The sequence below is a fragment of the Sinohyriopsis cumingii genome, chromosome 4 (assembly GCF_028554795.1).
Source record: "Sinohyriopsis cumingii isolate HCF-2022 chromosome 4, ASM2855479v2, whole genome shotgun sequence".
NCBI lineage: Eukaryota > Metazoa > Mollusca > Bivalvia > Unionida > Unionidae > Sinohyriopsis > Sinohyriopsis cumingii.
Window position 1 is genome coordinate 143,655,961 of NC_142964.1, and position 124,955 is coordinate 143,780,915.

Here is a 124,955-nt window from a genome sequence, read left to right on the forward strand (position 1 = left end):
TGCCAAATTTGCTTGTATAAAGATCTGATTTCTTTACCGGCTATTGTTGAAGCCTGACATGATGCCGCGTGCCTTTGCTATCCCTCTCTTGATCTCCATGCCACGTTCATTATCACACATTAGAAAACTGCCAAGATGTTCGAAGTTTCCGACGTTGTATATATTCGTGCTTCAAACCTCCATCTCCTTGTCAATGTCTTCTCGTCCAAACATCATCATTTAAGTTGTTCTTTATTTTCTTCATCAAAGTTAATCTTCAGTCCTGATGTTTCCCCCGTGTTGTGTAGGTATTCACGTTCTCCTGTAACACACTTTTGTTTAAGATCGATGTCTTCATCAAACTTGATTGATAAAAACATCCATGTATTGAAGCACCTGTTCCATTGCATTTTAAGTCATCCACAGTTCTCTCCAAGTATGTACTAAATGTTATTGGTGATATCGAGTCAACTTGCCTTATTCCCACTGGTGAACTAAACTACTCTCCGAGTTCTTTTCCAACTCTTAGAGCGGACTTGGAGAGTGTTTGAAAAAATCAAAGGCTCTCGGGAATCGGCGAAACAATTGTGTATCTGCCTACCCTTTTGCTTGGCATTCTGTGCAACAGCCACAGAAACTGTATCTGGTGCATGGTGCTTTTTGCCTTCCCGAATCCTGCCAACCCCTCCCGTTAAATCTGGTTCGATTTATGTTTGAATCTCGTTCGATAAGGACCGGCAGCAGCACATAGCATACATGGCTCTGTAGCGTTACCGTCCTGTGCACATTTGGTTGGTTCGCCTTTCTTGGGTATTACCACACTTACGGAGCACGGCCGCTCTTCCGGCATTCTCCGCTTTTGCCATAACTCTTCCGGGATTCTCCGGTCTTGCCATATGTGGCTACTCAGGAAATTAATTTTTCTGGCAAGTACTTATTCTGACCACCCAAGCACTGAAATATCTGATCGATCCGCCAAGATGTATGTTAACATATCGTAACTTGGCTAGCGAAAATGAGAAGCAGTATTCTTTCCACTTTTGTGCCATTCTATTTGACACAAACATGCCAGATAGAACCAATATTGACATTACTTACCGGGTAATAATTTAAACAGGTTTAAATTTTTGTTTAATTGTGTTACTTGAAAAACTATTCCGTTATAAAATCGGTCGCTGTCTAAAATGTATTTTAAAGAACTTCTAAATGTGTTTCAACCTGCAGCTGCATCAGACGTAACTATAAACTAATTAATAGCGAGACATTTGGATATCCCCAACATAAATGTCCAAATATCCAGCGTGGAAGGTAAGAGGAAACTCGGTCTTGCTAGGAATCAAAGAATTGGTGTTTTGAATCTCTAAAACCAGCAAGAACATCCGAAATTACCAAAGACTTTTCCAATATTATCTTCAATAAACACATGAAATCCTTGCAAATATTATGATGCCAGGGATACGAATCGAACAGATGCATTCAACTATTGGAAAATATTGTCATGTTTTCATTTTCAACTTGTGTAATAAAGAGTTCAATAAACATTTCTTTTCTTCGCATCTATCAGCTATCGCGCGCTTCATTGCTGTTTTAATCGATTTTCTGATTTGTCCAGAGTGCTGTCATAAGAAAACTGTACAGGCCAAAATAACGATATTTCTCTCTAAAATTTAAATGGCACATTAAAAATCGTTGCTTGTACCTATCTGTCCCAAAAAATAAAAAAATAATAACAACAATAAAACTGTTATGGCAGTCTAAAATGTAAATTTAAAACAATTAAAAAAGTATTATACCCTTGTTAAACACATGTAGAATATACTTCTAAAGGCCGTCGCGGGTGGTATCATGACCGTACCAAATTTCGACCAAAATAAATATATATTATTATGACTCCATGGTCTTAAAACAAGTAATAGGAAAGGGTGAGAAGCAACAAACTTTTTTAAAATTCAACAAAATATTTAGTTCCCTCTAACACAAAGTGAAAATATAAAAAATGAACTTACGGTACTGTAAATTAAATCCCAAATAATCCTAGAATTACAGACACAAGTCCTAATGATTAATGTTCTGAATAGTCGTTATTGGAAATTCAAATTAAATCCAACGCTGGAAGTGTTGATGTGCCTGTGGTGGCTCGTGTAACGGAAATGTGCCAACAGTCTTTTGTTGGATCATAATAATATAATCCAAGAATATATCCGTATTTAAAACTGCACTATAAATTCAAGTCTCCATTTTGATGAGCACTTTGTATTTCCCATGAATAAATAACTTTAATAAATAAAATTCCAACCCAAATGAATTACTAAGCACAAAATTAATAAAAAATGTGTCTTCTAAGATCTTAAAGCACCAATAAATCAGTTTTCCATAAACAAGATAATATAGTCTCCTAATTGACCTAGGTCACAATTATCATTTTCTCAAACAATACACAATCTATTACCTAATGGAATATTTCCATCTGGAAGGTTCCAGATGTTTACAAAATAAAATGTTTGTTATAATTAGACGATCTATTACTAAACTTATAATATAGAATGTAGAATACATCAGGTAAGCCAGGTATATTTATAGTTGAATTCCAATACCCTAGACCAGAGGTGGGCAAACTTTCCAGTGCAAGTGCCGCATACACAAATTTACACCTTGTCGCGGGCCGCATAGTTCATTAAGTAAAATAATTAATATTTGAAATAGCAAAAACAAAAGGTTTTTCTAAATAAAATCTAATTAATTTTCAGTTGTTAATATGTTGTTCATATTTGAAAACTTAAACTTAAACTTCAAAAGAAGCACATTTATTTGATAAACAGCGTAACATAAGCAGAGTCAGTGCGAATGATGACTTGTTCCTAGGCCGTATGAAAACCCTCGGCGGGCCGCATGAAAGCCCTTGGCGAGCCGCATGCGGACCGCGGGCCGTAGTTTGCCCACCCCTGCTTTAGACCAGACCTAAATAAATATGTTTACTTCTATTAATAATAATCTTAATATTTAAACTCATACACACAGAAAGTATATTAGCTATGTATTAGTTTGTTTGCAGAATTTAAAGGGGGCTCCGAGTGGCCGAGTGGTCTAAAGCGCGTTCGTTACGGATCACTGCCATCTCACCTCTGTCTGTGTGGGTTCGAGTCTAAGATTCGGCCTATGTGGGTACGTAAGAATGCTTGCCAGTAGTTTCTCGTGGGTCGGTGGCTCTTCCCGGGTTCTTCCTCCACCATTAATACTGGCCACCATGCATAGCCTATCGTGTGCTAAAAAATGGCGTTAAACCCTACAACAACAACAACAACAGAATTTAAAACAAACGATTCGGATCAAGAAGAAAATGAACTTGACTTTGGACAAGGTCAAATCCAATATACAATGTTACATAATACATAGCATAATGAAATAATAATAATTAAAAAAAAACAATGGCAATTAAATATACATTACAGTACTGTCATTGGTTACAAAACCTGGAACTCATAAGTACTGCTGACAATAGTGTGATTATATATATCGCCTGTATATCTACTGATGATACATGGTGTGGATACATAATGAACATTTTACATGCGATTGTTGTAACGTCCATGAAGAAGAAAGAAAAAAAACGAGCTGATTTGCAAAGTGAGATTTAACAAAGGAGACTTGCGTTGTGAAATATCTCCGACAGATCCAAAACAGGAAAATATCTAGACTTTAAGACAAATGCAGAGGATGGTGGATGTAGTCACATTATAAACAAATTTTTAGAAAAATGTCCGCAAAGATCCATATGATAATTTTGTTTTTCATAATCATTTGCTTGACTTTAGAAGAAGAAGAAATAAAGACGTAGCTCTTGCTATTGGCTACTTCTGCATTCTGCTCATGAGTTTAGCGGGAATATTTGTCTTAAGACTACAAAGGCGGTGGGAGCAAAAATAGCGGGGCAGAGGGACATTCAATAAAGTATTTCGTCTTAACTTTCTGATACGAATTTAACAACCCCAAAACAACCAAACGTTTGGAATACATTCTGCATTGATTAGGATGCGAATGAATTAATTATCTGATACCACCCATCCTATTCCATTGCCAATATGGTCGCCTCTCAAAACTTGGACCAAGACCTACCCATCGGTACTATTCTTTGTTACCTAGTCCATAATGTTTTGAATGATTTCAAACCACGAGGTGTACAGGAAAGTGCAATATCATCGTATTTTATACACTTTTTGAGACAGGTACGTTGTCATATAGATCTTAGGATGCTTCTGACTAAGTTGTCAGACAAGTGTTCTTTTATTTTTTCTTCTATCTTTTCTTTCTGTCCTTAATTCAAGTCCAAAATATCATGCAATTCAAGCAGTCTAGATGCAGGACCCCCCCCCCCCCCCCCCACGGCCTTAAAACTGAATTATGGGTCCCTTCCAATTAACAGATAATTGTTTGATGGGATTATTTTCCCCCACCCATCTTGTAAAACACATTTTTTTTAAATAAAAAAATACAATAACGAGGAAAGACACAATCAACTTACCTTAAAACTGAAATATATCCGCAAAGTTTTGAATGACAAATTCACAAATTGATGTTTAACGTAATCCATTTTGCTTGTGAATGAACACGTTACTCTTAGGTTTTCCTCTGCTTTAAAAATGACTAAGTTATGAGTCATATGGCGGGTTTTTAGAATATTGATCCTAAAGAAAGAGATGATGTAATATGTGACTATCTATAGAATGCTGCAAGACTATCGAACGTTCTAGATTTAGCCACATCCGTGAATGGATTCCCCATCGCTGGTATAATTCGTTATTGTTCCGCCATAATACATTCGCACGTGCGATAATTAATTAATTAATTAATTAATTATTATTATTATTATTATTGAACATAGTTGATTCTGTAAAATGATAGGTTCTCGAAAGGCTAGGCCAATATGAAAAGTTTTTACATACTCTCAAAATATATGTTCGACATTATTTATGATGTACTTGTGTAATGCAGTTTCGTAGTAACTGTCAGATCGACATTTCGTATTCTCACATAAATTCGTATTCTCACATAAATGTATATTACAAATTTAATGCGTGCTAATATCTTTCTGCGTTTATTAAGTAATAGTTTTTTTAGTATTGGTATCCATCTGTGTGTGGTTTCTTACTTTTTTTTGTTATCTATCTTATCCGTATAATTTCAGTTAATGTGATGTGGCATTCTTACACATGCATTGGAGATTGGTTCGATATTCATAAAACCATTGACTGACTCTTCCATAGTTCACCGGCGGATCCACGTTTTTTGTTTGCCATCGAGGGTGTGTGTGTGGTGTTATGTGATTTTGAGGACGTAATGGGTGGGGTTATGCTTAAAATGGCAATCATACTATGTTTGTAGTTGGTTTTTATCCAGTTAAAAAATCTGCTATTGTTTGTGGAGGTGTTGGGGGCTGTGTGTGTGTGTGTGTGTGTGTGTGTGTGTGTGTTCGAACACTCTATATATCTGCTACTGACAGATCGCCTTTATTAATTCGACAGAATGTACTACGAAAATATCTACAAATTTTGAACCATTACAATAATAAATAGTAGTGTTTACTTTAACTTACTGGTACTTAGTGTCAAGCCATAATATAAAGATATGTACATTAGCATTATCAAAGTACAGCGATACACAGTTACATTAATATCGTAATTCTGAGCGCGGAAACATCTTCAAATACACGAGGATATGTAAATTACAGAGGACCCAGGTCTTGCCCGCAATATTTTAGAATAAAGATGCAAAATGATAATACCTAATGATTAAAGATGCTAAATGAAATACATGGAAATAAATTGACGTCTACGAAAGTGTGGAAAACCCAATATATTTTACTCAAGCATTTACAAATACAAACTGTAAAGGGTGCAAGGGTTTCTTTAGATATTTTCGCAGTATACTATGTCGATGTCAGCTTTATAATTAACCACAAAGATTGACGTATGGAATCATTTTATGTATGTGAAGCAACGTGAAGCTAAAGAACGTTATGAGTTTCCTTAATTTCTATTGCACACTGAATTAAAAAATATCCTAGTAATTATGTAAGCTATGGCATGATGATAACTGAATGATAGTGAGCATATATATAGAGAGAAAGAAACAGAGAGCGAGAGAGAAATTGGTGGGTGAGGGATGAGACATGTGTTGTCTTATTTATGTACTCACAGTTAATTCAGTGCCGCATGAGAAAAATCAAAGTATGCTGATATTTATTTTGGTACCAATCTGTGCATCAGTAGTTAGTGATAAGAATGTCGTGGTTCTGATCGCAGATGCATATCTTGAAGTAAACGAGTGTATGTATCCTAACATAGGACCATCACTTGTGCGCTACGATTCAAGAATAAAATATGAATCCGAAGGAGCATGAAAAATTAAACGATATAGATGAAGATATCTCTACATTTACAGACTATGTTAAACGATGATTCTAAAAGATCGGCAGCCACTGATTTCACCTGAGCAAGCATAATACACCCTGTAAGGTGCTACAGATAGTGGCAATATTTAATTCCTATCGCTGATGTACCTAAATGAGAGAGAGAGCGAGAGAGAGCGAGAGAGAGGTGTTTTCATATAAATGCTTTCGCTTTAGCCGTCAGGATAAAAATGTCATTTTCATTACAATCCTCCGTCACAAAAAATTGATGTTACACTTTACTTAGTGAGACAGGGGCAACTCATTTATTAGTTCTTTGTTTTGTTGCTGTTTTGTATAAATGTATTTTGAAGGGAAATTACTCTTGAATTGGTTCCCTGTGCGGATATTAGCAAGTGGACTTCCGGTTCTTGTTACGGATGTGCACTGAAAGACACTGTTGCCGCAATGGCGGACAAATTAAGTGATCGGGAGCTTGCAGAGGAACTTAAAAAGTATGGCGAAGATGTGAAAGTACCAATAGATTATAAAAAGCGGCCAATTTTGGTAAAAAAACTAAATCACTATCGAGCGAAAGAAAACCCACCTATTAAAAAGAATCGAGGAGGTGGGAAAAAGATGGGCAGAACTTCGGCGCCACACCGTGATCATGAGTTTAGTGATGAAAGTCAAGACGATGAAACCGAAACTAAGTCCGTTCATGGGCATGTACTGCGGGCAGTCACCCCGAACATTGATAAAACACCTTCTTCTTCAGCACGCACTCCCACGCGTGGTTCCAGGAGCAAAGGCATTAAAGCCGGACACATCGTACCAGTAGCAAACAGTAGCATTCAGAGGGGCAGAAGATCCTTACCCTCGCCTCAGCATGAGCTTTATGTTGACGAGTTCTCCGACTCGGATGCAGACACGGCTGATGAAAGCACATATGAGGTACAAGACAGATCCATTAATACTACACTTCCATTAGACCATGATGATGATAGACCTGCAGATGCTATAAATCAAAGAACATATTCAACCAGAAGACGTTCATGGCTGTTCTCTGGCAGACCAAACTCTCATCAGGAAAACCATAGCAATCACGCCAGTAATGTTGAAACTGAAGATCATCTGCAAAAAGAAGGTTTCAAAACAAAAGATGACTCTGTACAAATGTATAGACTTAGAGATCAACATATTTCAAAATGCATCCTGGTATTTGTTGTCTTGTTTTTTGTAACCCTTGCCATGGGTTATTTTTGGATAGCAAGGGATAGATTTATCTCCAATGGTAAGTTTAAGTAATTTTCTGTTGCAAAATGTTGCAAGTACTATGCTATCAACATTCATCTTCATGTTCAAATTTCCCACGTTGAGTAGTTTGTGATATGAAAAAAGCCCGCTTTTTATTCTCTTATTGTCCCAAGCCACAGGCGATAATTTGCTGTTTATCACCCATGGCTGTCTGTGTTGATATTTCCTTGTTTTTTATATGAGTAAGTATAAACAAAAATCATCAAGAACTTAATGCAACACTTTGCTAATATCAGTGAAAGTGACCATTGTACTGATTAGTAAGTGACTGAGCTTTTAAGAGCAACTGTGATTGGTTTATTCAAATGGCATGAAAGGTCAAACTGTGTCACGAATGCCTCTCCCCCCTCCCTGCAGTGATTGGTTAAGCACATTTACGCATATTCACGAGAAATGAGTAAATTTTTACATGGGCTGTCAGATGATAAGGAAGCATAGCGGATTATCACCGATTGTGCAGCAATAAGATTGTAATATTCGAATTCAGATATTCAAAGAATCATTTCTAAATTTATTTAAAGGCATGTTTGTTTGAGTACACAAAAAAGTACTGTCTTATGAAAACAATTAACTGAAAAATCAATCTTATAGATTTTTGTGCATTATATCATTCTGAAATGCTTATTGTTCAGATATCTATAATAATTTAAATAAATCTGTGATTTAAGGAATTATCAGTGATATGTGGGTTGGTGGTTCTTCCTCCACCATTAATACTGGCCGCCATGCATAGCCTATCATGTGCTGAAAAATGGCGTTAAACCCCACAATAACAACAACACTTGACACTAACTTAGTAACCCAAATCACGAACGTTTAAAAAAAGCTCCCATCTTCACTCCTTTGGTTACATGGAAGGAATCAGATATTGCATTTCCTCAGTGCACATAGTTCAGCTGTCTTCCATACCATATCAAAGTAGGGCCTAACCGAGTAGATAATTTTCACCGAGTACCAAATCCGAGTATTTGGATGTACTATTTGCCAGATCCAGGCACGAACCGAGTAGTAAACGAGGTTACCTTGCTTTGAGTGTTTCCTCGTTAAATCTTCTTCATCATCTCTCTTTCTTTTGTGGCTGTCTGTGGATCTGGTGTATTCATCATACTCAGAGTGATGGAAGGATCGAAGCTGATTTATTAGAGCCGAGGTGATTTCCGGTTAGGCCCTATATCAAAGCCATGAAGGGAGTATAATGTACTATTCATGGTCCTCTGGTTCTGGATCTTTATCATCAGCTTGAATTACTTGCAACAGATTATGTGTTAGACTGGTCACTGAATAATACATGCCAGTAATTAACATACTTTTTATGAACCATTTCCTAGTTTTCTTACATGTATATTTGCTTTATGGAGGAACTGTCCGTCTCACAATTGGAAAAGTGGTGTACTTGATATGCTTGTAATTAAGAAATGTTAATGTCATTTTCATTTTCTGCAGTGAGATTTTTATTAGGCCTGTAGAGCTCAACCAGTTGCTTTTTTCAATTGCAAATACCAATTTTTAATTGCAAATGTGACCACATGGAGTGCTGATGATGTGTATAAAAAAATTTGAGAAAGGTTTTCTGCTTGCTTACTTATCTATACTGGTCATATAACAGATGAGTTTATGTGATGGGATGGTCTGTTGTCCATTAGCACAATGTTGTTATTGTTACTACTCGTAAACTACTTGAAATAGTACACACACATTCATTCCATGGTCTAGTTCAGGAGTATCTAACTCAAAGTACCCAGAGGGCCATATGAGGGCATTTTCAATGGCCCAAGGGTTGCACCACCTTTGTTATCTCTCATGACACCTTGTGATGTCAGTCATAATGCTGATATAATGTACAATGTGGCCACCACAGTGGTCATCTTTAAAATCTTGTTATTGCTACTTATCCAAAGTGGAAAGTGATTACCATGGGGCTTTCACTGGAAGACCTTTTATGGTGTCTTTTTAGTAAAAACTGAAAATGGTGCTGATCTGATATCTAGTGTAGCTGCCACAGTGGACATCTTGGAAATATTATCATCACTCCTCCTGCTTGGATGGACACATCAACATGATGTTTTCATTAAAAGACTTCGAATGATGTCTAATTGGTTATAAGTAAATATGGTGTTGATCTAATGTCCAATATGGCTGTCACAACAGCCATGTTAATAGTTTTCTTGTCACTTCTCATGAACAAAAGGTAATATTGCCATGGGGTTTTCACCAGATGACTTATAATGTCTCCTTGGATCTAAATGAAAATTATGCTGATCTGATCTTGAAATGTTGTCATTGTTAATTCTTCTGAATGAAAGTAATATTGCTAAGAGATCTTACAATATATAATTGGTCCAAATTTGAAAATGATGCTGTCGTCCTGTATGGCCATCATAGTGACCAATTTGGAAATAATGCTCTCACAAAGCCAGAAGGAATGCATGGTCATTATATCAACATGTGGTTTTTACTAAACAACTTTTTGTGCTGATAAGTTGGTCCTTATGTGGTCATTCAGTTATTCATTTTGTTTCCCACAGTGACCATCTTGAAAATCTTGTCACTTATTTCTTCAGATTGGTCATATCTGCATGGTTTTCACTGAAAGACTTTTTATGATGTCTAGTTGGTTGTAAACGAAAATAGTTCCATCTGTAGGGATAAAAGGCCAAATTTAAAATTTCATGTCAGCTTAATAAATATGGTATTTTTTAGAAGGTCAACGCATCAGAAATAACAAATTAGCAAATATAATCTTTTTCATGGTTTTTGGTCATAGCAAGTGCAAACAACATATTTTATTACCTGCTTTAAAAAAAATCTCCAAAAAGTGTACAGTGTATATATTGAATACAAATCCAGTAATGGAATGCTTTTTGGGTTAATTAATGAAATAGTCACAAGAGAATATAACCAGACTGTTCTTGAAGTATAATTTACTAATGTACCTGGTATCTAAAATGAAATTTTGGGGAAATGTGCCTCGGCTAATACAGAATTTGCAGCTTTAATTACATAAAATTTACATTGATGAGTTATGTCCAATCTAAAAGCCAAATTATGTGAAAAGCTTGTCTTTATTCATGTGAAAGTGAAAAACGAAAGGGACTGATAACATCCACTTCCTTACTTTTAAAAAAAATCTATAATGACAATGTAACAAGACAATCCATGTATTTATTCCTTATAAATGCCTACCTGTACAAGATTTTTGTATAGACCAATTCATTTAAAAATATTGTTTTTATGAATGCAGGTTTACATAAAATATTTTTTTTTCTCTCAAATATTTCCTATGAAAAGTTAAATACAGTACTGTATATACTTTTTTTTAAATATTTATTTTGTTGTTGCATTATTGTACATTTGGATTGTGCAGGTATTTTTTGTCATAACTATATGAACTTATTTCTGAAACAGTGTAAAATGATAATAAAGTCACTGACAAATGAAGATGTTTATTCAAGGGGGTATGGATGCTACAAAAACCTTAGCTGTGAGTAGCCTTAAAAACTTTAAACATTTGTTTTTTTTTAATTACAGGGGAGGGGTCTTATTCTTCAAACAGAAAACAATCACATCTCATCTGTGAAGACACAAGCATAAATTTTTATTAATCTTTACTACAACATTATTTTCATATCCAAAGGTATCAATCAGGTTTGATACTATTTTGTAGCAGTAATAATAAAAACAAACTGCTTGGTTTTGGGTAGTGGCAGCAAAGATATTTATATTCAGTGAGTATATAGTTGTTACCAAAGGAGTCTGATGTTTTATCAGTTAAGTACCTTACAATAAATCGCCTTATATGTACTATAAATGTATGCATATTTATTGTATTGATAAAGTGATTTCGTCTTGTCACAGATTTCGTTGTACTTTATTGATAAAAAATCAGATTTCTATGGTTGCTACTTCTACCTGCTGTTCAAGGGAGAGAACCGACATGCATTTCCAGTTAAAGCTGAAACCGGGTGTGTGTGTGTGTATGTTATAATACAGCTGTATTCCCATGAAACAAAGATAAGTGCCATAAAGTTCTTGACTCATTCCACATTTAGATATGTAAATAAAACCTCTCCTGCATGAAACCCTCCCTTATCCACATTTTATGGGTTTTTCAGGAAAATTTTCTGTGAGCCGTATCAAATTCTTAATAATAACATATAGTTTCAAACAAAAGCCAAATGGTTTCCTTTGCATAGGTTATGAGATAATATTTTCCTGCTATTCATGAAATTATGCAATCAATGTTAAAAGATTGGAAGCCCTGTAATGAGGTTACCCTCTCTGTACAAAAATAGTAAGATGAGGGACTGTTGTTTTTAGAGCAGTATAATTTCCCAGAGAGAAATAACTTGCATTATATCTGAACAATCTTGCCCCTGTAAGTAGCAACACTGTATTCAGTATTATTTTGTTTTACTACATGCAATAAAAAAAATCAGGAAGAAATCAGTAAATTGCAAGTGAAATAATCCATACATGGAATATTTTATATATACCTATTTTGCCAGCAAAAATATATCACATGCCATGAGCTGCTTTCTGAAATGTTTGAAAACAAAGATGATTTTTCTATAACCTCAGTAATTAGATGAACTTGGTGGTTATGATTGACAGACAGGCAGGCTTTTGCACAAAGTAGGATAATTTTGAGATCAGGGGTAAAAAGTGGCCAGGACACAAAAATGATGGGTCCAATAAGCACCAAAAATAAAGAATTTCAGCTTTTCCTCTTCTGCACATGCACAGGTGAAATAGCCAGTAAAATGTTTCTAACACAACTAGACATGCTGTTAAACAAAAATCTGGAAGCAGATGTATTTGGGTGTATTAAGATTTAACCTTGAAAATGCATATTCCTACCCTGATTTCAGTTGAAAATGACAAAAATCTCTGGGCCTGAAAGAGTAAATTGAAACAATCTCCTTCCCCATTTATAGTTGAATTGTGTGGGAAACTGATATGTTTTCTCTTTTTTTTTAGGAATTCAGTTAGCAAGAGAGAGGTCCATTAATACTGAGGTATGTAAGATTCATTGGTGGAGAAATACACTTTATTTCACTCCAAGACAAGTTGAAAATTTTGCTGGACAAGTGAAATTGCTACTTGTCCAAAATTGTATTTTCATTAAGAATTACAGCTACTGGTCTTTGCTTAAAGGAGACCAGAAACCAATGGAAATATAGAATAATAATAAAAGTACTATAGCAGAAAACCTTATTCTGAAGTATCATCTGTGACCGTAATGCCAATATTTAAATATTGGCCTATCTTCTAGGAGCTGAATTTCCGTGACCTCGTATGCAAAATTTCCGTGCCTATTCGGTTACTTTCGGGATGTGACATCATAGTAGCGACTCCAGCAGCCCAAGTGGGAGTCACCAGAGTGAAAGACAATACCGTTTTGCGTTGCTTACGGGTGTAATAGAACATTAAGAAAAGCCTGTTGACATAACAAAAATTCTTTTCCCAAAGATAAAGGCATAATGAAAGAATGGGTACATTATTACAAACGAGTTGATTTCAAAGCAACACCATACAGCACTATGTGCTCGTTACATTTCGCAAAGGAATGTTACGAGTGGGATCATGAAAAATAGCAGCTCAAAGATACGCAAATGCTAGGCCTAGACTAAAAGTTGGTGCTGTTCCAGACATACCTTTGGACATTTTAAATCCTGGGAAAAGTGTTAAATGTGTGAGTTATGAAAACAGGCAGAAGGACGAGTAAGTGACCACAAAATGCAACAATCAATCCACATCTTTTATCTAAAAACAGCAGTGCTTAAAACAAATCTGATAGCCCGACACCCTGGGCCCCTTCTGGTTTTAGTTCCAGCCCATCCTGTATTCAAAGTGAGGTGCCCGTCAGGCTTGTCGAAACAAAAATTGTGTGCCTGAGGAAACTTTGATTGCGCTGGTGAAATGAGTAAATGTATTTTCAAGATGTTGACATACATGCCTTAACACGGCACAATCTAAATCAAATCACCACTGTCCTAGGTGAAATTTAGATTTGATTTTAATCAAATGGAAACTTTGCTAAAAATAAGGTTCTAAACCGGTCGTGTTTCGAGAAAACACAATGTTAGCAATCTTATAAAAATTAAAAAATTTTTTTTTACAAATGCATTGTATACATGTATGCATAAACTGCAATCTGTAATAATTGGAACTGATATAAAACTATTCCTTGGGCAGTTTAAAAAGCAGCGATTGAAAAAAAGAGGTCAAAGTTTCACATTAACTGTCTGACAATAGAACTGGGGGGGGACTATTGATCCCCCACCCCACCCCCTTGCCCCAATGTGCCACCGCCCATTTTGACGTGCCTTTTCTCCCTGTGATACGCCTTATTATTCCCCCATGACAAGCCCCTTTTGCATATTCTGGTCAGTTCTAGCTAAATTGCAAAATAGCTAAAGTTTTGATTTAAGTACGCAAACGATAAAGCCGATGTGACTAATGAACATAATCCTTATCCTTGCATTGATCTTGTGAAAAGGACTGCCCTTCGGACATACTTCAAAGAAACCATGTTCGACAGTGTGTGTATGCGTAAGCACCAGCAATTGATTACCAAATAAACGATGCCTATTTTGTTATTACTTACGATGCCATGGACTTAATTTTAAGAGTTCAAATCTGCAGTCACAAGTTACCGTACTTGTGGCAACTGTTTTTCTCACGTTTTATGTCCCACCTTATTTCCTTAGGTTTAAGTCTTAATGCATGTAACACTGTTTGCTGAATAAAATATTTATTCAGAATTAGTTCTTTAGGGCCACATATACTGCATGGTATATTTTGTTTTATTCCTTGTAATTTAATCATGATAATTAAACTTTTCATATACGGTAGAGGAATGTCAGGTGTTAACTGGCCGAGTTTCTTTGGCGGAAATGGAGATGCGATTTTGTTTGCAGAGAAAATTTCAAAGTGATCATTCATTTAAGCTAATTGGTGACAATTTTATTCTTTTAATTTTTTTTAATACTATAGTACTGTTGTAGTTGTTTAAAAAATATCTGAAATTTACTTGAATAATGTTTAATCTTCACGTTCTATTTACTGAAGCTAAAAAAAAAAACAACAAAAAAAACTGTTGTATGATATTAATTATTTCGTCCAGGGCCGGTTTAGACGTGTGTGCATGTGATTTGAATTTTTAACGTAGCTTTAACAATTTTTCAGTCATATCGCTACGATGTCTGCAGTGTGGTAGTTTAGACTGTGGTTTGGGGTTGGGTTTTTTTCTTCTGACAAATGAAAATTGACAGACATAATGTAATAATCGGGACTTCGCTGCGCAAAATTGAGAGATATTACGAGATCGGGAGGTAGATGAGGAAATACCCCCAAAATCGGGAGGTTTTTCTCCCGGCTTGAGAGTTGACTGGTATGAACTGTCCGGGCTTGTGGAATTTCATTCAGGACTTTAGTTTATTTAAGTCACCAGCCCGGAGCCTGTGCCTAACAAATTTCTTTTATCACTTACCAGTACAGCACATAAACTATTATATCAGATTGCAGATTCAACTTTTGAATGTGCAACCCAAATGTGGTCTCCTGTCTGCCTCGCTCGCCAATGTTTATGTTTGTATTCGAGGACTGGCTAGTATAGTGTCACAGTACCACGTGATCTGTCGTCTCATCAAAACTCGGAAAAACTCGGCAATTTACGGAATCGTGGTATCTTACACGCAATATAATCACTACCCGCTTACGATATTTAATTTATAAGCATTGCAGTCGAATTAAAATCTGAAGAGAATTACATACGTAAAAGGAAAATTTTGATTTCTAGTCTCCTTTAAGTTTATACAACTTCTAATTCCGGGCAAGTTTAGGATTTTCCCAGCAATATAGATTTCTGATATAGTTAGATATAAAAGGAAAGATTTTTCAATACGCTTTGAAAATTAAGGTCTGAGGGCAACATTTGAACTTAAAACAGAATGTCCATGGTATATAAAATGATAGATCAAAACAATAAGTTTTGAAAACAGTGATCAGGGTTTTCAACAGATGTGTACCTTTGGGTTTTGACATGACATGTGCAATGTAAAAATGACCCATTTTTGATTCGCGGAAATTTTGACTTGTGCTTCTTTTTGATGCACGTAGATTTGGGCTGGAACATCAATCTTAATTGGGGCCCCGAGTGGTCTAAAGCACTCTCCGTTATGGATCACTGCCATCTCTCCTCTGTCTGCGCCGGTTCAAGTCTCAGATTCAGCCAGTGTGGGTATGTGAGAAAGCTTGCCAGTAGCTTCTCATGGGTCAGTGGTTCTTTCCGGGGTTTTTCCATGGTTCTTCCTCCACCATTAGTACTGGCTGCCATGTATAGCCTATCGTGTGCTGAAAAATGGCGTTAATCCCCACAACAACAACAACAATCAATCTTACTTACCCTTGATTTGCTTCCAGCTTAGTTTCTTACCAAGAGTGCGCTGTCCAAAACAAATTTACTGTAGGAGGCACTGATTGACATCTGTTCGACAATAGTTTAGACCTTGAAGCCCAAAAATATCGTACCAAAGGAAGATATACATGAACTGGGCAGAGCTACCAGTTCACTAAAGTCAGGCTTGGATTTAACTGACTTAGGTTGGATTGTTTTGAGATTACGTTTGAAGTTTGTGATAGAGGAAGAGGAAACAATTATGAAATGAATGGATTACCTTTTGATCAAATATCAGCAATGGTATGTTTGGACATCAGATTATAATTAACTGGTCAGAACTGGAGTATATCATTATGGCGGCTTGCATAGCAAGTTGTCAACAGAAGTGGACTGTAATTGTTTTATTAGCAAGTTGCTTCATTTAGTGGATGTTTAAAAGTTCGGAATCATTTATGACTTCAGTGGATTCATTTCTGATAAAATATCAGCATTTTTTTTATTGTGCTTTAAATTATAATCATTTAGACAAAGTGGGAATATATGGCATTTTGCTAAAGCAGTTTTTGGTGTGGTATTGTATTTTATTGGCAATTAAATTGCTTAAATTGGCAAAATGTTCCATACCTAGAACATTTTAATTAATGGATCAATCGGAAAAAATTGAAAGGACATAACACTCAGTGCATACATCTGAACTTTAAAATCACAATGGCGCAAAGAAGTATATTTTCTTTTCTGTCTCTGCCTCAGAAATGACCTGGTGGTGATTAATTTTTTCACCCTTAGACTCCAAAGAATTTGCATCACTATAAAAACGTAAAAACCACAATTGCATTATTCTAATATACAAAGAAGGAATGTAACTTGTGAAAGGAATCATACTTTTCTGATTATTGAATTCGCTGATGAATTTACTAGTACCATAATTTATCTTAAATTTGTCAATCTCATATTTCTCATCTCATATTTAAGTTTAAATTTAAATATAAATTTATTTAAATTTGTCAATCTCATATTTCTCATCTCATATTTAAGAAAATTTCTCATCTCATATTTAAGAAAAGATATCATGAGCATGTATGTGTTTCTAACAGACAATGGAATTTAGTATTTTAATACTAAACATGTTAAAATAAACAGTAATTATTGCCATCTTCATATAATGTGCATTGTTATACTCTCCTTAAGAGGGCCTCAAGGGAGAATAGTCCTTGACTAATGAGTCACCCTCTATAAATAAAGCATTATTATTATTATTATTATTATTATTATTATTATCAGCTCTGAGGAGAATAAGAAGAGTAAATCTCTGAAATTTGAAAATTTAAGGACGATTGGAAAAGTGAACTGACAATTCTGTGATGTACGTGCTTGATATCTGAGTAATATATAACCTTCATAGTTGTATGGATATATATTTGCATATAAAATGATTTGAGCAGTTGATAATAGAACATGTTGAAAGTTGAAAATATAATAAAGTATAAAATAATCCTCTGTCTTTCATATACAAAATATACAGACAGTAACATAGAGAAACATTTTTACAAAAATGAGATTGTATATTTCTTACAAAATACTGCTTTGCTAGTTAGTAAGTTTGGTTAGATTTGATTTAGGAAGTCATGGAAACACTATGGATAGGTGGTAGTGAAATATTCTTTTTTGTATTTCAGGAACATGACAATGACACTGATAACATAGATTTCATTTTGGGAATAATAAGTCGTCTTCATGATGAACTGGCCTATTATAAAGGTAAGGAGGTGTAACACATTGTGAAGTTTTCTGCCATATCATTTTCTTTATGTAGACCAGACAAGCTTATGGGATAGCCTGTTGTCTGCTATTTGTCCATCCATCAACACAATTTTTTATGACTATTCCATGAAACTTCACACATTCATTTCCAGGTCTGGTTGGTCCTAAATGGTGCCACAGCGATGTCTTTTATGGTTGCAACAGGAACTAAATGTGAAACGATTCATCGATATTTTGATGCATCAATACTTTTGCTGTAATGATGCATATATAGATGTAAGTGGTGGAAAATTGATAAAAAATTATTTACTGTATGCAGTCATTTGTCTTGTTGCCTTATTTTTTAAATTGAGAATTCATCTGAGACAGGTATTGCAGGCACATTCACCCATTTATATTAGTTGTATATAAAAGGACATGATAACATTCACTTGCCATCTACAAATTAACACCAAGTGATGTGGTTCATAATACTACCCCCACTCCACCAATTCCATGGTAATTATTTTATTGCAACAGCTTGATCAGCATAAAGTATTCAGATTTTCCTCTGACCCTTACCGCCCCATTTTTTTATATTTGGATATTTTATGTCACAGGGTGGCTGCTTACTAGCCGGACTAGCAAACTTTAATGCCCTTTTCAGGCCATACCTGCATGAAATCAGTAGGAATATGATTTAGTTTTTCAGAAATTGTGAGAGAGTATAATATGTCTTTGATCTGTTGACAGATGAAATGAAACTACAATGTTGATGAAATTTGACATGGAACTTGCCATATGCACTGCTAGTCACATAACATAAATGGTTGTTAAACTAAATTTTATTGGTACGTTGTGCCAGGAACAAGTATTATGTCGTAATTTAAACTTGCATCAAGCAAGTTCTACAAATGCATGTTTACAATATGGGCTAATCAGAAAACCCAAAATGGCAGGTTCACAGTATGGTTCATCTTCAGATGAGGATTTTTGTTGGGCAAATATAGACTGACGATTGTTATGATGGCAATAATTTTTAAAGATATGAAGTATATCTGATTATTGGAGCTGGGAAAAGTGCTAATGGAGATACCAGTGAGTGATTTTGAGTCCAAAAATGGTTTCAAATATAAGTCTGATGTATATGCTGGATGGGTAGGAATAGATGGCATGCTGGATGGGTAGAAAAGACGGAATGCTTTATGGATAGAAATAGACGGCATGCTGGATGGGTAGAAATAGATGGCATGCTCGATGGGTAGAAATAGATGGCATGCTGGATGGGTAGAAATAGATGGCATGAAATAGATGGCATGCTGGATGGGTAGAGATAGAAGGCATGTTGGATGGGTAGAAATAAATGGCATGCTGGTCAATCACCCTTTCAGCAAATATAGTATAGAAAAGGCAGAATACCAAGCCAAATGAAAATAAATTCATTTGAAAACTAGAATGCAGTTTTCATTTTTTTCTTTCTTAAAATTTAGCCATGCAGAATCATGAGCTACAAAAGTATATTTCCCTATTGTGGTTAAGATAAACTGAATAGATAAGATTGAAAAAATGATATTAAGAAGTAAAGATGTTTTGATCAAATTATCTCTGTCTGGTGGCTAAAGTGAATCCTACATCTGATCAGATGGAGCAGCCTTATTATATGGTCCAAAATGTTGAATAAAAATCACTAACAGCTACCAGGTAGTTTCTATGAAAGTACTTTTGTCATAGATGAGATTGGCATATAAATTGGTGCTGGGTAAATGTCTTTAATCTGCATACTGAAAATACAACCAGTAAATCAATTTAAGGGCACCACCTACCACTGACAGACCTTCTAAAGATGTAAAAACCATCAAGTTAATATGTGTATTGATAATGTATTTTATCGTAGGTGGTGTGTCATGGATCATATAGATTTGTGTCACATTGGTATAATTTCACACCTAACAGGAACCATCTTGAACAGCTTATTGCTACTTTTTTTTAATAGATGTTGATAAGACCTCCAATATGGCCATCATGTTGATAAGACCTCCAATATGACCATCATGTTGATAGGACCTCCAATATGGCCACCATAGTTCTCATCTTGAAAATCTTGCCACTCTACCTAAATGGAGGGTCATATCAAATGGGTTTTTTGCCACTGACGGTCTCAGTGAGAAGGTAGATCTCCCTTCCAAGGAATCACAGTTAAAGCGGACAGCCTCATTGAAAGCCAGATTCCTCAGAGTAATTAACATTTACCATTCATTCAAATCGTATTAGTAAAAAAGAAAAAGCCAAGGGATGATGTTATCTGGAAGAAAAATTGAATGATATTCAGCCATATGGAAAGATCAGACTTAGCTTTAAAGATACAATACAGTGTTGTTGTTGTTGTAGGATTTAACACCATTTTTCAGCACACGATAGGCTATACATGACAGCCAGTATTAATGGTGGAGGAAGAACCCAGGAAAACCCCGGAAAGAACCACCGACCCACGAGAAGCTACTGGCAAGCTTTTTTAGATACCCACATTGGCTGAATCCTACAATACAATGAGGAGCCCCGAGTGGCCTAAAGCGCTCGCCGTTACAGATCACTGCCATCTCACCTCTGTCTGCGTGAGTTCGAGTCTCAGGTTCGGCTAATGTGGGTACATGAGAAACCCTGCCATTAGCTTCTCGTGGGTCGGTGGTTCTTCCTGGGTTTTCCAGGGTTCTTCCTCCACCAATTATACTGGCCGCCATGTATAGCCTCTCGTGCTGAAAAATGGCGTTAAACCCTACAACAACAACAAACAACAACAATACAGTGATTTGACAAAGTACACATGCAACTTTAAAATTATTAAAGTAGTAAGTTTTGTTGGCAGTGACATTATTGTATATATATTCATGTCTATATTTATTAAAAATTCTAACTTTATTTTAAATTTTATAGATGGACTCAACATAAAGACCAAAAAAAAGGTTTTAGAATTTGACTTCAAATGGGGGGAGTAAGTTCATTTTAAGCAAGCCCCTGAATTTGTTTTAGAAAGTTCTTCAAAACCACTGAAAAATTCCCAAAATGTATTCTGTCATAGTTTGTATGAACCAATGTATTCATACTGCTGTCTTATAAATATTTGGAACTTTCTGTGAAAATCCTAGGAAAATCACAGTGTGCATTGTTCCATTCCATGTCATTTGGGAGAGGAGCGTTTTAAGTTGTTTTTAGTCACTGACCATGTAATATTTCAGATCTGGAAGATCATTCAGGTAATTTTTATAAAAGCAAGTTTTTGCCATGCTTTAGATGCTGTGGTCACTAGTATATTCATTCATGTAATGTGTTCTTTAACTGTTGTGCAATTTCTGTCACACAGTCCTAGCTTAGTCATTACTTTCTCTACAGGAACAGACATTTTCATCAACTCTGTTCTGCCTAGATATGATAGTCCTTTCAGTGATATCTGAGTCTGATCAATAGCAGTCAAAACCAGTTCAGACACGGCATCACTTGAATCTTGATGCAAATAGAACCGGGTTACAGTATCTCCCTAACTGGGCCCTGCATCGTGGACATGGTACTGGAAGGAAATAATGACCCTGTTCCTTCACGACGAGATTTGCATATATACTCTACTATTGAGAGCATTGTTGGTTCATCTGTTATGTAAAACCTGCTTCCTTGCTAAAGCCAGCATGCTGAATCAGTCAGATACATGCCTTGTTGGTTAATCTGAACAATCTAGCATGATATTTTGATTTCACTTGTGATGATCCTTGCTTTCATGGTCAGCAATAATGTTTCCAGTTATGGGCAATTTGTCAATGGAATTTTTGTTTCAGTACCATTTACAGGACCTGGTGAAGGCCTTGAAGTGGTACCTGAATGACTGAATTGGTGCAAAGAGGGAGATCCATTTATCTATACCTTTGAAAAAGGAAAGGTTGATATCTCAGCTGAAGTTCTATCAGCCTGTATAAGATGGGTTATTCACTCTGCATACAGACAGCTCTAAGATCAAATGAACTTACTGTGCATTTCAGCTCATGAAGCTAGGGCAGTCACCATGAGCATAGCATTCAAGGGCACCTGTTACCTAACAGATATGTAAGATGAGGGGCAGAGATGACACTTTATTTTTCTGGGTTTCAAATTTTGTATTTTGGGTAAAAGTACATACTCTTGGTCATCTAATTTTGTGGATCTATCATTTACAAAATGAAATGGCCTCCAAAACAATGCATATGTCTCTGTAAACGATTTTATCAGCATTCATGCATTGAAAGCAAACAGATGTGATCTGTTCCGCGGTTATTAAGTTGTTCAACTAAATGGCTAACATGTGGCATAAATGTGGAGATCTTGAAGAAAATGTCTTCTTTTTTCACACATGTCCAAGTTAGCACATTAAATACCACCGTTTTAATTAGGTGCTCATGTTTTCTTAAAGAGCTCTATCAAAGCATAGAGTTCTCAACAATTAGAGATCAGGTGCTTGGGACAATGTAAAACTCTTTTGTCCAAAACAATTCTGCAAAATTGCCTGATAAGAACCCATTATTGTTGATGACCTTGAACTAGTCCAAAATTAGATCTAGAAAGTTCTGATGTATGCCCATGGTATATACAGGGATGGTCCTGGCTTTTAAAAAGCTGTTGCCAAAAAAATCGCCAACCTCAATATTTTTTCACCAATTTTCAAAAAGTGTCGCCAGAACAAGTAGTGTACAGTTTTTCAAGTGTTAATTTAGTCTATTAATGTAACAGGCAATGAAAATTACAAAAGATGGGTTAGTTAGTACTCTAATTACAACAAGCATTAACAAAATGTTACAAAGTGTTACATGAAGATCCGTTGCGATTTTAGGGCTGCCCACTTGTTGAATATAGTTTCAAAGTCTAATTTTTCACATCTGTACATGCTGATTCTCATTAAATTCTCGAGAGATGAGATGCAGAGTTTATTTCTGATGTCAGTTTTTATGAGGTTCATCTTACTGAATCCACGTTCACAGTCTACAGTGCTGACAGGTGACACCAGTAGTCTCTCAGCAGCCCCCCCCCCCACACACCTTATGGCTATCTTCACAAAGCTTGAAGTGAATTGCTTCCTAATTCCCAAGAATGATCACAGAATGCTGTATACATTTTCTTGACAAGCAAAATAGGATCTCCATTCCCACGAATGAAACTTACACGAGTCAACACCTGGCAATATTGGACCGTATATATAAGCATAAATTCACACCCAATTTAGGGATTCTTTCACTCCTGTATTTTGAGAAATAAATAATTATTATTAATTATGCAAAACTGTTGGTTTTTTTTTGCTATTTCTTGTTGCAGAGTTTAAGTCGCTGCAGCCGTAACGCAGATTGATGGCAAAAGGAAAAGATCAATGAGTAAAATGCTGCACTGGCGACAGATATAATTGTGATTGAGATTTTTTTCCATTTGCTTTGTATTTATACGCAGTAGTCGGTACTTCAATGGTTATCAGTTTTCTATAAAGGTTCATCAAAACTAATGTATTGGTATGTGTAAAAAAAAAAACAACAGAAGGATTAGCCATTCATTTAATTGTATCTGTTCTATTTGCGTCTTCAGAAGTCGGTCAGTTGTAGGTATAGTTTGGTAGCATGATTGACTGTATCACAGCATACAGTACTCAGCCCAGATGTCAGCATAAGCAGATTATGATGTAACAATGCACTGTAAATATGGGGTTGTCAATACGAACAAAGGATCGTTTGTGTAACAGATTGATTCCAATGCATTGCTTAGTCAAGTTTGTGGCTTCCTTTCATTCTCTCTTTTAATTTATCCAGTCCAAATCCATGATTGTATGTACAAATTAAATAACCAAAAAGTCTGTCACCAAAAAAATCGCCAAATGGGATATTTTTGTCGCCAATAAGGAAAAAAAATCGCACTTTGCGACATTGGTGAAGCCCAGGACGATGCCTGGTATATAGCACATATCTTTGCTAGTGCTGAAGGAATTGTTACAGAATATGCAACATTTAAACTGCAGAGATAAAAACAGTGGAGATACACACTATGATCAGGTCTTCGTTGACCTGAAAACATCTACACTTAAGCCAATTGATGCAAAGTGCCTTATCTACACACATGACAAAGTAGTACTTTGAAAGACCTGATTGAAATGGGCTTTGAGAAAGCGTGACTAATCTGCTAATTGTTTACTTAATAGTATATGCACAATTTATATATAAATGGATATTATATGTACTTTGGCAAATAAAGATGTACGTGGACAGCAAGTAAATCTGCATTTATTACTATACATCATGTGGAGTCATTACAACCCTTCATGCTGATTAAATTTTGTGCATTAAAATTCAAATTAAATTTAAATCAATTCCAGCTCTGATCATTATTCAGGTACTGATCTTTATGTATATTTCACATTCTCAGTACTATTATAGAGGCCAGTCAGCATGGTAGATATTTTGTTGTGACTTTAAATTTGTGGTCTAGCTCACCCCTAAAAACCATGAAAATTGGAACCCATTGAATTTAAAGTGTTTCACAGTACCTCAGAGATCCTTGTCTGAAGGGATCAGTTTGACCTGGTGAGATCTACTGCAGCGGTGCAACATACTACTGTACCTGCATAGGTCTTTGGGCAGCTTCTTTAGTGACACATCTCACATGATTTAAGCTGCAGGGGGATGGGTTATTCCTGAGCAGCTGCATCTAGGCACACGGGGTCACTTTCTTCAGCCTGTATATATGTCACAAGTTGCAGCAGGCTCACATACAGTGTACCATAGGGAACAAGAGATGGGCCTTCTCCATGGTAAATGATGCAAGTCCACCACGTCAACAATAAAAAAAAAACCCATTTTACTCCAAAATTAGGCATGTCAGAAAATGCACCATGTTGTCCATCAATGCATTTATTCATTTTTATTTCATTTTATTACACAGGAAAGTATGAAATGGGAGAACTATCCAGTGGTGAAACAGCTAGGTGGAGTGAGGAAAGGTACAAGAAATTTGTGGAGAATATGATCCCCAGTAAGGTAGATAAAGAGGTATATATATTTGTTGACTCCAATGCTACAGCTCTCCCCTGTTATAAAGCGATTCCAGATATAAGATGGTACCACTATGGACCCCATGACCAAAATAATACCAGTGTATAACAGCAAGGGTTGAAAGAAAACAGTGAATCTTTGTCTTGTATTTTTTATTTTCAAAAGGGCAACATTTAACAAAGTTCTGCTAGACCATGGTTCTGTATACTTAAATATGTCATGGTTTCTTAGATATCACAGTTCTCCGTATAAAACAGTTTGGTAAATAACATAGTCTGTGGTAATGGATGCCAGCTATTGCATTATGCATGGGAGAGCAGTAGCTGTTACTACAGTTGGGCATATATTTTTTTTTTTATTGATGTTTGTCACCCCCTTCCTCCTATACAAGGTCATCCATCTGTGATTAATATAAGTATGGTTTAAGAAGAGATGTGGCCGATTATGAGGTGCACAGTAAAACAGATCCACTTCTTTGATGAAGGAATATGTGGCCTCTTAAGAGATTGAGAGGAGGTGGGAGTGGATGGGACAGAGATGGGGAAATCTGCATTTTCAAATTAACAGAAGGTGCCCCAAGTGGCTGAGTGGTCTAAAGCACTCTTTGTCATGGATCAATGCCATCTTACCCCTGTCTGCATGGGTTCGTCTCGGGCTCGGACAATGTGGATATGTGAGAAAGCTTGCCAGTAGCTTCTCATGGGTCGGTGGTTCTTTCCGGCGTTTTCCTGGGTTCTTCCTACACCATTAATACTGGCCACCATGTATAGCCTATCTTGTGCTGAAAATGGCATTAAACCCTATAACAACAGCAACAACAACAAATTACCAGATAGACTTGAAAATATTTCATTATATTTCCCAAGTTACAAGTTCTTGGTTTGGAATTGCTTTATCTTATTTTTATCATCTAAAAGTTTTAACCTTGGTTTTTAAAGTTTTTAAGCATTAATTATGTGAAGGCTAGTTCTCTTTTCTTATCACAACCTGAAAATGATAAAAATATTGCTGATCTAACATCCAATATGGCTGTAGTACTGGCAGTCTTGAAAATTTTATTGCTACTCCTCCTGAATGGAAATCCATGTGGACATGGGAGTTTCCACTGTGGCAAATTTCGGTTTGAAAATCTTGGTATACCGTAGCAAAAGAATATCAGAGATAGTTTTCAGCACTCAGTATTTGAAAAGAAGAGACACATGTATCTTGGATTTATATATGTGCTTTCTTGTGTTTAGCCAGTGTCACAACTTTTCATATTGGTCTGAAAGTTTGCCGACATGACTTGGCTCAGGAAAACCACTTTCCTTATACTGACTGTATGAAGGAAAACTTTACTTCTTACTGATGTTTGGACCAAGTAGATGCTGATTCTCTCCTTGAATAATACTTCGTTCTCTACTCTTAAGAAGTGCTGAAGTTCAACATCACTAAACATCTAGCATGCATCTTTATCAATTTCTTTTGCCTGTTTTAAGTCATTGTCAGTCCAAACATGTAAGAAAAGCTTTTTCTTTTCTAGTTAAGTTCCCATATGCAATCTTGACACCCCACTGGTCCCAAATTCTGTGAAGATAGCAGTGTTGTACATAAGATCCGAAGGGCAGGGGATATCTGTCTCCCAACATACAGATTTTTGGGACACACATTTTAGAGGGACAAAGGGAAATAATTAAGAGTTTAATATTGTTTGTTTTTTGTTCTGAGATTATTGTGTATTAACCGTCAGCTGCCGAATCACAAAGCAAATAAAGCCTGAAGGATGTTGTGTAAGATCTGTGAGTCAGCAATTTTCAGCTTGGCCTGATCACATGGTTATGTTCTGACCAATGAAAATCTTTGCTACAATTACCAATGTAATTATAATTATTAGAACTACAAAAAATAGTTTTAATTTGGTTCTTCAGTTTTGCTACCTTAACTTTGTGGTTTCCACTGTACTATGATAATCTCCTTAGACACTTACATTATTGCATTAAAAGTTTTATAATGTGCTGAAGTAAGTTTTGAAAATATTAACCTGAAATGAGTTGCACTATGGAATTTTCCACTCCATATCTTGCTGTCATTTGATATTAGTGCAAGCTGATTATCTGCCAGCATTTTTTAGAATAAATACCTGTTTCCTAAATGACTTCTCTTTCCAGACTAACAAATCATCTATTAAATTACAAAATGTGTATTTACTTAGATTTTGTCTGTTTTGCCATTATTTCAACCTCAAAATAATTCAAATTGTCCTTACTGTAGAGGTGATATTAATCTTGAAAATAAGTTACACTATCAGCCGTTAAATGCTTACATTGCAACTCAGCTGACTACTACAAACCTTAAAGGAGACTAGAAATCAAAATTTTCCTTCTACGTATGTAATTCTCTACAGATTTTAATTCGACTGTCATGTTTATAAATTAAATATCGTAAGCGGGTAGTGATTTTATTGCATGGAAGATACCACGATTCCGTAAATTACCGAGTTTTTCCGAGTTTTAATGAGACGACAGATGACGTGGTACCATGACGCAATACTAGCCAGTCCTCGAATACAAACATAAACATTGGCGAGCGAGGCAGACGGAAGGAGACCACATTTGGGTTGCACATTCAAAACTTGAATCTGCAATCTGATATAATAGTTTATGTACTGTACTTGTCAGTGCTAAAAGAAATTTTTTAGGCACAGGCCCCGGGCTGGTGACTTAAATAAACTCAAGCCCTGACTGAAATTCCACAAGCCCGGACAGTTCATACCTGTCAACTCTCAAGCCGGGAGAAAAACCTCCCGATTTTGGGGGTATTTCCTCATCTACATCCCGATCTCGTAATATCTCTAAATTTTTCGCAGCAAAGTCCCGATTATTACATTATGTCTGTCAATTTTCATTTGTCAGAAGAAAAAACCCCCAACCCCAAACCATTTATAAATAGATATAACGTATGTAATCCACAGTCTAAACTGCCACACTGCAGACATCGTAGTGATATGCCTGAAAAATTGTTAAAGCTACGTTAAAAATTCAAATCACACGCACACACGTCTAAATCCGGTACTGGACAAAATAATTAATATCACACAACAGTTTTTTTCTTCTTTAGTAAATAGAACGTGAAAATTAAACATTATTCAAGTAAATTTCAGATGTTTTTAAACAACTACGACAGTACTATAGTATAAAAAAATTAAAAGAATAAAATTGTCACCAATTAGCTTAAATGAATGATCACTGTGAAATTTTCTCTGCAAACAAAATCGCATCTCCATTTCCGCCATAGAAACTCGGCCAGTTAACACCTGACATTCCTCTACCATATATGTAAAGTTTAATTACCATGATTAAATTACAAGGAATAAAACAAAATATACCATGCAGTATATTGTTCAGCAAACAGTGTTACATGCATTAAGACTTAAACCTGAAGTCCATGGCATCGTAAGTAACAACAAAATAGGCATCGTTTATTTTGGCAATCAATTGCTGGTGCTTAAACATACACACACTGTCGAACATGGTTTCTTTGAAGTATGTCCGAAGGGCAGTCCTTTTCACAAGATCAATGCAAGGATAAGGAGTTATGTTCATTAGTCACACCGGCTTTATTGTTTGCGTACTTAAATCAAAACTTTAGCTATTTTGCAATTTAGCCAGAGCTGACCAGAATATGCAAAATGGGCTTGTCCTGGGGGAATAATGAGGCGTATCACATGGAGAAAAGGTACGTCCCATGGGCGCTCGCACATTGGGTTGGGGGTTGGGTCAATAGTCCCCCCCCCCCCCAGTTTCTATTGTCAGCCATTTAATGTGAAACTTTGACCTCTTTTCTTTTAATCGCTGCTATTTAAACTGCCCAAGGAATAGTTTTATATCAGTTCCAATCATTTCAGATTACCGTTTATACATACTACATGTATACAATGACTTTTTTTTTAAATTTGTAATTTTTATAAGATTACTGAAAATTGTGTTTTCTCGAAACACGACAGCAGGTTTAGAATATTATTTTTGGCAAAGCCTCCATTTGATTAAAATCAAATCTAAATTTCACCTTGGACAGTAGTGATTTGATTTAGATTGTGCCGTGTTAAGGCATGTATGTCAACATCTTGAAAATACATTTACTAATTTCACCAGCGTGATCAAAGTTTCCTCAGGCAAACAATTTTTGTTTCGACAAGCCTGACGGGCACCTCACTTTGAATACAGGATGGGCCGAAACTAAAACTAGAGGGGCCCAGGGTGTCGGGCTATCAGATTTATTTTTAGCACTGCTGGTGTAGATAAAAGATCTGTGAATTGATTGTTGCATTTTGTGGTCACTTACTCGGCCTTCTGCCTATTTTCGTAACTCGCACGTTTAACACTTTTATTATTCAACGTTATGTCTGGAACAGCGCCAACTTTTAGTCTAGGCCTAGCATTTGCGTATCTTTGAGCTGCCATTTTTTCAGGATCCCTCTCATAACAGTCCTTTGAGAAATGTAACGAGCACATAGTGCTGTATGGTGTTGCTTTGAAATCGACTCGTTTGTAATAATGTATCCATTCTTTCATTATGCCTTTATCTTTCGGAAAAGAAAAAAAAATGTTGTCCACAGGCTTTTCTTAATGTTCTATTACACCCGTAAGCAACGCAAAACGGTATTGTCTTTTACTCTGGCAACTCCCACTTGGGCTGCTGGAGTCACTACTATGACGTCACATCCCGAAAGGAACCGAATAGGCACGGAAATTTTGCATACGAGGTCACGGAAATTCAGCTTCTAGAAGATAGGCCAGTATTTTAATATTGGCATTACGGTCGCAGATGATACTTCAGAATAAGGTTTTCTGCATTAGTACTTTTATTATTATTCTATATTTCCATTGGTTTCTGGTCTCCTTTAAATGTTTTCTTTGCCAGATCATTGTTTTAAATAAATATTGCCATCTTACTTTCATGACTTTGGCCATTGATAGAACTAGAGACATGGATGGACATTCATTACTGATAAGCACATTGAGTCCAATATCCATCTAATAGTGTACAACACTGTGACGGGTCCAATACCCATCTAATAGTGTACAACACTGTGATGGGTCCAATATCCATCTAATGTTGTACAACATTGTGACGGGTCGAATAACCATTTAATGTTGTACAACACTGTGACGGGTCCAGTACCCATCTAATAGTGTACAACACTGTGACAGGTCCAATACCCATCTAATAGTGTACAACACTGATGGGTCCAATACCCATCTAATAGTGTAAAACACTGTGACAGGTCCAATACCCATCTAATAGTGTACAACACTGTGACGGGTCCAATACCCATCTAATAGTGTACAACACTGTGACGGGTTCAATACCCATCTAATAGTGTACAACACTGTGACGGGTCCAATACCCATCGAATAATGTACAACACTGTGACGGGTCCAATACCCATCTAACAGTGTACAACACTGTGATGGGTCCAGTACCCATCTAATAGTGTACAACACTGTGACAGGTCCAATACCCATCTAATAGTGTACAACACTGTGATGGGTCCAATACCCATCTAATAGTGTACAACACTGTGACGGGTCCAATACCCATCGAATAGTGTACAACACTGTGATGTGTCCAATACCCATCTAATAGTGTACAACACTGTGATGGGTCTAATATCCATCTAATGTTGTACAACACTGTGATGGGTCTAATATCCATCTAATGTTGTACAACACTGTGACGGGTCCAATAACCATTTAATGTTGTACAACACTGTGACGGGTCCAATACCCATCTAATAGTGTACAACACTGTGACAGGTCCAGTACCCATCTAATAGTGTACAACACTTTGACGGGTCCAACACCCATCTAATAGTGTACAACACTGTGATGGGTCCAATACCCATTTAACAGTGTACAACACTGTGATGGGTCCAATACCCTTCTAATAGTGTACAACACTGTGATGGGTCCAACACCCATCTAATAGTGTACAACACTGTGATGGGTCCAATATCCATCTAATAGTGTACAACACTGTGACGGGTCCAATACCCATCTAATAGTGTACAACACCGTGATGGGTCCAACACCCATCTAATAGTGTACAACACTGTGATGGGTCCAATACCCATCTAATACCTGGCTGCTTTTATAATTATATAATAAGAGACATGATTTGTATACTAAATTGAGAAATTGTAGTTTCACCTCTGGCCTGTTTATTTCTTAATGGTATCATTTTTGTAATGGTATTTTTGCAGTAATCAAGGCTTCATTTTAATACAGAGAACTTTTCTTTCTCAGTAAGTTATCTTACAAACTATGAGTGAGACATTTGACAAGAGATAGAGAATGTGAACATTTTTGTGATTTATTTATTTCTGACCTGACGGGGTGATTTTTGCCACAGGTTACCAGTTTTTTCAAGGCTCCGCAGCTTTATTGATACATTGTCATGCCAATGTGAAGACACCAGCAGATTTTTTTTAAAACTCCTAATTACCTTTTACAAGAATAATGTTGCTAACTTGAGATGTATTTAATTAGGAGTGAAAAGATACACCTTTGCCATGTATCGATACAGTTCATGAAATGCACCTTAGGATACATTAATGATATACATATCAACCTGATGGTCTTTGCATCTTTTGAAGGTCTGTCAGTGGTGGGGTGGTGCAGTTTTATTTGTGTTGTCATCTTAGTTCTATTTCCAATATGCAGATTACAAACAGGCATAGACATATCTTCATATGCCATCCTTATCGATGTCAAGTTAAGAAGAACATTACTTCTAAACAGACTACCTGCTAGTTGTGAGTGATTTTAAATTAACCTTTCAGGCCATTTCAGGCTGCTCCATTTGATCAGATGCAGGTATCCTGATGACCACCACACCCTTCATTTTTCTTGGCATGAATGCATTAAAAATCTTATTTCAAGTTTTCATTTGAATTTTGAAGGCATGACAGTATTTTCTTTTATAAAAACAGAAATATAGTGCAATGTGTTGGTGCAATCATATCTTATCTAGAACAATTCTGGGTCTTGGAGCGGAAATAACTAGCAATCAGATCCATCAAATTTCACTTACTGGAGATGCAAAATGACTGCAGTGGCCACAGCCACATGTTTTTGTCATAAGAAAGAAAGAAGAAATTTTCGACAACATCCACACCCTTTCTATAAGTGGACATAGTGAGTATAACTCATGTGTGTAGAATCTAATTCCTCGCCAATTCTGAGCAATTTTTTATTAAAAAAATCTGTCAGTATGGTCAGTTGCCAATTAACATAGATAAAGTAAAAGAAGACATTCCAAACTTGTTCATATACAGCTTAAGTGCTTTATTGTTCATTTAATGGCCACTATTGAGTGAAGCTTTTGTTACTTTTGACCATATCTACCTATATATTGGGACACCATAAATGAATATTTAAAGGAATTTTTTTGTTCTGGGACACGTTTTTTTTCCTGTCGTAAGTTGTGAGATGCATTTAAAATCATTTGAAAATTACCTGTCAGAAAGTGCATTCAAACTGAAATTTTATTTTAAAAAAATATTAAAGTGTGCTTGAGATAAAACACTTTAATCCACTGCGGCATCTTCTCAACAACCCAACCCTTTTCCTGCACAATAATGAGCCATATTTTTGGTGCATGAATATGTTTTAGCTTCATGATGTTGTGCAAAAAAAATAATTGGAGACAACGCATCTCCTAAAGCGGAAACTGCAAGGACTAAAGTAACCCATGCTAGTGAAAAGATTGTCATTGCACTCACATGTGATCCATGCTTTCGATGCTTGAATATTCTTTAGCTTCCTCATGCCAGGAAAAATTCTCCTGAAGCAGACACTGCAAGGACTAAAGTTTTGCAGTAAGATTTGTTTTTATCTGCACCAGTTGTGCAAATTCTCACTTTTTACCCTCTACCAGCCTATCAGGAATGAGAGCAAAGTACACCAGAGTTTTATCCGTGTTAATGATCATATTGTTGGTGAAATCATGTTCTATTCTGGCCTTCTCTAAATTCATCGGCTGATTTTATTTTTATTTTCTCCTCCAAATCTTCTGGGAAACTTGGCCCGATTAAAAGAATCCATAATCATCTTCTGAGGTCAGCTTGCTTTGTAATGAAATAAGCTTTGTATTTGATATCCTGTTCAAACAGCAAGTTTTGCATCTGTGCCAGTTGTTTTTTTTTCACCACCTGGGCTTCTCTTAGCTTGTCATAATCATATTTGATACAGTCATTGATGTTTACAGGGTAAATAATATATACAGCAATAACTTGCTTTAATAATACTTTATGTATCCATGCTAGCGGAAAGATTGTCATTTGCACTCACAGTGAATGTATTTTAAAATGATTTTTATTTGCAAGGTACTGTCATATAGTTAAACTGGACATTTTGCTTTGACTGGACAATGTATAAATAAAGCGGCAAAGTACTAAAATAATGATTTGGTAAAATAACAGTTTGACTACATAAAAATAATTTTTAAAAATATTTTCTGGTTATTAACTTTCCACAAGTCTAACTCCTAAAGATGTATGATAGCTTGTTGCCTTCAAAATGTCTCCATATCTCCATATAAAAACTATGTAGATTACTGAAAACCATCAAAAAAAACTGTCTGATAGTTGTGAAACCTTTACAAACTTCTTCTCCTATTATATATTAGTGTTGTTCCGATTATCGGTTATAATTGATCATCAGTTGGTTGAGCAAACCAATAAGATAATCGATTGTGAAACTCCATAATCGATTATGTGTAAAGGGAGACTACTTTTTAGTTGTATGCAAAGCACAAAGGTTAGTAAAACTCCCAGCCACTAAAGTTGACCTGAAATTTATTAATACCCTTCACAACTACAACTATAAAACCGTATGATATTTATTAGGTGCATAATTTCATAATTAGGAACATATAGCCATTATTGCATGATCAAGTTGTTAAATAGTTGAGTTAATAAATTTAAACACACTTTGATGATTTGTTTCAGTTTTAAAAGCAACATTATTTGTAGTATTTGTAAACAATGACAAACAAGAAAACCATGTCCCTCTACACTTAAAATTATAGACACATCACATATGACTGAAAGAATTTTGGGGAATTGTAGCAGTATTTCAGTTACATATGACTTATCAGCGATAAAAAGTTGTGTTCATTTAACAAAGATGTAGAACAAAAATAACACACAACACAATAGACAAAAATGTTATATTATTATCAGGTTAAAGTATACATGTCATTAAAAGAGATTACTCCTGTACATTTACTAACATCTTGAACTATTGATCAAATATATAACTGAATAACAAACAAAAATTAAAATTTGCTCTTAGTAACTGATTATAATCGATTATCAGTTGGTTAAGTGGAACCGATTATCGATTATGAATTTCTGACCGATTCCCATCACTATTATGTATATATATATATATATATATATATATATATATATATATATATATATATAAGGTTTAAAACTTGTGTCTTCACTCCAAACATTTTTGGTATTAAGTTTGTATTGAGTGCCTGTGATAATTAGTAAGAGCATAATAATGTCATGGATGCTTAAAAAAAACTTTCCCTGAGCTCAGCATTGATAACACAAGGTTAGCATGCACATGGCCTTCTTTTGTCACACTCTAATGCATATTTTAAGCAGAGTTATGCCCCTTGCTTTGGTGAATTGTTATGAAACTTTGCAGATATTATTGGTGTGAAATCTACTTGAGAATTGTTTCTATAATCGTTCTCAGATTCAATTTTCCACAGTTGTTTTTTGACATTAAATGGGGGTAGGGATGGGGAGGCATCTGTGACTATTTCTAGTTGAGATATATTATACTTCCCTTCAACAGCCATCCAGCAGATGTCTGATAAAGAGATTTTATTACATGCTTATGTTTTAGTTTTCATTTTGACTCCCTTTTTTTAGCAGACTGTTGATAAAATGCTTGAGAAGATCTTCACTTTGATTCTGAAACACAAAGACTGGAATATCAGGTATGGTTAAAAATATAATTTTGCTACTTGACATATAACATTTAAGTTCAAACATATTTTATTTAAAAAATTGTACATGGTGTAAGAATGCTGTTTTTCTTTTTTTATATGCAGGGAATCAGTTTCATATTTTAAATACATGATCAAAGCATTTGATTACATTTATATAAAATCTGTCTGTTATTATAAAACACGTATTATATTAAGCACGCATTTATTTTGAGGTTTTGAGTTGAAATACCTGTGTCAGCAGTTACTTTTATTGGTCTAGATCAGGGTTGTCCAGCTTGTGACCCATGACCAAGAATCCAGCCCACCAAAAGTTCCTGTTTGGCCTGCCATCCATTCATAACTGGTTGTGGAAAACATAAGCCAAGTTAATGAAAGAGACAAAAGAATGCAATTTGGTCCCTAACATAAAAAGGTTGGATGCCCTGGACTGGATCATTCTATTAGAAGTTGCAGATCAGCACTAGACTAACAAGTGTCCCTGCTTTTTTATATTTATTGTTCCAATCCACTCGGGGGGAAAATAAATAACAGTTTTACAGATTTTGCACACATGTGCAAACCAGTCATGTCGTAAAGTGTTTATCTCATTGCAGTCTTAAGCTGTGGACAGTTGGCTCAGCATTACATTTTCATTACACTGTATCGTGATTGGGATAACAGAAGTATTGTTGGATGGTACAGTGGAATGTGTATTTGTAGAGCAACTGAGGTTGCTTAAATTGTCCGGTTTTCACTGCCACTTCCTTTTGAGTCCTCCACCCAACAACATCATTGGTATCACACAAGGGAGTATCATCCAGTTGATTTTTTTTTTATTGCCAATCATTTTCAACTGTTTACATGATCATACTCGTGTCTCTTTCAAATCACCAGCATCAGTCATTTTGTACATGTGCTGTGATTTTGAGAAAGACAATTATTTCATCTGCTGAAGGAAAATTTACAAAATTTCTAACAGTCCAAAATAAGTATACCTGGAAATATTAAACAACTTTTTTTTAAGGAATATGTTTATATTGTGTTAGAAAGAGGTTTGCTGAATTAATAAATGCAAACTGTTGCCAAGATGTGTCCAACAGAATGTATCTATGACAGCGCTAAGATATGTACATTTAATTTCTGGAACAATTGTTAAGAATTTTACCTTTTTCATTTAGGTTTGCATTTATTCATTTTTGTCTCATTGCAGTTTAAAGTTTTTTGAACATCTGGATGGCAAAATAAATGCAATCAGTTTTCATTGTCCCGCATTTCATTTTGTTTACTGTGTCAGTTTGAAAATCTGTTTATTCTCATTCTCTTTCATTATTATTATTAAAATTATTATTATTATTATTGTTATTATTATCTAGCTTGTTCTTTGTGAACTAGATTTTTCCTCATGAGATTCCTTTTTTTCACAGTGTTTTCTTTTCATTGTTTTTTATGTTAACTATGAGCAGTCAGATTACTTTACCTACTAAATGATTTGAATTAGAAAATTTTATCTCATTGAGATTTAGTTCTATTCGATTGTATACAGAAGAGGGCATATGATGTCATACATCAATATTCAAGTTCATAGTGTCGATCTATGGAATACCAGTTAATGGTACCACATGACATAACTATGGGTTATCAGAATTTAGGACACATGGCATAACCATGGGTTATCAGAATTTAGGACACATGGCATAACCATGGGTTATCAGAATTTATGACATGGATAAGTACGGATGTAAAAGCTGTCATCGTACAATAAACATGAATAAATGGGCAGATCCCACCACATGGCTCATGCCTTTTACCTTTACAGAAATCTTTGCCATACTTAAATAACCTTACTGACTTTATGAGTTTAGTGCAAAGAAGTTCTCTTTTTACTTCCAATGTCCCTTTTTCAGAGTATATGATGAAGATGGTGCAGAACAGCAATCTTGGAAAAATGGAACACAATATCAGATCGAAGCAGCCTTACCATATTTGACATTTTTCCAGCGCCTCAGTCGCTCCTTCTACAAAATCTTCATGGCTTTTCTTCTTCTTATAACATGTAAGTAATGTTTTCTCCATTTACAGGCCTCTTCTTGTTTTGATATTTTTCATTATAGTCTAACAAAATATGATGAAGGATGTACAATTTTCTTGCAAGATTGTAAAAACAATCTCCACACGGTAGTTAAACACAATTGTAAAAAAGGAATGGTTTGTGAGATCACTTTGCATTCACTGTGTACAGTATTTGACATGAAAGTAGCGCTGTTGTGTTCTTTCATGACTTGGCTGTATCTGTAATTTTTGGGACCCTGCCATAAATATAGGAGAGTATTAGTTTGCTTATCCATCTGTCATTTACATACATACTGAGATTCTTGATTGTGTGATCACTCCTGTATTGTAACTTTACGCATATTATTGTAGTGAACTTGTGAATGTGGTCTTTTTGTCATGCTCCTGTCTTTTCCATAGTTATGCCCCTTTTTGGTGATTTTTGTGTTCAGCTAGTTCAAGACCTTTTGAGTATCTGACCAAAACTTTATAGTAATGATTGAAATGGGGTGAATATCTGAATGTGATCATGTTGCCCAACACCCATGTTTTTTATGGAGTTATGCCACTTCTTTGCTTTTGTATATAGTGTACATAATTATTGTGTGTGTACAACTAGTCCTACACCTTTTGAGAATTGCCCTGAAAGTTGGAAGTCATTAACATGATGTGGAAGTGGTTTTGTTATCACATTTTGATACATTTTTTCAGTTTTGTATCCTTGTTCAGGTGTATTAAATGTGATGTTATATATGTCATAAATTAATTTGTGTGCAGCTAATCCCACAAGTTTGGATGAATTGCCCTAAAACTTGGTCCACATAATTGACATAAGGTGAACATCTGAATGACATTCCAATTTTTGTTAAAATTGTCCCGTTTTTTAAAATCCATTGTTAATGTTCTTACGTGTGTTCATACAGCACAAGCAAGTGATTTTTTTCTAGTTGAGTAGTTGCTCACAAAATGTAAATTTAGTTGACTAGTTGTCTATCTAAATTTCACCCTCCAACCACTCACCCCCAGATTTTTTGTCAGCTGAGCCCCAGATTTTTTGTCAGCTGAGCACATAGTCTCAGGAACAACTGTTTGATAGATTCTCACTCAGTATTGAGCAATCAGCAACAGCAAAACACCTGTCAGATTTTCGTTGTCAAAGAAAAATTGTCAAAGTGTGTTGGAAAACTTGTGGTAACACTATAAACTAGCCACCGTGGAAGGGGAAGTTTTCAAAGCTGCTCATAAAATGGAAGAGCATATTGGGCAGACCATCTGTCTGACTGCAAGCACAGATTTATTTTCACTGCTGACCTTAACTACTTGGAGTGTCACCATGAAACTTGGCACACAACTTCAACCCAAAGTCTAGCTTGTCATATAGTATTTGCTTCCTGTCCTGTTTGTACCCCCTACTGATTTTAAAAACGAAAATCATTAAGGATATAAAAATGCACAAGACTTATTCATCTCATTCATTATTATATAATTTATAACCAGATTGTTACCAGGGGGTCCATAACACTGTCAACTTATTGGCATTTCAAACCAAAATTTTCTATATCATGATTCATATTAACATGGTCGAGTCAGTGTTTTCAGGCAAAAGATGTGATGTATTTCAGTTTTCACTAAACTCTGAATAATTCCATAAATTTTGGATTTAGTTCTCTTTGAACATTTGTATACAAGAGCTACTACATTTTATTTGTTAATGTTATTTTTGAAACATGAAAACTTGAGAATTGTAAAAACAGGTAAATAGCAAATACTGTAATACTTTTTATGGAGTATACTATGTACGTATCATTCTGTTTGTCTGACATACATCTTGCATGCAAGTCTGGATTTATCAGAGTTGATGGAGCTAAAATCTTTGAAGGCAGTTTCTGATACCATCAGCTGGCTAAAATTCATTGGCAATAACAATGGATATGTCCTGGCGTGGAGATAACAAAACTCCGAGCTTGATTCTGTCAGTGTTCTCAGCATATTTATGTATTTGTAAGCAATAAATAATAGATGAATGGTTCCTGTTTGCGAAAAATTGCTAGTGCTCATGAATACCACTTATATAAATTGATAACAGTATGCACCAGTGTGTTTGCACTGTTGGTCATTTAAACTTTTGTTTTCTTTTTGTTGGGGTATTTTTGGGGTGGGTGGTGGTCTAGACTGATTTAAATGAAGCATAAAACCTTGAAGAAAAAAATCCTGCCTTCCAAGGATAAGAAATATTTGAATGGAGCTGCCATAATACCAATTTGTTCATCTTTGGTTTCAAAAGAAAAGTAACTACATATATACTTTAAGGAGTTGTTTTCCTTTGAATATAATTTTGATCTTTGTACAAAAAAAATTACTAAAAATTTAAATATTTAAATAACAAAAAAATATTACTTTGCCCCATAATTTGATATTTAATTCTCTTTGCCAGGGTTCATTCTAGGCTGTGGCCTTGCATGAATGACCATTATTTTTCATCTTTGATACATGAAAGTACCTCATTGGTGCCCATCAGGTTCATAAGAATACCTAAGAAACTACAGATAAAAGATCTTTCCAGTAGACTCTAGACTGAAACAAAGATCTTTCCAGTAGACTCTAGACTGAACCAAAGATCTTTCCAGTAGACTCTAGACTGAATCAGAGATGTTTCCAGTAGACTCTAGGCTGAATCAAAGATCTTTCCAGTAGATTCTAGACTGAACCAAAGATCTTTCCAGTAGACTCTAGACTGAACCAAAGATCTTTCCAGTAGACTCTAGACTGAACCAAAGATCTTTCCAGTAGACTCTAGACTGAATCAAAGATCTTTCCAGTAGACTCGAGACTGAATCAAGGTCTTTTTGGTAGACTAGACTGAATCAAGGATCTTTCCAGTAGACTCTAGACTGAACCAAAGATCTTTCCAGTAGACTCTAGACTGAATCAAAGATCTTTACAGTAGACTCTAGACTGAATCAAAGATCTTTTTGGTAGACTAGACTGAATCAAAGATATTTCTGGTAGACTAGACTGAATCAAAGATCTTTCCAGTAGACTCTTGACTGAATCGAGCACATCCCAAGCTTACTGAATAGAGTGCACTCATTTGCATAGAATCATACGACAATAGATTTCATTGGTTTGCCAATTCTGATTAGGTTTATCACCAGTCAAGAGTGTGTGGTGGTTCAATGATAGAATATGTAAAAAAGAGAAGATGAAATATTCAGTGAAAACAGTGTTGCATTTATTTTCAAATGTTGACTCATCTGTAAAAAAATAAATGGAAAGGAATGAATTCTTGAGCATGAAGAATTCAAATCCCACCATGATTGGGGATGATGATACTGAATGCAGGTTCCTGCGTTACAGATTTATTAATTTCTGCAATAAATATTCACTTTTCCAGTATCATATATTTTAAATGAATTGATGTTGAGTCTCACTAAAGAACACTTTGCTAGTTTCCTTGTCAACTAATATAACTACGTCGAGAACAGTGGACACCGTACTATTGACAAAGAAATTGTAAGAAACTAGTTTTGGCACACTGACTCATGCAAAGATAATGATAGCTATAATGTGTCGTCATATGCTTATATTATTTCTTAATTTAAAAACTGTCTACAGCAACTTCTTCAGACTGCAGTCTTTGACCTTTTAGTGCAGTAAAATTCAGAAGGACAGACACATTCCTACTGCATCTTAAAAAGTGACCCATACATATCATTTGAAAGCTTGTGCTTTATGTCCCAAACTTTTGGCAAGTGTACAAAGTCATCAGGGTGTTCCATGTTTCACTCTGTGTGACAAGCTTCTCATCAGGGGCCCCGAGTGGCTGAGTGGTCTAAAGCGCTCTCCGTTAACGGATCACTGCCATCTCACCTCTGTCTGCGTGGGTTCGAGTCTCGGATTCAGCCAATGTGGGTATGTGAGAAAACTTGCCAGTAGCTTCTCGTGGGTCGGTGGTTCTTTCCAGGGGGTTTCCCGGGTTCTTCCTCCACCAATAATATACTGGCCACCATGTATAGTCTATCGTGTGCTGAAAAATGGCGTTAAACCCTACAACAACAAGCTTCTTATCAAGATTACCTTTAGCTTTGATAGAGCTTGAAGTGAGTGAATTTGTTAAAATTATTTCACAGTAATTTCTAAGGGTCAGTGAAGGTTATGATGGCTGTTGGTCTGATACATATCCGAGAGTACAAAAAATATTTGAAATCTGTTGGAAATGAGGAGTTTAAATTATTGATAAAGGTACTGGGGCTATTGCTGCAGCATCTCATGTCATTTAAATGACCACGTGTAAAGAGTGTAAAAGAAAGTGGAATAATCACACATCTGATCGTCCCAAATAAAGGGATATACTAAAAATATGACAGAACTAAAAATGAGATTTCATTCTTGTACAGTCGTGTTTAACTTTAAAAGAGAACACTCCTGAAGAAGTTAAAACTTGATGGAGCTAACACTCCTGTTGGAGTATTTCTAGTCATCATTTATTTAAAATGGTGTGCTGAATATCCTTCCAAATTTGTATATTTCATTGATCATTTACATTTCAGGTCTAGCTATTGGATGCCTTGGATTTTACTGTATTCATCGTCAGAACAAGTTTAGAGAGGCTCATCAGGCTGAGGTCTATGAAATGGTGGAAAAAATCATTGGTGAGACAAATATATTTTTGGGAATGTATACGTAGAGGATCTCACCCTTCTTCAAATGAAATTTATGAAATGAGTTGAATAAAAGTGAACTGAAGTACAGTTTATTTGATGAATTTCATCAGTTTGATTTGAAATGCGTTGAATAAAAGTGAACTGAAGTACAATTTATTTGATGAATTTCATCAGTTTGATTTGAAATAAGTTGAATAAAAGTGAACTGAGGTACAGTTTATTTGATGAATTTCATCAGTTTTATTTGAAATGAGAGTAAGGGTGAGATTCAACATTTCTTCCTCGTTATACAGCAGTAGTTGGGGTCCATTGCTACTGTTTGTTTTCTGTAACCAACCATTGTATAGCAAGAAAGTTCAAAAACAGGATGAATGCATATAGGGTGAAGGGATAATGGTTTTTTTTTTATTTTTGTTCATTTTAATGGCACTTTTAACACATTATTGACCATGGCAAGCCAAAGGAAATCGGAATTGTGTTTTTCCTAAGGACACACTGAGCAGCTGAATATGTGACTCATTGGTCCTGAATGAAAATGGCACTTGTTTAAAAATTAATTTATAATGTTTGGTTGCACCACTCCGGTGGCCTAGTGGTTAGACTGTCTGCCTTGGATGTGGAATGTCAGGTTCGAATCCAAGCCAAGTCATACCAAAGATTTATAAAATGGTACTAACAGTTGCCTTGCTAGGCTCTCAGCATTAAGAGGATAATGTTAGGACTGGTCGGTGACTGGGTGGGGACATCATGCTTCATGTCTGGCATGATGCCCCAGTGCTAGACATCACTATAAACTGCCACACTGCAGACATCATAGCGATATGATTGAAAAATTGTTAAAGCTATATTAAAAGTCCAAATCTCACACACACTGTTTGGTCATGGGGTCCATTGTGTTACAGTGTTTAATCGAGAACTGGTTAACAGTCATGGGCACTATAATGAAGATCTTTATTTATCACATGATGAAGTAAGAAGAGAAGAAGAAAAAACATCATTATTAAAGTATATTTGGAGAACTTGGACATGACACTTTGGTTTTATACGACTCTGCTACATCATTGCTTCATCAGGTGTTATTTGAATAATATGGAAAAATTATACTGGTTTATGGATGCAAATAAAGCAGGAATAAAGTAATCCTGCCTTCCTCACCATTGTCATCTCCTCTACATGGCCCTTTGTTGATGGCATCAATGAGTACAAAGTACCTCTCATAGTTGACAATCTCTCTGGTATGACATGTCAGCATATTAATCCAAATATATCATATTAACTCACAAGTGGCCATAATTTTATGTAATGTGTGTTAAAAGCCTGTATTTAATTCATACAGTAAGTTAAGTAATCCAGTAATCTTTTCCTGTATCTGTTTCTAGATATCGGGTTTTGTTACTGAAATAATTGCTGGATAAAGTATATCATAATATGTACTACTTTGATTAATATGTTATTATCTACAAATGACAACATTTACAGGAAATGGGCCTAGCAATGTTGTGTTATAGTTTTGGGCTTCACACAGCTGTCAAGTTCTTTTTGATGTTTATAACTGGATGTAATTATTAAGATTCAAACTTGGTCAACATAGGCTACGTATTCATATCCATAGAGCATACATGCCAGCCATTATGCATTTTTCCACCAAATTACATCTGATGCTCACCAGTATAGGATTATGCTTTTCTGGTATGTTGAAACAAAATAACAAATTAAGCAATAAAATTTGGTACTTGTCAAGTTTATTATCGTTTCTTTAATCCCACACATCATATAAATTTTAGAATATTCCATCAAATTTTTCAGCAGGAATTCTTGGAATTTTCACCACTGTTGCAGAGTTGAACAATTTTGACTTTTTCTTGTGAAGTAAATTTTCTGTTAATGTAATGATGTATTAAACATCTGTAATGACTTATTCCTGTATTGTGAATTGTACTCAATTTAATCATGACACATATATAGAGCAGCTTGTTTATAAAGAAAGTGATAAATGTAAAGTTTCATCCTTTTCATATTTTATTCAAGGTTTGTCTCCCTTTCATAAAAGGCAGCCCCTTGAGAGGTATAAGCTTGATTATTACTAATATAAGTGGCAAAAGCATAATCTTAGCATGAAATATCTATATATAATTACTGGAAATTATGAAAAATGTACTTTTATTTTCACTACTAAACTGGATCTGCAGCTGGTTAAAAATTGTTATCACAGATGGGAAAAATTCTCGTTGATTAATACCAAGCATATCAACAAAATATTTACAAACAAATACACTTTAACTTGTCTACATATTCAACTTTAATGAATGATCGGAAAGTAAAATAAATTCTGCAATGAGCATGATGATGTGCTCAGTCTGAGTGCTGTCTTACATCACCGTTGCATTCTTGTTAAATTGGTAAAGCACTTTTGATTTGTCCTTTGTCTGATCTAACATGTCTTGATGTTTTAAAAGATCCTCTTCTCTAACATTTTTTAGTCATACAACATGGATCATTCACATCAATAAAACCTGCTTCATTTAACATCTTGTGCCTAAATGTATACAAAAATATAATAAATTGATGAACTGAAGAGACCAGTCTGTTTTCTTGGAAATGTGTCATATACAGATGCTATAAATAGAAAATAATGATCAAATTAAAGATCTGTTCTGTTTTAAAGGATAGGAATCTTTGTAGTATATTAACCCAATGGACCAGTCAATGAACTAGACTAATGAACATTTAAAAACTTTTTCCATCACCATAACAAAACATGAAATGAATAACATTAAAAAATCCAATGATTTAGTTCCTTAGAGTAGTCAGAGTGTTTCATGCTAGTCCAAGTGGCTCCAAGCATGACTTGGCAAACAAACCTGAGACTGTGTGTTGAATATAAGTCATTCAAAGCACAAAATGTGTGTATCAGTCATTACCAATATGTATTGTCAACTATCCAAAGATTTAGTTGGAAAAAGTTTCAAAATAAGGAATACATGTCCGATGCTATGAAATGGAGGAAGGATTCTGCTTGTCAGCTTTTTAACAATGCACATATGTTAAAGAAACCAAATTATTATAGGATCCATGCTGTGGGGGGTGATCTGGTAAAATAGTCACCTTTGTTCCCCATCACTTCACCTGAACTGGCCCAAAAATGCAAAGTTCACTTCACCTTGCAGGGATTTCATGACATTCCCTTCAGATCCTTGTTTAAATTCAATACATCAGTAATCAAAATAAAACATTAACTTTGTCAATTTTTCCTTCAGATAGGAAAGAAAAAGTTCTGTATGCTCTTGTCAGTTTGGATGCTGATACTACAAAAATACCACTGAAAATTCACTAAGATCCTTGAAAGCAAGTGACAAATTTAGTTTGTGTAGCACATTATGAAGCAAAATATGATTTGGTGGATGTATCCAGGTACATTTCTAAACAGACATATGAAAAGAGACATTCTGATATGGAGACTGTTTACAACTTTTTTTACAAAACTATTTACAAGGATTGCATTGTTTGCTATACAACAGCTATTGTGATAGAAAAAGTTTTACTATTTATATAATTATGGATAGTGTTTCATCAGCATCTTGTGGTTGTACAGCCATTGTTTGTTATACAATAATTTTGATGTGAGTAAAAGTTACATAACCATTGTTTGTTATACAACAACTATGATGTGATTAAATATTACATAACCATCATTTGTTATACAAAAACTATGATGTGAGTAAAAGCTATATAACCATTGTTTATTATACAACAGCTGTGATGTGAGGAAAAGTTGTATAACTATTGTTTGTTACACAACAACTATGATGTGAGTAAATGTTGTATAACCATCGTTTGTTATACAACAGCTGTGATGTGAGTAAATGTTATATAACCATTGTTTGTTATACAACAGCTGTGATGTGAGGAAAAGTTATATAACTATTGTGTGTTACACAACAACTATGATGTGAGGACAACTTTTACAATTTTTATAAACTTCTAGTAGTATTTCATCAGCATTTTAACATGGAAACATGCAACAAAAACCCATTACTTCATAGTTACTATTTTTAACTGTTTTTCTGACTTATAAATAAATGCATTGAAATGTGGTCCAAAATTTGTCATTATTGATGAGACTTTGTAGTTAGGAAAAAGGTAAAATGTTGATTCCAGTCTAGCAGCATCACATGTTAAGGATATAAATCAAATGAGGGAAAAGATCTGGAAAGCAAGATTTACTAATGTTTGATTGGGATATTTCAAAATTAAAATTCTGGGGCCACCAATTGAAATTGAGGCCATCATCCCTGCCGTGTTTCATTGGTTTCAAGGTTATGACTCAGGGGGTGGGATCTTAGTGTGGTAAGGAGAGACCCAATAATCCATGCTCACTGCACAGATGAACTCCTTATAATGTCAAGTATATTTAAGTACTTGAAGGGTGTAGCTATGAAAGAAAAAGTTTAAATTTTATAAATAATGTAGAAATCCAAAACCATTCAAGACAGCAGTATGCATCTTAGTACATATATTAAACTAGTGTTTTGCAGTCCTTATTGTTACGTTTTGTACATCACTTTAACTTCTAACTTCTTTAAAGCAATTTATACATGTAGCTACTTAATACTTATGATGCCAACAGGTACACAGGTACACGCCCATTAATATTAACCCAGGTAATAAAATGAACAACCGGGTACCCTTTTAATAAAAGTATTCCAAGTTCAGATCGAGACATGAAATAACAATTACAGTTTGAGGCTGGTGTCGTGTGCACATTTATTCATCATCACATGGGGATCGGATGGCTGCTTGCAATTTACTTGTCATACATGTACTACAAAATAATACAAGGGAGGGCACTTCTCTCCTTTCTTGCGTAACCTATTTAAGAATCACCACTGATATTTAAAGCTAGACCATCCTAACTCTGTCTGTCCATGGTTCGTATGCCATTTTTCTCAGTCTTAAATGTGCTTGTTTTGAAATCCTGATGACATTAACTAGGTCAATGCCTTTTGTCAACAGCTACAGTAAGTACTGATTAAGTATTATTAAATGAAATAAAATTTAAATACATACTACAGTTCAAATAAAAGGCACAATATAAATGTCCTAACTAATGCCATTTTTGCCTTATGTTTATGGACCTAGAGTGAGTATTAGCTGTTCAAGTCAGGGCCGCTGTTTGTTTGTTTACTGGACCATTTTTTATTAGCAGGAAACCAAAGACATATTTTTGTCACGGTAAAGACAACACAAAACTTGGTTACCGTAACATGCACTTCTTAAACCATGTTAGGAAACGATTAATGAAATGGGCAACTATACAGAATGAAATTTTTTACTGAAATATTTAAATATAAGGGAAATCTTTGTTATTTAATAATGCTGGAAAAGAAAATCTAATACAAATTTACCATGTCTGTAAATATGGTAATTTTTGCATTAATTTTACTTGAAACAGTTCCAAGAAAATAGATGGGATTCTTGAACATGAAACCATTTGTCACAGATTCATTCTGTTTTGATACTACATACCTAGTGGACCGAGGTCATCTCCCTTCTCTCTTTGTGGGTTCAAGTCTCGGATTCAGACAATGTGGGTATGTGAGAAAGCTTGCCAGTAGCTTCTTGTGGGTCGGTGTTTTTTTCCGGGGATTTTCCCGTGTTCTTCCTCCACCATTAATACTGGCCGCCATGTTTAGCCTATTATGTGCTGAAAAATGGTGTTAAACCCTAAAACAACAACAACAACCAAGTGGACCAGTCTAAATTGAAAATGTTGCCAGATACTATAAAAAAAATGGGCTGTATTGGTGTGACTGTTAGATGTTACATGACTACAAAATGTTAGAGGAGAGGCATTTTGTTAAACTTTAAAATGTGTTGCAACAGACTGTTGTTAAGGGATGAACCATGGCAGTTCAAGGATACTACAACAGTCATCATTTTTGGACTTTATGACTATTTAAGAAAGCTACTGTAAACATTTAGACTAGTTAAAGGGAGTGTTATGCAGAATAATTTATCCAATTCGTTTGTGTCTATACACTTGTAGTAACTACTAATCCACATGGATTTAGCCGATTTGTGACCAAAAATTTTTAAACTGCAGATCCAGGTAAGTAGCAAGAACAAATGTACATTAAATAACATAAATGTGTATGTTTTTCATACAGTTTACTGTAATTATTGCATGTAATATATAGATTGCTCTTTTTATGCTCAGATTACTCTTTTTGCCACTTATATTAGTAATGCATTACGCTTATACCTCTCTTGGGGTGGGTGTGTGTGAACCAACTACAAAGCAGTTCAGGTTCATATATAATACAATTTCATTTTGACCAGGTCCCCGGGTAACCGATCGTTAGGATTGACAGGTACCTGGTAGAAATTCCCGAAAATTTTACATCCTTAGACATTATTTCATTGTCCTAAAAACCTTGTTGAGGCAGTATAGTTCATAGGGCAGTGAAAAAAAATTACATTTGTTAGGAAACTACAGTTTATATCCACCTTTGTTCTCTCCAAGATTTTTGTTTTTAATAGCTTCTTTGCTGGCCATTTTTCTGACCAGTATTATTTTGAATCGCATCTATATTCATAATGGAATCTCAAATATAGTGAGAGACTGGTTTTAATTATTAATTGTAGATCTTTTAAAAGAGGCATCTGAGCAGAGTGAAAGAAAGCATGACCCAGTCAACTACCCACCATACCTGGCAGTACAACATATCAGAGATCAGCTTATTCCTATCGCAAAGAGGTAAGCACACAGCCACAGTTTCATTAAATATTGCAAGATTTCTATATCAGATTGACATTTTATAATATCTTTATTGTTTGTTTAGTAAAGTTTAATTTAGTACATAATCTGACAGTGTAACAGGATAGAGTTGTTGTTGTTCTATGGTTTAATGCCATTTTTCAGCACAAGATAGGCTATACATGGCGGCCAGTATAACTGGTGGAGGAAGAACCCTGGAAAACCCAGGGAAGAACCATCGACCCACGAGAAGCTGCTGGCAGGTTTTCCCATGTACCCACGCTAGCCAAGCCTTGGACTTGAACCCACGCAGACAGAGGTGAGATGGCAGTGATCTGGAACGATGAGCGCTTTAGACCACTCGGCCATTCGGGTCCCCAGGATAGAGTACAAATAAAGCTGTGGCTGCAAATACAGTAGGACTGCTTTATAATTATGTACATGTGCTGCACATGTTGAATATTATTAAAAAAATTACAGATTCATTTTGAAATTTATTGAAGGAAGTAGACTCACTTTCATTAAATGTATAATAATGGTACAATCAGAGGTCTGGAAGAGTTTTGTTGACACTTCCAATAAATGTATAATATCATAATCAAAGATCTGGGAAGGATTTTTTGATCTTTGTGTTTCAATAAAAGATTCATTAGTATTGTTGAATTGGTATCTTTCTTAAATTGCTTTCTTGTCAGATCCTTGTTTTATGTTCTTAGTGTGTTTTATATATTGTATTTAAGTCAGACTGTAAGCAGAATAGTTGACACATCATTTGTCATTGTCTTCATCTCGTACACTGTATCAATAGTCACACTCTAGCCTATCTTATTCGATCTCTTTCTAATGCATGACATTGTCTTCATCTCATATACTGTATCAATAGACACACTAACCTATCTTATTCGATCTCTTTCTAATGCATGACATTGTCTTCATCTCATACACTGTATCAACAGTCACACACTAGCCTATCTTATTCCATCTCTTTCTAATGCATGACATTGTCTTCATCTCATATACTGTATCAATAGACACACACTAGCCTATCTTATTCCATCTCTTTCTAATGCATGACATTGTCTTCATCTCATATACTGTATCAATAGACACACACTAGCCTATCTTATTCCATCTCTTTCTAATGCATGACATTGTCTTCATCTCATACACTGTATCAATAGATACACACTAGCCTATCTTATTCCATCTCTTTCTAATGCATGACATTGTCTTCATCTCATATACTGTATTAATAGACACACACTAACCTATCTTATTCGATCTCTTTCTAATGCATGACATTGATTTTGTTAGAAAATGATCACAGTTATTACATGCAGTTCTAATGTGTATGACTGCTGTTGTTAGAAATAGATCACTGTTATACATGCCATTCTAATGCTTATGACATAGTGCTGTTGTTAAAAAGTGGTCACTGTTATTACATGGCATTCTAATGCAATGACATAGTGCCTTTGTTAAAAAGTGGTCACTGTTATTACATGCCATTCTATTGTATATGACATAGTGCCTTTGTTAAAAAGTGGTCACTGTTATTACATGCCATTCTATTGTATATGACATAGTGCCTTTGTTAAAAAGTGGTCACTGTTATTACATGGCATTCTAATGTATATGACATAGTGCCTTTGTTAAAAAGTGGTCACTGTTATTACATGGCATTCTAATGCATGTGACATAGTGCCTTTGTTAAAAAGTGGTCACTGTTATTACATGCCATTCTATTGCATATGACATAGTGCCTTTGTTAAAAAGTGGTCACTGTTATTACATGCCATTCTATTGTATATGATGTAGTGCCTTTGTTAAAAAGTGGTCACTGTTATTACATGCCATTCAATTGTATATGATATAGTACCTTTGTTAAAAAGTGGTCACTGTTATTACATGGCATTCTAATGCATATGACATAGTGCCTTTGTTAAAAAGTGGTCACTGTTATTACATGCCATTCTATTGTATATGGCAGTGCCTTTGTTAAAAAGTGATCACTGTTATTACATGCCATTCTAATATATATGACACAGTGCAGTTGTTTGAAATTGATCACTGCTGCTGTGCCAAGAACAAAGATGAACAATTGCAAGTTTTATCTTTATTCATTAAAAGTTATTTATCACACATGCATTCTTTGGAAGATACTGCAAGGAGAATATCACATGTTTGTACATTGTTGTTGTTGTTGTTGTTGTTGGGTTTAACGCCATTTTTCAGCACACGATAGGCTATACATGGCGGCCAGTATTAATGGTGGAGGAAGAACCCCAGAATACCCCGGAAAGAACCACTGACCCACGAGAAGCTACTGGCAAGCTTTCTTGCATACCCACATTGGCTGAATCCGAGACTCGAACCCATGCGGACAGAGGTGAGATGGCAGTGATCCGTAATGGAGAGTGCTTTAGACCACTCGGGGCCCCGTTTGTGCATTGATTTAATATAAGTTTTCATCATATTAGGCTTCATTTAATGTTTTCAGACACCAGCTTCAGAACCTGTGGAATGATGCTGTGAAGTTTGTGGAGGCCAATGAGTCACGGATTCGGGTGGAAACACAGGTTATACAGGGAGAGCAGTTCACTGTGTGGCGATGGATGCAGGTATAACAAGATTTTTTTATTATTTTATAGTATAACCTTGTCATGAATTTGTTGTCTCCAGTTATGTCTTTGCTATTGTTGACACATGTCAGTACAATATATTGTTGGTCAAAGGATAACAGATACGTCATATGGTATAAATAAGAAGTCTTATACAAAAGGGTGTTACTTTGTTGTTGAAAATTTCATATCTGTTAGGACTGCTGTGTCCATTGTGTAGACTATATTTACTGCAGTTTCTCTGTCACATACTGTTACATATATTTATATTGTGTGTTTGATTTTTGTCTGTGATTGAAGGTTGTGAATAGAGTGTTTGAATACCTTACATTTGTCATGATTGTGATTGAGGCTTGTGGATACAGTTTTTACTTACCCGTCTTTTGTCATGATTATAAGCGGTAAACAAGGTGTTTACTAGAATTTGAGTTCAAGGGTTAGTGGAATTTTCCAAGGAAATTATTAGTTATTCATTGCTTATTTGAACAATTTGTATAATTTTTGTTAGTGCTTGTCTTCTGTCCTCCATTGTTGAGATGTTGCAGTTATAGGTTTAATGCTGTTTTTCAGCATACGATGTGTTTATACATGGCAGCCAGTGTCACTTGTGGACAAAGAACCCATGAATAACCCCAGGACCACTGACCCACAGGAAGCTACTGGCAAGCTTTCTCACACACCCTTATTGGTGAAGCCCAAGCATTAGTGAGATGTCGGTCAGGTATAAAACGTGCAGATGCTTTAAGGTTGTGGTGGACAACCATGACAAATGCTCTTACTCACACCCGTATAGTGTGTGTGTGCAATATGTGCAGAAAATGTTGAAACCAAGGTCTTGAAAATGCATTTGAAAGGCTGCATTAAAAGGGCATGCACTAAATCTTGTGAGCATGAAGTATTAAGCTATCATTCGAATTTGGAATCAACCAGTTTCCTGGGGAATGTTGAGATACTGCTCCCACTTCCAATGAAGATAACTTGACAGTGCCTATATTGATGATCACATCAAAACTAGTCGAAACCAAATCAATCTTGTAGAATATGGACAAGCAAGTAGACCCAGCCCTAGGGCAAGGAAACCGCATTGGGCCCCGTGCTTTCAGGAAATCAACTCCACAATGCATTTTTTTTGCTTGGGGTCCTGCTCATCACTTGCTGCCTTCGGTACTGCATGCTGCCTTGGAACCCGTACATCCTAGGGCCGTGACTGCAAGCAAGTTGGATGAAACTGGAACCTTTTTAACCAGCCTTGGCAGGCAACTTGGCACAAGTCATGCAGCTTGGAAATATTGAACTTAGCCAAGTGGGATTACTCTCCATCTTTTCTCTCTGGATCAGCCTGCAATTGTATATCATTCGTCATACACTGCCCTGACTTCTGACCTACCAGTCCAGCCACCCAGACAATTAATGTCCGGTTTTGACTGTTGTGTAACCTCGATTTTGGACTATTGAGTAGGATGTCACAAGATAGTTTCTACGAGGCATCCTACTGCAGTGAATCTGCTGGACCAACCATATCCGTCATACCAGTACATTGAAAATGGCATCACATTTGGAGCCATCTAGCTTGGCCCAACTGACATTCCCCAACTGGATTATACAACATGCAGAACATACTTGGCTCGAAATACTAGCGTATCTGACAAAACCTTATTCATGCATGGTGATAATTCAGCATCATCATTGCTGTACAGAATGCAAAAATACAGGAGGACAGTCCCTGTACTAATGAGGTAAGTGACACAGACTTGTCTGAATATTCTGATACAGTCATGAAAAGGATGGAATTTAGTTCCGAGGTAACAATCAAAGGATTATGTAGAATTTTTTCTCCACTGGAATGCCATCATCCACCAGCAGTGGATACTGTTTATAAAGTCGAGGCTTCTGTGGATGTGGATGATGATGATGAACATCCATCTTTCAGAATTTTGATTCAGTTGTCAGAGTTTACAGAATGATCTCTGATAAAATTCATAACCCCAGTAATTCGAGAGCCATTCTTGTCTTTGAGGCTGCTGCCTGTAACTTTCTCACTGAACTGGTACAAATCACATACTGATGTTTGTAATTCGGATGTACCTAGCCATGAGAAGTTTATTACTGCCTTTGAAATGTCTGTACAACTGTTATAAAGTGCACAAACTGTTGTTAACACCATGTCTCAGTCGATCAGGAATGTCATGTTGACTTTCTTACTATCAGACCTGGCATCTCTGGCAATCTTTTGATAAATGGGGAGGCTGGAAGTGACCATGCCTGGGAATTGGTTGGCTTTATTGCCAAGGAAGTCAGTAAGGCTTCTCACCACACAATGGCAAATGTCCAGATGGTCTCTTGTAACATTGACTGATCAGAAGATGTGCACTCCTACAGTCTTGTTTTCAATCCTACCATGTGGCCACCCTGCAGTCCATCCCATCTCTAAGGAGGTGAGAAAGCTCTATGTAAGCTCATATCTCAGCATGGTCCAATCAGTGAGCATACCAGGAAAGGAATGATCAGTGACAGAAAGATTGCAGGTGTAGTCAACAATAGCTACCTTTTTGTTGACAGTTGAGTTATAGATGGCCATATGTCCCAAACTAGCAGTCCCACACTAATTAATTTATCTTTAAGGTAGGATTTGGAAATAGCAGGAATAATTTTCTAGTGTTGTTATGATCAGGTAAGTATTTTTGGAGAAACTGTAGTTTTATATACTTTAGTACACATATTTTGTGATAAGGTACATTTGTTTTCTGATTGTTTTTTAAATCTCATGAGGTGGCTTCGGTTTTGATGGTGTTTTTTAAATCTCATGAGGTGGCTTCGGTTTTGATGTTGTTTTTTAAATCTCATGAGGTGGCTTCAGTTTTAATGGTGTTTTTTAAATCTCATGAGTTGGCTTCGCTTTTGATGGTGTTTTTTAAATCTCATGAGGTGGCTTTGGTTTTGATGGTGTTTTTTAAATCTCATGAGTTGGCTTCGGTTTTGATGGTGTTTTTTAAATCTCATGAGTTGGCTTCGGTTTTGATGGTGTTTTTAAATCTCATGAGGTGGCTTTTGTTTTGATGGTGTTTTTTTAAATCTCATGAGTTGCCTTCGGTTTTGATGGTGTTTTTTAAATCTCATGAGTTGGCTTCGGTTTTGATGGTGTTTTTTAAATCTCATGAGGTGGCTTCGGTTTTGATGGTGTTTTTTAAATCTCATGAGGTGGCTTTGGTTTTGATGGTGTTTTTTAAATCTCATGAGTTGGCTTCGGTTTTGATGGTGTTTTTTTAATCTCATGAGTTGGCTTCGGTTTTGCTGGTGTTTTTTAAATCTCATGAGGTGGCTTCAGTTTTGATGGTGTTTTTTAAATCTCATGAGGTGGCTTCGGTTTTGATGATGTTTTTTTTTAAATCTCATGATTTGCCTTCGGTTTTGATGGTGTTTTTTAAATCTCATGAGTTGCCTTCGGTTTTGATGGTGTTTTTTAAATCTCATGAGGTGGCTTCGGTTTTGCTGGTGTTTTTTAAACCTCATGAGGTGGCTTCGGTTTTGATGGTACTTTTAACACTTTGTATTATGCACAATTAATTCATTAAGAATCTCACAGTCCAGGAATCTATCACACTGTATTAAATTTGCGGACAAGTCTTTGTCATGTGTTGAAAATTTCAGTTCTCCCTTTGAAACTCACTGCAGAGATGGTCAGAATGGGGTGTATCTCGGAGTTTCTTGGCAATGTATGTCAAATCTCTTGTCCTCAAACACCGACTGAGAGTTACAGTTTTGAACATTATTAAGTGTACACTTTGACATTGTTAGCAGTGCTCTCTCAAGCCAAACATTTCGAAATGATGACTGTTTCTTACTGTTGTCACATCAGGTATATACATGCCTACCAATGAAAAAACCAAAACAAAAACCCGTTAGAATAACAAACATATTTACCAAGAAGTTAGTCTTTGAAATTTTTGATATTGTTCACTGACAGATAAAGTTATGAGTTTTGACCCCCATTTAGGAAGTTGAGTGGGCATAGTGTCCTTCAGGCAGTTGAACTGTAACAAGCCATTGACGAAGAAATAATTTATGAACTTGACTGTAACATTTGAATTTCATTTGTTAGGTGCAGTGTTTTATCTACCCATGCATCATGCATCAAATACGCAGACTTTTTCGATAGTCGCCGGTACTTAAATTGACTCACCCGAATGTTACATTTGACTTATTAACAAAAACCAAAGGTTCGGTCTAAAAATCATTGCCAGTAGATAAATTAACCAGTAGATAAATTAATGCACCCCAATATTATGTTTTGTTGATTAAAATAAAATTAAGCTTTGGTCTAACAACTTTAATGGCTAGATTACAACTCTCCCAGATGGAAAACATGTGGACATTAGTTTCTTACATTAATGTTGTCATAACACATAGGGTTAAAACTGAGTGTGGAGCCTGGAGCTGACCTTATGTGACCTGTAACTGTCACATCATTTGTAGCAACAGGATGTTAGAACCGTATAATCACCACACTCAAGAAAGAGGCGGAAAATAAACACGAGAAACTATTATTATATGTGCACTTTTGTCATGCAGTGAAGCAACAATTTGCATTCGCTCAAATTTTATGCCTTGCGTTGTTCCAATATACTGTCAGCATTCGACTTAAAAAGACATCCAAGGCAAGAAAAGTAAAATAGATCCAAAACAAACGAAATTATCTTTTGGACGTTTATGACCGTGATAATAGTAGAGGTCTCGCTAGGATTTTAAAGCTAGGTGTCCAGGACTCCTGTTTTGGAAAACACAGGAGTCCCACCAGCAAAGTTGCAGTCCCCTACCAGAAGCATATTGGGCATACCTGAAGTGTCTAAATTTCCAGATAAGTAGAACTAGTGGTTGCCACTGACTTTGATTTTCTAACTTCTTTACACACCGACATATAACTCTTGTTTGTCCATTAAAGTGAGAGTGCATTATGTAAGGCCAAGGAAACTTCTTACTCCATGCACTAAGCTAAGCATCACACATAGTGTTTCATGTGAAATATCAGTTCTAGCAACTTCTAGCACTCTGTTGAATCTCATTACAATCTTCGCCTAGTCACCCTAAAATACTTAACCAAATCTTCAAACAGCATTTTGTCTAACTATCAACATGTCTTGATTTTGAGGTCACATGCACTGCTGATTCAGCTACACTTGGAAATGAACACAATAATGAAATTGAAGTTGTTCATTTGACGTTCTCTTACACAAATGTACGTCACTGGGTCTTTCTGCCTCTGAATTCAGCCATTGTAAATATCATTACATTTTCCCACCACTCTGCAGCTAGTCAAGTCTTTGAACTTGCCACCAAGTTATTGGGTCATGTTCTTCAGATGTACGCGTACAGTGACAACATGTACATCTGGGGGTCTTTCAGACACTGAAGTTTCTCATTGTAAATATCAGCACAGCTAAAATGATCATTTGATCAACACATTTTCCCACTCAGCAGATGGATGAAGCAGAACTGGCAAGTCCTTGAATTTGCCATCTGGCAAATGCGTGCGTAAAGAGGATTCCTCTATAAGTGATTTTCTGCATCCCAGGTATAAAAAAAAATTGCATCCATATACACGTGTTTAAGCGTTTCCAAGACCTCTGACCGTATTGTTATTGAACCGGTGGAGCCTTCATCATCCAATGGTTACTCATAAGATAAAACATAGTTCGTGCAGCAATGGTTGAAAACACAGGTGGCAGCGTTTTCAAAAAGAAGTTAAGTCAAGTGAAGAATGTGACAGTTAAGACTCATTTATATTTTGCGATATATGTACAGAGGCTAAATAAACCACCATGACCAAATGTGCAAAGAATAATAACTTTCAGAACAGTACACTGACAAGGCATGCTGTGTTGCCAGAACACAAACTGCTGATTGAAGGTCCACTCCACAACACCAGGCAGATTTGAATGCAGGGTTACAAAAACATTCTTCCAAACAAGACATAGCAGTGAAAGTGAAACTTAAGTGTGTACATTGGCTGAGTGTAGACAACATCCCTTTTAAAAAAAATACAAGTCTTTTCTTAATCTAATACACAACTTAGCGGCTGAAGAAACTGATGCCATTGGCATTTTGAAGAATTCTGCCAATCATTATGACTTGGCTACTACCTGTTCAGAGGTACTGGAGTGCCTATCAAATGTTGTTGAGGATAGTCTTGTATGTGACCTGCAAAATTCGTCATTTGTAACAGCAGTGGCAGATGAAAGCACTGACATAGCCAACAATAAACGCCTTGTCATGTATGCTCAGATTATGTCTGATTTATTAAAACCTTCAGCAAGATTTTTAACAAATATAGAATGTTCACATGCTTCTAGCAAAGGAATTGCCTTATTGGCTTTAGTCACATTACATAACTAATACTTTCTTTGCGTATTTAAACAATGTAACTATATTTTAAAAACTACTGAAAACTGATCATCGGCTAGAATAAGACTCATAGATTTGGATTTTGACTCACTGTTTTTTGCCTTGGTGAGTCAAATGACTTACATGAAGCCATTTGTAGATAAAACACTAAGTGTTTATTTAACAGTTTCATGGATAAGCAAATTAAAGACAATTTGATACAATGTTTTATACGCTGGTCAGAACCATTGATCTGACTGACATGTCTGGCAAATGCATGGAATCAAGGAAGCCTGCTGTAAGATTAGGGGACTGAACTCACCTGTAAGGGGTGGTATCCCTAATGGCAGGAGTATTAGTCACTGTTGGTCAACATGGTTGAGGAGAAATAAAATAGTATATCATTAAGTGTTCTCATTTTAATTATAGCATTTTTCAATCTTTTCCTGATCAAATCACAGATTTCTGTCATGAACCTTCTAAAGGAGAATTTTCTGCACAAAAGTACAGTTCATAGACTCAGGACAGGAATTACAGATCTTTCATTGCAATTAATTAGATCCTCAGATGTAATAGGCACGTTTTTTCTTGGCATATGGTAGATAAACCTTGTGCCTTCTTTCATTTATTAGCAGTCAGCTGTATTCACTAGCAGTCAGCTGTATTCACTGTCTGTCAGTGTCATTGAGCAAGATTTTATATGTTTCATGCTGACGTGTAAATTGTTTGGCCATGATTCAAAGAAACATTCAACATGTTAAGTGACTATTTGGCACTAGTCATCCCCTAGGATTCTCCCAATTTATGGCTCCCTGTTTGACTTGGAACTTGGTCATGACAAATAAAATTAACGAGAGTTGGGGAACATTTGTGTAGTATGTACACATGTCTAGTCTTCAAGGTTTTTCGTCTTTGTTTTGTTGCCAGAGACAAACTGCAGTGATGGCAGATTTAGAGAGTTAAGGAATCTTCATTAAACAAAGTTAAATAACCAACTCTTTAAAATATTGAATATTTTAAACATGCAGTAATAAATTATTAATGCATTTGAAGCTGCAGTGGCTGAGTGGTAAATGTTCTGGACTCCCTGACTAGAAGACTGTGGACCTGACCACCTGTGTTGGCCATCATGGTATGTCCTTGAGCTAGACACTTTGCTACAATTTTATTATTCCAGTATAACCTTTTATGTGCTGATGTGCAAATAGAAGCCAATCAGTAACATAATGCATTTACAGTATATACATTTTAAAATGTCTTAAACAAATAGATGAAGAATTTTTTATTTTTTTCAGTCAGTACCCAATGGTAGAAAGCACTGGCAAGGCCAAGGTAAGTTTTTGATATTTATTTTGGTGTGTGTGTGTGTGTGTGTGTGTGTGTGAGAGAGAGAGAGAAAGAGAGAGAGGGGGGAGAGAGAACACTGATGTAATTATGTACCTTAAAGCGTTATAATATCTGGGCACATGTGATTAAAGTACTGAATTGGATCATAATGATATGGGCATATGTCTGCTTTCTGTATTGATTTTGGATCATAACATGGGTATGTGTCTACCTTCAATGCAGATTTGGTTCTGTGGAATTCTTTACTTTAGCAAAGTAACACATACCCCACACAGGTCTGGGATTTAGCAGTAATTCCTTTGTAAACAGAATGACTTGTAGCTTATCTAATTATCTAATTGTCCTACTAACTCTTCACTAATCCTTGAGTGAACCTGGAATTTTTTCGATGTGTCCATTTTCATGAATTCTGTACACCAGTTACATTACATAATGCTGGTCATGAATTAGCCATTCAGGTCTGCTGGATCCTTCAGTTGTGCTTTTCCCATTATAAGCATTATTTGTTGATATCATTCTCCTTCAGCTTTGCCTTATTCCAGTGGCGTAACACTTACAAAAATGCCACATTTTTCCTGTTTCTAACAGTCGTACAGCCAAGTTTTGAAAAGTGAATTTAAGCCTCTTTTTGAAATACCACAAGTTAAATCCCATTGTTAGTTCCTCTTGAGGATTTATGCAGAGAAAATTTGGACGTTATATTTTAATTAAAATTTTACAAAAATGACCAATGGTAGCACAGACTAATGCTGACTGGTCACAACTGAAACTTAACTAACTTTTGGATCGCAGTAATTAGGAGAACTGATATACAAGCAGGAAATTTACTAGTTTCATATTACTGCTAATTTCAGGCCCTGCAGCTGCAAAACAGTATCAACCTAGATCTGCGGACACATAATGGATCAGAAGATCAGGGTCCATGTTCATTGCTTATCTCATCATGGGCAAGCAGATCAGGGTCCATGTTCATTGCTTATCTCATCTTGGGCAAGCAGATCAGGGTCCATGTTCATTGCTTATCTCATCTTGGGCAAGCAGATCAGGGTCCATGTTCATTGCCTATCTCATCATGGGCAAGCAGATCAGGGTCCATATTCGTTGCTTATCTCATTATGGGCAAGCAGATCAGGGTCCATGTTCATTGTTTATCTTATCATGGGCAACAAGATCAGGGTCCATGTTCATTGCCTATCTCATCATGGGCAAGCAGATCAGGGTCAATGTTCATTGCTTATCTTATCATGGGCAAGCATATCAGGGTTCATGTTCATTGCTTATCCAATCATGGGCAAGCAGATCAGGGTCCATGTTCATTGTTTATCTCAGGCCAGGAAAAAAATTGTTTCCTATTGCCCTGGTTTTAAAATAAGGTTAGTCAGGTCTTTTTTTATATTTTATAAACATGTATATGCATATATTTAATGAGGGTTTTTTAACCACTGGGGACAAAGTGCTAGGGTCAGCAGTGTGTGTGCGTGTGTGTGTGTGTGTGTGATTTGGATTTTGGTGTTTTTTTTATATAGATGTATTGTGTCATGATTTGCATTTTTAACGTAGCTTTAACAATTTTTAAGTCATATCGCTATGATGTCTGCAGTGTGGCAATTTATAGTGATGTCTAGTACTGGGGCATCATGTCGCAGACATGTAGCGTGATGTCCCACCCAGACACATTGTCCTGACACCAGGCTAACCAGTCCTACCACTAACCTCGTAAAGCTTAGCGCCAAGTGAAGCAGCTGTTAGTACCATTTTTGTAAGTTTTTGGTATGACTCTGCTGGGGATCGAACCCATGACCTCCCACATCCAAGGCGGATGCTCTAACCACTAGGCTACCAGAGTGGGTCAGCAGTGAAAAACTGATGGTCGGCTGACCAAAACCACATTTTTGTTTGTTTGGCCTTATGATTGACAAGTAGATCAGGGTCACATTCATTGTTTATCTTATGATAGACAAACGGATCTGGGTCCATGCTTATTGTTTATATTGTGATGGGCAAGCTGATCAGGGTCCATGCTCATTGTTTGTCTTGTGATGGGCAAGCTGATCAGGGTCCATGCTCATCATTTAATTTTGTGATTTCAAGCAATTTGGATCTTGATCTGTTGGTGCATTATTCACATTCAGTGTGAGTTGTATGTAAAGATGGAGCCCTATTTACTCTCATAAGACCTCATAAATTGTGTACCTTTTTTTATATCAGACTCCATTATATGGTATACCTCACTTTACCAGACTTCATAGATGATATACCTTTCTGTACTATCCACCATTGATGGTGTACCTTTCTTTTTAGTAATAAAAAATGTCAACAACATTTAGATCATAATAAGACCAAGGATCACAGGTCCCTTTTAAAATGTGTCACAGTTTTACATGATCAACTTAAATTTGGGTCCTTTATATTAAAATTATTAACAGACTGTACACGTGGCCAGCTTTTTGGGAGGAAAAGAAAAAAATATATTAGTTTTAAACGAGATGGTTAAAGATTAAAGCTGCTGGAGATTTTATTAGATAATGAATGCTGGATAATACTGCACATTTTATCCCAAGTTCCATGCCAAGATTTCTATTGTACAGGTAAAAAAGATTTGATAATTAATTCTTCATTTGTTCAAGAATGCTTTGTTCATTTCAGCTTTTGGTGAGAACAGCCAGTACAACAGCTCACTTCGTTATGGCCCTACTCCATGCTTAAAAGTGCGCAACATGTTTGATTACAGTGTGTAAGTTGACTTAAATTCACTTTGCATTTATTTACAGGTTTGTATATTCATTTTTATATGTACAGTGATTTGTTAACCATAAAGGCCCTTGTTATACTGCTGACCTCTTTAAACATTGGAATAGCCTTGGATCCCTATACAGGCCTTGTTATAGCATTGAATCCATATAAAGGCCTTCAGTATACTGTTGCCCCTCTTTAAACATTTGTATAGCCTTGGATCTCTTTCAAGGCCTTGGTATATCCTTGAATCCCTATAAAGGCCTTCAATATAATACTGCCCTATTTTAAAAATTGATATAACCTTGGATCCCTTTATAAGCCTTCATTTTAATGTTGCCCTTCCTTAAACCAGTGTTGTAGTCTTGGATCCCTATAAAGGCCTTCAGTATGCTGTTGCTCCTATTTAGACATTAGTATAGTTTTGGATCCCTATAAAGCACTTTCATTATTCTTTTGCCTCTCTTTAGACATTAGTATAGACTTGATCTCTATAAAGGTCTTCAGTATGCTGTTGCTGCTCTTTAAACATTAGTATAGTCTTGGATCCCTATAAAGTGCTTTCATTTTAATGTTGCCCTTGCTTTAAACGTTAGTATAGTCTTGGATCCCTATAAAGGCCTTCAGTATGCAGTTGCTCCTCTTTAGACATTAGTATAGTTTTGGATCCCTATAAAGTGCTTTCATTATACTTTTGCCTCTCTTTAGACATTAGTATAGTTTTGGATCCCTATAAAGTGCTTTCTTTATACTTTTGCCACTCTTTAAACGTTAGTATAGTCTTGGATCCCTATAAAGCACTTTCATTTAATGTTGCCCTTGCTTTAAACATTAGTATAGTCTTGGATCCCTATAAAGGCCTTCAGTATGCAGTTGCTCCTCTTTTGACATTAGTATAGTTTTGGATCCCTATAAAGTGCTTTCTTTATACTTTTGCCACTCTTTAAACATTAGTATAGTCTTGGATCCCTATAAAGGCCTTCAGTATACTGTTGCCCCTCTTTAGACACCATTATAGTCAAACTTGATATAAAATGCACTGAAATGTATCTATTGTTGCATACACAATTTCTTTGTCCATATTGACAAACCATCGTAACAGTGCATTGTTATATCATAATCTGCTTATGATGATATTGAACATGAGTACTGTATGTTGTGAGATATCCGCTTTTTTTGTTGTTGACATTTCTGGTAGCGAAGATCAACCAGATGAGGCATTGTCTCGTCATCTATCTTTCGTCGGATTTTCGCCTGCTTGCTAGCAAGTAATATATTTACATTGACTGACATTTGTATGTAGATGGTAAGTAAAATTCCTCTTCTTTTCACTCAGAATTAAATCCTTCAGAACACTCACATTTTCTGTACTAATCTTTGTCATCAGACCAGAACACCTATATCTATCATTCGTTGACCCTTTGTTAAATTTTTGATGCATGTGTGGAAGGCAGCATCACTCCGCTACCACAAATTTGGGTGAGTACACGGTGTTGATACTCTATTCATGCTATACATTAGACATGTATATATCAACAGTATACAGTAGTCCCCCTCTTGAACGGCCCTCCTGACCAGCGGCCAGAATCCGTTGGCACCGACGAGTTTGTGTTCAAAAGTATCCCTCGCAAAAGGCCACCCGGCTAATATGTATCCAGAACCAGTATTTTATTCATAACGTGTTAAGTAATCCGATTTCTGTTTCCCGATCTCAAGTTTTCATTACTGAAAGAAGTGTTGAGTAAAGTACATGTACCACTAAGGTTAATATTATATCATTTATGCCTCACGAGAAGCCAAATTTATTCCATAAAAACCGAGAAAGACTCAAATTTTAATCCATACAAAAGGGTAAGTACATGTAATCCAATTAGCCTTACTGCTGTGTTATCATAAGATGTCTGGTTTAGTCACTCTGATAATTGTTAAGATTACAATTATTGAACAGTAGTAACAGCTGAGAAGTGGCAGTATCGATGTACAATACCCAAGTCAACAGGAAAATGGTTTGATAGCCTTTATGGCTTCCCTTAGTAAGCTGTTGAGCTTGTTCACTTTGATAATTAGTGGCTATTACTACTGACAATAATTGTCAAAATTGCGAATCCTAACAGCTGTGAGGTCAAATCTATGTGATGTTAATGGTACATATCGAAGCCATTATGGCTTCTCTCACTTAGTATAAAGAAATATATAAAAACAATAGGGTACCAGACTGTGACTAACGAATCATGTGACAAGATCACTTCCTTTAAAAACACATGGCAATTTGTTTACATGCATACAAAATTGTTTTATCAGTATTGTAGTTGGCAACATGAATAACTTGCTACAAAAAGATCAACATGTCATCGAGGAAAAGAAAAATTCTCAGTTTAGAAGAGAAAGTGAAAGTAATTCAACTGATGGGGGTGGGGGGTGTGTGTGTGTGTCAAGGATAATATTTAAATGCCAATTAAATAATTTTGATTAAGTGAAATTTGTGTTTTAATTCTATCTTTTAGTTCCACTTAAGCGTAATCATCATAAATGCAATGTGTATTTAAACGTAAAATGTGTCAATCTGCCATAACAGCTATATCCGCAAGCTTTTCTCTGAGAACCTAATCAAATGCCGACTGTATTTTAATAACTGACTTGCGGAAGTATTTGTTGTATTGTTGCACTGAATTAAAATCTAGCCTCCTTTGTATTGTCATGTTAATTATGACTTTTGAATCAAATAAAGGAGGTGGAATATAAAAAAAGTTAAAAGGCATGCAAATCTTACATACTTAAAATCTAGCGGTCCCATTCGTATGTTGGGTGAACTCCCTTCAGTTGATCAATCGAATACTGTTACAAATTTTATTGTGTATGTAACATAAACTACCTTAAATTAACCAACGCTTTCATAACTGTGATCAAAGAAAGCAAGGCAACCAAGTAAAGTGAATAATTCGTAAAATAAAGAACTTGGTTTCACAGATACGGACCGTTGTGGGAATGCGATTCTGAACTGGCACTTAGAGATATCCTCAAGGATGATAAGAAGTTTCACTCTTACTTTCCATGAAATCATGACATCTATATTGTACTAATTGAACAATACAAAATTGAGTTTCGACGTAACCAATTGTCTCATAAAACAACTGCTGCTAGTTTTTGAAAGAAAGGAATCTTGTTTGGTGGTATATCAACAGATAGTCTAGTTTCTCTTGACTTGCTAGTATACTATTTAATTCCACTCTGGGAACCAGACTAATCAACAAAACAAAAGGCATTGATATAGTACATGTTTTCGCGTACACAATGATGGTTGTTGAAACCAGTTGGAACAATCTTTCACATGTTGGAAATTTTGAAAATAAATGTTATTTATACAGAATAACAAACAGCTTCATTAAAAAAGTGCGTTATTAACAATTAGTATCGAAGTGATTATAAAAGGAGGATTCAGTTATTCAACTGCCCAGTTCCCTACCCCCCCCATAGTTTTCTTGATGTATAAGTGGATTTTTTCAACTTTTTGAGGTCTCTTGATAACTTGCTCCCTTGCTTATAGTGTGGTCTATGTTTGTGGACCCCATTGTGCACGAGTTATCAAGGGAGATTTGTACTTTCCTTACACAATCATTATATTCTGTTCATAGCAGCTGTATGGCTTAGTTAGAAGAAAACAGATTGGTTTTCTAATGTTTAATCTTTGCTGTAAGATTCTAATTTATATTTGGTACAGAACCAGTCTAGGTATTTGGTGCTAAAAGTCGTCAAATTTATTCTAGTCAGTAAGTATGTTAGTGCAAAAATGTTTTTCAAATAATTTCAAAGTTGGATTAGAAAAAGAAAAAACCCCAGATTCCTCCAAAGATGAATACATGAATGACAATGCAGCTTTCCATTGTAGGGCAGCTTTATGCCCTTTGCAGGCTGTGTGGAAGGATTTTAAAATTGGTAATGGTGGTAAATTTGATGTGGATAAACTCTAGAAAACAAAGAAACACCTTAACTAGCTCATCTTACTAACTCCAGTACTAAGGTAACTTCTTTTTAACAGCAGAACTCAATAGTGGACACGAATGTTGTAAATGCCGAAGTATTATTTACCGAATTCTTAATTGAACACGGACTACCCCTATTGGTAACAGACCACGTTGGTCATTTGTTCCAGCAGGTGTCTCCTGATTTCTTAATTGCAGAAAATATGCATGTGCAAGAACAAAAGCATCTAATATTGTTCAGTGTTTAACTGAAGATACTTTACTTAGTTTAGTATTGCTACAGATGGGAGTAGTGATTATGACAACAAAAAGTTGTACCCAGTCTGTGTAACAGACTTTGACAACAAAAAGTTGTACCCAGTCTGTGTAACAGACTTTGACAACAATAAGGGCAAAGTGATAGTGTTCTTATTTCACTACCAGAATTGACAGTATATTCCAGTGGAGAAAACATTTTTGATTTGCTTGACAATGCTGTGAAGAAACATGATATAAATTGGTAGAACTGTATGGGGTTTTCAGCTGATAATCAGTGATTGGAATTCATAAAGAAGTTGCATTCTATATTTTGAAAATGTCTACATCAGTGTACATAACAGGTTGTCCCTGTCATTTGATGCACCTTGCTGTGGGAAAGGCTGCTGATAAATTAGAGGGAGAATTCCTGAAGCATCAAGTTGGCATTCTACCTGACAATGTACCTCATGCAATGGTACTGTATTTAAAAGCTAAAGGACCCAATCACTGTAAGGTATAAATTTCCTCCTCTTTGTCAGGTTATGAAAAGGAGTATTGGTTCTTTACCATTCTAATGATCACTCAGAGATTGTTCAGTATTGTTAACAAAAACAAAAATGTATTGAGATCCAGGCCCAGTAACCCAGTACATGTACTTAGTGCTTTACTGGTGTGCAAAACATTCATGGTCTCAGCTGGTACAAATTGTTTTGAAATGCAACATGACAGTCTAACAGTTTGTTGCTATTTAAAGCTAAAAGTGCTACATATGAAACTTTGAAGCAGTAATTGATATTAAAAGACCAGATGGGTAAATAAATCATCTTGCATATATGCTCATTTAATTTTTATCATGTATACGGATTACTCTTTTTCTGCTCGGTTTACCTTTTTTGTCCACTTGGATTACACTTTTTCCTTGCCAGGAATTGGCATGTATGTATTCAGTCTGGAGAAGGCAGAAACTTTGCAATTGATCTGGTCATTACTTGACAAGTGAGCAGTGCAGAGAGTTTACAAGTACAGTAGCCTTTGACTCCAGGCTTTTTCTAGTGCCCAAAACCATTGAGAAACTCTGGCCAGTCTTCATCCAGCTCAGCTAGTACATATCCTCACAGAGATTAAAAATAGAAATGACAGTGTCAGTAAGGTATTCCATAAAGAGGAATGAATTTGATGAATTTATCTTGACCTAACCAACATGTTTCCACATCCCTATCCATGTAGCATCATGTAACTTCTTTTGGTTTGTCTCACAAGGAGCAGTATATACCAATTTCATGCATTCTCATTTGGTCTTAATATTAGTCCATGGACATTCACAATATCACCTGACTGATGCATTCTGGTTTAGGACTTGCTGTGCATGTGTTTCCATCAAAAGATAACACAGTCCAGATCAGACATGTTCATTATCTTAGCCAACACAGTCAAGATGTGGCCTGGCCCTTTCATCAGTTTGTTAGTTTCAATGGATTTGTATACAGACCTTTTTGTAATGAGGCGGAATCATAAACTGCTCACCTTCATCCTGCCCCGACCCTGACACTGAAGGCTGGGTCACGGTGGCGCTTTTAGTCAGTTGATCTGGGTTTTGGGGCTATGCTCACCACACCCATGCATTCTGGTGTTGTGGATAATACAGAAAATATTGAGTCAGAACTGCAAGTTTATTCTTAGGTGGACAGGTTGTGGGTGAACAATCTACTTCATGTTGTAATAGAATGTAGTTAAAATCATGCTAAAAACAGCCATGATTGCATGTGTTTCACTCCTGCTTGGATTGGCTTCTCTTTAATGCCTGGCTCTTGTCAAGTCTTCAGTCATGGAGAGGATCTTGCAACATAGAGGAACTTGCACTTTGACAGATTACAAAGGAAAGTGATGGGTTTTCATTGACTTGTGCAATGTCTGCAGCATAGTGCCTCCTTCCTGTTATTAGATATATTTTTATCTCTGGCTCTTTTTGTGAAAAAAGTTAGCCATAATTGCAGTCAGAGGTTACTGTTTCATGATCTCTGACACTTTCAGGCAACACATGTAGTGGAGATACTGGTTGATACAGACCTATCAGACCTACTAGCCTGTTTTGACTTGAATAGGCAAGACGTCTAACCCTGTTTCTTAAATGAAATTTTGTGTTGGTTTTGACATGGCTCAACTCAGATCAGTTCAAGCCTTCAATGAGAACCTTTTAAAAGGTTTCATCATATAAAACATGTTTTCTGCTAGTCTTGCCTTTGCATGCAGGGTGAACAAATTGCATGCCCTTCCAAATAGACTCAAAACTATTTCCAGTTCAGATCAGATGGTTCCAAACTCGTAATGACACAACTATTCATATTTAAGAACAGGTTATCATCAGCAGGCATTGAAAGAATAATCATCAGTTCCTGCTCACTGATTGATACATTGGGAGTGGTGGCAATGAAGGCCAACATCTTTTCCCTCTTGTGAAATTCCTAGCATTGTGGGTGGCTGAAGTGGGCAGTATGTATACTCTGAATTTCCAATATTTCAGACATTCCTCATGAAGATTTCAGCTCATGAAATTAGTGATCTCTGCAAGCATTGTGTTTGGACATAATGTATCAGTTTGAGACATAAAAGCCATTGGCTGATGTACACAGTTAACCTTCTCAAGCCAAACATTGAATCAGGTGGGTCCATTTGCAGTGACCCATATGACCACCAGGCCAATTTAATGTCAGCATGACATACTGGTGGGCATGGTTTAGCACTTTTGCTTCATTTACCTGGAATTTGTTGGGTCAATAAGGAAGACTAATTCTTTTCTTCCTATACAGTATTGTTGTCACATGTTTACATAACTTGATTATACCATCTTCAGGTAAGGAGAGTAGTTTATTCTTCATGTAAGTAATCCAGCCATTCTTCCCTTGAAGTGGGTCCATCTTAATGGTAGGAGAACAAGTTATCTTTCATACAAGTAATTCAGCTGTTTCTTCCTTGAAGGGGGATCATAATTGTAGGAGAGCAAGTTTTCCTTTATATAAGTATTCTGGTCATTCTTCCCTTGAAGGGGACTCATCATAATGGTAGGGTTCTCTTGCATTTTCCCTCACATTACCAATTATTCTAACATTAACAAGATTGGGATTGTGTTCATTGGAGAAAGTTAATTTTTCATAAATAATGTTTGTCAAGAACACTTGAATAATCACATTACTAATAAACCCTCCCTCTCCTACCAGCAAAAGTCAGCATCCTAAATGATATATCCGTCAGCTTAAATGGACAATAGCCATAAGAGGGGTGACCACCTAGCAGTGGTAATTAAAGGTAATTTTTAAGAGTTTCCTCCCTTTGCCTATGTTCTGTAGACATTAAAGTACATTTTTCTCTTACTGGGATTGCTCGATTGAAGAGGTAAGGTAATTAGTTTTTAATGTGAATGTGATGATACAGTTAATCTCTGAGAAACATAAGGTCCAGTTTCATATTACATTCAGACACAGCAGTGATAGTAACTATTTCCTGTAGAACTTTCAGTTGATGCATAAAATGAGGAATGAAGAGTTATCTTCCACTGCTGAATAAAAAATAATGCAATGAGAAGTTCTTAGTCAATGTAATTGGTTTTTATATGGTTTATTGGCTTTTGGCAGAACATATTATACCTTGACCATGTCTGGCCATCTGTCCATTATCTTGTATTTATTTTTAGGCATTTTAACTTTAGTTCTGTGGAAAGTACTTTCACCAAAATTGGTTAGCTTGCACAGTTTTGTGGGGAATAAACAAACTTTCAGATCAGAAGGTCAAGGTTTCTGTGGCTGAGAAAAGAAAAATGGTTTCTACACATAAAGCTGGCGTGTGTATGTGTGATTTAGGATTTTAGTATAGCTTTAACAATTTTTCAGTCATATCGCTACAATGTCTGCAGTGTGACAGTTTGTAGTGATGTCTAGCACTGGGGCATCATGTTGCAGACATGTAGCATGTCCCACCCAGTCACATGATCCTGACACCAGGCCGACCAGTCCTAACACTAACCTTTTAATGCTGAGTGCCAAGCAAGGCAGATGTTAGTACCATTTTTGTAAGTCTTTTGGTATGACTTGGCCTTTGTTTGAACCCACAACCTCCAGCTTCTGAGGCAGACACTCTAACCTCTAGGCCACCGGAGCGGTTGAGAACTGGTAGTTTTGTTGGTGTACTAAAAATCTAAGAGTCATGAATTTGTTACCCACCAAGGTTGGCTACCGTATATTCTATAAAGTGTTAAAAAAGTGTTAAAAATGCTGTTAAATTCAACTGAAGCAAAAAAACCCACCTTTATTCTACATTACATACATGGACCAAATAATCAGGTTAGCTTGCACATGAGGTATGGAAGAAGCCTCTTTACTTTGGGTCAAAAGGTCAAAGATCAAAGTTACCATGACTTAAAATAAAAACAATTTCTGCACAATAACTTTGAACATCATGGACCCAGACCAAATTTTGTTTGATACCTTTCACTTAGGTAAAGAATAAGCTTATTTGTTTTGGAGTCAAAAGGTCATGCAGGTCACTGTGGCAAAGAAGTAAAATGGTTTCTGCTCATTAACATTATTTGTAGATCACATACCTGAAGAGACTGCACTTGGGATTCCTAAGAAGCTTATCAATTTGGGGGTTTAAAGTTCAAAGAATATAGGTCACTGAAAGAAGAAACGTATCTCCACAAAAACTTAAGTTCTTGACTAACTTTACCAAAGTTTGTAGATGACTTGCATGATGGATATGCAAAAAAACTATTGATTTTGGGATCAAAAGTTCAAAGTAAAAACAGCCTATATAATAAGAGGTCTAGAAGTCAGAGGTCATGATCACAGTACACCTGACAAGAAACTAATAGATTCAGCAAAGTTAAGTTTATATCAGAAAGACACATCTTGAACAAAGGTACAGGTCATGGAGACCCATTGGTCAATAATCAACTATGCTATACTATTTACTGCATAGAGGGCTATTTAGGGTAGATGGATAATGTGCCATTCATTCTAGTCGTCTGTGTGTGTGTGTGTGTGTGCATGCATGTGCCAGTGTGCCATTCATTCTACTCATGTGTGTGTGTGTTAACACAACAACAACTAATTAGGGTTGTGGCTGTTGACTTTGTATACCAAATAGTATGACAGCATTTGGAAACTCCTTTTTTTAGTTCATTTCTGAAAATGTGCATGCTAATCAAATTTTTTTCTATTACTGTGTATATACCATGAAGCCCTACTAAAATGCAGATTTAGGTAAACCTTTTTCTTTGTGTAAAATGAAACCTGTTGTAGTCATCTCTTCATTACAGATGTCAAATGTATGTAAAAGTGTTAGGTAGATTAAGGTTCTTTTTACATTCATTTAACTTAGGAATAACATTGAAAAAGTAATGGGGGGATGCGGATTTATAATGTATAAGTTTCTAGAAAATTTCAGACAAAAGCTGAAAGGAGATTTTTGCATTGGGAGATACCTTACATTGGGAGATACCTTTATTACCAAAAGCAGAAAATATTTAAATGTATATGAACTTTGTCTGCACAGTTTTGTAAGCTTAGTAAGGGACCTTTAGACGATTGTCTTTCTAAACTTCCTTTTTCTGCATCTCTCCATTAAATTTTTTAAATTTCTTTTACTATTGCCTATTAAAAACTTGTTTTCTTCTCATATTAGGGAAAGTGACATGGACTGGGAGAATGATCTTGAGGAGGTCATTTTAGAAAAGTGCAAGAACAACAATGGGATACTGCATATCTATGTAGACAGGACTTCCAAGGAGGTAAGATGTCTCCACCTGTTGATGCCTACATTAGGCTTGGCTCAAACCTCTCGTACAGTCACCTTGATTTGCATCTTCATCAAGGTGTAGCTCTATTAAAAAGATAGTGATGTTATTGTATATAGTAGTTGAAAAGAATTTATTATATTGGTCATATCAGATGCTTACCTACCTGTGCACAAAAAAGGACCCACATCTGCTGGTAGCAGATTCAAGTTAGTATTGTTCGCTAAATATCACTTATAGAATAAACAGCAATGACCCCTGGCTGCAAACAGCAGATCTGGATGTACCTTGTGCGGAGCTGGCTTTTCATTACATTCAAATTTGACTCAGATGTGCCAGCACATAAATGTTGGCAGATCTGGGTCCGCATTTTGTGAAGTTGGATATGTATTATGTATAAATTTTATCCAGATGGGCCAGCAATATATATATATATATATATATATATATATATATATATATATATATATATATATATATATATATATATATATATTTGGCCCAGATATCCCATCACATTATATGCTGATCAGTCTGAGTCAGTAACATTTGATTAATGTCATGTGAATAGCTAAAAGTGGAGGAACTAAACTATTCTTGTAGCATTTTGACTTTATGTCAAATTTTGTTAGACTTTTGTTGCTTTTGGGTATATGTAAATGAAAGGTAAATCATAATTTTCATCTCAGTGAAATTTTAATTAATAAATACTTCTTGTCAAGTCAAGTAACTTATGTGCAAATATTATCATTCATATGTGATACAGAAATGCAGAATTAAAATAAAATTCACTCTTGATTTTTATTGTGTGTTCATGGGAAAGGCATTTAGCTCCTTTTTTCCACTGCATGATATTGGCAATAATGTATTAAAAGTGCACTTAAAACCAGGCAACCAAGCCAAATGAAAATAATGAAAATGATGCAGCTTTGTAATCCACCATGACTGCAATATTGGTCGTCTTAAATATCTCTGATGTGTCCAGAATGAATGGTTTTATCAGCGCAGTATTTTAACTAACAGACTTATTATGACCTGTAATCTGACTCACAGTATGGATGTTATTGTGATCATCTTGAAAATCTTGTTACAGTTACTGTATTTACCATATATGTTGGGACACTATATTTATTGGGACACCATAAATTAATTTTAAAAGTCATTTTTTTGTGCATTGTATGTTCTGGGACACATTGTTTTTTTTTTCAAGTCATAAGTTGTGGGACACCTTTTAAATCATCAAGAAGTTACATATCAGAAAATGCACTCCAGCTGAAATTTTATTTTAAAAAATATAAACTGAGTACTTGAGATAAAGCTCCTTAATTCACTATAGCAGCATCTCATCAACACAACCCTTCTCCTGCACACATATGATCCATTCTTTTGGTGCACAAAGATATTTTTTTTGCATTCTCATACCATGCAAAATTGTTAGAGGCAACACATCACCTAAGCGGAAACTGCAAGGACTAAAGTCAGATTTTTTCAAATCTGCACCTTTCTAATTCTCACACTTTTGACCCTGATCTTAATGTCAGTCCATCCAGGAATGGAGACCAAAGTACATTAGAATTTCATACATGTTAATGATCATATTGTCAGTGGAATCATCTGCTTCTCTTCTGACCTTCATGAATTCATCAAATGATTTTATTTTCTACAGATATTCTGGGTGATGCTGGGTCATCGCCATCTGTGCACAGAGCATTATATTGTGTCACTTTAAATTTTTTCCATTGTTTCAATTTATTTTCAAAATTCCCATGAATACCGGTGAAAAGGAACCAAAGTTAGCTTCCATATCTCAGCCATCTTTGTATATTAAATTGTTTTTAAAAAGATCGGCACACTTAAAAGAATCCATGGTTGTCTTCCAAGGTCATGGTCAGCTTGCTTTACATTAAAAAAAAACCCTTTGTATTGATATCCTTTAAAAAACAACAATAAAAACCGGCTTCCAAATATCCAAAGTCGGCTTCTGATATTTGCTTGTTTTGTAATAAAAATAACCTTTGTCTTTGATGTCCTGTAGGTAAGTTCAAAGAAATTTTTTACTGCTTGCTGCCAATTGTGTTTATTCACCACCCGGGCTTCTGTGTGCATGGCTGCTGTAGTTATAATTAATACAAAAGAACATTGATGTCTGTGGGTAAATAGTAATGATACTTTTGTAACCTGTGCTGGCGAAAAGATTGTCACTTGCACTCAAGTGAATATGTTTTCAAATAATGATTTTTATTTGTGAGATGCTGTCATACAGTAGACCTGGATATAATTCTGTCTTGATTATTTTGCACCTAACACTGTGTCATGTGTGAATGACAGTTGCCTTCAAGATATCAGTTGATTATTTCCCTCTTGTTTGCAATTTTTTTTATCCAGTTTTCAGTCGGATTACATATTCAAACCTTTGAGCACAACTGAACACAATTTGTTTCTCAATGTTTATGTCAGTGAACAATGTGGCATGTGTTATCGGACATAAGCGATAAATTCACATTACTTATGTTTGACTCATCTGCATCAATGGAGATGATGTGGGATGCAGGAGAGACAGGTATATTTATGTGAACAAATGGCTCACTATTCCTCTAGTTCAGTGATTTGATGAAACTTGCATCATACAAGTCTTAAGGCTCCAGTCAATCTGAAGGAAAATGAAGAGTTACTCCAAGAAACAAATGACTGTTTAAAGTATTTAGAATTCTAAATACTTCTTGAACACTTGCCGTAGTTTTAATGTAATTAATGTATTTGCAGGGCTGTGTGTACATCAAGTGCTCAAGTTGTGAGAAGGCATATGAGGCATATCAGTCCCTGCATGGTTGGTGGTTTGATGGTAAGTCCCACATAATAATGGTACAAATAATTTCATCTCCTGGATAAGTGAACAAGTTGAATTTTCATAGAAACAATGACTTAGTTACTTCCATTAATATTTGTTTTAATTTACTTCATTCATTTGTTAACCACAAAATTTAACAATTGTATGTGAAAAAAATCGGTGAGTATACTTGGTTATACTGTTAAATTGCATATCTACTCAGTATACATGTATCTTTTGGCTGGGAAGTGGCTTCAGTTTGAGGTGAGTGATGTTTCCCTTTTAGTCTTTAGTGGCTTATGTGCACAACTGAGCATTGTAAAGCATATGTATCAAAGACTGCACTGAGACAAAGATATTCTATCTGTTGGGGTCTTATATAGTCATACTATCCTCAATGAGTATTGCACACAGGGTGCATCTATTTGGCACAGTATTAATGTGTATTTCAAATCATGTTAGTGCATCTAATCAGCGTTTAATGAACAGTTTAAAGAAAGAAGGAAAAGGAAAACACGTTGGTTTTCTTCCTTTTAGGAGTTGTGGATATCGTATGATTTTTGCTGTCATGCAGATGAGGTTAAAACGGCTTTTGATAAACATGCCACACTCATATCTTGCTGGGGTCATTTATGTATATGATATTATTGTGGTACATATCACACATCATAGAAAATTATCACATTTATGTATGTGATACTGTTGTGACATATGTCACATATCATAGATAATTATCACATTTATATATAATACTATTGTGATACATATCAGAGACAGTTATCACATTTATATGTATGATACTATTGTGGTATATATCAAATACAGTTATCACATTTATGTATGTGATCCTATTGTGGTACATGTCACATATAGAAGACTATTATCATCTTAATGTATATAATGCTATTGTGGTACATATCACATATCAAAGACAGTTGTCACATTTATGTATGTGACAATATTGTGGTACATATAAAAACAGTTATCACATTTACAGACCTGCCAACTCTTACGATTTTGCCGTAAGTCTTACAAAAATTAACCTTAAAATATGGACTTACAACATACTAGCAAAAATTATGGGAAAATGATCATTGCCGAAAAATTCGGATAATTGGTTTATTCGTGTTTTATTTGGATCTGGATTTCATCTTAGAATTAGTTAAAAATTAGTCAGGGAACCAGACTAACTTTACAGCAGCACCCCAGACGCTTTAAAGTGCACCTATTTGTTTATCCAAAGCATCTGCATGATCAAACTGTTGATTATAGAATTTTATAAAAATTGCATCCAGAAAGTGATGAATGTCTAAGACAAAACGGAAAATAAGCTTCTAGAAAAGTGTTAATAATCAAATCAGAAGAATAAAAAGGAGTATTCAGATTCTTGTGAATTATAGCTTGAAAGAACACAATTATGTTTATTGGATATCACATGCCAATTTGTGTATGTCTTGTGGCAGGAGATATGATTGCCATCATCATGTGAAATGGAAAAGAAAATTTCCAAGAATTATGTCAAGTTGAAAGATAGCAACAAGCCATTGAGCTGCATCAGGTTTGGAATTAGAGTTTGTGCAGTTGTACTAGTGGTAAATAAAATCAACACATACTTTACAAACTTTTCAGTTGAACATAATGTTTATCATCGATGCGTCAAACTTTTAATTATGTTTTCCTGCTTTATAATAACAGTTGATATTTTGTTACGCCTTCCTGAAAACTGGTAAATCTTACGGACAAAATTCAACTGCCTTAATGAGATGGACTCATCAAGGTTGGCAGGTCTGCATTTATGTATGCGATGCTGTTGTGGTACATGTCACATATAGAAGACTATTATCACATTTATGTATGTGATACTGTTGTGGTACATGTCACATATCAAAGACTATTATCACATTTATGAATGTGATACTATTGTGGTACATTTCACATATAGAAAACTATTATCACATTATGTTATGTGATACTATTGTGGTACATGTCACTTTTCAAAGACTATTTTCACATGTATGCGATACTATTGTGGTACATGTCACATATAGATAGAAGACTATTATCACATTATGTATGTGATACTGTTGTGGTACTTGTCACTTATCAAAGACCATTATCACATTTATGTATGTGATACTGTTGTGGTACTTGTCACTTATCAAAGACCATTATCACATTTACGTATGCAATACTATTGTGGTACATGTCACATATAGATAGAAGACTATTATCACATTATGTATGTGATACTGTTGTGGTACTTGTCACTTATCAAAGACAATTATCACATTTACGTATGCAATACTATTGTGGTACATATCGCATATTAAAGACAATTATTGTGGTACAACTCTACTACTTCTCAGACAACTGCTCCACCATGTGGCTATTCAGCAGATGTCATCCAAGTGAGTGATCTTGGGCCCATTGAGCCTGGTCAAGGACCAAAAGAGCTTTTGTGTTGGTCCTGTGTCTAGTGACCCATATCCACGAGCAATTGCCTATCACTACTCCTAAACTAGCTGAAGAGTCATGGAAATCGACACACATTGTGTTTTGGGGTATAATTGGTTCTTCCTGAAAATGGTGCCATTGGACATCTAATATGGCCACCATATTGAAACTCTTGTTATTGCTACTCCTGAAAAGATGGTTGTATAATATGGGATTTTCACTAAAAGACTTTTTAAAAAATATGTAGATGGTCCTAAATGAAGCTTGTATTTATGTGACATCCAGTGTGGCCAACTTGAAAATGGTATCACTACTCCTAGAACTGATGGTCCAATATACATGAGGTTTTAACAAAATGAACTTTGTGTAACCTCAGATTGGTATCTTTCCCAAGGTACCACAGCTCTGTCTTACAGGTGTAATCAGCAGATAGTCAGATATCAGGTAGATCATGTAAATACATGCTAACCTCCTGTTGGGCTTTGAAAGACCTGTTCTCAGTGGCTGAAGGTTCAGGTAATTTTGGCACTGATGGGTGCTTTACTGACATTGATGATGGCTAAAATTCAGTTAAATTTTCAAATGACATTTTTGTTGAAGATAAAAATAATTTGCTGATTGAAATTTCAGTTTTCTTTTGACAGCAAATTTAAATATTCTTCTGTTAGATATGACTGACAGCTGCCAGTATAACATATTTTTGAGGTTGTACAGCTGATACAAGTCACTAAATTTCTGAGGAAATCAAATTCTATAAATGGTCAGTTTAGGATTAAATCAAACAATAGCTGCATGCTTATTAAATAAAACCTGTTATTGATTAGTGTCACTTATATATATTTTTCCATCTTGAAAAGTCCACTGTACTTGTATTATTCTATGGAGGGGGTATATATTTTTACCCATTTCTATTTGTCCATCCTTTACATTCACAATTGGTCACTTTATAACCTTTGACACACTTTAGACATTTGAACCTCATGTAAAGAAGACCCCAAACATGTTTTATTTTCAACCACTTCACTCAAAGTTTTTGTTATGGCCATTGTTAAAAAGGCTGAACCAGCATTTTCAGCAAAGTTTTTGATATGGGGCAGTTTGTTGTGCGTTATTTGGCCCGGAGTCATGCACTTTGAGAGCGCAATACCATCTTGCCAAAATTTGTTTGCTATGGCCTTAATTTCATGCTTGTGACCTTTACAGTAAATTTTGGGGTTTAGGGTCAATTTCTTATCACACTGACTGCAGAGTCATACAAAAAAAGAGAAGATGGGGCATTCATGTTATATGAAAACAATTCTAGTTTAATTATACCATGTTTTCAAGAGCATCATTTTGTCTTGAACATATCTTCATGGTTAGATTTGTTACTTTGTTATAACAGTTTTTTTTTAAAGCATATGTCACTACACTTATTGAGAGTTTTTGTTGTTGTTATATTACACTGGACAACAAATTTTTACAAAAGTCATGTTACTGAAATAAAATTAGTCAATTCTTATCAATTTTTATGTGCTGAACACGAATATGACAGTCAAATTGCAAAATTGGCTCTAGTTTTTTTGTAATCTGCAAGAAATTAATGTTTACATAACGAAATGCATTCCAATAGTAAAAGGTCAACTGTAATAGCCTACCTATAAAAAATCAAGTCACTGACTACATCTTAGATTTCTTCGCCTGTCTCTTGTACAGCTGTTCGGGAGCATCTCTGAGGAGTGTCCAGCAGTAGTCAGCCAGCATTGTAGTGGACCATTTTCCCTGGTATCTTTGTTCCATTGTTGCGATATCTTGATGAAAACGTTCGCCGTGTTCATCACTAACAATACCACAGTTGCTAGGAAAGAAATCCAAATGGGAATGAAGGAAGTGAATCTTTAGAGACATATTGCAGCCAAGTTTCTTATACTTCATCAACATGTCTTCTACTAGTTCCTTATAGTTTTCTGCCCTAACATTTCCGAGGAAGTTTGTAGAAACTAGGCGAAAAGCATTCCATGCTTGTTTCGCGTCACCTTCCAGCAAGTTGTTGAACCGGTCATCTTTGAAAAGCTCTCGAATCTGAGGACCCACAAAAACTCCCTCTTTAATCTTTGCTTCGCTGAGTCGAGGGAATTTTTCATGCAGGTATCGGAATGCTGGCAAAGTCCGGTCAATGGCTTTCACGAAGTTCTTCATCAAACCTAGTTTGATGTGAAGGGGTGGTAGCAAGATTTTCTGAGCCTCAACCAGAGCTGGGTGTTGGATATTCTTCTCTCCAATGGCTACATTCTGCCTGTGAGTCCATTCCTTCCTCATGTAGTGCATTTCCCTTGCTCGGCTATCCCACTCGCATAAGAAACACATGTATTTTGTATATCCTTGCTGCAGTCCCATTAAAAGGGCAACTACCTTCAAATCACCACAGAGGTGCCAGCTGTACTTGTTATACTCAATGGAATTCAGTAGCTGCCTTAAGTTATCGTATGTCTCTTTCATGTGGACAGCATACGCTACTGGAATAGATGGAAGAATGTTTCCATTGTGCAAAAGCACAGCCTTGAGACTCAGTTTCGAAGAGTCCACAAATAGTCTCCATTCTTGTGGGTCATGAGTGATTTTTAAAGCATTCATGAGGCCCTCAATATCGGAACAGAATATCAGATTACTTTCCTTTCTGAAGAAAGGCTCCAATTGCTGGTGGCGCTTTCGATATGCAGTAATTGTGACATCTTCTTCTAGAAGATTCCATTGTTGGAGTCTTGATCCTAGCAATTCTGCCTTGTTCTTTGATAAGTCCAAATCACGAATCAGGTCATTTAGTTCTTCCTGTGTTATTCTGTGTGGGGTTGATGATGCACCACAGTGAAAATCTGGATCACTGCATGCTGATGGACCAGGAGAAGAACAGGTCGACTCACCTTTGTCTTCGTCAGATGAATCAAGAGAATATTCTGCTGGAGGTTCTGGAATAGGAAGTCCCTCACCATGTGGAACTGGTCTCAATGCAGACGGAATGTTTGGGTAGACTATTCTCGACTTCTTTCGCTTCGTTATTCCGCCGGAAAGAGGAGGAACCAAGCAGAAGTAACAGTCATTTAGGTGGTTGCTTGGCTCTCTCCACACCATTGGGACTGCAAACGGCATTGATGACCTTTTGCAATTCAACCACTGTGAAAGCTGTGTTGTACATGTAGCACAGCATATATGCGGAGCCCAAGGCTTGTCTTGGTCACCAACCTTGCATCCGAAGTAAAGATGATATGCCTTCTTCACTTGAGAATTGATACTTTTCTTCTGGTTGGCAAATGTCACTTCCCCACAAATATAGCAAAAATTGTCCGCGGTATTAACACACTTTCGAGGCATTACTGTTCTTTATTGTACGTAAATGGATAAAATAATAAGTTTTATGTAACAGTAGCTTGAACTGTCTCGCACAACGTCTAAAATATTTTAAATGCTGAACCTATCTGATTGGGCTTTATATAGTACACTGCTTACGTCAGCTTACTTCAGCAGCCGCATGGCATTAGTATTGCATTGCATCAGAAAATGATGCAATCAACTGTGGATGATGTGAGCATGATGGTATTATGCAATGTTACATCATTATTCCGGATGTTGCTGCAGTCCTACTGGAGAAATTTACACAGTGAAACATAGAAAATGAGGTATATGAATATCTTCAAAACGAGAGCCAATACAAATTTTTCACGGTTATATTCGTGTTCGGCACACCAAAATACTACAGATTAGGGCCTTTTCAAGTCAGTAATGATTTCACTGTTGACCAGTGTTATAGGTGAATAGTACATCTACATGTAAAATGTCATTGGATTATTACGATGGTTCCCGTGAGGAGATAGGTCATATTTATAATACAAAAAACAAATGGTTGAAGTAAACTGTTGTGTTAATCAACCGTTACTACCTTTGTAAACATTGCAGGTTGGAATATCATTATTACTTACCAAATATACTTGCTTATAAGTCAAGTCAAACAGCAGCAAAGATCCTGATCTTCCATAGCATAATGTGCCTGCAGATCAGGGTCTTTGTTGTTTTTCTAATGATTACTCCTTACAAACTGCATAGGCCCAGATCTGCCAGGGCATTATGAACCAGCAGACCTGGGTCTGTGCAGTTTGTTGTTGGTCTTATCTTATAAGCAAGTATAAATGGTAATTGGAAATAAGATTTTTCCAGAAAGTTTTTAAAAACTTTTTAGAGTATTGAGGTAAATCATAAATTCTACTTTCACAGATACTTATAACTCTTTTGGTAAGAATATTTCTTGTGTATGCTGTACTTCACAGAATGACGTAGGTATCAGTGTTATAAGAGGATGTTTACAACTCTGGTGGCCTAGTGGTTAGATTGTCCGCTCCGGGTGTGGGAGGTTGTGGGTTTGATCCCTGGCCAAGTCATGCCAAAGACTTACAAAAATGGTACTTACAACTGCATCACTAAGTGCTCAACATTAAGAGATTAGTGTAAGGACTGGTAGGCCTGGTGTCAGGATAATGTGACTGGGTGGGACATGATGCTACATGTCTGTGGTATGATGCCCCAGTGCTAGACATCACTGTAAACTGTTATAGCGATATGACTGAAAAATGTTTAAAGCTATGTTTAAAAAATCCAAAACACAGCATATAAGAGGATGTTTAGTTACAGGACAAGATTACAAGAATGGTAATTGTTAAAAATTAATGGAATTAGATTAATTAAAGGGGAATGATTAAGTTAAATTATAGATTTGATTGTTTGTTGAATGTTAGGCTTGCAAGTTTTTAAACTTTTAGACCAAATATATCAGATTTTTTTTTAGTTCAGGACGATTGTTATGATTTAGAATAGACATTAGTCCCATTGGTTTGTTAATGAATTTGAATGAAGTTGTAAAATGTTACTTTTTGAAATTCACCTAACGAGTATAGTGTAACATTTTAAGCTCTGAATCTATGTATTTGTATTTCAGGTCGCCTTGTTACTGCCAAGTACCTTAGACTGGAGCGCTACCATGAACGATTTCCTGAATCCAGGAACAAGAGGTGTCCGTTACAAGCCTCTACAAACAGGATGGTTTCACAGCCCTACTATAGATCAGCTTTAGAGATGACATAATCTGCACATTTAGAATTCTTTTGACGATGCTCATCTCTAGATAAACAGTTTCTATATCTGAACCAAAGCCATGAGACTTAACAGGTTCAAGTCATTCACAATTAGAAACTTAAAGAAGTTATAAATGGCATGAAAAACTAAAGGAAATCAAAGTTTATGTGTAATGAAAGGGTTATTTACTTGTGAAATCTGTATGAGAATAGTATTTTCATCCTTGGAAGTGTTTATCAAATGAGTCTTTATTTTTACATAAATTAAATTATAGTAACTAATGATCATTGAAAATTTTAAACATTGTAGTTCATCAACCATTGCATCACCATTGTTTTTTTTCTCATTAGATATCCATCATACTCATTCATGTTTTTTCAACTTTATATATGCCATTATGCCATTTAAAACACACTTCATTTGAACTTTATGTATGCCATTATGCCATTTAAAACACTTCATTTGAACTTTATATATGCCATTATGCCATTTAAAACACTTCATTTGAACTTTATGTATGCCATTATGCCATTTAAAACACTTCATTTGAACTTTATATATGCCATTATGCCATTTAAAACACTTCATTTGAACTTTATATATGCCATTTAAAAAACACTTCATTTGAACTTTATATATGCCATTATGCCATATAAAACACACTTCATTTGAAATGCCTGTTGCAGAATTGGCTTGACAAGCATTTATTATAAGTAGTTACAATTGAACCTCGTTAATCCAGACCTTGGTGATTTGGGTTTATCAATTTACCCAAACCACATGTATGTATAAATGTGTAGACTTGCAGGAAACAAGACTTATTCCTCCAAATTCTTGTGGGTTTTTTTTGTTGTTTATTAGCCCCTGGGGGGATTTTAATATATAGATATTTTTGTACTGACCTAAATCTCTATTTACACAAACAGACTTAAAGTCACCCTCTTTAGATTCTTCATCAGGCCATTCACTGTCTGTTGTTCAGTACTCAGAATGAATTTTTTTTCATTAATCAAATCCTGAAACAGGTCTTCTCAGAGTTTCTTTTCGTGATGAGTAGGTATGAATGCATGTATAGGATATAACACATCAGCACAATCCTGGCTTTATAGTGATGTAAAGGTTTAGGTCTCTGAAAAAGACATAAAACATATATCATAGGTAAAATCATTATATTATAGTATGAATTCATACTTTCAATGTAAACCACACCCTTTATAAGAAGTTCAATATTGTATCAGCTGGAACATCATTGCAGGACACATCCTAGAGCGGAAAAAATTTCCTCTGTTTGTTGCCTCTTAAGATGTGGGAGAGTAAATTGGACATGTTCTACATTCCAAGAGCTCTGTCAATTCACATGTATTTTTTGGGTATCAATCTTTTTTTGAGCTGCTACAAACCATGAAATAAGGACTCATCCGTGATGACAGTAGGATTTGTCCGCATCAGAGGTACATTCATGAATTAATATTCAAAATTATCATTCTGTAAAAATACTAAACTTTATACCCATCGAAAATAAACTGAATTCACAGTATGTTGGTCTTAAGACATTACAAAATATCTGTTACCTTCTGACAGCTTAAGTTTCTACAATTGCAGTTAACTTGATTTAACAAGCATCTGTCCATTTCTTCCACTGCCAGAAGTTTGTTATGTAAAGCAATATAATTTTGAAAGCATAAGTGATGCAGAGCCAAACATTTTATAGTTTGTAGTTGTTCAAGTTTATGAGGTACAAGTCTAGAAGGTGCTCAACATTGGAATAGTGATGTGAGTTGTTATGGGTTTACCTACTTGCTTGTAATTTGATTTTAGAAGGGAACTGCATCATGTCGGATATTTTCTTGTCACCAGTTAATCTAGGTCAGCTCAATTGTTTGAATTTTCTTTAACGAGTTTTAAGTGTCCTCTGCTGGTACATTCTTATTTCCCAGAATTCAGTTTCATGTGTGAATGCTGATCTTCTTGCTCACCACTGCGAAGTAAAGGAGAGTCATTGTACTACATTGGCATGATCGTCTCGACATTTAAAAGAATTCACATGTGTAGTCTTACTGCATGTTAACCACTCTCTCTTCCTAGGCTACATTTTGGAGTGGGTTTCACAGCATCATCCATATGGGGAGGGGGCCAGATGTTGTACATTCACATTATTTGTAGTTCTTTGTTGAGTGTTTGCATTTAACTTGGTTTTTGCACACATTATACATACTGTTACATAGCTGAATCATGTATTCGCTCATTGCAAAACTAGGTCACCATGACCCATATTTCACACTGCAGTGACTTTAGTTAAATTTTACAAGTTTATTTGTCAGGCATTGTTGATGCTAGAGTAATCAGGTCAGATGATTGTATGTTTCTCTGTTAGTACCATACCCATTCCAAAAAAGATACTGACCTACATTTCGTATTTACTGGCCTGGGTTAAGTTTATGCAACTATTTAAAAACTACAAGATTTTAGCACCCTGTATAGATGATTATATACCTAAAATCTTGTGATTTGATGAGGAGATTCATCTCAAAGATTATGCCTTTTTTAAAAAGTAGATCACTGAGATCCATATTTCATACTTCACTAACTCTGGCCCTCTCTAGCAGATACCCTGTCCAAGGTCCCTCTCTGACACATCTTGCTCGTGTCGACATCCCACTCGACTTTTCCTGCATAATGTATCAATAATGTATCTAGTAAATTGTAGATTAAAATGTCACCACTTTCTTTTTTTCATCAACAAGCTCTCTATCATCACAATTCTTTTTTACACTGAGTCAGCTATAGATCAAGTTTAATATTCCCTAATTTAATTATAGTAAAAGTCATACAGGTCCTGTAGGCATTCAAAATCAATTATTTCAGTAATGGATGTCTTATTTTATAATTAGACTTTTACCTTTAAAGGGCAATTATTCACTTTATTTGGATCCTCATCCATCCATATTCCTTGGGGAAAGTCGTTATTTACATGGCCTGTGAAGTACATTTGGCAAAATCAATGCTAAAGTACATGGATGTTTTTGGACGAGATCAACCTAAAGGTGTGATCCAGTGCAATCCAGATAGAACGTCATGTGCTGTGATGTCACAATGAAAGCTATGCATGTTGATTAAGAAATTCCTACTCTTCGATATTGTAATGACTAGGTCTGACATGCTCTTTTCTTGACTGAGTTTAGTACATGCCTGCCATTGTAAAAGTCCATAGCAATCGATAATTTTCATCAGGAAGATTCTTGTTGATAGTTGCGATACAGAGCATTAAGTAATCAGGATTGAATAGACTTTGGTTAACAGAATTATATTATTAGACAATTTATATTTAAGAGGAGTACATGTGTATACATTACCTGTATGACTTTTAGTAGTGTTTAGATGACAACTTCTACAACAGCTAAGATACACATAGCAAATTTTTATCTATAAGGTACTGATCATTTCATTTGGGGAGGAGGGGAGGCTGCAGTTTTCACTCGAGCATTTTATTTTCTTGTACCAAGATAATTAATTTTATTCTTAATAATATAATTATAATAATGTGTTATTTTATTATAAATCAGATATTGTTTTCCTGCTATTTGACAGACAGACATTTAAAATTAAAAAAAAAATATCCCAAGCCCATGCCCCAGAAAATTAAATTGTGGGTTATTATATTATTGCAGTATACTGTGGTATGTACCACTGTGTATTTAGAAATACCATGGTACAATTTATTTTTTTGTTTGTGGCAGCCAACTCTACTTAAAATCAAAAGCTTTACTAAAATTATTAAGTATTTGTTTAGTTGAGACATCATATATTTTATCATGCTTAAGGTGTATATTCTAGTGTACATGGAAGTCCCTTTCTGCAGTTTGAAGATTAAATACATTTATTCAGTGGTAAAATTTACATATTAATAGCTATACCTGGTATCTTGCAGGTGGTTACCCTCAGCAGGTTAATTGTGTGTTGTACACGTCAATCCGTAGAGATTAAAGGATTGGACTGCTTGAATTTCATACGAGACCTCTGATGCAGCTTAGTTTGCAGTAGACAACTTTAATTGGATCCTTTGACTTTGTCCTAATAAAATCCAGCTTCTTGGGTTGACAGTATTAAATAGCTTCTGAAGATGATTTTGCAAATAATTTATAATAAAAATATTTTTAAAAAAACATCTTACCTTTATCCACTAAGGATAATACCTCTGTTTTGATATAATAAAAAGTGTCCTTTCTTGTTACAGATTGTATGCCTCGTCCCAGGGTCAATATTTTATAGGTCAGGATCATTTTAGTCAGATTTTTATGAGCATGATAATTAATGTTAGGTGAGCTATGTCATCGTTTATTACATTAATAGGGGAAAATCCCACCACGTGTTCTTGAACGTATTAAAATTGGATTTGCTGGCTTCCCATCTGGACTAATATCTTAAATGATTCAGCTATCTACACTTGCACATCACTATGTACTCACTACACTTACATTAACTATGCACTTGCTACACTACACTTAACACTAACTTTGCACTTGCTACACTACACAACTTTTACACCTCACTACTACATTTACACCTAATTTTCAGATGGCCACATATCTTACCAAAATTCTGTGCAGTTTACTTGTAGCTGTAAGGGATGTTATAGGTCTTGTACATGTTTGAGTTTTAAATATATTATAAGCAGCATGTGCCTTGTTTTCTTGTCAATAGGAAGTAGCTTGTAAAGAAGTTTACCATTTTTGTAGTTCTTAAGTCAGGTGAAGAGGTAAGTGTGCCTGTAACAGGTGATGGTTGTTTGTACATTGGACTGAAAGAAATGACATGTTCATCAAGTATTACATCTTACTGTATTTCTATCTTGATTAAAGTATACATTTCATGATAGATATTTTTCTTTTCCCTTTTATGTCATTTTATGGCCCTGTCTCTTAACTTGTCCTGTTCCACATGAGAACTATACATACTTTGCCAGATGTTGTGAATAGCTTGCACTAACAGAGAAAGCCAATTGATTTTGGGGTAAAATGGTGAAAGGTTTAGATCACTGTGACTGAAAGAATAAAAATGTTTTTTGCATGATGACACTAATTCTACATATCTGTATCAGTCTTTGTGGATAGCTCAAACTTAGGGTAAGAGAAAGCCAATTAGTTTCTAGATCAAAGGTAAAGGTCACTGACTGAAAAGAAAAAAATTATTTCTACACAATAACAAGTTTTAAAACACATGTATGGACCAAACTTTGTGGACAGCTTGCACTCGGGGTAAAGAATAAACCTAGTTATCTTATGGTCAAATGTCAAGGTCACATCACCATAACTTAGGAATGGCTTCCACACAATGACATCAGGTCTGCATCACAGATCTGGACCAACACTTGATGGAGAGATTGCACTCTGGGAAGGGAAGAAGCTTATTGATTTGGAGATCAAGGTCAAACGGTTTCTGCACACAACTTATTGATCAACTCTTTACCTTCACCAGTTTGGATGATTGAGTTAATTAGAGTATGATTACTGAAAGAATGTTTCTAGACCAAAAAGCTTGATCAAAATTTGTGAATACGTTGTACCCATCAAATATGGTATTACGAGGTTAAAATGTCAAGGTTATTGTGGTTGAAAAAAATTAGGTTTTGCAGAATAACTTGTACTATTGTGTTCCTTCGTGAAACTTTGTGGATGGCTTGCACTTAAGGACTCGAAAGAAATCTTTCGATTCTATATAATTTGGTTGTTAGGATCATAGTACATCTGATAGGAAAACTATTTCTGAACAGCATCTTCAGTTCAAGACAGCACATCTTTTATTAAAGGTTCAGTCAATTGGTCAATAATGTCCAGACTCTTAAAGCCACTTAGCATGCGGGACAAAACTCCAAAACAAATAAGCTTATTCTTTAAATAAGCCACTTAGCATGTCAATGCCCTTGACTCAAACTGCCTCAGCACCAAACAACCTAGCTGAATTGCTGTGCCATCAAGTAGAACATTTTTGCAAGGTGGAAACCAAAATGGTCTGATGCATGCATGTCTGCCTACCATCACAGACAGCAATAAACCATGCTGTATTCTACAACTGAAAATTTAGGAGTGAAATTATCCCCTCCATTTGAAAGGGGAATTTTTCTGAATATAGAAGGGATTTAGTTAAGAAATAATGGTAGGGCTTGAAATGATAATGCAGAAGTGCCTAAAGGATGGGGTCCATTGTCTGTTAGTACAAATTTGTTTTTGCTGCTCCTCCAGAACTAATTGCAAATGGTGCCAGTCTAATGGCCACCATCTTGATAATCATGTTACTTTAAAAAAAAGAAGTGGTCTTATTTTGATTTCCTGGAAATTCTTTTTCGGTAATAGAGTGCCAGTTCCTTTTTTTTAGATTATTGTTGACAAATTAGTGCATATTCATTGGTGGTGTATAAAAACTGCAATGCTGGTACATTAATCTGATCTTGAAAATAGAATCCCAAATCTTGGTATACAACACCTCTGGCTAAGCTGAACAAATTTTATTATTCACCTGTTCATTTGAATAGCTTAAAATTCATACGATTTTGATAAGCCACAAAAAAAAAGCTGAAAATGTGAAAGGGGGGTTTGTGGGGTCCTTCACCAACAGGGTATTGAGGGGCAGCTCCCCTGATCCAAAAATGCATTTTACAATCATAAAAAAACTGCTACTGGTGCAACTTTTGATCATATAACAAATTAATCATTTGAAAAACTAATAAACTTAACAAAAATTTTCAACTTAATTTCACAATATTTTATTGTCACACGATTTGTTCTCCAATACTATTGGTGATTACGTTATTTCATATGCATGTCAGTGTTCACATCGTAATTGTCAAAATAATTTCTAAATTTTTGCAGCAAATATATTATACTTTTCTCTTTTCATAACAAATCTGTAAAATAAACACCCAAGTACATCAACAATATACAAATAATCCCATACATTCACTTGTCTTTTTCTCCAATGGACACAACCTGTTGATATTCCAATTGAGCTCTTTTTGTGCTTTGGCAGAGATTTGTTTAGCCTTCCTTTTTGACTGAATTTTTTGGCTCAATGTGCAGTCATTTCTTTTCCTTCTCAATGAAAGCTTTTTTTCCCCTTTCAGGCTGGTGTTTGTATTGGCAACATGCAGTGCGCATATTCTGACAGGGCTACATTTGTTCGCTCATGCAAGAAATCTTTCTTCTTATAGTAACCGCACTTTTTTCATAAGCCTTCTAAGCTTCAATTTTTCTGTATGCAGCTTCTTTTGTAGATGCCATTCCAAAATCTCCCAACCGCGATTGATGTAGAGCAGAGGTCACAAAATGCCAGTCCTCTAGCAATCAGTTTTGTTATAAACTGACCAACTAAATTTCCATAAACTTTTTACTCCAGCCATTCCCATTTCCATAAGTTTTTTTTAAACCTTTATCTAAACTTCTCATGTCATGGTCTCTCTTAACAACTTGGGACGCCATTTTTTTGTTGCTGCAAGCACGCTTCTTCTTTCCATTGCCATCAGTTTCCATTACACGATTCATTGGATGAATTTAAACTTTTGACCAATCAGAATATGATTTACTAAAGTCGTGGGCTAACTAATATATAAAAACAAATACATTACAAGGGTCGTTGAGTAATGGGACCAAAGTTTTTAAAACGCCGGTGATTAAAAAAAGATGATTGAAAAAAAGACTCTCAGGAAAAAATCAGATTCAAGTCAGGAGAAAAGTGGAATTCCGTTTTAAAACGGAGAAAAAAATCACGTCTGTGTTTTACACTCACCTGTATACGGATTAAAATTTTTTGGTAAATTAAAAAATAAAAATAAATCAATCAAAAGTTATGTCATCTTTATTATCATCTCTTTAATTCCACTTGTATAAATTTGAGAATATTCTATAGAAGATGACTGCTGCTTAAGAATGGTATACAAGTATTTATTTGCCATTAATAGCAATTGTATACGACCCATTCCCAAGAAAACAGGTTTCTTCAAATATGAACTTTTCCTCAGATTCATTATATTGATAAGATAATTAGTCGACCAATCTGTACTTTTAAGCAACATGGACCCAGTTAAAGAGTGAAATGCTTTATGGTGTGAGAAGTTGATGTTATATCATGGAAAATGATACAGCAGATCGATCTTTCAAACTTCAAATAATAAAAAAGACAAACCACTGCTTTACAAACTTTAAAAGAGTAATGTAATACAGCACTCTGAGCACTTGATCATGCTCATGGCAGAATTCCAGTTCATGATCAGTCAACGAATTTAGACATGTAAACTAGATAAAGTGAGTGCTGAATATAAATAATTTTGTATATTTTGTTTGTATTCTAGTTATAATCCATATAGATTTTTGCCCTTTGTGAAGAATTTTGACCAACTGCACAACCAGGTTAGTAGTAAAAGAAAATGAATCTTTCTCGTTATGTGCTGTAATTCTGGCATGTAATATATGGATTACACATTTTATACCAAATTAGGCTTTTTTTGCCACTTGTAATAGCAATAATTAAGCTTACACCTGGAAGGGTGTGTGTGTGTGTGTTGCCTACTTGGCATATATGTGCTGGATGTTCCTTATAATAGGCAGTGGAGTACATCTTGTACCAGACTCGGGAAGCAGCCAGAAGAATTGCGACTTCATTGTTAGCGTTAGCCAACTTTGACTTTATAATCACGAGTGGTTATAGGAATGAGGGCATTCCCAAGTCAACAACAGTCATTATATCTATCCACGACAGCCTGGAAAAAAAAAACTCTTCTCCATCGACAGTAAAACTGTTATTCAGAAGTATCTTGCCAATCACTGTCTAGTCACCCGTTTATGGTCTGCTTTCTTTCAGATAAATCATTCCCCATGGCACAATGTCATCATCTCTAAAAAATTCAGAGCCAATACCCTGTAGGTAAGCAATGAATGTTGAAGCCAGCTCTGCCACACAATTTTTCATACCAGTACGGATGGCTGGTTCATTGAAACTATGGCTGGCATGGTTGCCAACCGTGCAGACGGTGGTCTGGTCGGTGCAGTAATGGCTGTGCCTTGGACATAGTTGGACAGATGGATCCATTGCTAAAATCACTGTCATAATGTGCTTATGTAACCTTAGACCAGGTGATATGAACAGATCTATCATTAAGAACTCCGTACTTGTAATTGTATGTAGGCATGTTAGGACAGAAAAATCTATTATAAAGACCTCCATAATTCTCAAAATATGAATTAGTAGACCTTACCAGATGGATGGATCTTTCAGCAAGATCCTCCTGACTGAGAGGGACTGGCTGGACAGCCAACTTTACTGTTTTCTGGATGATCATGGATGGCTTTGGTAGTAAAAGATGTCTTAGTTGAAATCCCATGCACCTGGACTTGCTAGACATATATGGGGACTTGAGCCAACTGGGCTCCCAAAAAAAAGGGGTTACACTTCCCCACTGAATCATAATTACTTGTAGAAATGTTAACATTTTGTGTCTACACATTCTTTCATTGTCTTGGTTGACTTTTTCCAAACCTAAGTCTATACACACTTGGACCACTTGGCTCACACACCGAGTGGTATTGACAAAGTACATTTCGTACATGCAAGACATTAGAGTGTCTTCCTTAACGTTGAACCTGTTGTATTTATTCACTTCATCAACAGGTTTCACTGAAATGACAAGAACAACATACCCACACACAAATATAAATGAACCATGCATATTTACAAGTCACTAAAGCAACACCCATTAATAACTGGACAAGCGAGCAATAGGAAGTGTTTGCAACATTAACATCCATAAACAAAAGCATGTTGTACCATGTGCTCAAACAATCAGTAAGCCTGAGAAAGTGAAACAATTTTATGAAATTGACAGGCATCTCATACGATGTTGTACAGAAACAACACTTACAAACTAGCAACACATGATGGTGGCAAGGGGAGGTAATGGGCAAGAGTTCTGTGTCTATATGAGATGGACAGGAAAAAACTAAAATATTTTTAATAAGGTTGGATTTAGGAGGTAGTGTACTTTTATTCCTGATGTTATTGTTGAGGAACCTATAAGAAGGAGAAATCTGGAAGCTGGAATTATGCTTTGAAAGCTACCCTCCCCCCAAAAATTAAAATGTATTGATCCTGGAGATAACATCACAAAATTGTCTGACTAAGCAACACACCCCTCTGAAGTGACAACACAAGGCATGAATTGACACACATAGAAATGCAACTGCTAAATGCCTTGCTATTTGTGAAATGATGGGAGTCAATAATTTATACAAAGTATACTACTTGCTCCAAATCAAACAAAAGGCCAAGTTCTACAATTCATTCTTTTATTAATGTCAGCATTATTCTGATTTCATATTTACAGAAAAGTGCATGAAAGGGTTGTGACCTGACAAATCAGAATTATTGTTCAGAGGATGACATATCAATTAGAAGTCCAGGGAAAACAAATTCAAAACTAAGACTGTTCAGACATGTTAATACTTAAAATTTTGATAGAAAATGTTAACAACTATATTTCACACATCAAAGGTCATACAGATATAACTTATTGCCAGCACAAATACCTACAGAAAGCAAAGCTCTTGTTCAACTAAAAATGTCTGACATATGCAGACTTCATGAAATAAACACAATTTGATTATTATTTTTCCTGCCCAAACTCAATGATCCCAGTAAATGGAATCATCTTGCTCCTTTATTTACAGAAAAGTCCATTTTTAAATATCATGTCTCAAGAAAGATAGGCAGACAAACCAGTTATGTCCAGTTAACTGATATGAAAATACTATAAATTCACTCTAAATGGTGCCTAGATCCTAATTGCCTGGTAACAATCCAAGCTTTCTCTTCAAGCTCTCTGGCATCTCAGGTGGTGGTGGTCGTGGGAGTTTGAAGAACACCTTAACAGAGTCATAGATGAACCACTGCAGGGCTGTAAGTGTACCAATCATTATAATCCTAGGTGTGAGACCCTTCCACATGCCTGAAAAAAAGTAATGACATTTTTATTCTCACATTTCTACAAGTCATATTTTTATAAAAGAAATACTATCAAAAGATCCATTTACAATATTTTTGATTGCAAAATAATCTTCTCACAATTTTAAACTTCTTCAAGTCTGGGCCTGCATTTACAATTGTCATCAACATCAGAGTGCATGTAAACCCTATTTTTTTTAATATTTTTTTTTTAGATGCATTTGATATAAACAGACGTAAGTTGAATTTTTAAATTCTGCTTCATTTAATTAGTGAACTTGTAATGTGTGGTGGTCACTCATAGATACTAATTAGAATCTGGATATTTTTCATATGTACCAGCTGAACAAGGTTCTGAATGACATTAGCTACATTACAACAACTCTTTTTTTTCTTTCTCTGTCACAACTCTGACAAACTAAGTTTGAGTAGCAGCATTCATACGATCAGCTGTATTTGTCATACATAGCAGCTGGATATCTAGTAAGGGACTTAATGGAAGCAGAGTCAAGTGACGTCCAATTGACTGCAGACAGGCATAATTTTCTGATGCATCAAGGACTCCAACACTTTTTACAATCTTTGAAGCTGCTGTGCCCGGCAATGTACAGCACAGGCTTGTGCCCTAAGAGTGAATCTAAGGAAGAGCGTGGATTTTATGTACACAATTTAAAACACAATTTTATGTTTCATTTAATTAACCATGTAATTTTCATTACACATATACTTAACACAAAAACAAAAACAGGGCTATCAACCTGAACTATACTTTGATTTTCATTATTGAAATTGTATTCCATAATATTCATTCGGACTGAGGTGCTGGGCTGGAAGATCCCACTAAAAAATGGAGTGGTCAACATGAAACACTTAAAGACATCTCCCCCCTACCTTCATAGCTGGAGTTACCATTGTAAATGTTATGGATGTTTAACAGTATTATTTAACACAATTAAAAGCAGAAACTTGTAGAATATAAATAAATTTTTATCAAAGGGGCTGTATCAGTACAACATACATAGGACACAGATGCAATTAAGGATTTTGTATCATTTTCATATAATCTCCGAGTAAGAAGAATAAGAATACCATGACACGTATTTAAAAAGCTGCTTTCCCTGGGAGTCATTAAAAAAAAAAAACCAAAACAAAGATATGCAAGTGACTCCTATGAACAACATCTTAGCAGAAAATAAACAGATTTAGATCCCAAATAAAACATTTCATCATAAGGGGAAACAATTTCCTTCAAATGTATGTCCGAATTTTGTATAATATATGCATAAAGATGGAAGACAGCACATTTAATTTCAGGAATCACCCTAACTTTTCTTGCTGACACTAGGGGCATAACCTATACGGATGTGTAAGAATACTTGGCATTTTGATTCATTTTCCTTGTGAACCTCTGACTACGTATCATTACTTTGTAAAAAACCTTATCTGACACATTAGATTTCTCCCATATCTGATTTTATTTTGTCACTGACTTATAAAATTGATGTTAAAGAGGAACAGACAGACAAAAGAAGTTGTAGTCATGGGGTGATCACAAACCCATCAGCCCTAACAAGACCTTTTCATTAAGGCAGTCTATTTTCAGTAAGGTGTAGCAAAATACCATGTACTACTAGTGTCAAGTTGGCAAAATTGCACTTAAAAAGTTAAGAAATATAATGCAGTGAATGAACATTATACTGAAATAAAATGTTTTGTATGTAAAGTGAACTAAGAATTCAATTATCTCCGGGTGTTTCATAACTACAGTTCCAACCACTATGTTCAATTGCTTCTTGCTATGTCTCTACTTGTAATCCTTAGCTATTATTTTTCAATTTCACAGGGTGATGGCAATTATCTATTTCACTAAGAGATGTACTCAAATCAACACATGATCTCCAATAAATGTAATTGCTGCCCTTCCCGTCCCCCCCCCAATATTCCTTTGTTTATTCTTCTGTGCCATTTAAACTTTTTAAGAGGCTAACGGTCCTTTTTGTTTTGAACATGTACAGCATTCTGGATACCACTTTTACAAAACTCTGTCACCAACATGCTTGATCATACAGACGTTTTGCATGAAAAAAATACAGGCAAATCTTCAGAGGTACTCATGCAAAGTTAGTTTTGTTCTCAGACCAACTCCAATAAAATTAAAAGTGAAACCCCTATCGAAATAAAACATGGCCAAGCCAATATCCAGGTTTTGCTGCAACAATCATTATTTCTATAATTTTGCTTTCGTTCCACAAAAGTTAGCTGATCTGTGATCATAACTATCAATTTTCTGACTGGATAAATTTTATACTGTTATGTATGTTGTCAAGTTACTTTATTATTATCAATCCAATCAACCCAATGGTCCATTTAGTTCTGGTGCAAACACACATATCATACAACAGATAGTCATGCACTGTTAAGTTGTTGCTAGTGACAGCTATTGGCTGTCAGTTCAATAAAAACATCAGATTTGGGGCACTGAGAACTTGAAGTCACCAACAGCTGCTAGTACAGCATGTACGAGGTTTTATAGAATGATGTTTCAAACTAAACTTCTAAACAAAAATGCATAATTTGACCAAAAATCAAACTTTAATTAGTTTAAAAAGAAAAAAAGTTCAGACAAATAGCAGGTATTGCAAAGAAAGATACTAGTGAATAATGGGTAATACTTCAAGCAGAATATAAACAGATCTAGAACAAAAAAAAGCTATATACTAATTGACTGAAAATGTCATTTTTTAAGACCAAAATGTAGCAACTACTTTATTCTAGCACTTATCTTGATATTGTGTTGAGAGATATACTGGACAGTGCAAATAGTATAATTGCAAATCATGGGAAAGTGCCCCACAGTAAATGATGATATGACAAGCTTCTTGGGGCCCAATGAGGAAGTGCAATAGGGCTATGAAGCATAAATGGTAACCGTCAAGTTGACAAAAATCTGTAGCAGACCCAAATTAACTTAATGGCTTACGAAGAAAACTGCCTACTGGGGTAAAATGGTTGACAGATCTGGGTTTAAGCTGTTCACAGTTCAGAATGCTTAATAAACAACAAATTGCCAAGTTTAACCTCAGCGCAACTCAGACTCAAAACTCATCTCAATCACTCACCCAAAAGTCCAAGGTTCTTGGCAACTTCAACGAAGTTGCTTCCTTTGGCTTGGTTCAACTTGGACACAATGGTGTCAGCTGGATGGGATACAATAGCACAGAACACTCCGGCTGGAAAAGAAAATATTGTGATACATGCCCGTTATTTAGTCATTGTTAACTAAATTAACAACAAAGGCATTCTGAACAAAAGGCACACTATTCACCAAAGGTTTCTAAAAATGTTTTTACACAAGGTATTAAAAGTAGAAAGTGAAACGAATGTTATATGTTTGCTGCTGTAGACAAATTCAGTTTATTTACAATTAATCCAGTCTTCAGACAAATAATGAAATTCATTTGACAAAAAGTGCCAAATGGCATCCACAAGTTGCATTTTATACCTGTGCATGACATGCACTTTCTAGTGGCATCCTGATGTTGTGCAGAGCACTTTACAAATGTAAAGATTCTTGTTTCACTTATCATAAACATATTAAACCAAATTAAAAAAGTGAAAAATGTATAGCACTTAAAATACATAAAAAATATCAAACACATGAGATGTACATGTTTGTATATTCCTCTAAGCCAGTAGTGTGAATAGTGGGAAAGATTCTATATCACAAAAGAACTTGCATTGTTTATTTTAGGTAAAAATTCAGGGGATAATACCCAAGGAAGTATTGGGATATGACTCAATTAGCAATGTATACACTGAAATTCTATCTTAGATCATCATTTAGCATAGATAAAATATTTAAACATTTTCAGTGCACAGGATATATTTCAGGAGTAGAAAAGTTTTTTTTAAAAAAATCTTGTCAAATCTGTAAACTAAGATTGACAGGCTTTAGTATTACACAGTTAGTATTCATTATGTGTTGCTCGGTTTCATGTAGTTTCAAAGAATTACTGAATTTTAAAACAAGTACTGAAAACTATTAAAGAGTTCTTTCTGCATTTTGTTTTGCTTCAGGTTTGTACAAGGATCTAGATCAGAGATGCATACGAAGAAGGAGATGGGGCTTAACATCTGTTTCTTTTGTGACAAAATACACTCAAAATAATTTTGCACTCATTCAGCAATGTTTCAATGTTTGCTGCACAATGTACAAAGTATTTCCAAGAATCAGAAGCAAATTAACAAAACCCAAAATTATAAAAATATGATTTATTGTAATATTTTCACTTTACAATTCAATTTGTGTATTGAAATCATAGCAAAATGTGGTTTTTTAGGGGGTTGTAAAACAACTTTTACACGTCATTCTTACCTGTCACTAGAATTAAGCTTTACCTTTCTGCAATGGAAATAACTCATCTGTGCTTGATATTTCTTAGAACATGTACATCTATCATGTCCAGCCTATGTCATCATCCATTGTGCTATAGCACATCCTTGTAAAATTTCATGATGTTTTGCTAATCACATACAAGTGGGGTGGGGAGACAGGCATCCAATAGTGACAAATAATACATTGGTTTTATTCACACAAAAACTATTGTACAAGAGACTGACTTTGACACAATTTAATCTTTTGTTTAAAGTCTTGTACTCACTAAGACTTGTCCCCTCATGATGTTGCATGACCCTGCATCAACCACACAACTGGACTAAACCCAATGAAACAAGAAATACTGGTCACAATGTAAACATGGTTGCATAGGATTACTTAACAAATAGATGCAGCCCCTCAACAAGTTTCATTATTGTAGGCAGGATATAATCTGCAAAGAACCAATGTGGTTATGTGCTAAATGCATGGACTTAACCAAGTGTGAATTAAAGAAATCTCAAAGTTACTCATATTACCTGTACCAAGTTGTTACTGTTATAAAACCTACTGCAAAAGTTTAGGAACTGAGAGGTGGAAGGGCTTAAGTTCAGTGAAGACATGTCCATGTAAGACAAATCAATGCAAGACATGTCTATGTAAGACTGAAGAAGTCGTAAGAATGCAAGACATGCAACAAATCTACAAGACATGTGCTGACACAGATCCTGATGGCACACATAACATTTCTTCACTACTTACAATGGAAGCAAGCTAATTAGATGAGAAACCTAGACACCAAAAAAGTCTATTTAAAGAAAAAAAAGAAAAAACAGCTGATGAAGAACCTAGACTATTTTTGAAACTAAAATGCTTTTTTATAATCTTATCATCATAACCTGCACTTACCTACAAGGTCCTAATGCCATAATGACTGTCAAATTAACCGATTTGTTTTATAAAACAAACAAAGAACTTCAAAAGTTTGATACAAATAGTACATGTAGCCATTATAAGTGGCCGATTTGCACAAATCTGCAAAGTTAGTCATGATTGATCAAGATGTTTTGTAATACATTCAAAGAAGCAAATATCAACGAAAGACTGGCAATACCTTATTAAGCTCATTTAGCTAAGTAAGCAAAAGACTATAAAAGACTATTTTAGGGTACCAAGACCAATATTTTCATAAATATTACTACAATATGAAATCTAATACATACAAATAAACAATACTTGTCATTACAAACAGTCTGAGAACATCTAAAATCTCTAAACTGTTTTGGTCTTTAGTATAAATTTTTCCTATTTCTGACAGGACTCGACATTAAAATATGAAATGGACAAAACATACCGATGTAACCAGCAACAAATGTGACCATCAGCTGCTCTCCTTTGTTGCATTCACTCCTTGGTTTAGGCACAACATATTTATACAAGGCCTCTAGTGTTCTCTCAAAGCAGGCAAACTTCATCATGGTGTAAGGGATCTGACGTGCCCACAATGGAACAATACCCTTATAGAATCTGAAGAAAACAAGTGCACTTTGTCAGGTAATACAAAAGCATAGAATTGATGTTCTATACAATACATTTCCAGAAAATTTGCAACTTAATAATACCTCCAGTGGGATTTGTGTGCAAATGTTTATTTGTATTCCAGACCTGCCAACCCTGACATGTCAGTCTCAGTAAGGAGTTGATTTCCACCACCACCACCCCAACCCACCCCGCAAGATCTACCAGTTTCAGTAAGGTGTAACAAAATATCAATAACTGCTATTGTAAAGCCGGAAAACGTAATTAAAAGTTTGATGCATTGACGATAAACATTATGTTCAACTGAAGAGTTTGTAAAGTACGTGTAGACTTTATTTACCACTAGTACAGTTGCAAAACTCTAGTTCCAAACAGTGTATCCCCCAGGGGTGTAAAATTGAGGGCACAAAAAACCCCAAGGTGTCAAAACTGGGGGTCAAATATGTACTGACAAATTTTCATACGACTCGTACTTTTTCAGCTTGAAATAGGATATTGCAACTTGCACAACATTCTCTCTCTTTCTCTAAACATACAAATTGACCAACATGCACAGTTAACAAACAAATGCATTGTCCATTCAAAGAATAATTTTATTAGTTCATTTTTCTTTTAAAGTCATACTTTTAACAGTCTCCTCAACAATATTATAGCCCAATACATTACATATAAGCCAATACAAAAAGCCAAATAAATCTTTTTAACCAAATAGGAGTTAATTTACTGCCTTTCATCAAATGTGTACTATCATAGGTTTCATTCTACTTTGTCCTAGAACACATTTATCCAAATATCAAGGAGGATAGTGATTCATCTTCTTTCTAATAAGTTACACTTAAGATGAAACCCAGATCCAAATAAAACACATATGAACCAATTATCCTGATTTTTTGGCAGTTATCATTTTTCTGTAGTTTCTGCTAGTATGCCATGTATTTTAAGGGTAATTTTTGTAAGACAGCAAAATCTTAAGAGTTGACAGGTCTGGTGTTCTGTATTTGTGATCATAAGTATGTGCATCAGAAATTCATAATTGATAATCGGTTCCACTTAAGCAACTAATAACTGATTATAATCGGTTACTAAGAGCAAGTTTTAATTTCTGTTTGGTATACAGTTATATCTTTGATCAAGAGTTCAAGATGTTAATAAATGTACAGGAGTAATCTCTTTTAATGACATGTATACTTTAACCTGATAATAATATTACATTTTTGTCTAATGTATCACATTTTATTTTTGTTCTAGAGCTTTGTTAAATGAATGCAACTTTTTATGGCTGATAAGTCATATGTAACTGAAATACTGCTACAAACCCCCAAAATTCTCTCAGACATATGTGATGTCTCTATAACTTAATTTTAAGTGTAGAAGGACATGGTATTCTTGTTTGTCAATGTTTACAAATACTACAAATGATGTTGCATTCAAACTGAAAGAATGCATCAAAATGTCTTTAAATTTATTAACTCAACAATTTAACAACTTTATTATGTAATAATGACTAAATGTTCCTAATTATAAAATTTTGCACCTATGAAAAATCCTATGGTTTTATATTTGTAGTTCTGAGTGGAATTAATAAATTTCAGGTCAGCTTTAGTGGCTGTGAGTGTTACTAACCTTTGTGCTTTGCATACAACTAAAGAGTAGTCTCCCTTTATGGACAATCAATTATGGAGTTCACAATCGATTATCTTAATGGTTCGCTCAACGAACTAATGATCAATTATAATCGATAATCGGAACAACACCAATATATATGCTATCAAATATACAGTGATTAGAATAAAAACAAAGTATGGTATTCCCAAATACATCAGGCCAGATGGTGGTAATGAAGAAATACAAAATCCTGCCAACTTGTGTTAAAAAATGGAAAACTTTGTAAAAATACAAAAGAGCTCTGTTTACTGCTTGCCCCTTTACACAGACCCGACAACCCTATCTAGACTTCAGCCAAGGCAGTTGAAACTGTAGCTGTAAGAGAAGATTTCAGTGAGATGCAATAAAATTTTAAGCATTGGTAATGTATACATGGAAATGTGCATTAAAAAAGTTCAGAAGTGTGATTTACGACTAATGCAGCAAAAGCAAACACAAAGTTCAATTGAAGAGGCTTTTGAACTACACGTTGACCATAATTAGCTCTAGCAGTTTTAGAAATTGCAGTTCCAAACTCCATGGAGCTCAATGGTTTCTTGCTAGATCACTTCAACTTGATGTAATCTTGGGGTGGGTGGGGTGTATTTGTTTCATCTTCAATTTCAAGTAGTAATGGCAATAGTCTCTCCCATTATGAGGCATACATCAAATCAACCCCAGATGTCCACAAGAATATCAGTATGTTCATATTTCCATGCTGTTTAAATGTCTCACTGTCCCTTTCAGCTTCAAAGTTTTTTGTACATTGGTTGAGTGTGTGTGTGTGTGTGTGTGAGATTTGGATTTTTAATGTAGCTTTAAAAAATTTCAGTCCTATTGCTATGATGTCTGCAATGTGGCAGTTTATAGCGATGCCTAGCACTGGGGCATCATGTCGCATGATGTCCCACCCAGTCACATTATCCTGACACCAGGCCAACCAGTCTTAACACTAACCTCTTAATGCTGAATGCAAGCGAGGCAGCTGTTAGTACCATTTTTATATGTCTTTGGTATGACTAGGCTGGAGATTGAAACCATGACCTCCCGCATCCGAGGCAGAGGATCTAACCACTAGGCCACTGGAGCGGTCATTTGTTGACATCTCTAGAAAATGCAATAAGCACCAGCTTGATCATGCAGGTATCCTGCATGAAAAATGGGGCAGTTACAAGCAACTGAGGTACTACTGTCAAAGTCAGACTGGTACCCTGACCTAACCTATAATGAAACCCAGATCTAGTTTCCAAATGTAACTGCAAGGACCGTATTGTCATGAATTTTGCAAATAGATAGGCCTCAAGTCTGTAAATGAAGGGTCATTTCGACAGACTTACAATCAAATTGCATAGGTCGGTTGAACTGCTTAGCTGAAATAGAACTTATGACCACATTCTGAACTTGTCTTTTAGTTTATGCAATAAATCTGTATAATCTTGCAATGTATTTACATGAATGAAATATTTTATGGAAATAAGTGGTTGAGGCTTAGGACAAATTTACGAAAGGTCTATGAACAATTTTTCCAATTTCATGCAAACAAAATGCTGGCACAGATTGGGGCGGGGGGGATCCAAACTATATAACTATACTGTTTTAACATACCCATTCAAGCCTTCTTCTTTCAGTATCCTGGGAAAGCCCTCACGAAGTGTGGTGCTCCACCCAGGCTGAGTCTGAATTCTAACTTTTACTGACTCCATGGGACAGAGGGCAATATCGGCAAAGAATTCTGCTGAAGCACTGGCTGCCAGGTACAAAGACGTTCGCCATAAATAAGCATTCTCCTGCAAATTAGTAAATACTCATGTATATATACTATAAAACTTCTCCAGTTGTCAAGAGGGTTGACAAACATTGGTACATACACATGTAGATATACAGCACAGCTTTTAAAGTTGTCATGAAGGTTGATGCAAATTATTATATACCCACGTACATATACTGCACAACTTTTAAAGAATTGTCAAGAGGGTTGATGCATAAAGGGTTGTTGCCAAGGTTGTAAAAAGTAAAAACAGGAGGGAATAATTTACTAAAACATGTCGACAGATGACCATTACATTTATCCTTGGTAAAACTGGATATGGCTCCTTTTTGTCTGATGCATGATGATCAAATTGAATTGGTTATAACAGAAATTAGGTATCCAATTCATGTGTAATTTTCATAGTTGTGTGGGTACATTTTTTCCATCTAAAATGGAGTTAACGATAAAATCTTAAAAAGTATTAAAAAAATACATTAAGTATAAAATAATCCTTTTCCTGTTTAATATACGAATTCTTTACACAGTGACACATAGTCAGAAAGAAACACTAAAATCAGCAATGACCATGTCTAACTCACTGTCAGTTTCTTACAAATACTGTACAAACGTTTCTCTTTACTCAACATGAAATCTTGAACACAATTAAATGGCTTCTACACAGTTCAAACTATCTTTGCGGCTTGGTCAAGGCATGTGTATTGGAACAAAGTCGGAACACAAGTTACCCATGAAAATGAATCTAGGGAAATTAACAAAAGAACAAACTCATATCATGAAACATTCTACACAGACATGGGCACAAGAAGAGGTGGTTCAACATTGCTGATGCATCCATGAAGTGCAATATGACTCACCCCTTAAATATAATTACCTACTTTTCACTTGGAATTTAAGTGGCATAATGGTATATATATGAGGTAAATTCTGCTACCCAAATCTATTCAAACAGACCAACAATTAGGCCTGGAGAGCCCAAGGACTCAACATTACTAAAAGATAATATTGGTGCTACAGCTTAATAGTTGAGGAAGCATAGAAGACAGTTTCCTCATGCATAAACTGCTATCAAGACAATGTCAAAAGCTATCCAAGAGTACTTCTGGTGCTGTTGCGACTAGCTGCTGTTGTCCTAAGCAATAAAATTTAAAGCACTTATAATTCTGCTTAACAGATGTTAATCTAAACTCTTATTTCTTTCAGCACAAAACAAATTAATCAAGCTTGTCTGCAGTGGAAATGGCTTGGTTTTGATTTTGCTGCTTTCTATTACAGACGACTATAAAGACGCTTGATCTTCTGAACCAAATATGCTGATTGTGTGTGAATGAAATTGGCGACTAAAAGTGATGAAAGTGAGATGGGATTACATAGTCTGAGTTTCCTATGACCCTTCAAACCCCATCTGAGATATTCTGGCATTAATGTTGAGGTAAGTAGTCAGAGCCAAATGGATATTGAAAAGTTGAGAATCTGCTACCACCTGGAAAAAGCCAGATTCATAAATCATAGAGCACTTGTCAATGATGTTTTTACTGGCAACACAGGACTAGTGAACTGACATGTGCTCTCTGCTTCGTGAATCTGGTTTTCTTCAGATTGCTGCAAGAGTGACAGTTTTCTGGTTGTTGTTCTCTGAATAAATTTGCTTAGAATTAAATCTGCTTTAGTTCTTTTTGCAAACATGTGACTTTTCATGTAAAAAATTTTTCTTCATGTTTTGAACAACAACATTGGAAAGGGGTTCATCATTGATAACATATACCATTAGAACCCTGTGGTTGAGAGATTTGTTTAGTCATGTCACTAATCATGCAAATGACGACTACCAGGTTGAGTTTTATCAATGCTCTAGTTTCATCTCACATATCAGCATATTAAAGACATAATGAATGTTACAACCACAATTTCTGAGAAAATAATCTTTCAATCTATATCATGCAGGTATGGCTTGAAATAAGGTTGTTTAAGTTTGTTAGGCCCACTAGTAAGTGGCTACCATATTATGCCAATGTGCTGTGGTGGCAAATTCCAACTTGTATCAATAAATCTCAAAATATCTAATATGGGGTGACAAGGGTCAGAGAAAACCCTAGTTCATGCAAATGATTACTATGCACTAATAACACTGGCCGATTAGCATTTGTAATGGTAAAATTCGGCCTTGTACCAACTTTTTTTGACCTTCCCAGTATAAATTACCTATAGTTGTGCGACCCTAGCGGAACCTGAACACTTTGTAACAATAAATAAATAAATAAATATGATTCTTTTCAAATTAAATCTAAATACAACAATGAATACATCTGCAGAATGAAAGTAAACAGTAATAAGAATAGAAATTAGGAATGAATCAATGTTTTCTTCTTCCTCATATACATCCACGTGACTATTAAGACTGATGCAATACCTCACACACAACTTATGTTGCAACACAATCAAGATGACTTAATAGTCCAATGGGAAATTACCCCAAGATGAAAATATGCTTATTATACAGAACACAAGCGCAAATAAACAACCTATTTACAGCTCAATATCTTAAAATAATCTACACTCATGGACACAAATTAGGTATGTAATATGTTTACACATTCATTTCATTCAACAATAATGGTAAAAAAATTAAACAGTGTTATGCTTAATTTTATATACAAAACACTGTTGACATTAGAGATGGGACAAAGCACTGATGGATCAAGAGTTAAAATCCACAGATTTGCATAATGATATATACGAAGTGTTACTGATTTCCATCAGAAGCAAAGTGTTTGCTAGGAAATTAAGTCTTACCCAAAGTTCACTTTCATCTATGAAAAGAATGCTAGACATACTATTAGATTTGAGAATCAACTTTTGTTGAATGTATAATTATCAATCAGTTAATACCTTGCAAACAACAAATTGCACACAACTGTCACAGAAAGAATGCCGATATTTCAAGTACGAAAAGGTCAAAATAATCTATGTGTGACTAGAATCTAAACACAGTAAAAATAAGGACAAGATACAATATGGGTTATGTTAGAAAACTGCCAGTAGCTTCCCATGGGTCAGTGGTTCTTACCAGGCTCTTCCTCCACAAGTTATATTAGCTGCCATGTATTGCCTATTTTGTACTTACAAATGACATTCAATCCAAAACAACTAGTGCAGTAAAGAAGAAAAAAAGTTTACATATAAGAATTGCATCCAAATTAATAAAACTGTGAAAACGTCAACACATAAAAGTGGATATAAAAACGTAGATTGGTTTGTATTCATTTAGTGTCATCAACAATCATGATCTATTGTGTCACAGAGTGACTGGGTACAAATTTATACAAAAGACTTGTCCTCAGTGGTTGAACATTTTAAAGCCCATCATCAATGTCATACTACTGAAAGTTTAATTGCAAACTGGACTTTTTCCACTGTTTAATTTTAATATGACTCCCAATCTTTTATTCCTCCTTCCCCCAATTTGCGTGTTATGGGCAATGTGAACCACTTTTTATTTACATGGAAGCGATTGATGATTCGGCAGCTTTTATTAGCAATTTATTCTGCACTTATTGCCAAACTGATGGCATGTTAAAAATCATTAGCATTGTCAAAGACGTTATACTAAACCTCAAACGATCTATGAAATGATATGTATCAAATATGGTTAAATGTACATACTAACCTCTCCCAGCAAGTTGGAATACAAAACTTTGAAAACTTCATAGAAACCAAATTTACAGAGTCCCTGTGCTGAGTAACCAAATGCTGTAGGGGCCCAGCCTTTTCCAAGTGCCCTAAACCCTTCTTCTCGAACTGTCAAACTAAATCCACTGAAAATGCCAAGGTATTTCTTTGGGTTGACTTGTATACGACACTTCACCAGGTCAAGAGGGACAACTGCCGTGTGAGTGATGCCACAACTAAGTATTCCACCAAATCCACAGAGTGCATAGAATTTTGCTGATCCATACTCACAACTTGTCTCTTCTGAAACAGATAAATATTATATTAGGACCACAAAATATATATGTTTGGTAACATATTTACCCTGAATTTTGTTTTTCTCAAGACTATTTTTTTTTTTAATTTGCCACTTTTCATGCAGCATGGTTTAACACTGAGCAAATGTTTTTGGGCAGTATTGAAATCATCTCGTATATTCTTGATAAACATCAAATTGGTTAAAGAAAAACAATTCTCACTGGTCTGAGTTAACATGCTCAGTAAGATTTTTTTGTGTGGCTATGGCCTTGGAGCCTGAATCCTGATATCAATGCTAGAACTATGCTGATCTTGTTTTAGATAATATCAAGATACATATATAACCACATGCAAAGTTTTGGTTGAATCCAATATCTGAGACCATAATAATTACATAAAAGTGAGTGCTGAAATTAACACACATCCCACCTCTACTGGTAATAATCCGAAGATACCCATTCTGTTACACAACACAACAATTTTATTTTAAAAATCATAACAAAGTTTCATGCAGATAATTTATATTCTACATAAATATTAATTATAATTAAACTATCTTCAATTAGCATACTCATTCACAAATGTGATCAACGATAGAAAGACACATGTTTTATTAATGAGAAGCTAGTGTCAGATTTTGCAGTTAACTTTCAATTTCTGAACTGGAACTGAGATTTCCTCACAGTAGACATGAAGTTTCACTGTTACTTGCATTGAAATCATGGCATCACTATTTTACAAACAGCCAAAAATTATAGACTTTTGACATGACAGTTGTTTCAAAAATTAAATGCTCCATTTAAAAAAAAAATATCTTGTGATGATTATGAATCTAAATAACTAGTCGGGTTCGCTGATTATCATACTCTTTGCATTGTTTTCCACTATAGCAGAGAGCATGGATCATAAGGATTAGGGAATCAGCCTACTCAACAACAACATAAAGAAGTGATATAAATTGCAATGTTTTCATGTACATGTGAAAGATTGTTGAAACCAGTTGGAATAATGTTAATGATTCCTCAGCGGTTGGGTAACCTGAAAATAAATGTCATTTTTAAATGAAAAAAAAAATGAATAACTTCATTAGAAAAAGCACTTTATTGACAACTATTTCCAACTTGATTTTAAAATAATTATTAAGCTATTAAACAGACCAGTTTGCTCTCCACACAGTGGTCCAGCAAGGATGGTATCATCTCATTTTGTCATGGAGGGCCCTCGATAACTCTCACCTTCGTTTATAGTGTGGTCTATGCTTTTGGACCCTGCTGTGCGCGAGATATCGAGGGACAGGTGAAATTAATTCTGCTCTAATAATATTTTGGTTCATATTTATAATTCTCTACAACAACTTCTACATACCTTGCTTTCAGTTATACTTGAATAAGAATTACTGGGTTGACATGCGGGTGTCTCCTACGTACAGATACATAAACCAGTGACTTTGCAACTTCAGTTTTGGTGATGTAATATATGCATGGTTCAGAGGGTTAGTGCTTACAAGCAAGTGATGTGTACTGTAACATTCATACCTAGGTTTGAATCTCCATAAAGTACAAACCAAAATCTCTAACCTGAATAATATTCATTCATATTTAAATATTCTGTTAATGTCATCAAGTTTTCTTCTGTAGGAAACAGTTGCAGCTGTTTGGTGTACAGGTATATTTCTAATATGACCACTTAACCATGTATCTTAATATTTCTTTTGACACTTCTTGAAAGTTATTTTAGGTGTTTCATTGTTAAGATAAAGTACTGACTTATATGTAAAAACTGGGGAAACTTTTATCAATGAAGAACTTAACAATGTTAAAGAGGGATGGGGAATCTACTACCGTATGTATTTATATGTATATTGAAACTTTGTTACTTTTTTTTCGAGTGTCAGTCAGTACAGTTGTAGCTCCTCCTAAAATGATCACTGATAATGATTCATTCATTATAATTCATGATAATTATTTTTTATTTAATTTATAAGAAAGGCAGTGTATTCGTGTTTTTTGCTGATATGCAACAGTCTTGTGTATCTCTGTGTAAACTTTTTAATCTTACGTAAAGGCTAGTTATGGCAAATCTGTCTAGTTACAAATATTGTTCCCTCTGGTTTTTACATACCATAGAAATATAGCACAAAACTTTTGCTGTCTTCTTCTGGGAAGATAATAAGAATCAACAACAGAAGAAAAAATTATTTTGCAAAACTAATTTATATAGCAATTATCAGCATACAAATTTTTGTGGGGAAAAAAATAATTGGAAAAAAATGCACTTCAGTTACAAAATGCACTCAAATAAATCTACTTAAACAATTATTTATTGTATATGAATTTTAAGAGTATCAGAGTCACTGAAATACAATGTCATTTAGCAGCACATAAATTATGCGAAATTTGTTTTAAAATGATGTTTGAATAGAATAATTGTATCATGAATTTAATGTATGTTTAAGGATTATGAAAAAAAGAAATGCACATAATGTAACAACACTTTACTCTTGCAAATCACACTCGTAAATTTAAGTCTCATTCAAAATATCTACTTGGATAAGTTTCACATTGTGTTCACTTAAAACATTTTTTTCAGTTAAATTATACGTTTTGCATTAATTGCCCGTTTTTTTTTAATGTTCTTCCCTATCAGACGTAGTTCAACCAATTTGATAACTGCCAGATAATTTAGTAAATTACCATATGGTTGAGAGTTATATCCCTTTGCACACATGTGCATAGAAATTACACTACTTGTTAAATCCACGTGAAATGCAAAGTTGTAGTTGTCATTATTTGCTTGATTCAACATTGTAAATATCAGAAGCAGAGTACGTAGTTTGTACCTTCTATGTACATATATGTGTAGTTGCACATCTACCCGTTTGCTGAGAACAGACTTGATCACGAACTGGAAATGACTGGTGAGCAGGATCATCTTTTACACTAACAACTTCTGTTTGGTGTAAAACATAGACAATAATGGTGTTAGGACCCCCTGGTGACAATCAGGTTTGAAATTATAAATCAATCAATGAGCTAAGTTCTGTGCATTTAAAAAAATATCATTTAAACTTTTCTTTTTTCAAATCACAACCAGGGAGGTATATTTACACTATAGTATTATAATGCATTTTAAAGTTGGTTTATGGTTAGTCCTACAATGTGAGACATATCAGAAGTTATTTATGTTTTAGTGCTATGTCTTACTACACAAATAATGGCCTTGTATAGTGTGTTCTGATGTCGGATTCAGCAGTCAAAGTTTCAGGCATATCTCACCCACTTGGCAGCCCATATCGACACTCTTCCACAAATTGATAGGTAATTAATATTAATACTGTACTGTTTTTATCCTGGTGGAATCAAAATCTGACACAAGCAAATGGACGCATTTTCATGTTTCACTGACATACATTTGAATTTGTTGCAATGTGACGGTAGTCAAGGTATGCTGAAGTATGTTCATGTTAGGGATTTGTTTCTTGAACAAAACGAAACATTGCTGACAGTTCAAATAGGCATATTTTTATTTGTTTCGTTAAAGAATAATATTTCAACTTAACCTGATTTCAGCATTCCCACTTTCATCGCTTTCAAGCCAAGTGAAATGTATGCCAACGAAACTTGAAAACAGGTCCATTTCTTTTGTGAGAATTTGAATTTATTAGAAAAAAGACACCAGGGTAAGTAAAGTCTAAAACATTATGACTTTACTTTGTAGAAAAGCTTCACTACTGGTTGACAAGTGTGTGAGATATTCCTGAAAATCTGACTTTTGTTACGGTGTTAGTCAACATCAAAACATGCAACACAGTGCCATTAGTTAGGCAGTAAGACCCAAAACATAAATATCAGCGTTGAGGTCTTTCATGTAGGACTAGTTTATGGTTAGTATTAATATTAGTACCCCTACTCCTAACTCATGGACGGGGTACTACCATAAGCATGTGTGTCAATGAAGCAAGCCGGGTGTGATTCACAACCGGTGCTTTTTAAAAAGCCTATTATCAACAATTTGAACATATTCCTTGCATATAATGAAACAGATCCAGTAGTCCTCTTATTTAATACACAAAGTATTGCAAATCATTGTAGAATAGTTGTAAAATCCTGTTTACCTTTCTTATCTGACATTTTTGTTTAGATCATCCGCCATATTTGTTTAAATAATGACTACTTCCATTCTCTACCTTGTTTGTTTGTGTGCCATATAAGGACAATGAGGCCTTATTTGGAAACGGAAACAAATCATAGTAAAAATATGGCGCAGTTTGATACAAAAATTCTGCACACATTATGTCATACAACAATTAATAACTTAGCGTAGAATATCCAAATATGGTCTGGCAAGCCTTATTTAGAAAAGGGGTCATGGCAAGAGTCTCGTGTTATCTGTCATAGCAGACACTGTGAGGTTAATCAGGGATGGTCCTGGCTTTTAAAAAGCTGTCGCCAAAAAAATCGCCAACCTCAATATTTTGTCGCCAATTTTCAAAAAGTGTCGCCAGAACAAGTAGTGTACATTTTTCCAAGGGTTAATTTAGTCTATTAATGTAACAGGCAATGAAAATTACAAAAGATGGGTTACTTAATTCTTTAATTACAACAAGCATTAACAAAATGTTACAAAGTGTTACATGAAGATCCGTCGCAATTTTAGGGCTGCCCACTTGTTGAATGCAGTTTCAAAGTCTAATTTTTCACATCTGTACGTGCTGATTCTCATGAAATTCTCGAGAGACGAGATGCAGAGTTTATTTCTGATGTCAGTTGTTATGAGGTTCATCTTACTGAATCTACGTTCACAGTCCACAGCACTGACAGGTGACACCAGTAGTCTATCAGCAGCCCCCCCCCCCCATGGCTAGCTTCACAAAGCTTGTAGTGAATTGCTTCCTAAATCCCAAGAATGATCACTGAATGCTGTATAAATTTTCTCGACAAACAAAATATGATCTCCATTCCCACGAATGAAACTTACACGAGTCAACACCTGGCAATATTGGACCGTATATATAAGCATAAATTCACACCCAATTTAGAGATTCTTTCACTCTTGTATTTTGAGAAATAAATAATTATTATTAATTATGCAAAACTGGTTGGTTTTTTTTGTGCTATTTCTTGTTTCGGAGTTTAAGTCTCAGCAGCCGTAACACTGATTGATGGCCAAAGGAAAAGAACAATGAGTAAAATGCTGCACTGGCGACAGACATAATTGTGATTGAGATTTTTCCATTTGCTTTGTATTTATACACAGTAGTCGGTACTTCAAAGGTTATCGGTTTTCTATGAAGGTTCAGCAAAACTATTGTACTGGTATATGTAAAAAAAAAAAAAAAAAAGAAAAAAACAACATAAGATTTAGCCATTCAATTAATTGTATCTGTTCTATTCACGTCTTCAGAAGTCGGTCAGTTGTAGGTATAGTGCGGTAGCATGATTGACTGTATCGCAGCATACAGTACTCAGCCCAGATGTCAGCATAAGCAGATTATGATGTAACAATGCACTGTAAAGATGGGGTTGTCAATACGAACAAAGGATTGTTTGTGTAACAGATTGATTCCAATGCATTGCTTAGTCAAGTTTGTGGCTTCCTTTCGTTCTCCCTTTTAATTTATCGAGTCCAAATCTATGATTGTATGTACAAATTAAATAACCAAAAAGTCTGTCGCCAAAAAAATCGCCAGATGGGATATTTTTGTCGCCAATAAGGAAAAAAAATCGCAATTTGCGACATTGGCGAAGCCCAGGACGATCCCTGGGTTAATAAACATGCCAATTTAATTTATCGTGTAAGGGCTTAATAAATTCAAAATAAGCCAAACTTCTTTCACAACGTAATTATACTTATGAAATAGATTTCTAGGATTATGGACGTTTTGGCCCAGGACATTTCGCCCCATTTGGTATATGGACGTTTCGCCCCGATGGATGTTTTGGCCCAGGACATTTCGCCCCACATCAATGGAAATCTCGGACATTTCTAGAAATTCACAAGCATTACACCATTGTCTTCATTCTACTTTAGGGGCCTACCGTTAAGATTTAATTTCATGCCCCATAATCCCATCACTCTCATCCATTTCAATTACATTGAGCGTGCTGTTATATCAGACAATATTTTCCTTTTTTTTCTTTCTTCATTTATGTAATAAGTCTGATCAGAAAATTAATATGTCATTTACAGTGATCATTTTCTATACAGCAGTACTTTTATTTTCACTGTTACACAAACTGATGAAAACCACTTTTACCTTTTGTAGGAAACTGGCATATCGCCACTTATCGATCATGCTGTTCATTTACCCAATCAGCGAGCATAAATTAGACAACTTAAAAGGGGGCTTTGTAATTCTAACAGTCAATATCAAGATCGTATATATGGAGTTAGGTTTATTCCTTTCGCGAAACATAAAAACTACGATGATTAAAGACTTGTGGTCGCCCGCAAAATAGCTTTTTGTATATAGTTGTGCTCTAATCTATTAAAGGCTTTTTCTTGGTCAAAAAGTACCATAGCAGCTTTTTGTCCACTATCATTTATATATTCAATAATTGTTTTTATACTTAATATATTATTTTGTATGTCTCTGCCTTTGGGACCACATGTTTGATTTATATTTATTATTTTCCCCATTTCCTTTTTAATCCTATCCGCTAAAATTTTGCTTAGTATTTTATAGTGCGTATTTAGGAGGGAGATGGGCCTCCAGTTTTTAAGATCTTCCCTATCCCCCTTCTCTTTATACAGTAGTGTTATTATCCCTTCCCTCATACTCTCTTTCGTAACATCATTTCTAAGTAAAATGTTATTATACAACCATTCTAAGATGAGCGACAACTCACCACAGAATTTTGCATAGAAGTCCGTGGTGAGTCCATCTCCACCTGGGGGTTTTCCATTGGTGAGGCTTCGAATACTTTCCACTATTTCTTTTTGCGAGATGAACTCATTACATAAGCCTTTACGTGCTGATGATATCCTCTTGCACTGAATATTTTTTAGATAGTCATCAATTTTGTAGTCTTCAATTTTTTTTAGATGTATATATTTGGGTGTAATATTCTTCAATGTATTTGAGTATTTTATTTTTATCTGTTGTTTTTTCCCCATTAATTTTCAAGGTCTCCATTATTTTTTCTCCCCCTCTCCTAATCTCTTCTCGCTTATACAGAACTTCCGCTTTTCTGTATATATGTGTGAATTTTCCCGCTCTCATTTCTGTACCCCTGATGTTTTCTATTATTTTGTTTAGTCTATCATTCAGTTTTTTCTTCCATATCTGCTGTGTTTTCCTTCTTTAACTGCCATTCAATTTCCTCTTTCTCCATTTTTAGTTTTTTAATTCTGATATTTGAAGTTTCAATAGCTATACTTCTTATTTTAAATTTAAATTTATCCCATTCTCTAATAATATCCATTTTTCCTCTTTCAATAAACCTTTTTAATTCATTTTTAATTTCGTTTATAAAATTGGGATCCTCCAATAGCTTATTGTTAAATGTCCAGCCCCAGTTTCCCCCGTTATTTTTAGCTTTAAAACTTACTGTCATGTATATAAGTGTGTGATCAGAGATCTTAAAATCAATAATTCCTGCCTGTTTGTGTGTTTCTTCATTAAAGTTTGTACACAAGAATTTATCTATTCTACTCCCTTTCTTTATTTTATATTCATATGTATATTGTTTCCTAAGTATATTTAACTGTTGGTATTCATCTTTAAATGTATGCCTATTTATTAAGTTTTCCATTTCTATCTTAAATCTTATATCATTGGTTGTTAGTTCCCCCTCCCTATCTATATTATCCCCTACTCAGCTATAGTCCCCTCCTAATATTACGTCTTCCACTGTATATCTTTCTAGATATTTTGATAGATTTCTAATAAATTCCTGTCTTGGATATTTGTTGGAAGGCATATAGAGGTTAATCAAATTTATTTTTACCAATTTTGACATGTAGTAGTCTCCCTTTAAAATCTTTACCCTCTTCTATTCTCTCCCATTGGATTCCTGGACATTGTTCAATCTACTGATTTACGTGATATTAAAACAACTAGTACCAAGAAAAGGAAAGACTGCAAGTTATAGAGCCACTGATAAATTTCCATGCAAACACGTGCACAAGCTTCTACACCAAACAATCTGTCAGACAATGTGCTTGAAGAATCATAATTTGTATCCTAAAACTCAGATTTTGATATACTAAGATCAAACATTGTTTATTTATATGTCATTGTTTTTGTTATTAGTGAACGCCATAACATCTGTGCTAAATTGTAATTTCCTTTTCATAAAAGCTTACATGACTTACTCAAAACCCTGGCTGCATCTTAATTACCTTGATACCACATTTAGTAGATTATTTAAATATGAAGATCAAAGAAGTTACCTGGCTGTAAATAAGTCCTATTAACAGTTGCTGGGAGCAATAGTGAAAGCCAGGACATTTTTTTCTTTCTGTATGGCACCAGACAGATGCACCCCTACTTATAAAAAGGTGTTTTATATATGTATATTTTCCCCAAAGGTATGTCGTTTGTTTACTTTATAAAAGAGTTTTAAACAAAAAATTTCAAAATTTTGTCTGGGCATTTATGCATTTCCCTAGTGTAATCTGTAGGGTTATTCATCCTAGTCCGGTTTTTGTCACCTTACTCGAAATCCCTCCCCATAATTTCAAGTTGACCTTGGCTAGAGGAAGGGACAGCCACTAAATCAAATTATCCATGTTATATTATTATATTTTCTTATTGGATACAATCCATCCAATGATAATTCGTCATTGTTTTATTATTTTAAATTTAATTTGGGATTTTTATTTTAAATTTAATTTGGAATTTGGGCAAACAAATGGTGTATTATATTTAAATGACAAATAAACCATAATGTTTTGTATGATTGATGATGTGTGTCGTTTCACGCATTACCATTATACTGAGACAGGCTGTACTCGAGTGAGGGTCCATACTTTATTTAATTGTACTTCTCCTGACTGGAGCAGGCCGTCTCTTTAACTATTTAGAATAATGCCAAAGAATTCAGATCACAAGGGGCACCTAATTATATTTTTGATCATTTTAAAGTAAAATTAAGAACGTGATGTAATGCTGATGAATTTCTATAAATGTCCAATATTTCCATTAATGTGGGGCTAAATGTCCTGGGCCGAAACGTCCATGTACCATGTGGGGCGAAACGTCCTGGTACCAGATTTTTAAACTATTTTTCTGACTTTAGTGATGCCTTTTTTTGCTCCATTACATGATATGGGATCAGTTCGTAGACAAAAGCACAAATGAAGTTGAGGCTACGACATCGTATCTAGTTTACGGTAGGTTTGTGGTAAATACATCGACCCTCATATATGAGAACGGCTATTTATATCGTCATTCAACAAAACTGTTTCTTATGCTGCTCGGGATATTACAACCAGTGGCAATAATAAGAATCTGGGAGTTCGAAGGAAACAAAGAATATTACATTGATGACAAATATAACATATGACCTTGGAACTTACGACGAAGCATATGATTTGGATATGGCCAAAAGGTCTTCTAAGTATGTAACTGTTATATTCCCACAGAAGACATCAATTTAGTTTGAACAGTATATATGTCGAATACCTTGAACTGCAACAGCACTAGCTGCTGCTATTGTTCTGTTTGGGTTGACTTGGGCACCTTGACATTCCGCTCGCAGAGGTGTCCCAAACGGACTGTTTTTCGCCGCTTTCAACAACGATTCAAACATCTTGCTCTGAAAGTGAAAGCAATCACCTGTCAAGTCATGAATCACAATAAACACTATTTGCATGCAATGCTAAAGTTCAATAATGCGAAATGTATAGTAACCGATAATACATACCCTTCTCAATGGCCTACACAAGTCAAGGAAAGACCGGTGCAGACACGTGAGTTGTCCACTTGGTAGCAATACGATTGGATAATCTCGATTGTGACGTCATGAACTGAATTATACATTTTTATCCGATTCGTGGAAAATATTATGGAATCGTTAGTTCGTATCATAATGTTTTCTTGTGTTAATTAATACTATTTTTTTTATAATTAATATTGTTGACAAGTACTTTCTCAAATGAAAATTTCTATCATCTTCCAGTCACCTTTCAAGGTGAAAGACGTGATACACCACTTAAAAGTATTTTTTGTAGGATTTAAATGTTATATACATTAACTAAACCAAACTCCATCATACATGTGTTTCTTTCTCTTTTCTCCTGAATGACTACACAACAGAATGCAATCTCTGTCTCTCTCTCTCTCTCTCTCTCTCTCTCTCTCTCATACCCGGTTCCGGTTCCGGTTAGGGAAAACATGTGATTTTTACTCAGATCTTATCCTTCATCTTTCCTTACAAGTGTCTAATTTCATGATTGGAGAATTTCTGAACATGAATCTTGGAAAATCATATGAAGACGTTTCAACATATTATTGGTTATAAATGTTTAGTTCTTGAATAGACGTAGTTCGGCTTGTAAGTTTTTCTTCGCTATCAAAAACGTAGGATTGAAAGGATAAAAACTGAGTCAATCACCTAAACGTGTGAGTGGTGATTGATTGGTTCAGTGCCAAGGTGTCATGTCGAAGTTTTATATATATATATATATATATATATATATATATATATATATATATATATATATATATATATATATATATATATAACTATAGCGGAGAGCAACCCAGTGAGCATACGAAGGGAACCAGACTATTGTAACAAGTGAATATATTGCTCACAACCTGAAAAGGACTTCGAAACGATAAAAGAAAAGGAATCTTTCTGGATACGCCATATATAAATATAGTGGAGAGCAACGCAGTGAGCATACGAAGCAGGGAACCAGACTAATGTAAGAAGTGACTCTATTTCTCACAACACGAAAAGGAATTCCGAAACCATATAAGAAAATTAATCTTTCTGGAAACTCCACCTTGGAACATTGAAACCAAACGGTTTAAACAAAGAAGACTAACGAAAGACGTACACGCACAAATAAAATCGTCTTTTTGCAGCGGGCACATTTCAATTTAAATAATTAATGCAATATGCTTATTTGTTACCCACAAATCTATAATTGCTATTCAAAATTGAAATATCCGGGACATACGTTGCTATTACGCAAATTTATATCAACTTTTCTTTTTAAAAGCACAGATGGCGATATTGCTCATCGATTTCTAGATCAATGTAAAATATTTTTCAGCAGCATCGTAAAGGTGAAGCCAACTAGATGAAACATACAAAATGTCAAGCCATTATTCCTGTAGAAATAGTCATGTAAATTGTTTTAACCTCAACGCTTTTTCTGTTTTTATTTTCTTTGTCGTGTCTTTGTTTTGTATTTGCCCTCGAAAAAGACAGAGTCGAAAGCGCATAGGCTCGTTAGAAGCTAGTTTTGTACTATTCCTTGTCACGCTTGCACAGTTGCATGACACGTATGCATGAATGGATGGATAGATGGGTAGACTTTAATGGCACTTTACACAACTCTGTCAAGTAACTTCAGGCTTACAAAAACAGATATAAAAACAAATATATGGCAAAATCTTTACAAGACAAAGTCGTGTGATTTATATTCACCATGCTGTTCAAGAAAAACAAAGAAATATCTAACACTTTCTTTGTTGAAATATTCTTAGGGTTGCATATTATGACCTACAGGACTGCGCATATAGCTTATTTAAGTTACCCGTACCTGTGGGGTTCACCCACTGTTGAATGCTGCCCAACAGGTTTAAAAGAAGATCACAATGGCTAATGTTGTCAAATTTTCATAAGCACATAGTTTAAAAACCATATAAGCGTAGTTTTATTGTACCAAGGTAAATATATATCGTGCAAAGTGTCAAACGTAGTAATTGCCCGTGCAACAATTGTTCAGTGTATTTTTATTTTATGATTAGTGGAGTGTCCGAAGACCAGCTTGTTCTGCTAACAATTGTTACAATGTAATTTTACCTCATGATTAGCCGAGTGTCAGAAGACCGACTTGTTTCTCTAACAATTGTCGAAATGCATATTTACCTCATGATTAGCTGAGTGTCAGAAGACCGACTTGTTTCTCTAACAATTGTCGAAATGCATATTTACCTCATGATTAGCTGAGTGTCTGAAGACTGACTTGTTTCTCTAACAATTGTTACAATGTAATTTTACCTCATGATTAGCCGAGTGTCAGAAGACCGACTTGTTTCTCTAACTATTGTCGAAATGCATATTTACCTCATGATTAGCTGAGTGTCTGAAGACTGACTTGTTTCTCTAATAATTGTTACAATGCAATTTTACCTCATGATTAGCTGAGTGTCAGAAGACCGACTTGTTTCTCTAACAATTGTCGAAATGCATATTTACCTCATGATTAGCTGAGTGTCTGAAGACTGACTTGTTTCTCTAACAATTGTTACAATGCAATTTTACCTCATGATTAGCTGAGTGTCTGAAGACCGACTTGTTTCTCTAACAATTTTCGAAATGCATATTTACCTCATGATTAGCTGAGTGCCAGAAGACCGACTTGTTTCTCTAACAATTGTTACAATGCAATTTTACCTCATGATTAGCTGAGTGTCTGAAGACTGACTTGTTTCTCTAACAATTGTTGAAATGCATATTTACGTCATGATTAGCTGAGTGTATGAAGGCCGACTTGTTTCTCTAACAATTGCTGAAATGCATATTTACCTCATGATTGGCTGAGTGTCTAAAAACCGACTTGTTTCTCTAACAATTTTCTAAATGCATATTTACCTCATGATTAGCTGAGTGCCAGAAGACCGACTTGTTTCTCTAACAATTGTTACAATGCAATTTTACCTCATGATTAGCTGAGTGTCTGAAGACTGACTTGTTTCTCTAACAATTGTTACAATGCAATTTTACCTCATGATTAGCTGAGTGTCTGAAGACTGACTTGTTTCTCTAACAATTGTTGAAATGCATATTTACCTCATAATTAGCTGAGTGTATGAAGGCCGACTTGTTTCTCTAACAATTGCTGAAATGCATATTTACCTCATGATTGGCTGAGTGTCTAAAAACCGACTTGTTTCTCTAACAATTTTCGAAATGCATATTTACCTCATGATTAGCTGAGTGCCAGAAGACCGACTTGTTTCTCTAACAATTGTTACAATGCAATTTTACCTCATGATTAGCTGAGTGTCTGAAGACTGACTTGTTTCTCTAACAATTGTTACAATGCAATTTTGCCTCATGATTAGCTGAGTGTCTGAAGACTGACTTGTTTCTCTAACAATTGTTACAATGCAATTTTACCTCATGATTAGCTGAGTGTCTGAAGACTGACTTGTTTCTCTAACAATTGTTGAAATGCATATTTACCTCATGATAGGCTGAGTGTCTAAAAACCGACTTGTTTCTCGAAAAGTTGTTGAAATGCATATTTACCTCATGATTAGCTGAGTGTCTGAAGACCGACTTGTTTCTCTAACAATTGTTGAAATGCATATTTACCTCATGATTAGCTGAGTGTCTGAAGACCGACTTGTTTCTCTAAAAGTTGTTGAAATGCATATTTACCTCATGATTGGCTGAGTGTCTGAAGACCGACTTGTTTTTCTAACAATTGTTAAATACATATTTACCTCATGATTAGCTGAGTGTATGAAGACCGACTTGTTTCTCTAACAGTTGTTGAAATGCATATTTACCTCATGATTAGCTGAGTGTCTGAAGACCGACTTGTTTCTCTAACAGTTGTTGAAATGCATATTGACCTCATGATTGGCTGAGTGTCTGAAGACCGACTTGTTTCTCTAACAGTTGTTACATTGCATATTATATCATGATTAGCTGAGTGTCTGAAGACCGACTTGTTTCTCTAACAATTGCTGAAATGCATATTTACCTCATGATTAGCTGAGTGCCAGAAGACCGACTTGTTTCTCTAACAATTGTTGAAATGCATATTTACCACATGATTGGCTGAGTGTCTAAAAACCGAGTGTCAGAAGACCGACTTGTTTCTCTAACAATTGCTGAAATGCATATTTACCTCATGATTAGCTGAGTGTCTGAAGACCGACTTGTTTTTCTAACAGTTGTTGAAATGCATATTTACCTCATGATTAGCTGAGTGTCTGAAGACCGATTTGTTTCTCTAACAATTTTCGAAATGCATATTTACCTCATGATTAGCGGTGTGTCTGAAGACCGATTTGTTTCTTTAACAATTTTCGAAATGCATATTTACCTCATGATTAGCGGAGCTATTTATTCACTCATCTTATTGTGATTCGAGATTTTAATCCTATCATTCTTTTACGCATAATTTTGAAAAAATTATGATGATAAACGTTGTTATTGAGAGTGATTACAAAAGCTTTACAGCTAATTTAATCGTAATGCATTTAAATAATTATCGATTTGGACTTTCTTTATTGTCGCTAATTTAGTTGCCTTGCTAAAGTTGTTAAAAACATGGTCAGTAAGAAAGATATCCTCATCGTCCAAGGAGAGTGGAATGCCAGAGTTGGCAAAGATGCTCTAAAAGACTGGGAAGTACATTGTGGACCTTCTTGCAATGAGCTTACCAATGAAAGAGGGAGACGGCTGCTCGAGTTCGCAAGCTACAACAACTTGGTACTAGCCAACACCCTTGGACAACATAAAGCTTCACGATGCTGGACATGGCACTCACCAAATGGAACCCATCACAACCAGATCGACTACATACTGGTTCAAAACCGTTACCGATCTGGCATCAATAGAGCAAAAACAAGGATATTCCCAGGTGCTGATGTTGGGAGTGATCACGACCTCGTGATTATGAACTTCCGAGTGAGGCTGAAGAAAATTAACAAGCCAAAGAACATCAGGCTCAAATTCAACCTTGAACAACTGAAGGACCCTAACATCTGCAAGTCATTCCAAGCCACAATTGGAGGAAAATTTGCTTCACTCCTTGTGATCGATGGTGATGTCAATGAGATGACAGACACCTTCAACACAGCCTCCATCGCCCGAAGAAAAAACCCTGGGTTACAGAAGAGATTCTGAAGTTGTGTGATGCCCGAAGAGAACTAAAAAACACCAGACACACAACAGGGGCATTGAAGTACCGAGAACTAAACAAGAATATCAGAAAAAACTTGAGCAAAGCAAAAGAAAATTCGATTGGACAAAAGTGCACAGAAATGGAGAACAGTCTGATAAAGAATAACAGCAAAAAAGCATTCCAAATTGTGAAAGACCTCACCAGACAGAAACAACCAAGAGTCAGTACCATTCAAGACAAAAATGGAAAATGCCTCACAGAAGCGAGTGACATTGCAGAAAGATGGACTGAGTATTGCAAAGAACTCTACAACCATCAGTCCACAGGAGACCCAGAGGTGCTTGAAGTTCCAAACTCCTCAAATGATGATGACTTCCCCATTCTCAAAGAAGAGGTGGAGTCAGCAATAAGAGCGCTGAAGAATGGGAAGGCAGCTGGAGTAGACAACATCCCAGCTGAACTTATCAAGAAAGGGGGAGAATCAGTGAAAGAGCTATTAACAAAAATCTGCAACAAAATCTGGCAGACAGGTGAATGGCCAACACAATAGACCCAGTCATTGATTATAACACTTCCCAAAAAGGCAATCTCCAGCTGTGCCAAAATTACAGAACTATCAGTTTGATCAGCCATGCTAGTAAGGTAATGCTGAAGATCATCTTGAACAGACTGAAACCACAAGCAGAAGAAATAATCGCTGAAGAACAGACCGGGTTCCGGAGTGGAAGAAGCACAACAGAACAAATATTCAATCTCAGGGTTCTGTGCGAAGAGTACTCGCAACACCAACAAGACATCTATCATGTGTTCATAGATTTAAAAAAGGCCTTTGACAGAGTGTGGCATGAGGCATTGTGGGCCACAATGAAGAAGAATAACTTGGGTCAAAAGTTAACCAATACCATCAAGCAGCTGTACGCCAAGGCTACCAGTGCAGTAATTGCCCAAGGTGATGTGGGGGATCCGTTCCAGACAACAGTGGGAGTGCGTCAAGGCTGTCTCCTGCAACCATGCTTTTCAACATCTACTTAGAGCGCATCATGAGCGAAGCCCTGGAAAACCACTGTGGCACAGTCAGCATTGGAGGGCGTAACATCACCAACCTCCGCTTTGCAGACGACATTGATGGGCTGGCAGGCAGTGAAGACGAGCTAGCCACCTTAGTGAAGAACCTGGATGAAACATCTTCCAGATTTGACATGGAGATAAGCGCTGAGAAGACAAAACTGATGATAAATAGTGGCAAACAAATCTCAGCCAAGATTAAAGTCAGAGGACATGAACTAAAAACAGTGAGCCAGTTCAAATATATTGGTTCCATAATCACTGAAGAGGGATCAGGAGCAGAAATTTTGTCAAGAGCAGCACAAACAATGGCAGCTATGTCAAAGCTAAGACCCATCTGGAGAGACAAGAATATCTGTCTGAAAACTAAAATCAGACTATTGCGAGCTCTAGTCATCTCAGTCTTTTTGTACTCATGTGAGGCATGGACCCTGACAGCAGAATTACAACGAAGAATCCAGTCACTTGAAATGAGATGCTACAGAACCATTCTTGGCATCTCTTACATGGACCACATCACAAATGAAGAAGCGCATAACACCATCAGGCGCGAAGCAGGCCAATATAAGGACCTCCTTACCACCGTCAAAAAAGAGAAAGCTGAAATGGTATGGCCATTTTACTAGAGCCAACAGTCTATCCACAACAGTCCTGCAGGGCAGCGTCCAGTGTGGCAGAAGGAGAGGTAGACAGATAAAAAAGTGGACTGACAATATCACAGAATGGATCAGGAAAAGTTTTGCGGAGACACAGGCATTGGCACATGATCGAGACAAGTGGAGGGAACTGGTCAGATGTTCAGCAGCACAGTGCCTCAACGACCGCACTAGGTCACGAGACTGATGATAATGATGATGATGCTAAAGTTGTTAACATTTTATGTTTGCAAAAAAAAATGTTGATCTTCTGTTCTCTAACATGTGAATCATCCTGATTAATCCCTGTCGCTGACCTAAGTCCTCGTTTCAATATGTTTTTATCTATAAAAAAATCAGTGGTCACAATTTTAATGTTTTTCTTGTATTTTGGTTAGTGCATAGTGTGGGATAGTTATTACTAGTTTCTACTTTTTAAGATCAACTCAATCAATCTAAATACAAAATGATATCGATTAGGAAAAGCAATACTGAACGGTTTGTATAGTCTTCGGTCACTGAGCATCAAGTTTATACAAAGGGGATTAAGGATCATAACTTAAAACACCCTTCCTCAAAACCCACAACAGTACATACGTAATGGATTGTTTTTGCCCTATAAGTAAAGAGATGTAGCTGAGCAGGTTCCTACGAAATACAGCCATGAGGTGTTGTGATGATAACGACCAAAAGTCAATATCGGTTTTTGTGAATCTGTCGTGCATCATCTTTTCTAATTGCCATAAAGGTTAGTTCTTCATGACGAACTATAGGCACAAAAGCATTTATCAAGTAAGCAAGTTCGTCAGCCATTATTTTCTAAGTATAGCTGCACTGACTGACAAGGATCGAATAACTCAGTTCCAGTCACTACCACATTTGATTCTTTTATCGGTACAAATGAAGAACAATGTATAGTATTGGTTACACCAGCACAAGGATGACTATAAAGCGCTCGTAAAACGTTTTTATAAATATTAAAAGGAAAACATCGCTGTAACAGAAAATTTTACTTTCTCTCTGCTAATATTTAGTTTGGCATGGAAAATAATTCTATCCAATGTTTAGTGTCTTACAAAATTAACTGATACTGAGTAGGACACATAGCCAGAGGTGAGAGGTGAGACGGCAGTGTTCGGTAAAGGCGAACGATACAGACCACTCAATCCACTCAGGTCCACGCTGGTCAGTCTGTGTAAGAAATATTAGGTAGAAAGAAAAAAAATCTATATTTATAACAAATTGCTGAAAACGAAAACGTCGTAAAACATCGATCAAAATACAATGTTAACAACTGTAAAACCACACTTGACTACAATAAAAGATTTAGAATGGATTTTTTTTGTGTGCTTGGTAAGTAACGTAATGCCCGTGCTTAAGTGTGTATTTCGTTTCTTTCCGTCCTGTCTTTCAATCCGTGTATGTTACTACCCTCTTTTTTTCTCTCACTGTACCTCATTTGTAGGGTTAAATGGCCTAAAATTGCAGTATGGATGGTATTTTTGTAAGTCGATGGTATGGAAAGTATAACGTAAATGAGGTTTAAATTTGTTTATAAAGGGAGAGTTGGGACATACAGAGGATTAAGAAAGCTCTTTGTGTGTGTGTGTGTGTGTGTGTGTGTGAATTCAGTAGTGTCTTGGATAGGAAATGTGGGATATTTTGATCACTTCAAACTGCGTGCTGGATAGTAACTGTTGAGTATTGGTAGTTGACCAGTGAGTTTAGGATAGCAGATAATTAGGTGTTGGATAGTTGATATAGTTTAAAATCACATTTCTTGTTATACCCAAGACAGACATTCCGATGTGCCGGCACAATGATAAACTCTCCTTGTCCTCGTGCCGGACCATCCAGATAATACTTATTCCTCTTAGTTCCCCAAGTGCCATTTCATGTTAAATTCCCTTTATGCCCTCGAGTGTCATTTCTATATTAAATTACCCTTCTGCCCCACAGTGTCATTCCCATGTTAAATCCACCCTATGTGCCATAGATATTTTGTTGCCCCTGAGTGTAATCTCTCAAGATGGCGGCCTAATGTTAAACCACATTGTCTCCAGATTGACATTTGTGTCCCTTGGATGACACATACTACGTACATATACACATACAGTAGCAAAATCTACAAATCCC

General features: G+C 35.5%; 2 protein-coding genes across 2 annotated transcripts; one reads left to right on the forward strand and one right to left on the reverse strand.

Moving 5' to 3' along the window:
• The first annotated feature begins 6,812 nt into the window (after nt 1-6,812).
• LOC149802240 (inner nuclear membrane protein Man1-like) lies at nt 6,813-86,671 on the forward strand. The gene is made up of 14 exons (XM_089956664.1): nt 6,813-7,658; nt 12,659-12,696; nt 17,759-17,840; nt 24,759-24,865; nt 34,803-34,870; nt 36,766-36,914; nt 41,461-41,562; nt 48,220-48,331; nt 50,832-50,952; nt 58,626-58,662; nt 61,324-61,411; nt 71,304-71,409; nt 74,179-74,257; nt 81,660-86,671. The coding sequence occupies exons 1-14, from the start codon at nt 6,833-6,835 to the stop codon at nt 81,803-81,805; spliced, it is 2,061 nt and encodes a 686-aa protein (XP_089812790.1). The 5' UTR covers nt 6,813-6,832; the 3' UTR covers nt 81,806-86,671.
• A 5,439-nt stretch (nt 86,672-92,110) lies between these two features.
• Nucleotides 92,111-116,098, reverse strand: LOC149802241 (solute carrier family 25 member 3-like). Its single transcript, XM_089956665.1, has 7 exons — nt 115,944-116,098; nt 115,703-115,835; nt 105,776-106,080; nt 101,946-102,127; nt 98,512-98,684; nt 95,902-96,012; nt 92,111-92,786 (listed from the first exon to the last, which is right to left on the reverse strand). The coding sequence occupies exons 2-7, from the start codon at nt 115,827-115,829 to the stop codon at nt 92,620-92,622; spliced, it is 1,065 nt and encodes a 354-aa protein (XP_089812791.1). The 5' UTR covers nt 115,830-115,835; nt 115,944-116,098; the 3' UTR covers nt 92,111-92,619.
• Nucleotides 116,099-124,955: the final 8,857 nt, after the last annotated feature.

What these genes read in the sequence shown, in the direction of transcription:
- LOC149802240 (XM_089956664.1), top strand. Translation starts at nt 6,833, where the DNA reads ATGGCGGACAAATTAAGTGATCGGGAGCTTGCAGAGGAACTTAAAAAG. An exon ending in GGATAGATTTATCTCCAATG is followed by an intron (nt 7,659 to 12,658) that starts GTAAGTTTAAGT and finishes CTTTTTTTTTAG; the next exon opens with GAATTCAGTTAGCAAGAGAG. An exon ending in AGAGGTCCATTAATACTGAG is followed by an intron (nt 12,697 to 17,758) that starts GTATGTAAGATT and finishes TTTGTATTTCAG; the next exon opens with GAACATGACAATGACACTGA.
- LOC149802241 (XM_089956665.1), bottom strand. Translation starts at nt 115,829, where the DNA reads ATGTTTGAATCGTTGTTGAAAGCGGCGAAAAACAGTCCGTTTGGGACA. An exon ending in ATTCCAACTTGCTGGGAGAG is followed by an intron (nt 102,128 to 105,775) that starts GTTAGTATGTAC and finishes ACTAATTTGCAG; the next exon opens with GAGAATGCTTATTTATGGCG. An exon ending in CAAGAACCTTGGACTTTTGG is followed by an intron (nt 92,787 to 95,901) that starts GTGAGTGATTGA and finishes ACTTTTTTTCAG; the next exon opens with GCATGTGGAAGGGTCTCACA.